The 144,179-nt window shown below is 43.9% G+C and overlaps 1 protein-coding gene across 2 annotated transcripts; it reads left to right on the top strand.

Annotated features, from left to right (window-relative positions):
* Nucleotides 1–34,267: 34,267 nt before the first annotated feature.
* Nucleotides 34,268–129,583, top strand: casz1 (castor zinc finger 1). 2 transcript variants are annotated; one of them, XM_072697000.1, is made up of 19 exons: nt 34,268–34,538; nt 86,873–87,442; nt 94,137–95,007; nt 97,328–97,393; nt 100,819–100,909; nt 105,136–105,300; nt 107,712–107,884; nt 108,142–109,004; nt 114,172–114,304; nt 114,779–114,842; nt 115,796–115,959; nt 117,331–117,453; nt 117,656–117,973; nt 118,308–118,506; nt 119,789–119,960; nt 121,920–122,068; nt 122,386–122,620; nt 123,913–124,263; nt 125,297–129,583. In XM_072697000.1, the coding sequence occupies exons 1-19, from the start codon at nt 34,490–34,492 to the stop codon at nt 126,562–126,564; spliced, it is 6,024 nt and encodes a 2,007-aa protein (XP_072553101.1). In that variant the 5' UTR covers nt 34,268–34,489; the 3' UTR covers nt 126,565–129,583. The 2 variants fall into 2 exon arrangements, with proteins under 2 accessions (XP_072553101.1, XP_072553100.1); XM_072696999.1 differs by lacking the exon at nt 123,913–124,263.
* The last annotated feature ends 14,596 nt before the right edge of the window (nt 129,584–144,179 follow it).

Raw genomic sequence — 144,179 nt, 5'->3', positions numbered from 1 at the left:
AGCTCTTGTAGATGTAATGGGTAGGTGTTCAAATACTTCTTATACTTCTTATACCGTCCCTATAGTGTGTGTAACACCAAAAGCTATCAGTATGGTTTTGAGGGTGAGTGAACCGTTTTTCAGCACTATGTGGAAGTCTTGTTGCTTAGATGTTTTTGTTCAATGTTTTTTTTATAATAAATTTGAAGAAACCATAATATATAAGTCTCGTCCAACATCTAGTTTAACCCTTTAAAAGGCCTGTGGCCTCGCCGGCCGGCCAAACGTTTTGTTGAAAAATACACCTTAGTATATAATAAGCCTTGGATTGTTAACTGGTCAGTTCTGGATTAACTGATCAGTTCTTCATTAAAGTAAATCAGGAGAGCTGCTGGTGGACTGTGGAACTGTGTTCCTCTATACAGCATATCAAAAACTACTGACCAACAGCATCTTCTGACTACTGACCACTGGATTAATGTTTATGTGTCTTTATTCTAATGTTATACAGTGATTTACTGGCAAAACACTCTGATAGAGGTGGCAAGAGACCACCTTTTGCTTTTAGATACCGATACTGAAATCTTAAATATCAGACAATACTGACACTGAACACTGAAAAGGGGAGATTTCATCTTTAAAAATGACGAGGTTCTTTAGTTAAAGCATCTCCACTTAGGATAAGCATCTATAAGTTATAAAGACTATCATGCTCGGCCTGTTAAAACTCTACCACTCCACAGGAAGAAACACCCAGCTAACGTCACATCACACAGTGAGTCAGTGTGTGCTGTTACAGGATAGATTTGTTATAGAATCCGATCAGATCTGATTTATTTTCTTTTTTCATCTGAGATCAGATATACAGCGTTTTCTGCTGACATTTGCCCGACACCAGTCTGCGTCCTTACCCAAATGCCAGCTCCGATTAATGTAGAGTTTTAAAGTGACTGTGAAAGTATTTTGCACAGTGCTGTACGTCTTACTGTTTTAATCACTACTGAGTCTGTTGTAGAAATGTAGCAGTGACGCCGACTCTGTAGCTGATGCAGAAACACAAGTGTCATTGGGAAGTTATACCAGTCCAGGCTCTCAAAGGCAGTACAGCGTAGCTAAAGCCAAGTGCCTTCTCTCTTTCTTGGGAGACATTTAGCAATATCATTTGGCAATTAACAAGAAAACGAGAGAGAAATAGAAAAGCCAATTACCTCTCCGAGTTAGCTAAAGGCCATTTTAAACTGTGTGCCCATGACATAATAATGTTTATGGTAAATATTATAGTGGGAGCCAGAAAGAGCCTGGCGTGAGAGGGAGGGAAAAAAAGGCATCAATCTGAGACAGAGAATAATTTATTAAGATCTGAGATGCGCCAATTATGTGGAAAGGACCAAAAAGAAAAAAAAAAAATCAAACTCTCCAGGAACCGCATACATGATTGCAATCTTGATTAAATCCCCCTGGATCTAATGAGTTGATTTTCTGCTGTTAATATTGCATTGGCTGATGATGGATTCGTTAAGATAATGGAACGAAGCTAAAATATAAATGACTCCCTGTCAAGGAGCAGATTTTCGTCATTTTGCGTCTGACACCTCCACCGTAGGGATTTGCTTAGGCCTTTTTGAGCTCAGATTGGCCAGCTCTGGAATACTGATTTTCTCCTGCCAAGGGCTTGTGTTGCTGGAGTGGGGCCTTTTATATGCACACAGTAAATATGTGCTTCTTTAGCTCAGAACTGGGAGAAAAGAGCGGTGCCAGGCAAGGGCAGATTTACATGGCCACATTTATCTGTGCCATACTTGGAAGTGGAATTATGAAAGAACTGAATTTCAAGAAGAAGGAAACATGGGTCTAAAGCCCCTCCTCCTCCCAATCAAACATCCTATGAGTTTCCTTCTCTATCTTCCGTGTCCTATGACGACATCTCGACACCCCACCAGCAGCTCGTCTCCTTCCTTCAACTTGTCAAATCAACGTAGTCATATTTCTCAGTGGCTGTATAGTGGAACCTATTTCAGTGCTATATGCTATAAGAACCATTCACAATAGATTTTTAACATATCTGAAGAGCCATTTAACCAAGCACATACTCATGTATGCATTTATGCAAGTGGTTCTTTGAGTTGACATGGTTCTTTATACACCAATCAACCAGCAGGATCACATCAATGAACCTTAGATGCCAGTGACCCTGTCGTTGGTTCACCGGTTGTCCTTTCTTGGAACACAAGACAAGCCCGATGTTTTGGAGATGTTCTGACCCATTTGTCTCGTCATCACAGTTTGGTTCTTGTCAAAGTGTCTGAGATTTGTATGTTTGCCATTTTTAAAACATCACCTTCAAGAACTGACTGTTCACTTGCTACCTAATATATCCAATATATAATCTGTGTTTTGCACTTCACCTGTCAGTGGTACTAATGTTATGGCTGATTGGTGTAGGTCCAATAAACTCTAATTGCTAATTGAACTAATGGAAGCTTGTACCCCGCCAATATTAGCACTGTGCCAACGGTATGCCAGAATTAGCACACATACTTGTCTCAGACCTCATCAAGTGGTTCAGTACTTGTTAGCTACACTACTGAACTCTAGATTTCTATCATGTTTTGGCTGCTATACTGATATTTTAAGGGGCACTATGTAACCATTATGTTCCCTGAACTGTGGCTTTAAATGTTTGACCTCTTTTTATTTTTATTTTCAAAATTGTCTTTCCAGTCTTGGCACCTTTCCCTGTTTTTTTCTTTTTTCTTAGCAACCAGTGATCTATCCCTGAGTCGAAAAAAATGCGGTGGACAACGACTGAAGGCCATGCCTGCCGATGAACTGTTTGTATTGACTTGTTTTTTTAGAGATGAATAAATGATGAAGCCTGTCTTGGGTGCAGAATCTGGCCCGCTCTGCCCGCCTCGCTCCTTTTTAAATGGCCTGTCACTTAGGTCAACAAGACGGCTGAAATTTGCACTATGTAGCATATTGATCACTTTTCATACATGAGTAACATGAGTGGTTTGCACAGCAGTGCGGAGGAAACATAATGCAAAAAGCATTAATAATCATCATACAGGATACTAGACTGGGGATTAGTGGAGATTACATAGGCGCGGGCACCAAGAGCCGTTAGCTGAAGATCATGCATCATAAGAAGGCTGGGTGGTTATGGTAACATAGCTAATCAAACATGGCTGTCAAGACCCATCTGGTTAACGGGAAGTTCAATAACACAGTGAAATACGGGGCTTTTTAAAAAAGGATTCTAAAAATACCCCACAACCATGCAATTAAGGGTTATTAGCCCATGCAGCGAATCCTTCAGATCTCGGAAAGTGGGGCTTTTCCACCCGGAATCAAACGCAAGGTTTTGATATTTTTGACATTTCCAGATTGTGCTGTTGGATGTCATAAGAAGTGCTTCCACAAATGTCCCTCTTTCTCTAATCATCTTAATCGCTATTGTAGTCCATTTTCATGCTCGGCCTGGCCCCTGACCCCCCACCTCCTCCGCGCTCCCTGTGATATTACCAGGGAAACCTCACTCTCAGCCCTTTTCTTCCATGTGTCACTTTTTTTGTCTGGTAACATGGTTTTGCTAAAAAGTTTTTTTTAATCAATCAAGTATAAGGCAGAAAAGAGGCTTTGTCACGCCCGGCCCTGGGGTTGGCTGACGCTGGCTTTGCATAGTGACAGGTCCTCAAAGGGACAGAAAGGAATATTTTGGGGGGAAAATGGTGGTTTCCATGGAGCCGGCACTTGTTGCGCATCGCTCCCCTTTCTTCGCTCCCACGTGAGCGCGCTATTTCAAAGAGACGGACAACAAAAATTAGGGCAGGAGGGCAGGACGGGGCACTGAGGTAGCTTGCCCTCGGCCCAGGCCTGTCCTCTCCAGCAGGCTGCGGAGAATAGCACCCAGAAGTGACAGCAAAAAAGGAGGCCTACCCGCCTCTGTCAACTCTGCATAAGAAGCGCTATTAAGTAAATGTTCGATTTTTCATTGTGCCACGGCTGTTGAATAGAGGCCCAGAGGGGAGCACATGAGATTTGAAAAGACCAAAGCTCGAGAGGAAAGGCCGTGTGCGTTCATGGCTCCAGTCGTGAGTCGTCAGTATCATGTAATTGTAAATGCCTTTTTTCTTTTTTTTTTAAAGAAAATCCAGGCTGTGCAAACCGGGGGGAGTTTCTAATTGTATTACACTAATAAACACAGTCAGGACATGAAAACAATGGATTGGTCATATATTCAAACAAAAATTATTGTTAGCCCAAGATTTATTGTACCCTGTTTTGAGTGTGTATTTTCCTGTTTTTAGGTGCATGACAGGCTCTAATGTGGTACTTGACATCTGTTCCTGCTATTCAGCACCTATATATAGTACTGTGCAAAAAAGAGTCTGACCACACTTTTTTTTTATGTCCATTTAAAATATCCATTAAAGTAGCCAATATAAAAGAATGCAGTATCACTCATTTTTGGCAGATATTTTTAAGGAGATCAGACAATCCAGGATAATCCTTCTATATATATAGAGGAAAAGAAATGACAGTTTCCAAATGTCAAGTTGAGAAGTTTGGAACAATGAGTAGAACAATGTTCAGAAGAAAATGAGACTCTTAAGAACCGTGCAAAACCTGGTAGACCACCACAATTGTCTTAAAGTTTTGATCATTAAAAGAGGAGAAAACCAAGCTTCACTCTCACTTCCTTTCTGAAAAGGTCCACTAGTGTTTGTGTTCATCTTTCCACTGCAAGAAGACGACTCAACACTATGGGTCTGAAAGGATGTGGAGCTGATTGAGAAGCTGAGAAAAACAAACAGCCAAAAATCAGATAAAGCTGCTGGTGTTCTCAGAACAATGGACTGATCACCCCAGAGTCCAGTCCTTAACATCTCTTAATGTAATGTTTGGAAGACTGGAAAAATGTCCCTGCACATTTCTGCAGAAAGCTGAAAGCAGGTCACCTGTGGAGTATGTGAGCTTATGTAGAGTGCAGTTCAGATCGATCAACTCTTATTACTGATTGGTTTAATCAGTGTAAGGCAAACACATGATTAATGTGTGACTTACGTTGCTATTTGTGTTTTCTTGTTTAAAAGAATTTGTGTAAAAATCTGTAGGTTTTCAGCTTATTAAATATTTGTTAGCACTTAAAATGTCTAATAAATGCAACAGCAACACTGAGAAGTCTCATTATTAAATTAAATTCCACTAATGTTTTAAAAATGTCTGCAGTAGGAGTCATTAGGTTGTAAACAGAGTCATTCTGAGTGAAATATTTGTTCACTGAATGTGACTGCATTGCGTCCTTTTCTGTTCAAATGTACTTCTAATCCACCCTCACCTCCTTCTCACAGCCTCTCAGCTTCATTCACCAAATGTAGAGGATCATTGTAAGGAACACAAACTCAACAAACTCTTTGTGACGATAAATTATCATTTAATAGTTCAGATCTAACTGAACATTACAAGAGAAGTTTGTACAGAAGTCCCTGTAGAGACTGAGTAATATGCCCTAGTGTGTAAAACGCCTTGCACTGGCCACCTGTGCCAACCTTTGAGAGAATCATGTGATTTACAGCTTGATATAATATTGTTTATTTGAAAAACTGCTTTCCATCACTTTTTTTTATTGATATTCTAACTTTTGCACCTCGTCTGAGTGTAAAAATCTTTTATGTTTTTAATATTTGGGTGGTGGTGGTGGCATATTTTCAAAATTCGCAAAAACTTGGTATATGGAAAAGCTACTAATGTTAAAAATATATGCACTATAGCATTTCTATTGTTCCATTTATCATGCCATTTTGACCCAACAAAATGAACAACTGTCAGATTCACATTGGGGAGGATTTGTTGCATCACATGACGTTATGTTCTTTGCTGAAATACAGTTGCTTTGACAGGAGAATTTATACACTGCTATGAAACTCATATAAGAGTTAGGTAGTTTGGAGAGTAAGCAGGAAAAGTCTGGACCTGCCGGCAGGTTTCTAGAGTTGAGGTGGTTGAACATTCCTTTGGAGGTTAAGGGTCTCAGAACCTGCATTCCTGCTCTCTGTGCATATGAGCATATTTAAGAGCTGATTTCATTCTTTTTTTTCCACAGTTCCACAGTTGTGATCTCAGCACGAGAACGTGACAGACTGTGATTAGCTCTTTTACCGCTCTTTGCACTCTTTTCACACTGGTGTATTCTTCTCTGCTTTGGGACCGGCTTAATAGGGTCAAGGTTTCTCGCGTGTCAGGACTCTGTTAAACAATTTGCAATCATTTCCATAGCATCAACAGCGACCACAATATCAGACAAGGTTACCACCGCCATTCAACATTCAACACTCCACGTCATGGAAATGACAATTATATTGCGTGTTTGTGTGTGTGTGTGTGTGTGTGTGTGTGTGTGTGTGTTTTAAGTGATGAAAAGCCTTAGTGTGTTGGCTTCCCTTTCTCTCTCTCGTGATGTATCGGTACAGCGCCTCCCTTCTGGCTTCATTAAAAGGTGCAGTGTGTTCTTGATTGAGTTACTTAACCAATAAACCTAACCAATAAGCCTTTCCTGGCAGGAAGCAAAAGGTAGGCTCTAAATGTCAGGTTTTCATGTCGGCCGTCCACTGCCTAATTTTCTTGCCAAAGGGAGCCCAGCCATATGTGTCAATAATTGGCGAGCTGGTTTGTCTTTGAGATCCTCCACAATCTGCTGCCAGTCTGCAGTAAAGGTTAAGGGAGTGCTGGGATATCTTCATGGCATTTTATCATGCAAGGCATGCCCTGTTTCCTGATGAATATATTAAAATTATTACTGTGCAAACAGACTTTCTAATTACTGACCTGCTTGCCATTGTACTCTGCGCTCTCTGTTCATGTGTTTTTTCCTGCCTCTCTCTCTTTCGCTCTGTCTTTCTGTCTCTCGCTCCCTCTTTCTCTCCATGCCTTGTTTATTTATCTGCACCAGTGAATACAGAATAGTCAGAGCAATGTCATTTCCATCCACATGAAAATGATTTTGAAAATGCCAATCTTTCCTATTATACAGTGTAATTACAGGCCTTTTTTCATCGTATCTTTAACCGATGGGGAGATCCTCGCGAGGGTAAATATCTCATCAAGCCTTCAGGCGTTGCTTAACTTGTGAAAAAGGCTTTTCTTAAACGTGAAGACATTTTCATTTTACACATGCGTATTACTAGTGAAACACTGCACGTTTTTAGTTTGTGAAATAAACTGACTGTTTTCAAGTCTTTAAGTCTGTGTAAATGATCTTCGTTCTGATTGGTCGCACAGTGCCTCATTGGAAAAGCAGTCTAGGCTGAAACACCCTTTATAACCTTAGTCTAAATGGGCGGAGCTAAAGTGTGCTGACTGAAAAGGTGAATATCATCACAAAAACAATACAGTCTGTGGACAGATGTATTGGGACACGGCTCATTCATTTTTTTGGAGTATCTGTCTCTATTGTCCAGAGAATACTTTCTACAAGGTTTGATTTGATTGCATTCAGCAACAAAAAAGGTCAGTGAGGTCAGGATGTTGGATGATCACCACCCAACAGATCCACTGTTCCACTGCTCCACAGCTCAATGCTCGGGGGGATTATACCCTTCTAGCCCACGTCTGGCGTTAGGCATGGGGCCCATAGGTTCATGTTTATCTGCTCCAGAGAGCTTTATTGGCAGTACTTCTCTACAGGGACTAGACAAGCTGTGTTTGTGTGTGCATTTGCACATCTCTGTCAGTAATGGGTGCAACTTAAAGTAGCTGAATGCATTCATTAGAAGGACATTTGTACATATAGTGTGTATGGAAATTTAGCTTTCCTTGAAGCTCCATCTAAAGAGAAACCCGAGTACTAGGGCTATAGGTGTGTCTGCTATGCAGCTGAAATATTTGTGAGAATGCAGAATGCCACACTTTCTCATGATGGAAAACTTGGCAAAAGCTCTTAACTGATGATCGTAAATCTCAGATATGCGCTTCATTACCTCCTCAATTATGTGCGTGTTCTTGTTACTTTGGTGAGGTATGAGAAATATGAGGTGGCTTACAAAACGCTCTCACATTCCTCTCTATTTTTGATAGGCTTTTGTTCGTCACCTCCGCTGCCACCCAGCAGGTTCCTCCAGTTAGAAAGACAAAAAAGTGCAACATCTCTATTTTCTCTATTTTTGCGTCTGCGTGGCAGTCATGAGTGTTCACGTGAGCCTGCGTGTGCCGCCGCCGAAATAAACAGGCTTAGTAATCCGCCTCTTTGCCGGCGCATACCGCCTGCGCCACACCGTGCGAAAGGGCAAGCCGGTTGTTTACTCCGCTGTGAAGATGTTGCGCAGGGGTTTGATCAGGGGAGTTGATAGGAGCTGCAATTTAAAGAGAGGACACCGCAGCCCCTAACAAAAACAATTAAAGGAAAATGGAAGACAGCCCCCAAGGGTTAAAAATAGAAAATTAGCAACATGCATGCTGGAATGCACGGCTCCCCCCAAACTTACTGGGTCCGCATTGTTATGTACGATCGGATCTGCCAGTTCCTCCTCTAAGCTCCTTGTCACATTTTGACTTAATGAAGTGCAACTTAGAAGGGAATTGGGTTCATCATGCTAGTCGCACGATGCTCCCTTGTTGTAGCAAACAGGAGCAGCATGGGACCAAAGCGCTACAGCGCGAGTCGTTATCATTCCGGTCAGTCTGTTTAACACAAAATTAAACAAAGAACTAATTAGTGCCTCATGAATTAATAACTGCACTGTTGCCGAGTAGAAGTTAGGTTGCTGAGGGGAGATATAAAATAAGTAGGGAGACCAGGTTCGAATTATTATTACTTTTTCACTCGCGTGTGCTCTCAAGGTTAGGAAACTTTGTGAGCTGTCACAGTCACTCAAGTGCATGTAATGGGGGGGATGTGAGTGAGACAGAGGGAGAGACAGAGAGAGAGAGAGAAAGGGGGGACAGAATAATGCCTCTCTGTGCTCAGGCATGGACAGATGGCAGGGCTGTGCAATAAGGAGAGCTTGTCTTTACACTGGGAAAGAATTGCATGCAAAATAAGGACATAGGTGCGTTAAGTCGATCGGTTCTCATACAGTCAACATATGTACTTTAGACATGCAAAGAGAGTGGAATGGAAGGTTCGGTGGTCTTTAGTGGTCTTTGTGCGAGGTTAGCAGATATTCAAACATATTCAAATCAAACGTCTTAAATGAATTAAATGAATGAAAATGAAAAGTTTCTCTTCAACTAATCCTAACTAATTGTACTTGATCAGCCAAAACCTGTTTAGTGTCTGATGCACTGAGGTGAATGTAGCTGGCAAGCAATGAAGATACTGACACACCGTGATACTGCTTTTCATTTATATATTATTATATTACATTTCTATTGGTTTATTCATCATGAAATTTACACAATGTAAAGAACAACTGCCAGATTATGTCAAAAAGTTACTCGAGTAATAACATGATGCCTCACTGATGTTACATTTACTTGATATGTAATGTATGTGATCTAACAAAGTGCAAAATTACTATTTTTGTTAGATATTGACATAATTATAAATATATGGTTCATATAACTTGTTTTATTGTTACTCCAAAAAATCAGAAAAGGATTAAGCCTATTCATGGACTTTATTTTTTTCTATGTGGTCTAGAAGTTCTCTTAATCCCTATCTGGAAATTCCAATAATTACTTTTCCATTAAAACTGGACTCAGAATGAACTTACTTGAGAAATAATACAACAGTAAAAACAGGCGTAAACTAGTTAAAATGTACCCAGTTGATTTCTGTTCTGCCAGCAAAAGGGCCCCTTTTTAACTTCAGTCTGTCATTTACTGGCTGCTTCTGATTACTTATAAGAACAGTTTAAAATACTTGGAAATCAAATAAAACAAATGTATATGTCCTTTCTGGAAATGGTACAATGCAGCGTGAGGTTCCTTTTTTGTCATTTTAAGAAAAGCAGAACAGATCACATCAGTCCCATCAAAACAAGCTGCCAGCTTGTTCTTTTGAAGCATGGGACTTTTCAATGCTAATGTCATTATTATTTGATGCTGTAATATATATTCACGCTGATATATATAATATCATCCAGCCTACTTATACCCCACTAATCCACTAATGACCTTGTTACAATGCCTAATTCATCACACCTACAAATAAAGCAGCATTTATATATGAATTGGTGTGTTATGCTCCTGGGCTCCCCCTACAGGTGAGGAGTGTAATTCACTTTTACTCCACTGCAGTAAATGTAAATAGCACTCTGAGCGCCCCATTCCCCCTGTGTGCTTTTTCTGGACAAGCTGAGAGATGCAGAACCGGCATCTGAAGTGAAAGAAAACATGTGGATATAACAGGATTTTACACAAAAATGAGTCCGGTTGTGCTGTCCAGTTCTTGCGGGAGGTGTTGTGCAGCTCCAACAAAGTTCCATTGTGCAGAATTAGCTAAGGACAAAGAAGCCATTCTTCCTATTACAGTCAGTGGAGCATCAGCATAACTTGTTGCATAGATAAAACAATAGCATCCAGTTTAAACATGAGTTTTATCCACTTTCTTATTGTTTGTTTAATATTAGCCTATAAACCAGTGCAACTCTAAAGAAACAGGGACTAGGGACAATAATAATACGTGTTCTCTGATTGACTACATTCGATGTGAGGGGAAAATTGGTTAAGTTTCATTTTTGCCAAACCCTCATATTAAAGGTCTTATTGTTTTTGCATTTTTATTTGTTGTTTTGAAACTGTATTCAGGGTGACAAACCCTAATAAAGTGGTTAAATTGATTCTAAAGTGATTTTGCCTTTCTGTACTTTTTCCTCGCAGTTCTGTGATGAAAAGGGCATGTTTACTCTGAGCACAAGAGGAACAACAAAGCAACAAATTATCCTGGGTTGATGTTAAATTAAAATGCTGAACTGAATATCTGAATATCAATCCGTTTAAACCACAGAGAAACAGCTATTCTGGGGTGTGTTTGTACGATGTCTTTATAGTGCACATCTCTCTCTGTGGGGCATGCTCAGTGTCTCGCTGCTCTTTCCCAAGCTCGTATATATCAGCAGACGTCGCGGTACGGATGTTTGCTTATGGAGGAATCAGAAGAAAGTGGTCACAGTTGACTTGGCTTTACTGCCTGGTGTAATATGAGTGTTGCGCTGGCCTCGGCTAATGTGCGCCGGCCAAGGTCATATCGGCTAATAAAATCCTCCCCTCAATCAGATTTTAGGATTACTGATTCTAAGTAAATTATCATTGGCAAGCTGCGCTGAAATATTTACAAAACTGGTTAAGCGGCCGCTGCACCTGCTCTCAGGGTGTCTGCGGGGGATATGAGGGGGTGCCGTGACCTGTCAGTCCTCTCTGATGGTGACATCACACAGCTCTGCTCAGAAAGCACGCAAGGGGTCACTGCAGGGGTCGTCGAAGAGCGCTAGCTTTAGTTTACTTCATTACTGCTTCTTTAACCGGGGCTGTCCAAATGACTGCACCTTCGGCAATGCTCTGCGGTGGAACACTGACTGTATACTGTGAATTTACCATATGTGGGGTTAATAGGGTGTTTATGTGGTTTTCCTTGTACACTGCACATCAAAACCTCTTGGAAATTCACATTTTTCTCAGTGTTCTTTCCAGCTAAGCTAAAGAAAATGCATGCAGTGGTTTGGTTAAAGGGCCCATGTCCTAGTATATGGAATTTGACATAATATGTAAGCATTGTTCGGACATGCTGTTCACTTCCCATTCCATTCAGAGGACTAAAGCGCTGCTGTTATGACCTGAAGATTGCTGGTTTGGGTAGTTAGCTATCTAAAACTGGGGGGGAAATATAAATAAATAAGCAAGCTATGTAGTAATACTTTGGATACGATGGTATGCAGACCAGGTATTACCTATATAATCATTAGTTAAAAACCCAAGGGTGGTTTGAACACCTGGAAACATGATGAGGGTTGGTGAGTGCATGACCTGGATCCCCCAACTAGCATTTACAAGGTTGTCACAGATATTGTGGTCGATATATATTATGTGATATTTTCCTCCAAACAAACCTGATTATTCTTTAAAATGTTAAGGTATTTAAGTACGAATAAAATCTAATATTCTATACAGACGGGTGGTGTAATTAATGCAAGTGTTTTGATTGTTGTTTTGTGTTTTGCAGATGAAGTAAGCCTGTGAATGGAGTGACGTGTTCTGTCAGAGAGAGAGACAGAGAGAGAGAGAGAAAGAGAGAGAGAACGAGGTAGGACAAACAGGACCTTTGAGTAATCTTCACCTCTCCTATCCTCCCCTACAGGAAAATCAAGTGTCCTCATTCATTGCACTGGGATCAATGTGGACCTGGCTGTAAAAATTGACAAATTACTTATTAGTTTCGCAACATTTTTTCTTCTGACTGATTAACTTGCAGGGAGGTGCTGGAATGCATCACATTCTTCTCCATATAGGCTCCGAGCGGGCTCTGTTTGTCTGCGCATGGCATATTAGCTTCTGTTGCTTCTGTATTTTACTGTGAATAGACACACACACTAGAGCACAAGCCATATTTGTGATATAAGGAGGCAGATGTGGGGGAGTACAATGTGGGGACTGATGAGATAAGTCAGGGCTTGCTGTACTAAGTAGCACTAAGGTGCTAGGTTTTTTTTATCACTTTGACATATACACAATATGGCCAAAAATATTGGGACACCTGTTCATCTGTTGTTTCTTCCAAAATCAAGGGTATTTACCTGTCTCTACTGTCCAGGGAAGGCTTTCTACTAGTTTCTGGAGCATTGCTGTGAGCATTTGATTGCATTCAGTGACAAGAGGATGTAGTATTTACACCCCACCTCATGTCCAACTTCCCAACTCATCTCAATAGTAGTGGATGTAGTACCAACCTGCATTCTAGAGAACACATTTCCATTGCTCCGCAGCTCAATGCTGGGGGGGCTTAATACCCCTATAGCCCATGTCTGGCATTAGGCATGGTCCCAACAGGTTTATTGGCTTCCTGTTTTATTGGCAGTACTTCTCTGCAGGGACTGGACAAGCTGTCTATGTGTGACAGCAATGTGTGAAACTTAAAGTAGCTAAATGCATTCATTATTAGGAATGTTCACAAACCTTTGGACATATAGGGTCAATCATTTTAGGTAAGTTTAGCCAATAAGCTCATTATTCGCATTAGCTAGTTATCATACCTAGCTAACGTAGATTAGCATTAGCAAGATGATTGCAAGACAGTAGCTCTTTCTTTTAGAAAATGCACATTTTGTATGGCCAAAGCAGGAGCTGCTGGTATAGCACTGCTTAGGACCCTTGGCCCCTCAGTCTCTCGTGCTTTCACTTTCACCATGGTTTCTTACTTTTCCTTGTGGGACTGGTACCAGGTCTGTGATAGACAATAAGCCCCATTGCTGTGGGATGTAAATGAACTGAAATTGTCATTTTAGTTTGAATCTGTTTGAGCAAGAAAACCCATGGGTAGGAATATACTGCACACTGTGTTGCACTACGTTAAACCATTCAAAAACTAAACTGCCTTTTGAATGTGACTGAACCCTTGCACGGAAAACTCATTGCATCCAACAATAAGGGTAGCCATGTGCTTCTTTAATTTAGTGTTAGAAAGCACACTAGCACACAGAAAGCTCCAGTTCCACACACTGACCAACGGATAACATATAACTATACCAGAGTCACTTAAGTTTTATGCAAGTTGCTCCATGTAGCTGTAAAGACTTGAAATGTGGACACACACACAGCTCTCAGTGTTTTTAAAGAATTAATAGAATGATCTACTCAGTAAAAACATTGGTTGTCCAGTGAGATCAAAGCCCCTGATGTTCTCAGTTTCGCTTCCAAGCTGAAAGGAAGCAGACGACAGTTGTGCTGAGGTAGATGCTGTTGTCATTGGGGGGACGAGGCTTTAGCTTGGCCCCCGGCTTCCAAGTCAAGAGAGATAGGAGTGTGGAGGAGTGATGCTGCGTGTTGTCTCATGTCAGTCCGGGGGTCATCCTCATGACCAGGGGGGCCGGCCTGACCATGATACGCGACTCGCAGAGCACAACTCTGCCACACAGCAGTCTTTTGTCCTGCCAGTGTCAGTCAGCAGTGCAGAGGAGAATACACACTCGCAGCATCAATCATGACCAAACTACATCTAAACAATATCCAACAGCCCCCCCATGCCCACTGGCGTTAAATGGCTGGACATGGGCTGGATAAGCAAACACCCAGAGTATAGTCTTGTGTCAATCAGGCCTTTGTGTGAAAGTGGATGCGCCTTATTCATACGCAGGTTTGCGCTGACGTTAGGTTACCCCGTTGAATGTCTGAGGAAAAGGTCTTAATCTTTTAAACTGGGTTTAGACTTTAATTTCCCATGCTTTTAACTGCTTACTCCTACTGCACCCGCAACAGTTGATGAGATGCATTAAAGCACAAAACATATGCCAAAGCTATTCATTCCAGTGTTTTTGTAAACATAATACATAAAATTCTATTATTCATTTTTTTCATAATTTGTCATTAGTACTTTAGGCCATTTTCACACGTTTGTATGAGCCTACATGACATTTGCATCTAAAATATCACCAAATAAATGCTATTTTTTAATCAAACTGTATTCTATTTTTATCATTATTATTATAATACTGTATATATTACTACAAAATATAAAAATAAAATAAAAAAATCTCAATTTTTATTTATATTTGTTTGAATCCCTCAGCTTGCCTTTCCACCCCATCACACTAACTTGTTTTATCTATAAATAATGTACTTTTGCTTTAAATGAAATCACAAGGATGTCACTTGAGCCTTTGAACCAGCCAGATCACAAATAGGCTTCTAAAAATGTTTACATTGCAAAAAATTACTCTTGATGACGTGGAAATTGCACCTGTTTTGTACAGTGACTCAATAGTTAGTCCCTTAGTTCTACTTAGAAAGATGTCCTTGACTGAGACGTCTACAGTCTTCTTCTCTCGTCACTCAGACAGAGACACAGCAGACAGGGAAGTATAGAAGTTTTACTGTAATTCTTGACCAGTAAGCCTTTCCCTCCCTTTTCCACTCAGTCTTTTGGGCAAAGCGCTGTTTTGCTGTGTCTTGGCCTAATAAGCTGGATGCTTTAGTAGTCCCAGTTTGCCTTTGGAGAGGAGAAGCAGAGAGAGAGAGAGAGAGAGTGTGTGCCAAGCCTAGGCAGCTCGTGCATCATGACCCAATTCTCCCCTCGCTGCAACCTGAATGGCTGGAGTATAGTTAGCTTAATTGGGTTTTGATATATTTAATTCAGCTAATCAGAAAGCCCAACTGGCTCCAACATGGGGCCCGCATGCCTTTCTCCACTCCGCAAAGCTCCCAGAGACCGGGCGGGTGCGGAGCAGGAGCCTCCCAGAATGGATTCCCTCTCAAACAGTGGGAAGAAAATTAAACTGCCAAATTTGTTTTCATTGGTTCAGGGCTTCTGCGGGGAGTTGGAAGCTTTTAATTGCGCTAGCTGTGAAGAATCGGTCGAGCTGTTTTTAAAACAACACAGGGAAAAAACAGGCAGCTCCCTCCTTCCTTTTCAGCTGCTTTTTAAAGATCACCAGGGTCAGCCGTAGTGCAAAGACGTGTGGTGTCAGATTTTAAACGCGATGCTCTTTTAGTAATTACACGGACACATCCTAAACCGGCTATTAAACAGCCCAAAAGAGCTGTGTTTGCATTCCTCTGTATGTCACCATCCTAAATCATGACCCGTGCTCCATTGTCCTGATTGAGGGGAATGTGTTCAGTTATTATTTCACTTTTTTCCACAGAGTTTTTGTCAGCTTAGAATGTCTCCCCTGAACTGGGATGACAAAACCCTCTTTTGTTTGTCGGGCCCCATTTATTTTCTTACTCTCTTTCTACCTCTCTACCTCTGCCTCTCTTTCTACCTCTCTTTCTCTTTCGCTCTCATTCTCTCTGTTTTTTGGCTTTTGAATTTTTTTTCCCCACTGTGTCAAAACAAGCCGAGGCTACATGGAAACGGCGGCTCTGTGTAAATATTTATGATGTAACATCTCCATGTGAATAGACTTTCCTCCGAGCCCATCCATCACTCCTGAAAGCCCTCCCCCAGGCCGGCGTTCGGGCTGCAGGAAGCGCACACAGGAGAGCCGCTCAAAGCGTTTGTTTTCCTTTTGAGCCAGGGACCTCGTGCCGGCAGGACGTTAGAGACAGTGTCCGTCCTGGCCACCCCCTCCACACCCACCACTCGCCTTTTCAGGAGCCCCCCGATAAAAAAAAAAGAGAAACAAAACAAAACCAAAAAAAATCTTCAAAGCCCACCGGGGCCTTTGTTCCGGTGACGCGGCCGCTGGCCCACAAAATGCCGCGACAGAAAAATGCGATGTAGGTCAAATTACGGCGGTTGCGCTTGTGAAAAGTGGAATTCTCAGCCCCCACAATGAAGGGCCCTGCCTATCACCTCGTGCTAACTAGGTATTTGTCCGGTCCTCGTGTCGGACTGAGTCTGGGCACGGGCTGCTGCAGAAATCCACTAAATGATGTGTTTAGCGTTAAACTGGAATGCAGCGTGGCCTTGTACTTCTTTATGGCGGCGTCGGGGACGCGTGTTGCGCTCGTGTTGAATCAACCATGAGGGCTTTCAGACACAATGTCTCATTATTTAGAGTGCCAAACAACAATGGCTAGCTTCATGTTCAATGGCTTCACTGCATGTTCAAATAAGTGAAACGACATGAGCTTCAGTTCAGTAGGCCTTGGAGTCGCTTTAGTCAGACGCAGAGCTCAGAATCGCATGTTTTGTTTCGTTTTTTTTTCATTGGATCGCTGTACCAGCTTCTCGGTTTGCACTTTACTCTCACTCCCCCACTAAACTATGAACTGCAGGCATTACCACATGTGTCACACCTGGCCGTGTTAGAGACAGGTGTGGTCTCCAGAGTGCTCCTGTCTAAATTGGGTGTATTCCTGCTCCCTCCCCTTGCACAATCCGGCTCTGGTTGGTGGGAAATTAGGTATTGCGGTGCGGTCTCTCAATAGAGCAACATTACAGTGCCTCGCCGCGCTTTTTATCACAACAGACGGTTGCTAAGATGTAATTATTGCTGTCTCTCTCTGATAGACTGAGCCGGCGACTGAAAAGGTAATATGGATTATCACAATAGTTCTACGGCTCAATACTGCTATCTAACTTTATCCATTTATCTGCAATGATGGGAATCCTTTGTGTTGTGCGCCACTGTAGCATCTATCTAAATAATAAAGGCTATTGTCTCGCTGCTGAAGAGAAGGGATTGTCTTTTTAATTTCACCAGTTTTATTATTGTTAATATTCGCGCCGCGACAGGCAAAATATTGAGCCAAAAACATCGGCTGGAGGAGAAACTTAGAGGAGTTGAAGAGAAACCTGGACGATTATGGAGAATAAATCTAGGGGCAGACCCTTATTCGGACGTGTCCATTTTCTGTGGCATTTCAGTATCTGTTTACCATCAAAGCAGAAATATGTCTCCCTGTGAGCCATATATTATAGCAGTTCACCATTAAGGATGCATATTTGCTCTATCTCCCCCACTCTCTCTCTCTCTCTCTCTCTCTCTCTCTCTCTCTATCTTTCTCTCTCCTTCTGTCCTCACCTCTGCTCCTGTGTTTGTATTTGTGTGTGTGTGTGTGTGTGTGTGTGTGTGTGTGTGTGTGTGTGTGTCTGTGAGCAACCGTCGAGCGGTAGGCTTTGAAGAGTATATATAGAATAGATGACATTTTTTTCTCTTTTCTCTCGAATTTTGAGTGCCTCTTTTCTCTTGGCAGATCCATTCAAGCTTTCAATACCCCCCCCCCTTCCCCAGCGCCTTTCTCAGCAAGCAGAAGGGTTTTACTTTACTCCTTTGTCATCCTAATTGATTGCATTAACCTTTTGAGTATTGAATTTCCTGTGCATCACGCCGAGCACAATGTGGAATATTATCATAATCCTTCCAAGTAATGGACACAGGGCAATCAACAATGCTTTAGGAAAAGTACATCTTTGAAAGATGGAGCATCTTATTATTTACAATCAAAAGGCTCCCTCGGACTGGCAGGCTTCGCCAAACTTCCGCGCCGGTGTAAGGTGTTGTGTCTTTCTGTGCTTCAGGCGGCTTAGCTTAGAACCTGGGGGGTCTTTAAGGTGTGAATATTGGTGGATTTGCAGGACAACTGGGTCTTATGAGTCAGTCTGTCACCAAATATACAGATACAATGAGGAAGCACTAGTATTGCCTGTCGTAATTAGAGCTGCGGAATGTAGGCAAAATGCTGCGTCAGCCTTGTGACTATCTAGCTGCAATTGCAGTATATTAAACAGCAAATTGTTGACAAAATGACGATTGGCCTGTATTATTTTATTTAAAATTTTGTTCTTGTGGAAGATATGAATACAATATATGTCTATAGTGCTCCTGATGTATACATATATTTAACAAAGACACCATTTACACCTGGTCACTTCCAGTATCAGGATTATATCTGGATGAGGCCACATTAAAAAGCAAGTGTTAACGCACCCAAGATACATTTACAACAGATACAAATCCGATTAATCACTCAGACCACTTCAGGAGGTGGTCTGATATACATTTCAGGCACGTTGGAGCAGTGTAAACGTATCCGCCTCTCAAAGATACATTTGGCGATCTAAACATCTGCCAGTACAACCAAAACTCCCGCCCATGCAGTACGTCACTGGGTACATTTTCTCGTCAGCATGGCCCCACGGAAGCTGCTGTCTTTCCCCAAATGTAAAGAAATGCACGTCAGCATGTAGAATTGCCAATTTCGAGGCAGCAACCATCTGTAGCATAGCACAGGAAGAAGCTGAAAGGAGAAACAACTGGTTGCTGCGTAAAGTGTGGATTGTCATATTCAGACTTCAGTCCGACCAACCAGAGACGCATTTGACTAAAATCTTATTAGGATACAGTCCAGATACTAGTTACACAAATTGACCGGCTGTAGAAGGGGTCATAGTCTGCATGTATCATTTGCATGTGCGTCCTTCTTTCTGTAGGCCTCTTAGTAGTAAATCTGGGGTGTTCCCCACATTTTTGCATCTCTATTAATTACTTGGTGATATTGCTTTCATCCCTAACTCCCCCAACTCATCCCAAATAGACTGAATAGAGCACCATCCATCATTCCAGATCCCCTGCTCTACAGCTCAATGCTGGGGGGCTTTATACCCCTCTAGCTCACGTCTAGCATTAGGCACGGTGCCAATAGGTTCATGTTATCTGCTCCAGAGAGTCCAATTCTATTGGCAGTTCTTTTCTACAGGGACTGTTTGTGTGCATTTGCACATCTGTGTCTGCGATGGGTACTTAAACTTAAAGTAGCTGAATGCATTTATTAGAAGGGTTGTCCACAAACATTTGGACATATATAATATAATATGTATAATATGAATGAAAAGAAGATGTGTCGTGAGGAATAAAGTGGACTATGTGACTCACTTCAGTGAATAGAGCAGTAGTGTTGCTTTTGGTTTAACTAGTATGTCTAGCATCTGGTGACTTAATAAAAACACAACACGCTACAATTATCAAAAGTACTCATCAGCGCAGCCATGGCCATGTCCACAGCCATGGCCATGTGCTCTCAGGCTGGAATCCCTAGAGCTCTATTGGTCAGTGCTTCCTCAGCTGAATAAGAGCCAGCACATGTGTGCATTGATATGATAATGGGTGTTTGTGTGCATACGTGAGTGTGATGCCGAGCCACCCGCTCACCTGTAACAGCCACCGGGGTGTGTGTCCTCTCTGTTGTATAGTTTTGAAGTCAACTGGGTCAGGAGACAGGGGTCTTTAAGGCAAGATTAGCCCACAACTTACTTGGCACTCACTGGGCCACGTAATTTAATCCTTTTACCCTCTTTGGACTGGCCTGGATGTGTTTAGGGGAGAGTGTATGTTTGTTTTCTCATCCCGCCGTGCTTAGGAAACACAAACATAGACAAGTTACGTAAGTTTCTGTGAAACAAGCTTTAATTAAAGCACTTTTCCTTTTATTTATTCTCATAATCCCCCAGATATTTAGATATTAGAAAAGAAATATAGAAAGGGTTCGTCAGGGGTTCTTTAGTTAAGACAGTTTACAGATCTGTTTAGAACCGTGACAGCGCTAAGAATTTTTGGATTTCTTTACATTGGTGTAAACTTTCTGTTAATGGTTCTTTAACAATACTTTTAAAATGGTTATATTGCATCAAGAATTTACTGTATGTCATTATGGTCCAAAAACTGTATTTTGTAAAATTGTCATTTGGAGATTTTTTTTTGTACAGTGATGATGTGGTGTGGTAAAAATATTGTATCACAATATTTAATAAAATTTTTACATTACACAATATTTATTGCAATATTTTGACATACAGACCAAATGCGTCAGATTCTTATAAACTGTTCATTCAGACTCTCCCAGACTGAGTACAGTGATTTGTATTGAGAATGTGCTAAACTCACTACAGTTAAACAGGACTGATTACACTCACTGTACTGAGTCGTGCAGCTGCTCAGTGCTCAGCAAAGAAGATTGTGTATCTCGATAATAAAGTTCGGTGTGAGCCAATAGAATACTGTAGTATTGCCCAGCTCTGGTGACGATATACACGTGAGCCCTATATGTAATGCACTAATATACAGAGAGTTCAGTGAAGACCAGTAAAACCACAACCAGTGTCAGTTGATGCACATTTGATCAGACTCCAGTCACTTTAATCTGAATGCTGTTTTAAACAAACCCAGCAGTCTCTGTGCCAGAGCCTGGACAAATTGTTTGGATCCAGAGAAAAAGTATCCATTCCAGAAGAATCCGTGTGCACACGGCTGTAATGGATAAAAGTGAGTGCGCCGCCGTGCTCTTTCATCTGCTTTATGATGACAAAAACCATTCTTTCATCAAAAACAGTGCTCCTATTGGTAACGGGACATGGCTTGTTGAATTTCTGCATCCTAACAAAAGGGCCTGTCTGCGTATGGAGCTCGACTGCACACAGCCACCTGGCTTCTCTCTCTCTCTCTTTTGTATTTCAGGATTTATTCAACAAAACCCTGAAAAGTAGAGCGCTGGGGGGAAAAGAGCGCTAAACTGACTTTTCAGGTTTTAATGGGATGGTAAACAACGGTGCAAAGCATAAAATTAATTGATTGTTGCAGCACAGAGGCTGTGTTATCGTGTTTCCCTGGTAACATGAAATTATTGTCTGGTTGCTTGGATGAATTGAAGCAAAACAGACTTTAATTCATATGAACTCTGCTGTATATTTATATATATATATATATATATATATATATATATATTCACTTTTTTTCCAGCTGGCAGTAGAAAATCAATTGAAAGGGACCCTTATGTGCAGGCTGGCCTGGCTGATGATCAATAATTATTGTAAGCTGGGATACAGTGTCATGGTTTGATGGGTCCAGGTTAGACATTCAAAGATATTGAACGCTCATATTTATAGAAAAAGTGTTCAAATGATGAACAGCGGTGCCGATATCTCAATTTTAGGTAGCGAAAGGTCACCAGGCCTATTTCATCTTGGTTTCATGCTGAACAGACTGCATGACAAAATGGAGGATTTGGTTGAACGATTGGTCAAGGTCATTTAACGAGACAAAGCCATCGCTGGGGCTCACCTGCTAAACCCCCCCACCCGGCCTAATATCGCGGTGTATGAAGGCAAAGAGGTAAGGGGTTGATGCGTATGTTAAAAGACACGCTTCATGCCGCGCTGATAATTTGGGTCAAAGCCGACGTGTGAAAAATCTAGTCTCTGTCATACTGCGCTTTTGGGCAGATTTTGCTTCCTTTTCTGTTAGCAAACTGAAACAGGCCGGCGAAGCGGCAGTTGCAGCGCTGCTGACTCTGTTTATATCGTGCGTTGTGGGCTGGGCCTTGCTGGGGGAGCACGAAGCAGGACGTTTGTGGTGGGGCGAGGAGGAACAAGCCGAGGCAAAATGAAACACTGAGAAGTTTTGAAGGTCTGGGAAGCGAGTACATTAGAGGAACCTAATTCATTACAGGAGTGTCTACTGCATGACAGCCTCTTTCCACATTAATATCTATTATCGCTTGATAAATTACAGAAAACGGCCCACGCTGTATTGGTTTCTGTATATTTTAGCACACTGTCAAACACAGTGCAGCGGAGACAGGAGATCCCATAAGGCCTCTGCTGTGGGGAGGCTGCCGCTGGACCCATCTCAGCCTGAGCTTGAGTTTCAGGTCTCGTTCCTTGGTCCGGCCAGGGCTCTCCGAGTTGGCATTTTTAACATTTATTTCAACAACTGACACTGGGTGTCATATTTCCTGCCTTTGCCCAAACCAGCTGTCAGCTATTGCAGACTCAGACCCTTCTCTTGTAGCTCTAAGGTCAGGTTTAAAACAAACAGCATCGCAGCGGAATACTCTTACACTCTTATACTCTACACACTCATTTCTTGCACTTTGTAAATTCCCTTTGCTTTGCGCCCGGACTCGGCTGTTTGATCAGCTCCACCCAAGCTTTTTATGACCTTTATAACTCTGTTCAAACAAAACAGAGCCTCTTCATCTCTGTTCCTCCATCTATCTCCCAATTCCTGCCTCCCTGATCCCTCCCTCCCTGTGGTTATCTTTCTTTTTCACTGCATATTGTCTCTCTATCTCTATCTCTCTCCATCATGTTTCACAGTAGTACTGAACGACAGCTCTAGAAACGATCTTTATTGATTTCATTTGGTTACTGCTTGCTGTTTTCAACAGCTCCATCAAATTCTCCCTCCCTCTCTTCACCTCCCCCACGGCACCCGGCTCTCCCCCATCCCGTCTGCCTGACCCACATGGTGGTCACATGGCCGGGTTGGTTGGCCTGGCGTTTTATGGAAAATCTGCGGAAGAGATAAAGCCACAGGGTTTTTCAGCGGCCTCTCTGCCTGCCCTGTCAAGAGGACGAGGCCTGAACAAGGTGGTGCTGTTTTGAACATCAGACAGGCCTGAAATTTCGAATCAGACTTCAGAGTCGTCCGAGCACGTTCCCAACCCCCAGCACAAGTTTTGAATCCAACTCCGATTGTGGCTTAAGAAAATTCTGATCAAACCCCAAACCACCACCAATCTAGGAAGAAGTCCATCAGCGAAAACATGACCTCTTTAGCTTGGAGCTAAACTGGAGCTACGAAGCTAATGCATGCTTATGAATACCGGTTAGTAAAATGCAAACTGCATGACTAATTCATAACCCACTTTCCTCAAACCACATCAGATTGTTAAGTAATCTCGAATAGACCTGAGTATGTGGTTTGTGACACTGTATGATGCACTGTCATGTATGAAAATGGGTAAGAGCACAGATACTATTCTAGTAAATACTTCAAGATGGCTGCTATTAATATTGCTATTAGCTATACAGTGTGCTTTCATCTATTTATAGCCAACAGAATGTCAGACAGTGACAGAAACCCTATAAGCAAGTTTATATGAGATTACTTAACTTGAGAGTGTGATGATTTTGACATGCAGTTGCTAATTGTGTGTTGGGTAACTGCCTAAAATTGTGAAGCTACATTTTTGGCTAACCCGTCGCTTTAAAGCTGCATTATAATTATAATATACACAAACTGTGCTTTAAGCTACCCTTTAGTTACAGATGTATACCATGTGCATTTGTAGACAAGCTGAGAGACACAGAATGCAGCATGTGGACTGAGGCAATGATACACAAATAGGGCTACACAGCATAATGTAGTTCGAGTCCAGAGAGAGGGTCCAGAGCAGCTCCATCAAAGTTCCATAGTACAGTAACAGCACTTCAGCACGGTGGCAAAGACAGAGATGCTATTCTGCCTGTTACAGTCAGTGGAGCGTCAAGGTACAATTCCCACATATCGTTGCTTTACGTCTCAGCAATGCCTGCTCAAATCTAGGAGACCTCTTTGAGGGTGATGTGTAAGAAAATTGGATGAAATGATGATATGATGTCCAATTCCCACTGAACCCTGATGGGAATGATCAGATCCCAACTCTGGGCTACTGTGGGTCACCCATGACAGCCTCTTCCCTCTATTCTTCCACTCCAGCCACCACCTTCCCACAGCCTGATAGGATTTCCTCATAGTCTTTTGGAGGGTTTTCTCCTTCTGTCGTTGTTCTCTGCTCGCCTGACATGTCCGGGTCCATGCTGAGCACTCTAGATCTGGGAGCCGTGTGTACGTGTTTGTGTGTGACAGCGTTAGGCCAGAGGCAGCAGTGTAGAGCGGACGAGGCCGTGCTGAGCGCTGGCTTCTGCACGGTGACCCAGTCCCCTTCACAGTGGCGTCTGCCTGTAAATTTTCTGCTGCCCTTGCTATTCAGCCAATTACACCAAAAGAGCTTTAGTGATTTTTTCCCCCTCCTCTCCAGCCGGCCTTTATTTATTTATTTCACAGACGAATGCAAAGCATCTCTGAAGGTTAAAAAAATTGCTGAATTTCATAGAGCTCATAACGTAAACTTTTCTCCACCCCCCCATCCACCCCCTGCTCCTTAGCTACACTAGAGGCTGATCAATAGATGTCAACTCTGCTTGCTTTGTAAAACAAATGCTTGCGCAATATAAATCAACTCTAGAGCGGTTTCCTGTTTTATGCCTCAAATTCGGACGTATCCCCGGTGTCATTTGGATGCTTAGGCACGGTTAGAAAAAATAAGTAATGCAATCACATGGCAGCTGATGCCAGACAGTCGAATAGAGAAGAATACAGCATCAGCACGAGCAGACAAGAGCAGAGACCACAGCCAGGAGGAACATTGTCTTCTCCTTTGCTCAATTGCAATGTAGCCCATGGTCATGCTAATCATGCTATTCTAGTATATGACTATGTGTGTGGAGTTTGTCAGAATGGCTCTCTTGTTGGAGTCCAGTTACAAGCACATGGACTGGAGAGCTTTGAGTGCTAGTAATTGGTTTATAAAAAGAATATTGACAGTAAGGAGAATGAGAAGTGCAGAAGGAGACTGTGCTACGTGGCTGTAATATGGAATCGTGTGGCTCTTTGCAGTGTAGCTGCTCTCAGTACCTGTCTGTTTACTCTGGGCCTGTCTGCCTGTTTAGGGTGGGCAATATTATAGGTTATCAGTATTATAGGTTATCAGGGTAAATTACATCACTCTTTCAGTATTTCACAGCTTTCAGCAGAACTTTTAGAACACAAAACAACATGCACTATATAGACAAAAGTTTTGGGACACCGGCTCATTTATTGTTTCTTCTGAATTTAAGGGCATTAAAAAAGGAGTTTATCCTGCTTTTGTTGGAGTAACTGTCTCTAATCGTTTTGGGGCATTGCTTCAAGGATTTAATTACATTCAGCAATGAGAGCGTTAGTGAGGTCAGGATGTTGGATGATCACCACCGCACCTCATCCTCAACTCCCCTACTCATCCCAAAAGTATTGTATGGAGCACCATCCATCATACCAGAGAACATAGTTTTACTGCTCAGTGCCAACTCACAGCATTGTACCCCTCTAATTCACACCTGACATTAGGCATGGTGCCAGTAGGGTCATATTTGTCTGCTCCAGAGACAGAACAGTCCTGTTCTATTGGCAGTACTTGACTAGACAAGCTGTGTGTGCATTTGCTCATCTGTGTCAGCACCGATGAGTCCACTTATACAGAGTCTGTAGCAGACTGGCAGTGGTTAATATATATTTTTAATGCTTAATGTAGTTATTTCTCATTTCCACCCACTAGCTAGAGCTACTGCTATTATACAGTTTTACGAGTACGAGGGGGTGGGGTGAAGCCTAACGTCACTGGACAGCTGAACACGCTTGAAGGAGAGCACTAACTGCCAGTTCTGTTAGCTAGCAGCCTGCTGGGTGAAGTGGGAGAAGTATCACTGGAACCTGGGCATTAAACCTGCAAACACCTTAGGCTTTTTTAACCTGCCACAACTGGAGTATATCCAGCCATGTTTTGCAAAGCTATCTTTTTGTAAAGCCTCACAATGCAAATCGTGTAGCGTGGAAGTGTTTTAATGTCTTCTGTTGCCCCATATTAAAATAATTTTACACAATGAAAAGTATTGCTACTTGACTCATAATTACCTACCCAAGAAATTAAATAAATACTAATATAAGGACTAATAAAGTACTGAGTATCTTATAGAACTGCAGTGGAATTTCTGAGTGTGTAACATAATGTCATTAAACAGAAAAATATTATGGAGTGAAATGTAGCTTTTTGTTTTCAAAATGAAAAAATAAGAAATCATTTAATAGTCCCAAAGTTCTTTTAACAATATAAACAATTATAAATAATAAAAAACTAAATTAATGAAGAATAAAATCTCTGAATAGAATATCTAAAAAGTAAATAAAAGTATTACCATTTAAACAATACTCAGGAATGTACAAATCCATCCAAGTCTCTCTCCAGTACCTGGAGAAAATGTAACATACCCACCTCTACATAATGGCCCACCCTTACTGTCTGCCTCAGTCCAGTTACACATCTCACAGTTGCTCTACAGAGGCCTCTTGGCCACGGGAGGGAAGTATAAAAGCCTTGTTTTTATATTTTGTGACCTGCCATGTTAACAAGGCTCTTTATATTGAGCTATATGTAGAGCCTCCTTTCTCCCTTCAACACTGTAATCTGTGGATTGCTCCCTCTTTTATCCCTCCATTTGAGTCCACGCTGCGCTGCATTTTTAGCGCATTAGCGTTTTCCCCTCTTCCCTCTCTAAGTGAAACCCGCATACCCGAGCGCATACAGTACATTTCCTGATGTTTGTGAAGCCTCTGAAGAGCTATCAATAGAATGTCGAATGTGGTTGAGAGCTACAAAGCAGTCGAAGAATGTGTCCGTAGTACTCCACCACCTTGCGTTCTGGTGCTAAAGCGGCCGTGCCAGATACAGTTTTTGAAACATTATATGGCATGGCTTTGCCCCCCCCCCCCCCCCCCCCTCGCTCGCTGTGTCTCTGAGACAGAGATGACCCTCGTTAGCAAGTTTAGATTTAACCTCATGGAGCCTGCAGGGGAGAATGGGCCAAGGACAGATGGAAGAGGAGATAACATCATTTTGATTGGCACGAGACGGAAGTAATGAGGCAGTTGCCAGTGATTACAGGAAAATACAAGCAGCAACAGCATGGAGCACTGGGAGCAGTAGGTCTACACTCTGGTGCAGGGATAAATTGCTCTCCATTGTCACAAACCTTAAGGAATTTACCATAAAAAAGTGACCATATGCAGTTTAAAGTCAAGGTTCATGAGATTTGTTCTACATTTGAGCCTGATAACTAGGTGATATCAGGGATATCAGACTGATAATTGGATTTCTGGTGTTTCACTGACATGTAAGCAGTCCTTTCAGTGGTTTAACTGGTTCCCTGAAGCAGTGTTTTTCCAACCGTTCCATGGAAACCCCAAGACAGTCAGACATGGTTTTGCTACAACTCCTCATGAGAGCAATCTTGGGCAATTGAAAAACAGATTTGCGAGTTTGAAGAACCTTTTAAAGATGTAAGCAGCCTTCATATATTGCACAGGTTCTGCACCAATGCATGGGTTTCTCCTAGGCTCAAATGCACAAATCTCTACTTAGAAGGGTCCACCCATGTTTGTTCCATAAAAAGCAGAGTTCATTGAATTTTGAGTCCTTGCTGAGGATGTAAGACAAAGAAAGAAGAGTTCTGGAGAACATACGGAATGCAACGAGAGCAGGCTGGGAAATGCGGAACGGCAAGGCCATGTGTTGTCTGGCGCGTGGAGTGTGTGTGTGGGCTTTAGGCTCTCACAGGTTGTGCTGAGCTGTGTTGGGGCTAGCACAGGCCCGGGCGTCTGCGCCGCGCTGTGGGCTGGGCTCTCTCCGAGCGCTCTGCACCATCTGCATTTCGCTGTTAACGCGCCTTCACATCCGGGCGAGGATTAGCGGGAAAATCCCCAGGTTTTTTCAAGCAGTTGACAAATATCAGATTTGTCTCTAAAAATTAGCTCCATCCATATCTCCCACCATATGACACACAAAAAAGATTAGCTGTAATACCCAGCCAGCTTGAGTATGGAAAAAGCAGATTAAAGTTTCAGTTTAGTAATATTTACAGAGCCACTTCCATTAGAGCGCCGACCGAGCTTCGCCCACAACCTTTCAGAATGGAGCTTTTTGTCCCCCCTTAGCCTCAGAAAGGGAGATGTGTGTCTAGAAACAATTAAGTGCAATATTTATCTTATTCATCACTGTCCAGTCCAGTGTCTGAAGGTTGTCTTTTTAGTATATGGCTTTTAAACAAACACAGGGAGTAGTTAAAGAGCGTTAAGTGAATAATGGCAGCAGGTGTCCTTTCAGACACAGCTTTGTAGTCCTCTCAGGCTGCTGGGCTGTTGTTTTAGGCCTCCATTGGCCTATAGCAGGGGGTGGCTGGGAAACAGGCATCGTGGGTGACCCGAGACCCCACTACTGTCCCATTGTGGGGACTTTTTGTGCAAAGGTAGAGGCAGCGTTTGATCTCAGTGGCAGTTTGAAAAGAGTAGGCCCTTTTCGGGGTGTGTTAGTGTTACATGAAATGATGCAGTCAGCCAAAGAAAATCCAGTTGGTTGTGAGTCAGTTGTTTATTTGCTTGTGTTGTGATGTGTCTTCGTTGGGTGTGACTTCAGTCACTCTGATTCAAAGTCCCAATCTGAGTATTCTTGAGAATTACAGAATGTGTGGACCATTTATTTTAAAAGTGCATATATAGAACATTTGTAGTAGAAAATCATCCCCTATGTAATCTGTTTATTCTAAGTCCTGCTACACTTGCAGCTTAGAGAGTAATTTTACAGCGTTTTTCTGCTTAACAGAGGAACAGTCTTGAAACTACAGATGGACTTTGGGTTTAATTGAATTTGAATAAAAATCAATGTACAGGTAAGATAATGTCTGGCCTGCTACTGGTACATTTTGTCTGCTTGTCAAAATATTGTGATAAATGTTGTGTATTGTCAAATCTTCGTTACATACCGTGGTTTAATATTATTACCATTTTCATCGTCCACCCCTACTTTTAAAATGTGTTGAAATTCGTGGTAATCGACTGTATGCTACAGATGACAAACTGAGATCAAGCTGAAAAATGTTGGAATGAGATAAAAGGGATAGTTCACAAATGAGAATTTTTTTTATATTTGGAGCTTTTTGATGAATAGCATAATTCACATGTTAAACAGGGTTATGCTATTATATAGAAATAATCTGGGATAATGCAAAAAAGCCAGAGGGTTTATTTACATATTGCTCCTCATAGAAAGATAGGGTTAATATTAATGTAGATAAAAAGTAACAGGACAGTCTGTGTCATGCAATTTCTTATGTGGTGGCAAAAGCTTCTGTTATATTAGCCTCGTGGTGTTTGCTGTTTTTCCTGCAATTGACTTCTATTGTAGCTGTAAACACATCTGATACACCACATTCACATGCATCCGTCCAACATGGAGTTCATAAGAAGAATGATTTGACGTCCAATGAGGCAAGTTACTGTGCTGCTGTTAACACCTGCATGACTAAACTGGCACAGCTGTCGGTATTAGCAGGTACTGGAGATTACAGTGCAGGAGGACAGTGTTGCTTAAGCTTACGCTAAACCGCTATGTTCCCCGTGCCCATTTAATTAACATGGTCGTAATGATGGCGTGGAGGGACCAGGCTGGGCCTCCCATGCACCTGCATGCAGGATGCTGGCTGGATGTTCTCTTTCAGGACCACCTCCGTACCCAGAGGTTGCCTCCTCAACACAGGAGCCCATAAATGAAATTAAGGTGTCAATTAGTCAATTACGGCGTAATAACTCGGAGGGCAGACGTTTAGAGGCCGAGCGCACCTCAGCTAAGTTCATTTCCTCCGGTCCAGGAGCCTGCATTTGGCACACGTCACTCCCCGCCCCAGAGCCGCTGAATAAGCCTCAGCCTCGCTAATTCCATTTAGCACTGGATATCTTTTTGGATCAACAATTTCCTTTCATGGTTTATGTTTTTATTTTATTTTTTTATTATTTTTTTTCCTGCCCAGATGCGAGGATGCTGTTTTTTCCTCCTCAATTTGGCTTCGGAGAATTTTATAATTTAGTAATTAAAATCTTTGATAGGCTCTAGAAATTGCATCTAATTGAATTTAATGGGGAGATGAATTTCAATATTATTTGATTACCGGGACCCCTGGCATAGGTATTTATGGGGGGAAAAAAACTGTACAAAAATATGCTGTGTGGGCTAAGATGGCATAATAAAATTAGAGGTAATCGGATTTCTCCGTCATGAATTTCGCTCTAATTTCACTATAATTTTCCATTAGATAGCTGGTTTACAAATATTTGCTCATCTACGATGGGAGAAGCTATCTGTCTAAAACGATTATGGTCAGGGCCCTTCAGAAATGTGCCCCTTTCCCTCTTTGCTTTAAAACCAGATTGCGTGGGACCAAAATTAGGAAGATTGCATTAGGACTGTCTGCATCCGGGGGAGAGATAGTGAACCGTAATGATTAGAGGCAGGGGATGAAAGCTGCGTCCAGAAAAAAATAGCTTTTGACAATAAGTGATGTTTTTTTAAGTGAGGCTGAGGTTTCAGCCCGGTGTTCAGATGAGTGACCACGTATTTGCGCGTAGGTTTCACAGAAATACAGCGCATTTGGAGTCGATCTAAAAAATGATAAAGTAATTCAATTGGGACCTCTCTGTTTTTATGACCACCACCCGGAATAATCAGAGCAATGTCCGGTTAGAGTGTGATAAGTTCCAGCTGCCGCCGTCGGACGTATACTTAAGTTTAGTATGCAGTGCGTTCGCCCCCTTGGAAAAAAGTATATAAATATATAATGCTATCTAAGCAGACGTGAGGGGGAATAATATCCAGCATCACAGGCTCACTAGAACAATACAAGGGCAAACACTTTCTTTGGCCTTCTTTTCAAAGCCCTGTGCCACACTCCCAGCCTCGTCACATTCAATTTCCTGTCAGTTTTATGATCGAGACTTGAGAAAAAAACAGTGGCTGAGAGAGTGGTGGTGGTGGGGAGGGTGGTCGGGGGGCTTTATTTTTAATAGTGAGAAAAAAAATCTCAACGGGAAACCCTTTTTTTTCTTTTTATCAGTCAAGACAGCTGATGATACTCTTCTCTGTCTCTCTCCTTTTTTCTCTCTCTTTTCCCTCCTCCTGCTCTCTTTGACTCCACCTCGCAGTTGCCCACTCGGCCCGCGCTGCCCCACTGGCTGAGGCGGTAGAGAGGGTTCAAACACTATGTAACTCGCAGCAAAGGTCAGATTTCTCACTCCGCATGGCCCCGGGCCTCGGCCACAAAAGCCTCCTCGATTCACATCTTTCAACTGGGCGCTGGCTTTTGTCCCGGCGGAGCGAGGCGCTCGGAGCGGGCGGCCATCAGACCAGCCCCTCCTGGAGTGCGCGGTAAGGGGCGGCTAAACGTCTGGCCTCCGCGGCCCTTTGACTGATGCGGTCCTGCCATGTCACAGCCGCCCCCCCCCACATACACATACACACCCCACTCGCCCCCCCAGATGCCCCGAGCATACCATCAGAATGGGCCACATCAAACGCCATTCAGCTCCTCTCTCCGAAAACCCAGGAAAAAAAGAGCCTACCGCTGCTCGCTGCTGCACACGATACAGATACATTCAGCGCAACCCGTTCAGCTCGATCTGCCCGCTTAGGAATTTAAGTAAACATCACATTTTATTCATTGCGAGACGTCTGCATGGGTGATTCAGAGTTCTGGTTCATGAGACACCTTTCATGTGGAAAAAAAGAACTTTTGCAAGGCACTGTCTTAAAGGGGAATTCCACCAAATGTTCAAATTATTTGAAGATTTAAGCTGCTTTGATGTAAACAAGGTCTTTCAGAGTGGTCGGATGTGGAGCTCTTCCCTCTAGAGAAACTCAGAAGTCAGAATTGTTAACAATGGAGGTGAATGGAACCAGACGTCCCAAGAGCCTCATCAGAATGCCCGATGACTGAGACATTGTTTTATGATAGTTTTAGGAAGGCGTTGGCTTCAAACATTATTTGCAAAATCATTCATGGCAGAGGATTACAGGTAAAGATTTGCAAGGCAAAATAGTCCCCAAAGAAAACTTATATTTTGGGAATGACCCAATTTTTTACCAACAGTAGAAATGATCGCCTTTCAGTGCTATTTTATATATTTCTGTGCAGTAGCTTTTCACACCAAACACCAAATTCAACAAGTAAATAAAACTAAACAGTATCATAAGATTTGGAGAAAATTGGTGGAATTCCCCTTTACAAATAGATGTACCAACAACAGTCTCATAGAAAACTCACTCTGGGTTTCCTAAAGAAGCTCTTTTCACTGAATATCACCATTGTTTACCTCTCTAAAGTTTCAAGAACGTCCACAGGTTTTTTTTTATCTCCTGGAACTGTAAACTGTTTGATTGTCAGTTTCTATTTCAGAGAGACACATGCACGCTTCTCTCCATCCGTCGGAAGCCGATGTCAGAAAAGGAGAAAGAAGAAAAACAAAAATGGCTCAGGTTTTATTAGTGGTTCTGCCGTTCTGTGAAAACAGCTTCACGGTTTTTCTTCCAAAAGCTGAAGTTGTGAAAGGCCGGCCGGTGCGATGAGCTCTCGCGCTGAGTGTAAGAGGCCCTGTATGACTGCCACGGGCTCGCCCCTTGGAGGCGCTGGCTTAAGGTGGGAACGCATTACCATTGTTTGATTATGACTCACAGTCCTAATTACTGAATCAACCAAAACCTGTTTGGTGCGCGCTGTGCTGTCAGCCAACAGTTAGCAAACAGGAACTAGGGATTGACTCATTTCACAGAATTATGAACCATTACCTAAAAAGTGCATTTCCCCTTTTCAGAAGCTGCTTTTTTCTCTCAGCACTTTGTTTTTTTATGGGGAGGGTTTTTAGGTAGTTGTGTTTCGGTCAACAGCAGAACAGCAGAATCTGCACGCACTTCCTGCACGACGCCGAGCATTTCACTTGCTGCATCCACATGTCGCATGTGGATTCTGTCTGAAAACGAATGTATTTGGCTGTGTGGAATTATGCTAATACGGGAAATATGTCGAAAATGTCTGCGAGCGCTTTGCATGCCACGGCGGAAGAAACTGCCAGGCAAATAAGGGCTTTGTCTTATAAAGTATTCATTGCCACCTGGTAACGGCTGCCGTTTATCATTTCACCTGAAATTACAATGAAAACTGATACCTTATCAGAGGGACAGGGACAGAGAGAGCGAGAGAGGAGGGGAAGAGCACTGAAAGAGAGAGGGAGGGAGAGAGGGAGGGAGGGAGATGGAGAGAAGTGTTCGGGGGATGGTTTGGGTGGCTTTTTTTTTTTACTCCTTATAATTTACAACCAACTGTTCCTGGATAAGGTTACTTAGTCCATGTGAGTACTCTTCAATATTGATGACTGAAATTTTAGTCTCACTTTCAGCAGGCTGAGGGCACTTGAATAAAAAAAAGTATTATTTAAGTAATATTTAAAAAATGAGTAAATAAAAATTCATCAAATTATCACTTTATTTTTTCTTTCACATAATACAGATTCTTTTACACATCACATCTTGCTGCAGAAGTCCTTTGTTTACTCTGTTCATTTCATTTTAAATATATTTATTTATTTATTTAATGTTGACACATTTTTGTCACTCATGGATATTAACTATGGTTATTAAACATCACACTAGATTTTACTAGTCACCGCAAACCATCAGCCTCGCTTAAATGAACCAAAAAAAACAAAAAACAAAACAACCAATGGCTTCTTTTAGCTTTTGTGGATAAAATAAAAAAAAACAAAGCAGAAAAATAAACATACAAAATATGTAATGAGCCGTGTATTCTGCTATGCTTCTGGAGCGGCCCGGTGGCTCCCTCTTTCCCTCCCTACCTCCCGCCCTCCTCATTTGCATGGAGCAAGGCCAGGCCTCGCCCACGGGCCAGTCGAAAGGCGCGCAGACCGAAAAGACCAGCCCACCGCGGGGAGGTGTTTAGTGGGGAGGGCGGGGGGAAAAAAAGTCTGCTCCAGTTCCTGCTCTTCCGTAATTTCCTAGCGCCAACTGCTTGGTGTGTCTGTGTGTGGTGTCTGTGTGTGTATATGTATGTATGTGCATGAGGGAGAACCAGAGAGAGAGAAAGAGAGAGAGTGCAGCAGAGAGCAGGAGAGAGCAGGAGCGAGCAAGCAAGCAGGCAAGCAGAAGGGGCCGCCTCTGTATTCTTTCACCTACCCCCCACCCCCAACCCGCCCCTTCATCAAAACCACAAGGAGGAGGGGCCCAGGCCGAGCTGCCAATCAACTTCACTCGTGGCAGCCGGCATTATCTCGGCTGCGAAAACTATTGACAGATTACATGTCAAGGAGTTTAGCACATGATTGAGAGAGGAAACCCCAAAAACAGGCTTTTTCTTTTTTTCTGCTTTTCGCCCCACTCCTTTTAGTGCTTACTTCCCACAGGCCAGCTCCCTTCTGATGATTTTCAGGCAGAGTTACGTAATATTATGAAAGTTACATGCTTGAGAGGATTTAACTTCGACTATCCTGAATATGGTAAGTGCTCTTTTTCATTTCTCCCTCTTAAATGTCTGGATTTCAGTGTGTTTCTTTAGGTGTGGAAAGGTGTGTCTTTTATCAGCGACTGACTGACTGACTGACTGACTGACTGACTGACTGAGAGAGTGAGTGAGCTGTGAGCTGTGAGCTGTGAGTGCGTGCGAATGGGGAAGTTAGTCATGTTTTAACTACTCTGCCGTGCGCCACTGCTGTAGATGAACCGCGGCTTTATTTACTACTGACAGAGCCCAGGGCTGATTAGAGCTAGAGCCTTCCATACGCACCTCAGCTCCTCTCTAGCACCTGTTAAAGTGTTCCCCTGCGCCGCATAGGGCAGGAGCCACTCCAGCAAAAGCACTTTCAGTTTAGAACCTGGAAGTACCTGTGTTTGTTTGTTGTATAGTGTGTTTGTGTGTGTGTGTGTTGTTGGCACCTTCATCTCCTTCACCTCTGTCTCTGTCTATCTCAGTGTTTCTGTGTATTCGTCTATTCGTCTCATCTGAGAGAAAACGCTTGTATTTGTATGTCTCTATCGAGGCGGTGGATGACAGAGATAACCCAGCAGGTATTTAGCAGAGAAGTGCTTAGCGTGGCCTAAGGGTTTGTTGCCAAGGGGACTGAGCAAACAAACTGTTGTGGGACCTTTGTTTTGACACATCTAAGGACACACAGAGACACACACACCCACACACACACACACACAACAAGTGATCTCCCTCTTTTTATCCCACGTCCCCCAGTTCGGGGTTATTTCGGAAGACGCGAAATCGATCCGAGCCGCTCTCTCCGTTTGCCGTCTCCTTCCATGATGTTTTGGGACGTGCCGGGTACCTCAGTAATCGCCGCTGTCGTCTCGTCGTGTAACAAGTTCTTTTTCAGGCACTGCTGTTACTGTTTCCCCCTCATACACACCTTCACACCTCCATATTAAGCTGTTTGTATTAATGCTGCACAATTGTTGTACATATTTGTGTCTTTACTTCCACTCAGTCTCGGACTGGGTTGGAAGACAGGCTTACTTTTCATTCTATGTTAGTGTGTGTCAGTGGTGTCAAGTGTGTAAGAGTGTGTGTGGTGTGCTGCCGAACATGATACATATATATATATATATATATATATATATATATATATATATATTTTTTTTTTTTTTTTGTTCTTATAAAGTCTGTTTGTTTAGTTATTTAACAGTAAAGGAGAGCTGCAGATCAGATTACTGCTCATATCAACTCTTTTTGAATAGATTTAATTATTAGCAGCACATAATAATATTATTATTATTAATAATGATAATAATAATGGTAATAATTTAAGAGTCTACAGTTTCCACTGTGTGTGTGTGTGTGCTGTTGAAATAAACTCGGGTGTAAATTGAAGTCTTTTACTGCGTAGAAACTGTGTGTTTCTTCATGTAGTGTGTTTAGTTCAGTGTTGAAATGTGCTGCTTAAAGCTTAAAGCTATTTCCGAATGCGAGACAGTGTGTGTGTGTGTGTGTGTGTGTGTGTGTGTTTTTCACAGAAGGCTTTTAAGAATTGCAGGTGAATTCTTCTGCTTTTATTTTCATTTTTTGCATTTCATGTAAGCGATTGCTGTTTTGATAAACCATAAAAAAGAAGTGAGTAAAGCAGAAAATGAAACTTTATGACAGCTGTCACGTAAATAGAGGCCGGCACAGAGCATTCCTGGAATAATATCCATTTCATATTCTTTTTTTTTTCCCTTCACCCTTTACTGTTTACAGCATTGCTCTTTATTTTTTTTTCCTCTCTGTTCAAAAGTGAATAGGTAGAGACACACCCAAGCTTTTAAAATCTACCCTTTACTTCTCTGCACTCTGTTCACTGACTTTCTTTTATGACTCTCCATTCAGAGCTGTGACCACCCCCACCCCCCACCCCCCCACTCCACTCACAGAGCACAGTTTTTAGTCTCCGTCCACCCTGAGCACCTTTGCCGCTCGGCCGCAAAATAGGATGAAATGAGGAGGAAGAAAACAAGCCGAGGTCTGCAGCCCTCCCGTAACCTTTATCACAATTTAGCAACAACCGAATCAATTTGATGTCTTAAGCAATAAAAAGGCTGTTGCTGTCCTAATTCTCCAGCTCCTAGCATGACAGTAAATTTACATTTTTTAATTAAACTAGCTGGAATTTTTATGAGGGGGCTGGGCTATGCTAATAGGAACGTTGTGTACTGCAGATTAACAGAGTTTTTGAAATAAATTTAGCAGGAGGACACACTGAAAGGGAGCGGGGGGCTGCGAGGCACCGGCTTTAACCCCTTTTGTGCCGGATCCTCAATGGGGACCCTCCACTGGTCTGTTGGCCGTGTCAGGGCACAGTGCGATTCAGCAGAGAGGTGACTGAGGTGGTTAAATGAAACACGGCATTTACATTCTTATATATAATTGAGAACAGGTCTAAAGGACTAGAAGGAAAGGGTTGTTTGGCTTATCAGCTAATTAATTATCTAAATAATAACCATGTTATTAGGTCCTTTAATTTAAAAATATCTGCAGATTTTCTGGACAGTATTTTATATATGTATATATATATATATATATATATATATATATATATATATATGAATGTGGTAAATCTGGCTGTTGTTCTTTAAATAGTGTCAGTATTTCATGGTGACTAATAGAAATGCTCCAAAATGACTTGGAATAAAATGTTTTAACACTGACTTTAATTGAAAGTTAAGATTTTTCCCTTCTCATGTAAACTTGCTATTTTGGAGATACAAGATTATTGATCAGTGATACAGAATATTTACAGGATCCTTTATAATCCATAATATTTGCTATCTTGATGCCCATAATATTTATATAATATATTATAATGTAAATTAAAGTATCATGTTGAAACTGATTCAGTTTAAATACACTGAGTTTTTTATTGTATAGACTTACTCGGTATTGAGTGTGTGTAGAGTGTGTGTTATAATGTGTTGAGAGAGAGAGAGAGAAGCAGATGAAGAGATAGTTGGACAGTTGAGTCGTGCCTGAGCCGGTACATGTGCCTCCTGATAACATGCAGTCTACCCAACATCATAATTAACTTAGTCCTCTAATACCCCAACTCTTATCCTTGGCCCTGTACCAGCAGAGTCCAGATAAACAAAAGAGGTGGAAAAAGAGGGAGGATATGAACGCCGGTGGCATGGAAACGATAGAAACATGTAAGTTGGGCTCTAGGCAGCGTGACATGGAGCAAGAGAGGAGCAAATGGCAGCAAGAAAAGCTGGCAATTCTCTTCTCTCCTTCTTCTCTTCTCTGCTCTTCTCCTTTCTCCTTTGCTCGCCTCTCCTTTGCACTCATGCAGGCACCCGACCCTAATTAAAAGCTCAAAGCCTTTCCGTCACCAATACACAGTAATAGCCTAATTAATACCGGGAGAGGAAGTCCTCACGAATAATAAACAGGTCGCACCTTTAGGCCCTCAAAGTGTTTACTAGAAGTACAGTTATTGTTGGTATTCTTAATAGCAATTTGTAATTCTCCTTATTCCTCGTCTTCTTCTCCTCCTCATTAATATTAACATGATTAATATTCAGTGGGATAATTCACTGGCAGGAGACCGTGTGTTGGTGAAAGGAGCAGAACTCCCCTGTACGTATAAGTTGCCATTTTGTGGGTGTAGGTTTCCTGGTAGTGGGGAAATGCAGCAGTGCACCTACAGATCAGGTGAGTTCCTGAGTTCTTGTCATTTTCTGTAAAGGCAAATGCCAGGAAATAAAGCACTGTAAGGTACCGCTTTGTCACGGCGTTAAACTGAAACTCTGACACTAATACATCTCTCGCCATCAGAGTCCTAAGTTAAGCCGTTTCTTCTAACTCTGCGGTTCCCCTGAACAGGGTAGTGTGGAGAGAACCGGCCCACTGGAAAAGTGACAAAGTCTTGCCTGAAGATGTTGCTCCCCGCAAAAGCCAGGGCTCAAAGAACGACTCCATGGCACGTTTACGATCTTCCACATGAAATTCTAATTTCATGCAAAGTGGGAGAGAGGAATAATCTGCCGCCGCTGATACGGCATATAAGAGGGAAAAGAGGAATATGAAGAAGCAATTAGCACAGTGTAAAATACTTTAGTCCATTTGTCTGAAAGCATGAGCTCCGCTGGCCTAGAATGAAATTTGCATGCTTGGCTTATCGACGCACACTTATTAGGCCGTCTGAAAGGAAGATTAAGCCGGCACAAAATGTGGCGTCTAATCCTTTTAAACGTGGCAGGGGTCTTTAAGGTGGGAACGACCCCGCGGGCAGGTTGCAGGCAGGATAGGGAAGGCCGTTACAGCGGGAACCGTCAACTTCTCTGGCCGACCCGAGCCGCTCTAGAACATATCTGAAGAGCGCTCTGGACACTCCTGTCTTCTTCTCCTTTTTTTTTTTTTTTTTTTTTTTTTTGATCCACAGGGGGTTTGTGGGTGTGGCTTGCTCAAAACGGGAGGAGCCAGTCCTGTCCAGTTTCAGCTTCAGAGATTATGAGACAGTACACACTCTCGCCGTGTTTGTGAGAGATGTTTGGAAGAGTGTGAAGAAGATTTTAAAGGTCTAAAGAGCCTCCACTTGATTTCAAGGTTCTTTATCAGTTTAAAGGTTCTTCACATTCACAGAGCTCTATTACAGAACCAAAGTAGGTTATTTTGTGGCATCACTCAGAGAACCATTTGAAGCACCTTTACTGTTAGAAGTGAGTAGTAAGCAGTACAGAACTTCATTTGATTGTTTTTTGTGGGTTTTGTTGGGGGGGGATGTATTAGGAAGAGTTCAGACAGTTCAAATAAATGTGAGCTATCTGCCATGTAAAAAGGTCCTTCTTCTTTTAGATTCAACAGAGCAACAGAAATATAGCATTCAGACCCCTTAGCATTCAATGTACTGGGATTTCAGGCTTCCTATACAGTCAGTTCTTTATAATAGAATAATCTGACTTTCCACCGCTGGATGTGGGTAGTGTTCATTTACTCTTTACTACGCATTCTAGCATGAAAAACCTTATTACTGCACGTTTTAGGAGACCTGAGTGCAGACCTGTAGCATTAGCCTGCTTGCTGATTGCTGATGGGCTCCTATCACTGCTACTGTCTCTGCAATACGTCCTACCAGCCTTGCTGCTCTACGTAGGAGGCTTTCAGTGCTGGTTAACTGCTTAATGTCCGCCAGTGAAAGGCAGTGATTGATAGACTGATTTGCTTTATCTGTGTGCCGGAAGTCCTCAGCAGCGCCTTATCTCTGACCAAACGCAGGGTCAGGGTGGTCAGCACGAGAACCAACCACATCTTTGGGTGGTCACATGCTCTGGAACATCTCTGGCGTGGTGCAGATGTGCTGTCTATCAGCATGAAATTTGTCAAGCTTGAATTTGTGCTAATAGATCATGTAAGGACACCCACTTTCCTGTGTTTTTTTTTTTTTTTTTTTTGGTTATTTTCTTTTGTTAGCCCCCTTGCTAAATGTCTTTTCTCACACACTGGCTAACTGCACCCCCCCCCCCCCCCCCCCCCCCCCCCCCAACACACACATGTGCTTTTTTCTCCATTGATAAGAAAAAGAAGCACATGGTCGTGTGTTCCCTGTCACCTTCATCCTGGGAGAGTGTGTTTGCTCTGGAGAGGCACCAGGCCGATATCCCGTCCTGTCTGGTAATTGACTGCAAACAGGGGCGCCTGCGTCTGAAACCCTCCCCTGCCGCGGGTCCCCGCGCTCTGTGTGTTTTTTCCTGTGACATTCTATTCACTTGGGTCAGTAGCAGGCAGCGGCAGCAATAATTACTGTCTGTACATGATAAATCTGAAGCCCAGCTGTTCAATTCTGTCACAGCCTACACAGCTCCAGAGCAGCGGGTTGGGGTGGGAGGTTTGGGGGGGGGTTGTATTGGAGGATTGGAGGAGGTGGGGTGTTTTAAGGTGGGGGTGGTTACAGCAGGGATACTCAGGAGTTTGCTGTTTGACTGAATTTTTTTTTTAACTCTGTAACTTGATAGGATTACATGGTTCTAGGGCCCACACCTGTTAAGAGGCTGTTAACAGAACAGTTGGCAGTCTCATGGTTGGGGCTTAGTGGTGTTTTTTTTTTCCCTCTTTCTCTTTTTTTCGCTCTGTCCTCTTTTGGGGATTTCTCTCCCCATGAGCTTTTGGGGGCTTTTCTCAATCCTCTTGGCCAGGGCAAGGTGTCACCTCGTTCTGGTTTGTGTGATTTGTATGAGTTTAAGTCACTAGCTGCCCTCAGTCCACACGGGAGTGATAAGACCAGCAATAACCAGTAAGGACAGTGTTTTTAAAAATCACTTTTTAAGGTTAAATACAGTAGGAACTATGACTTCCTCTACAGCTGTACTCTATACAGTTCTATTCTATAGAGAGAAGCAGTATAGATTTATATACAGCTTTCTATGGTGTTAATCAATATGACGGATTTCTGTACAGCCGTATTCTATACCATTAATCAATACAGCTTTCTATACAGCCGTATTCTATACCATTAATCAATACAGCTTTGCATTCTATACAATTACAGTACAAGTAACTCTATACAAGTAATTCAGCTCTCTATACATCTGTATTCTAAAGTTAAGCAATACAGCTTTCTACACAGCCATAGTCTATCTAACTAGGCAGTGTGACTTCCTATATTACATCTAGAAATGTTATATTTTATTAGTACTGAATGGGCAGATTTTTAATCCAGCGTACTTTTAAACTTTTTCCCCAAAAATCTCCAGCAAATTTTTTTATATTCTTATATTTTTGCACCAAAAGCTATATTTACCCCATTATCTTATTTTGTAGTGCCTTTGGACCTCTAAACAAGCCCTCCAGCGATCAGATCCAGTTCACTGTTGTGAGAACGACACGCGGCTGTTGCCTCCTTAAATTGCTGTTGCTTGAATTCTAAAAAAAGACGAGCTTTAACACTCAGCGAGGAAAAAAAAAGTTTTGGGGCTCTCGCAGGTTTTTCCATTCTCAGCGGGCAGCTGGGGGGGGTTCTTGCGAAATGAGTCAAACACAATGTCAACTCTCTGGCAAACAAGCAACCTGACACCAGGCCTGGGTGCTATTATTTGTGCGATTTTATGCCCATCTATTCATATGCGGTGAGTAATGAATTAAAGGGCATACAGGGGCCGCTGAAGCCAGCCTTGTGTCCCGGCATGATTTAGATATTTTCCACAACTGCCCTGAACACGACAAATGCCATGGTATGGCTTGCAGACCATACAAGTAGAATAAGAATTGCTGTTTAATTTCCAGCCCCGTGCTCAAACAGCTTGGTCGCAGAAAGGCTGGAAAGGACGTGTCTGGATGGATCGCCTGAAAACAGTTAGAAGAAAGATATAAAACCCTAATGGCTTGTTTATTTTGCCACCATTGCTCCACAACCATGTTTGGCGCGTGTGGGGCCAGTCACTTTTCTGCAGGGCTCTCGACACCTGTCTTGCCTCTTGTGCTGGGATTTTCTATATTTGGCTGTAAGTTGGGTTCGTCATTTGCTGCAAAAGGGCACTGTTTCTCATTGGAGGCAGACGTAGAGAAAGAGAGAGAGGGAGAGAGAGAGAATACAGACAGACAGAAAGAGAGAGATAGAGAGAGAGAGACATCTGCCACATGTTGCAGGTTTTTTTTTTTATCTTTTGAAAATTTCGATAAGTCATTTCCATTTCCCCACTGAATAGAGTCTTTGTGATGAAACACTCGGCAAGATATGATAAAAAAAAATCCAGATCAAGCCGGTAAAACTGACATTATATATTATCTGTAATTACACAACATGTCTCCGTAACCATGTATTTCTGCAAGCAACAGTAATCTTATCTGGGAGAAGGAGGAGGAGGTGGAGGTGGAGGAGGAGGAGGGAAGAAATGTTTAATAATCATAATTCAGGCACTTTTGATGGTCCTGATAAGTAATCTGGGCATGGCGATAAATAAAGGAACGGAATGACTTTAAAACAATTCCCCTCCCTGCCGAGTGGAGATTGTTCAGAAAGTGTCCTGTCCATAGGAAGCCCTGGCTAGGCTGCTCTACAGAGGGAAATAAGCAGGCCGGGTTTTAATTGTTTGGGAAGCATCGGAAGCCCCTGTTCGCCCCGGCCGCGTGCTCCCCTCTCCCCGGCTTCATTTCGCACGCGCTCCTCCTCGGCTGCTGGAAAACGGCGTTAATTTTTTTATTACCTGTTTGACTCTCTGGCCTTATTACTGTAGCCCCTTAATGTTCTCCGTAACCGTGGAAACCGGACGAATAAACGTCCACAAAAAGAAAATGAGATGATTAAACAGGTCACCCTTGCAAAACAAATTCGCTCGGCCGAGCGCAATTTGTGTGCGCCGCGCGCCCGTCTCCACGGTTTGCTAACAAGCGGATTGTTTGTGAGGTTAGCGGAAAGAGAGAAAGTGGAGGAGAGGGATCAAACCAGCCCTGAGCGCTTGCTTCCGTTAAGGGAAAATAGATGCAAATCTTTAAGCGTGTTGTGTGACATATAAACCCTACCTGACTATTTCTGTTTAGTAGATATTAATATCTTTTCTGCTGAATTGAAATCATGTGATCTCTATATTTTTGCTTCTTCTCCTTAGAACCTCCCTGTCCCGCATTATCTCTTCGCCCACGTGAGGAATTCCGCTTATGTGTTTAATTTCTGTAAATATGTACATTAGAGCTCAAGCACACACGTTACAAATCCTTCCCTATTTGAATGTATGCCTCACACTGGAGTCATAGACTATACATACTAAGAAGGGCAGTATGTGCTCAGGGAAAGGCCATACAGGATTAATGTGCTGTTGCTGCGAAGTGCCCTCAGAGCCATCTTCAAGAGGAACCAGAGAACGCATGTGGATCTCAAGGGGAAGTTTCGTTCATTTCCATTCTTCTTCTCCTCCCTCTTTCCCAGCAGCCCAGGCTGCTGCGTTTGACCCCTTTTGTGCATTTTTTACATACTCGGCCTCAGCCCGGCTAGATTGTTTGGTTGCGCTCATCCTTGTAAATAAGAGGTTTGGCTGTGCCGATTTAGACGTGGGTGAAGACACGGAATTAAAGCCATGTCTGTGTGTGCACAGAGACCACTAATCACCAATGGCGGCCATGCCGTGGGGATGTTGTTTATGAAAGTACGCCACTCAAGGGTGTTGGCTGTTTACTCTGAAGCACCACTTTCTCTCATTCTTAAAGGGAAAAGAGTAAGAGAAAAAAAGAGCCTCTCGATCTACTCAATTTTATGTCTCGTTCCAGTCAGAGAGCTTTTCTCAGCCCGTCCCAGAGCCGGAGAGAGCGGACGTTCTGAAAGAGAGCGCCGGTGCCCCACTGCTGGGGGTGTCTATGGCACCAACTGAAAAGCACTTGTGCATTATTGATGTTTTAATTTGTGCAAATGCCCGAGTCTTTGTTAAGTGATTATAAGCGGAGCACAGATAGGAGGCAGGTACTTTGGGGCAGAAACAGGAGCTGCTGGCCTTGGTCAGCGGTAGGCCCAACCCAGGGCACCCTGGCACCGTCCGGCTCAAAGCTGGAAAAAATTCAATGCGTCACAGATAAAAAAAGAAAAAAAACAAGCCAGTTGATCTTTTGTCCCTTTTTTTAACCCCCCCTTCTTGCAAGTACACCTCTCCCATTTATGGTGGAGTTTTATAGGCCTTTTACATCCCTTATCAAAAATTATTTGATGTAAATATAATAGAACTGACCTGAAAAGCCCCATAAGCAAATAATGTGTGTGTCACGCCAGCAGCTGACCTTGGGAAAGAATGCTAAGTTATAATGCCTCATGCTAGAACAACAAACCCATAAAACAATAGTTGGGAAAGTGAGCTGGTTTAGGTAAATAAGAGAGAAGCACTAGTTTTTTCAAACCTTGATTAGCAATCATAAACTTTTCCGTGATGTGTCGCTTTTGCTGTTGTTGTAGTTAGTAGAAATTAGTGCTTGACCTCCAGTGACTTTATACATTACACAAAATGTGAAAGATTCAGATTCTGGAGGAAGAAGATCTCTGTTCTCCATTTTACTGAATTTCTTTTGCATATATCTGGTTGCATGAACAAAAACTTATTTGCACACCCCCCCCCACCCACCCATTGTTTTTATCTTTTAGACTTCAATTTCTTCTGTAGTTACTGTTAATGTAAACCATCTTTGTTTTGATTGGCTGCTCTCTACTGTACCCCAGTTCAGCTGGAAACACTGCTTATAACTTCAGCTTGAATGGGCGGGTTTAAATAAACCATATGCCAGGGTTTTAGCCACATTCTTAACACACCTGTTTGCCCCACAGCCTCTCACACACAATCAGTGAGATATATCAGCACAATGAACTGACCGTCAAAGCACAAGCAGGGGCAGTAGAATTAGGCACATGTGTTTAGGTCTGGACGACCCTCTGCTTTGAGCAGCCGGTCTCTGACCCCTTCTTGCTCTGACAGTGGCAGTAGAGCGTGTGTGTGCCTGAGTCTGTCCATTCTATTGCTAGTTCGCTGAAACACACAGTGCCAACCAACCACACACACACACACACACATTTACGGCTTTATTAAGCTGTCTCATGAAGGCTTAGCAGGGAAATACAGTGAAAAAGAAAAGGCACGTATTACTTTGATGATCTGATGTCATTTGTGGGCTACACAAATGCTGGCTTCATTGTGTGCGGTGAGGGAGAGAGAGCAAGAGAGCGAGGGGGGGAGAAAAAAAGAGATGTTGGCTCTGAAATGTAGGATTTCAATTAGGTGCGTAATCTGAACCTGGCTGCTTTGATCGAGCCATTTTCTGAATAAGAATACAGCAGCACTTGTAAAACATTAATTACGTGGAGATTTTTTTAGGGGAAGCCGCTAAAGTGTGCTTTATTTGGCGCTCCTTGAAGACAGAAAGAAATCTAGCTCATGCTAAATGGCCATTTGAACCCACGGCAGAAGGGATGAAAAGAGGCTTTCAGAGCGAGTGCAGGAATAGAGTGTACGATATTTGAAAGAGAAGTAAAGAAACCTCCCCTCGTGTGTACGTGTGTGTGTGTGTGTGTGTGTGTGTGTGAGTGAGTGAGCCTTAGCAAGTCTGCGTTTAGCGCGTTTCTCTGTGACAGATGACATTTAGGCTGTGTATTGGATCACATTTCTGACATTATCTCTTATTTCACCAAAGCCAAGATGTATTAATAATTCATGCAGATGCTGGGTGAGCGGCGCTGACAGAGAAAAGCAACATTAAAAGAACCATTCCCACTAATTATTCACGACTAATCGCTTTATTTGGTTTAGTACACTCTCAGAAATAAAGGTTCTGCAAAAGGTTCTAGAAAAATCATTCCCAGTTCTTCTGTGAGATGGTTCAAAGAATTATTTAGATGGAGCTTTAATTTTTATACCTTTTATATATTGTATTTTGGCCAGATGTCATTTTGAGCAGACACATGTAGCCACATGTAGCCTCTAGTAGGACTGTCACGATTCCAGACTTCTAATTTCGATACTGATACCAACAAAACTATGGAAGTAAATGAGACCCTTAGTTTCCTGAACACTGATATGCAGTTCTTAAAAGGCACAGAAACAGAAACAGCCTGTTTATTTCTAGGAGATAAAGAGAGGCTGTGTCAAATGTTAACATAAACCCCTACAAGCTTCGTAAGTGCACAACAATGAGTGGAAAAAATAAAATACAGGCCCTTTAATGCAAAACTTGTTGCACATTTAAATGATTGTATAATATATATACGTAGTAGACTGTAGTTTCTAGAGAAGCATATTTGAGCGGGTTTTATCTAAAGGATGTGTATAAAGTATGTGCAGTGCTCTGGAACATGCAGCGTGCGTATGAAAGTGACTGTGTGCGCATGCATGTAGTGACTTGTAGTGGAAATCTGATGCACTTCTGGTAAGCAGGCCTGTGTATATTCTCAGACTGAAATGTATACTTGCGTGTGCTGCTGCTCACATTCAGCCTCTAAAGGTTTGATTTCGACTCTGTCGATTTGCTCCTGTGGCACCGGGAACGTTCTGCAGCAGGACGGCTGGTGTTTTTTTCCAGCCTGCTGTCCCGCACCCTCCGGCAGGCTGCTCCTCGCAGGCAGTTATGTGCTGTAATTATGGATTCAGCAAGATTTTTTATCACTTTTGCTCTATTTTGTAATCAGCACAAGGTTTTCCGAGGTGAAAATACTGACGCATTCTAGTAATTAGAGACTAAAGTACACATACAAGTTTTATGATGTGCATATTTCTCCAGAGACAAGAGTGAGAGAGCAAGCAAGAGGGCGAGAGAGAAAGAGAGAGAGAGAGAGAGAGAGAGAGAGAGAGAGAGAGAGAGAGAGAGAGAGAGAGCGAGCAAACTCTCCCTGCATGTTTTGGCAACATGTAATGTTTCCCTGCGTGTCTCTGAAATCCTCTCTGTGTCTGTGATGAGCAGTCATACAGAAGATGCATTAAAAGTGCCATAACTCGCACACCCAGCCAGGCTAAAATCAATTGGAATGGATAGTTAAGCTGGCGCTAAAAATCAATGAGCAATTCATGTCCTTGATCACACTGTGTCATCTCTCTCTCTCAGTGTAAGAGCTCGGGGGCCGGCAGAGCATGACCACCCCCTCCTCTCTACATATTACACTCATTTGTGTTCCAACGGCAAATATATAGATGTGTTTTGGAAGCTGTTGATTTTTTTTTTTACATTTTTCCCCCCTGCCATATTCCTAAGCCAATATTGGGATGCACAGCTGAAAAAAAAAAAATTAAAATGACGACGAGCTGTCTGGCAGAGTTGAGTCTCTGCCACATATGGAGCAGCAGAAATCTTATCTGGCCAATCTGGGCTGGACTGCATGAGTTAATATCTCAATCAAACCCTTAAAATAGCTGAGGGTCAAATTTCAATGATCAGAGTCTTTTTGGCCTCTCAAAATGTTGCAATCAATTTGGATGGCATTCCAGGCCAGCGGCCGTGGCTGCGTTGGGGGGGGCAGGCGGTTGTTGGAGAGGGTGGGTGGTTAGTGGGGGTGGAGGGACGTGGCCTTACGGACTAGGAGAATGAAAATTCAGTGTTTCAAAATAGTAATTTTGTCCTTATTAATGCCATTAGTGTAACAGTCAGCATGGATCAAATCAGCAGCTGACCGAAGTAACTCCCCTGTCTCGGCACGATGACGGGATGGTGTCGGGAATGATTTGGGCATTCTCTGTTGACGAGTGAGGTTCCAACTGCCATTCTCTCCACTCCTCACTAAATGATGCCTGTGGTCTTCTTTCTGCTGTCTACTCAGCCCAACCCAAACACTCCCCCACCTCTCTTCACATATGCACACTTTTCCATTCCTATTCCTCTGCATTTAGAATGCATTGGACCAGACTTGTGTTCCAGAATGACTGCAGTGCCTAAATAGGTCCAACTGTACTAAAGCCTTTTTGGCAGCGTCACTTTATGCATCATTATGCCATAACTGAGACCTGCTCCTTGTGTTCTGAGCGAGAAACCCCCTTTAAAATATCCATACATGTGCGTAGGTGGTGTATCGAAAATGACGCACACTCTCGTCTGTACTTTTCCAGTCATCTCCGTATCTAAGCAGTCTAAGCAGTTACCTTTTACCAAATTATTCAATCTTGATTATTGCCTTCGTCTCAGGATGCACAGAATAAAACAGAAGTTATCCGTGCTGCAAATCCGAGCCGGGGAATAATATCATCCGCCGATATCAATATTGTGATCGGGGCGCCGGCACAGGAGCGAAATGAAGGGACAAGAATGGACACAGTCATCCACGACACAGTTAATAATGCAGGGCTGCTATTGGACACCGCTGTGATAAAAGATGACAACAAATGACATTTGTGAGCCTAAGCCTCAGCGGAATCGATGCGTGTTAACCGAAGCTGCGCTCGGACAAAACAGCTCCGACCTAAAAACTCTAGACTTCCCAATTCTGAGTTTCCAAATGCCCTTCCCACCTCTGTTTCCCCCCCTTTGCTTTGAGGGGTCGTAATTTTTTCAACATTTGCATTGGCTTTCAAAGAGCAGTTGTTTGGCACAACAGGTGCGACTCTTGGGCCGTTTTTCACTGCAGAAGCGTTGTAAAGGGCACTCTGTCACAGGGTAAATGATTCAGATTTAGAGTAAGGGCCTTCGCACCAGTTGTCTGATGAGATAGAAAAAGCGTTTGTGTGTGTGTTTGTGAGAGAAGGCAGCACATGGTCTGTCGGATCTGAGAGGTGACATGTCCCCAAGCAGCTGGGCCCACAAAACAAGTGTTTTTTTTTGACAGGCAGGATATCATCACTGTCTTATCAAAACTGTGTAACTCTGTATTTCTGTTTAGACCTTACTGCTGCAGCTGCCCTTAATGTTGAGTGAACTCTTAGCCCAATAGAAACGGTCCAAAATGACTTGAAAGGGCCCATAACACAGAAAACGAAACTCTTCACCCCAGGCCACAAAGTACTTAGTTTGAAAACAGTCTGTAAAAACAGCTTGTTTGTGATGTGTCATTTTTGTAATGTCACATCTAGACTGTATCTATTGTATCTATACATCTAGACACATCTACTGTATGTGTATATGCAGCAGTTCATTGTAACAAGCCCCAACCAATCACATTAAAAGTTCACTCTTTTAAAAATAAAGGTGCTTCAAATGTTTCTTTAAGTGCACAGAAGAACCACGTGAACCATGTTAGTGATAGAGATTTATAGAGTGTGAAGAACCTTTCAGTTGGTAAAGAACCTTTTTTAGTTGGTTTATAGAGTAAATGCTGGGAATAAAGATGCATCCACCTTTTATAGGTCTAAAAACCAACTAAAAAAGGTTCTTTACCAACTGTGGAGTGTTTGAGTCCACACTTAAGCTTCGTACAGGACAACCAATTGAAACATCATTTTTTCCCTCTCATTTCCACTAAAGCCTACATGAAGGCTAGTGGCACATGCCCGAGCTGCACGCTACCAGTCGATTGTCCCGATGTGTCCTCCAGCAAGGCCAGCCAGTACAAAGAGCTGCTACTTTTAATTGTGTAAATATCTCCTGACATATGCCCAATAAACTACGGCAGACTTTACTTCAGGTACCTCCCTCAGTGGCTATTGGCTAATTGTAGTGTTGGTCTCTGAGCATTTGTTGTGTAGGAATACACCTCTGAGTAGCTTCCTGTTGGCTTTCCAAGTGCCTCTCTCTCTCTCTCTCTCTCTCTTTCTGTCATTCTCTGCTCTCGCGCTCTCTCTCTCTCTCTCTTCCTCCCTCTCTCTCCCTCTCTCAATCCATCTGCATCATGTCGATCTGTCAGGCTGCCAGTGTCTGTTCCAATTAGATTCCACTTAATACACGTAACCTCGATTAACACGCAATCAAGCTCAGATAAATCACGTCCTTTAAGTCTCCCCCCTCCGCCTCAGCCACTGTTCCTCTGCATCATCCTGTTTTCTCCACCAGCGCATTTTGTCATCGAGTTTAAGATCGTTGGCGGCCCGTCTGATTTAAACACGCCGCCAAGACCGCTTTGAATCCTGCGTGCTCTGCGGTCTTATGGTCTTATCTCTGCATTTCCAGCATGTTTTCAAGTTGTTGTTTTTTATCATCCTTTTCATCATTTCAGAGCATTTTCAGTAGCCCAGTTAGTCAAATAATCGTTTAAAAAAGCAGAAAGAGAGAAAACTTGTTTGTAGTTTTAAGGTGAATAATTTACACCATTTGCTAATTGGTGGCAATGTTGATTCAGGAAACCGTGGAACCGAAAATACCAAACTTAAAAAAAAAAAAAACACACAACAACAACCACAAGGCAAGAAAAGGGCCTACACAGCGCTCTGGGGTACTGTTTTATTAATCGTGGCAAAAAGTGCTAACACTGACACGTTTAACAGATTAGAGTTTTAATAACAGGCCGGGTTAAAGTGCTGGCGCATCTGTGAAGATATCCTGTCAGACGTGAGCGGCCTGGGTGGCTCATACACCCCACCACCTCTCACTCCACCCCCCACCCCAACCCCCCCAAGCCACCCCCCACCCCCTGTTTCAGAGCGTAGCAGCGCCTCCTCAGCGATGATAAACACAGGCCTCCTCCTGAGGGGGCACGGGCAAGGATTAGGGCTTCACCTCTTCATCAGATACTGCTGGAGTACTCCTCATTATTAACCCACACTGCGTAAAGCTCTCCAGCCCGAGAGCCAGCGCTTCACCCTTCAGCACTGTGACACCACATCACTGCGCACAGTAAATGCACTAAAAGTGCAGTAAATGCAGAAAACCACCACTTTTTATAAATGTAGCTGGAATACTTTATTTTTGCAAAATATCTGGCCAGAAAATGTTTAGCTAGAAGCTAGTATTTTAATAAAAAAAGCATATTAAACAATTAGAATTGAGTAATAGAGCAGTCATAAGTGTAAACACCTATAATGTTGCATGTTGATTATTATTGCATTGTGGGAAGGTTTATGAAATGATTTGTGGAGAAAGAATTATCTGAAAATGAAGTAGAACATGGGAGTAATACCGGATACATTACAGAATTATGATATGATGACACCAAAAATGTTATAAGAACCCTTTAATATAATAAAAAGGATTACAGCATTTTGCTGTTATAGTTGCACATAAATCCAAAAATCTCCAAAATGGAAACTTAGCAGGAAAAGGATAAACCCTTCTGAACTTTCAATGGAAGCCAAAAGTAAAGTAAAAAGATTTCTATTGGTCCATTCACTGTGACATTTACATATGTTGTTTCAGTCGGAAGTATAAATAAGCTAATAATGAGCAAATTCTCTACAGGAAACAAACCTAAATATGGATGTTTTGTGCACATTTAGACCCCATTCTTATTTATTTTCTGGAAACATAAAATAAAACATATTTAATGGGTCATTACCTTTGAACTAGTCACATTTAATGTTTTTGTTTGCAATGCGTTAAATTAAAATGATACTTTACCAAGGATTTTTCATTATTATTTTATATAAATGCATATTCTATTATATTGTGTATTTATATATGTGTGTATATATATTTATATATATATATATATATATATATATATATATATATATATATATATATATATTAGTCCTGTTGTTCTACCTGCTCAGTGTGTGGTGTGGATCTGCAGTACATGTGTGTGATGTGCTGATACACATTGGACAGGACTTTGCTGAGGTGTTGCAGTGGCCATTAGGTAGCTGTGTTTCTGTGGGTTTAAGTGGACACCGCCTGGCAGTCAGCAGTGTGTAAATAGAGCTTGGATTTAAAATAAATTAAGCTATGAGAAAGGCTCAGGTTGATCCTTTTCTTATCTCCAGTGCTGAGTTGTCAGCTCCAAGCCTTTTATGGGACTTTGGTAAAGCCCATGTGGACAAGTGCAGAGACGAGCTCCGAGATTGACCGATCCTGCCCTGTAAAAATAGCCCTGTGCACTTGTTCCTAATAAAAGTGCTCCTAAGCACTCTTTGGCCATTGTGAGCCGTGTTCAGTCTGTCCAGGAGAAAACAGGTTCTGACATTCATACATGAAAATGATCAGATTTTTATCCTGATCAAAGCAGTTTATTATATCTAATAAACCATATAATATATATAACACTATATAATTATATATATATATATATATATATATATATATATATATATATATATATATATAGTTTGTAAAGTTGCTCCCGGTGCTGTCCTGCTGCAGCCGATCCAGTGCAGCTCTGTAGCTTTAAATGAGCCGCTTTTTCCTAAAAGTCTGAATAATCTCTTTTTTTTCCTGTTCCCAGAGAAAAATCAGTGAATAACGCTGATGAGTTTTAGCAGCTTCAGCCAGGCGATGGGCGAATATAATAAGTGTTTTCGCAGACGTCACCCGTGATTATCTCATCTTGGCGTTTTGGGTGAATGTGGTGGATTTAGAGGCTCGGCCTCTATTGTGCTGACATCACTCTTTAACAAGCAGAATTAAATCACGGCTAAAATCATTTGAAACTCTCCCAGAGTCTGTCCTGAATGCTCAAACAAAGAGTGTCTGGGAAATTCTCTAACACTGGGCTGTGTGTGTGTATAGTGTTAGTATACAGTGCAGAATGAGAGAATTGGGGCAAATTCTCTCTCTCATTGAATAATTGAATGGGGGCAAAAACACTATTTATCTTTTTTTGTGCAGTCAGAGGAACAATAGCATGGCAGTTGCTAAACGCAATGTTTATTTGTCTCTGCTTTCAAGTGTTGCTCCTCTGAACAGCAAATACAATCAGTTTCTCCATCTAATGAATGTGACTTTAGTTTTTTTTAGTTCAATAATCAAACATTTAGATATAATAATGAAACTGTTATTGTATACAGATTTCACCATCTTATGCAAGTGCAATTTCACACTAATATTTCTTCACAATAACATTTTTGCTTGCCTTTGTCTATAAAACTGTTTCAATTTGATGAGAAATGACTGTCCAGAATAGCACGACAAAAGGCTTTTCACTCGTCTGACTGCTTCAACAAATGTTCATGACTGAACTATGACACATGCTAAAGCACAGAACAGTAGCAACCAATTAATGGACTATATAAGGCAATATATGTAGTGTAGTACTGGATAGCATAAGGCTGTAGTGTGTGTGTGTGTGTGTGTGTGTGTGTGTATATATATATATATATATATATATATGTATTGCACTACAGCCATAGATTGTCAAGTATATATACTTGACAATACATGTGTATATATATATATATATATATATATATATATATATATATATATATATATATATATATATATATATATATAGGCTATAGAGCAATACTGGACAATATATGGTGCAATATTATACTGCACTGTGCTGCACTGGACAGTATAAGGCAGTATATATGGTACAGTGCTGGACATACATAGTGCAGTACTGGACAGTGCAAGGTAGTACACAAAGTGCAAGAGTGGACAGTATAAGAATGCATTTATTCAGTGCAGTACTGATGTAGTGAGTAATCACACTGTCAGCATTAGAATGTTCCGAGATCATCTTCAGAACTTTACGTTCACGTAAATGTGAGCATTGAAGGTGAAGATGGCAGTGTGTTCACTGGTAGCGGCTGTTGCTCTGGCAGCTGCTTGACAGGCAGCTAATTTGGCCCAGCTGAAACTGAGTGGTGGCCCATTTCTCCCTGCCATTGCTACGGGTGTGCCGCTGGTCTGTGGGAGGAGCGCAGCAGTGAGGAGAGATGAGACAGGATTAGCCAAGCCCAAGTGAACAGGGCTGGTGCTGCTGCAGTTCATGCTGGCCTGCTGAGGAACTCGGTCAGCCCACAACCCACCTGCCCTGCCTGGGACAGAGCAGAATGGCGGCCAAGGATGGGAGGGGTGGGGGGCTGGAGTGGCAGAGATGAGAGAGAGAGAGAGAGAAGGAGAGTGTTAAAGTGAATGGGAGTTTGGAAAATTATCCTATTAAATTGAATTAAAGAGGCAGTCTTAATTTACCCCAAGAATGATGGATTTGGATAATTAAGGGTGTTAATGGGGAGTGGTTAGGAAGAGCAGGGAAAGCAGGGTAAAAGACATGAAGACACGTAGGGGGGAGGGGATGAGAGTAGAGGGTGGGGGGGGGTCCGACTTAAGTCCTACCCTTACAGGCCCATCAGAACAGGGCTTTTATGTGGCAGCCGCTCAGGGGGCTGCTTTACAGCTTGCACTGATTAGCACTATCTAGCCACTAGAGGTGGAGAATATATAAGTATAATAATATTGTGATACTTGACGACATTTTGACATCATGATACACAGTATGTGTGTTTTATGTTTTAGAGGAATTCTGTCTTTTCAAGTTTTTTAAAGCTACCCTGTGGATTTATCCATCCTCTCCAGCGAAAAAAAAGAAACGCTGCTGGAAGGGCAGGGCAGGCAGCTGTAAGGTAATATGTTTAGTGAGCAGACAACAGATCAAAGCTCATCTCGGTTAGTGAGCGTCTGTGGCTTTGCGTGTGCGTGTGGTCAAGGGAAGTGGCAGAAAACGAAAACAAACACGCAAAGTGAGGGTCAGCACTTTGTGTGAGAGGGTGTGTATGTGTGTGTGTGTGTGTGTGTTTATGTGTGCTGGTATCTGGGTTGAGTGGTGTTGCTCTGGGATGTGTGGGGCATCAGTGATGGGCAAGTTTGATTTGCTCATTATTACGGGGGCCTAGTTATTTGAGCCAGGCTGGGGGTGGGCTCTGCTCTCATACCGGGAACTGTATCTGCATGTCCTTAATTCCTGCTGATGTGCGGGCCTTGGGCACTGACTGTGATGGAGAGGATGCCTCGCCAGTGGAAATTATCCTGTGGCCTGAGAGAATCACATTGAAGCTGCAGCAGCTGACGGCTGCTTGTGTGGCACTGTGTGTGGCGACTCTGGCTGGCATCGCGCGGCACCGTGAGGGTCGGCCTGGCATTAGGTGGCACTCTGATTCTGGTGGTTCTGGTTGGCATCATGTGGTACTATGTGACACTGTGTGGTGCTATTTGGCCCTCTGCAGCTCTGGCTGGCAGTATGTGGCACTACATGGTAATGGCTGGCATTATGTGGTACTTTATGGCTCTGGTTGGTACCTTTTGGCTCTGGCTGGCACTGTATGGCACTGTACAACTCTGTCTGACACTGTGTGGCTTTGGCTGGCACTGTGACATTGTGTGCCACTGCTATGTGGCCCCCTGAGCATGCTCTGGCCCTTATCCACTAGTCTAACATGTGCATCGGTGTACAAGAAAGTAAGAAAGCACTGCAACGACTTAGTAAAAGCATCCTAGCTGGACGGCCTTCAAAACCCACCCCTTATTGCGGTGCAAATAGCATCTATTAGCTTACCTGAACGCATATTAGAGAGAGGATACCATCTTAAATCAGGGATCAAATAATTTTATGCTACTTTTCTCCTTGGGAAAAAAATGAAACATCGCAGCGAGGTGAGGGAGGAGGAGTGTGTGTGTGTGGGGGGGGTGGCGAGAAAGAGAGGATGAGAGAGGGAAAGGGTGAGTGAGAGAGAGAGGGTGAGAGTGAGGGGAGGAAAAAAACAATCTCATCAAGCGAGAGGCCGTTTGCTTAGCAAGAGCTGACAGTCTTTGTGTATGTAAATGAAGAATTTAGACTAATGGAGTTGAACCATTTCTAATTTTGTGATGGCAAGAGGATTTTGATTGAAAGTAATTAAGCAAGCTAGCTGTAAAATTAATTAAAGCAAAAGGAGGGGGGATTTTTATTGGATTGGATAGCGATATAGCTGCTGTCAGGCAGGGGGACAAATGGGGGTGACCTGGATTCTCTGCCCTCCCTCCTCCCACTCGGGACTTTTATGTCACTTTAATCTCCTTAGAGCGGCTGGTGTGCATTTGTTCGAAATAATCAAGGAAATATGGTCAGAAATTGTCAGCTTTCAGATCTAATTTACCTGACAGCCTCGCGAGAAAAAAAAGTGTGTGCGTGTGCGTGAATGTGCGTGGCAGCTTTTTTTTCTTCTTCTTCCCCTTCCTTCCTTCTCTCTCTCTCTCTCTCTCTCTCGCTCTCTCTGTTTCTCTCCCGTTCTTCTCCTCAGCCCTGCGGAAAATGCTTTTGACAGTTTGGAGACGTCTCAGCTCCTTGTAGGAATGAACGACAAGGAACCTGGTCAGGCCGAGATGAACCCTTCAATGAGTCGCTGCATCAGTTAAGAGACTCACTGTCATAGTCACACACACACACACACACACACGCACACACACACACACTCACACTCATATTTATACCCACATACACAAACGCTTATTGCTCTTAGAGTGACAGGACTAAGTCGTCTAGAGATGGTGAGCTGCAGGTTCTACTCTGGCCCGTGTCAACTTCCTCCATGATTAGTCAGGTTCCTTAGCTCCCTAGCTGAGATCTTTCAAGAACTTAGCTTAGTTTCTCAATAGCTGCGTGCCAGCACACCACCATCATGTCCTATCTGAAACTTACCTACACCGAAACAAACAGCTCATGATTGAGCCATTGTGCCGACTGGTCGCACACAGATAAAAGATATTACACAATCCTGTTTTTTTAGTGGACTTGTTTTGGAAAGTTGTTGGTTGATTCATGGGGAAATTATGTTGTTTAAATCGAGTAAATCACATAAATCCAATACATCACTTTTTCACCTGCCAATCTCTCCTGTAAATGTTGCTCAGCAGAAATCAAATGGTGTGATGGGGGGAGCTCTTCTTGTTTGTGAGTCTGAGAAACGTAAGTTCTATTTAAAAACTATGCATAGATGTCAAAGTAGGTGGAAGTGCTTTGCTAACACTGTGCCTGTGACTCTTGCCATAAGAGGCAGCAGAATAGGAAGGAAACATGTCTACTTAGAACATAGACAGACACCTGAGGGGCAGACCTGAAGAAAAATGAGCCTTATCACTACACCTCCCTCCCTGAGCACATGGGGCCTCAGGGCCTGGCTCAAGAGCAAAGCCAATGACTTGAGCTGGAGTGGGTCATTGACCCACCAGTGGCTCACAGCACTGGTCCTGCATGTTTTGGTGCTTTAAAATGTTACAATTGATTAGAGTTGATTAGAATAATATTCATTTTTGTTCTATAATAATAACTTATCAAATATAAAAAAAAACAAGTTCAATAGTTCATAATAATTCTAGTACGAATTTTACATATAGAGCAAAGAATGCCCTTAAATATCACTGAAAACACAGTTTCCACACATCTGGACGGTATTTTGTTACCGTATAGGTAGTTCCACTCATATTTCTATATTAAGTGTGTTTTGAAAAATGATCTGAATCATTTGAGATTTCCTAATGTGCTGAATCATTTCCTTTAAACTCATAATGAGAAATCTAAGGTCTAGGCTTTTTACCCCTAACTGTTGCCTTAGATGCCTCGTCCCCTTAGGCAGGTGTGTGTCACCAGTCCGCCCAACCTTGAGCTCTTCATCATAGGCCTTATCATACTGTGGTCTTGCCCTAGGGAGAGAAGGCTGAGAAGTGAGGCCGACAGTGTTGGGGGAGGAGGTAAGGACCTGAAGTAAAGCAGGTCCCAGTGAGGCATGGGGTGCAGCCAGAGCCTCTAACGGGATTAAGCCCCCGTGAAAACCCTCTTCGACGCCGCTTCCACCCCCCCCCCCCCCCACACACACACACACACACACATCCGGCCGCCTTTATCAATTAATATAATAAAAGATGGAACAAAGAGCTTCCCTCCTCTTCATAATTAAACTTGTCCATCTCTTGAGGACCGCCACTGGCGGAGCTTCTCTCCCCAGCCCCCAGCTTCGCTCCCGGCCCCCTCTCCCAGCATGAGTTGCAGATATGGGGTAGAGATACGCAGTGCGTGAACGAGTGGCCTATATACACCAGCGGCAATGGAAAGAGTGTTCTCTCCCTATGCCCTCGCAGATGAGCGGAAAGTGAGACAAGCCCCAGCGGTGCCCACTGAATCCCCCAGTTACGACAATTTTCCTTTGGTGCCACCTCTCGCCTTCGCAGCTCTTCTTACACTCCACGTGCGAGCCTGTTAACACACCTGGGTTCGTGGCATCATATCAGACACTTTCATACATTTACTGTATGTTCGCGAGTACGTACACATGTTAGGAAGAAAGAGAGGAAGAGAGAGAGAGGGAAAAAAAAAAACAAGAAAAGAGAGCGAGAGAGAGAAAGAGACAGAGTGTAGAGCCAGCAGAGCTTCAGCCCGAAATTAGTTTCACACGATATGCAAATGTCTGCAATTGAAAAAAGCAGGTCTTTAAGTGACAGGTTGATATGTGATTAAACGACAATTAGAGCAGTGGAAACACGCGGCGGCGGCGGGTCAAGTGCTGCGCGCTCGAGCTAAAAGGTAGCAGGCTATTGAGGAAACAGTCATGGGGGAGGCCAGGGATAGGGCCCAAAACAAATTAGCGGCTGAGCGAAAAAGGCTGCCACGGCCTGTCAATAACACAGAAAGTGAGCGAGAGGGAAAAAAGAGAGAGAGGGAGGGAGGGAGGGAGGGACAGAGAGCCACAGAGAAAGTGAAGAGAGCTGGGTAATATGACAAACAACGGCATATCCACAATTTGTATGGTGTTCCGTGTGAGCGACAGTGGCTCCACGCTAGCATCTGTCATTAGCGAGCACAGTCTCTCCACTCTGACTACTCCAGGCTTAATTGGCCGTGTCCCCAGGCTGCTCGGTGGTCGCGTTCCTCACCGGAGCTCCACCGGTCCACCCCTGCAGCGAGGCTCGGAGTTGCACCATCGGAGGGATTGGCTTTCTCTCCAAGCCGGACATGAAAGGCCCTGAGCCTGTCCTGACAGCAGATGGCCGTGGCCTCTAATCCCCTTTGATGCTGCGGTGGGCAGTTGCTCCTGAACATCTCCTGCAAAGCCTTGAAAACTTGAGCTACTTTTCCTCTAACTGACCCCAATTGTCAAGGAGCTGGCAGCTGTCACACTTCGTTAACTGTGTCTTAACTGTGAGACTGAAGGGCACAGGTTCTCTCTCTGGCTCTCTCCCTCTCTCTCTCTCTCTGGCTCTCTGGTTGGCTTCCTGTTTGCTGTCTGTCATTTTCTGTGCATTCCCTAGCCAAAGCATGGCTGCACACTGGCCACGGGGACTCGTGCTTGTAGAACACTGAGAAACACTTTAGTTGTTTTTTAAAGTTTTTTAAAGAATTAATCACGAATTACATCACGAATCGCAGCCGTTCGCTTACACCCCCCCAACACACACACAAGTTGGGCCGAGTCTTTCCCGCCTGCAATATTGCAACCACAGATGGCTTGTGTTCCACTAAGAGGCTTAGCTTTCATCACCTTAATTATTTTCAAGCTCACCTTAATTATTGTCAATTATGAGCAACACGCGGGCGTTCATGTTCAGCCCATAAGGTTTTGTAAGTTTTTCAAAACGAGAGGCCCGACCGGACGCACCACGCTGCTAATCGTGGGTTATTTCGGCATACGTGATTACAAAACCGTGCGGCGAGGGGAGCGGGTATTTCACATGACAACAAAAGACTAGACTTAAAGAAAAAGAAGGAGGAGGAAAGAAAAATGTCTTTTTCACTTTGAGACAAACATAGATCCCTATCTGCAATCCCTCAGCAGCAAGCACCGACTTGCTCTCTGCATTGTGTGTGTGTGTTTTTTTTTAAGTGCCTCAAAATGTACAGTTCAGTATTCAGGAACTCTCACGCACCTGAAACATCACAGGCAACTTTTAGGTAGGTACTTGTTCTGTGCAACCTCCAAAAACATGAGCAAAGAAAGAAAGAGGGAAACAAGCCCTTTCAGCTGCTTGCTGGATGATATTTGCTTTTATCGCCAGTTTTATTATCTGCACATCAGAATGAGGGCTTTCAGGTTTGGAGAGCTGTCCATTTGAGCGCAATGTGTGGCGGGCATAAATCCTGCTCTCCTGGAGAAAGTGCCTCCTTCCCAGAGACTCCCATGGTGGCAATGAGCTCACTAATGGAATTTTTAAAGAATTAAGACCGCTTTTCTCTTCATCTCTCGAGCAGCTCCTCACTGAAGGAGAAGCTCATAACTGAATATGTACATCTGCAGCAGCGGTGACAGTAAGTTCAGATGAGGATGTGAAGAAATGACTGGTGTTCTTTCTTTCTCACCCCCCCCCCCCGCGCTCCAACCCTACAACGAGTCTTCTAGAGCACTGTAGCAGGAGGCCCATGGGAACAAGCTCACAAAAGAATGTGCGTCTGCTCAGCGTTGCGGCTTCGCAATTGTAGCGTTTAAGAACAGACTTGTACTAAATGGCTGTGATTAAATTAAAAATCACTCACCCAAATGTTTGAGTGTGCTGGCACCATTATCACCTCCGGTTCTTATTAATTCTGCACTGTAAATAGATTCTGGGCTGAACTTTAGCGCAACCCGTGTCTTCCAATTTGCCTCTTTCCTCCCAACTAGCTGCCTGATCCTAATTAGAGGGAAACTGTGAAGAAGAAGAAGAAGAAGAAGAAGACGAGAAAAAAAGAAACATTCAGACACGCTGCATGGTTGTGGCAAGCAATTGTGCTCGAGTATCTTTATTTTCCTATTCCTTTCCCAAAAAAAAAAAAAAAAAGGTTCTACACTAAAGCGTCCCAGTAATCAGAGTGCGTAGCAGCCATCTGTTTGATTTTAGAATATGTTCCTTTCTATGATGGGATTGTAACAGGAGCGTTTACCATAATCATGGCATAATCTGTTCGCATTAGCTCTCCCTGATGCTCGTAGCTAATGGGGGGAGCAGATCCTGCCTGCGGTGTTATTACGCTCGCACCTGATCTTGAACGGATAGGCTCGATGCTGAGTCGTGTGCAGGACTATTTCAAGACTGAAATGCGATTGTTTTAATACCTTAATCCACCTGCCCTTGGCATTCAGGATTTTGAAGAACTCTGCAGGTAATTTCAGTGGGCTCCACTCCAGTCTGACCTCTCTGGCACATCCTCACGACCTGGACTCGGCCTCCCGGGGCGGGGTAGGGTGGTCAGAGTCCTATTTTTGGTGCACCCTAAAAATACCTTGGACAAAATAAAGTAAATGTTTAAAGTTCTTTCAGTTATTGCCCTCGATATGTCCTTAATCGAAATGTCCTTAATCTTGTAACTTCTTAACTTCAAAATATTCTTAAAAAAATAATAAACCTTAATAAACCCCCCCCCCCATAAACCATTACAAACTAGTGATTTGATTGGTCAGCAGAAAATGTATCACTTCTGACTGCATGTTAAGCTGTTAGGGCCTGCCTGTCAGGCAGCAGTCGGGGGCACCAGCAGTGACGGCCTGCCCAGTGCACTGATAGCCCCCCAAGGGACAGTTAACCCTCCAAATTCTCCCGCCTGTCCCAGCTCCCTGGACCCAGAGTTGTGTACAGTATGGGGTTAGGGGGTTTAGGGGCAAGGTTGGGCTGGGGGTCGCGAGTCAGCCGGGGCCGAGGGTTGATAGTAATGCTTGTTGATGGTTTCAGCGATCCTTCATTTGTGAGGAGAGCCTCATTAAGTGCTGTCCTCATCAGCGGCCAGGCGCATTAGGGTCCGCAGGAAGCTACAGCCGGTGAGAGTGCATTAGAGCCCCCACCCCGTCCTGTCCTCCTGCTTTTTTCCTGATCTAATGTACTTTCAGAGGAATTGGAAATAGGGGTCAATAATTATGCATTTTAATTATTAACCTGGGTCCTTCTTAATTGTGCTTTTTAAAGCCTCTGCGCACGGACATGATACTTTATTGCTCTGTTGGTCTGGGCAAGCTTTGGGCTGGATCGCTCTTCTATCGGCCATAACCCACCTTTATGTTAGTGCACCGTAATGGCGGGGCTTTTTTATGGCGGGGTAGTGCACTTCTCATACTGTACATATTTTGAGCTGTCCAGCACACATGTATGCGTGTGTGTGTGTGTGTGAGAGAGAGAGAGAGACAGAGAGAGAGACATGCAGTGAATCATTTTAATTAGAACATGATCGATTGACAGGATGACTCTGGGTGCAAAAAGAATGATATACCAAAAATCTACTGCAGTCATGGTTCACCTCGATGCACATGAGCTTAAAGCCCGCTGTCATTACACGTCTGAATCATTGTCCCTCAAAAGGAGCATCTTCATCACCAAAACGTTGCACTGGTAGCCCTTTTCTTTAGGAATGTAATCCAGTTATTACTACATAATGTGCTTCTACATTCAATTTGTGCTTCGGAAACTTCAGAAACAAATATTACTGATTTACAAAATTCATATTTCTATTAGAATCAAAACAGTACAACAAAAAGGAGGAGTGGCTACAAATGTGCCATATATTAAATAGCCCATATTATGCAAAACCTCTTTTTGTTGATAAAACTGATTGATGTAGGATATAAACATGGGAACACTTAGTCTAATTCATTGTTTTTGTGATGTCAGAAAAAACAATGTACATCAATCTGGCTATTCAGCCCAGCTTAGCCCCGTCTATTCACGTTCAAGTTAATATAATAAAGACAGTGCTCAGTACAGGACACCCAATCAGAGCAGATGCTATTTACATATGTTTGATTCTGTTAGAATTAAAAGTATCTGTAAAATGGTCATGATAAATACATAAAGGACATGGGAAATCTACTAAATGGACCCTTTAATGTTTCCATTGATGTGTATTAGAGAAAACAAAAGCAAAGCTGTGCTTTATGTTACACCAATCTACAGCTAATAATCACAATCTCCTCATCTGCTTCTGAACAGAAATCTGGTTTTCGTGGAAAGTTTAGAAGCTTGCTTCAGTGAGCTGCAAGTAAGACCACATTCACACCGATGTGCATGTGTGTGTGTGTGTGCTACAGCCAGCAGTGACTTCTAAGGGTTAAATAATACCAACAAGTTTTGAATGCCATCGCTACGGCCTGTTGTAGGTGGGTGAGGTCACATGGATGGGCCGTTGGGGTTGAAAAGGCCTGATTCTGAGAGAGTAAAGGGCGGGTTTGTGAACATCAGCTCAAGCAGAATGGCTTTGCAGCAGGAAGCGCTGGTTTATGATCAGTCCGGTGTGAGCTTATTGCTGCTGGTGGATGGAGTTGGAGACAGACTATTATTCACTGTGGGAATGTTTGCTTTGGGTCACAAGCATGTTATTGTTGCCACGTAGATAACGGGGAGGGGTGGGGTGGGTTTAGGAGGGTGGGTTAGTTGGGTAAGGTGAGGGGGGGGGCACAATGGCTGCTGGGATTGCAGAAATCAAAACTGCTACACTTACCTCAAGAGCATGCTCAGGGAAAATATAGCCCATCGATATCTAACCATTCCTTAACAGCAGGTGATTTTAAACCATATTTTACAACTTATTAATGTAGCGCTTAAAAACTGAATCAATAGAGAGAGTGTGAGTGTGTGTGTGTCTGTGTATCTGTGTGTGTGCGTGCGTGTGGTGGTGGTGTTAGGTTCACCGCTTAAGGAAACCAGTGCTGTCAAGCGTCTCATACACCTACAATTTTACAGTACATGGAACTGCACTTTTGTGCTGTCAGGGCCCCAGATCTAGTGCTGCTGTGTGGGAGCTAAAGAGGAACATTGTAATTACTGTCTCGGAATTCATATAGCGATACATAAAATAGTATTTATCCAGTCTCCTGTGCTTCTGTCGCGGGCTGAAGGCAGGGAGGGGCATGTTTCTGCACAATAGACAGTAGGAGCAATCAGGAGGAGTCGTGACTTCAGCATCCTCTCTGTCTCCCACTTGCCCTTCCACCCCCCCCCCACCTTACAGACACACCCACACACAAATAAACATAAAAAGCTAATTTGTTAGCTCCCTCATTTCAGAGGCCCAGGCACGGAATATTGGAGATGCAAAGTAATGCTTTGTCAAATGTTGACATGTGTCGCAAACACGCTGCCCACAGCAGCGCATTTATTAACAGAGCAGAGGAGTGGAGAGCAGGGGAGTGGAGAGCAGGGGAGAGCAGAGGAGAGGAGTGGAGAGGAGAAGAGAGGTAAAGAGGAAAGGAGAGGAGAGGAGAAGAGAGGTAAAGAGGAGAGAAAAGGTGATAGGAGAGATGGGAGGAGGTGAGCAGATAGGAGAGGTGAGAGGAACAAGGGGAGGAGGGGAGAGGAGATGGAGGAAGGGGGAGATATGAGAGGAGAGAAGAGAGGAATTGAAATGAGAAGAGAGGAGAAGAAGGAGGAGAGGGGAGGAAAGTGGAGAAGAGAAGAGTAGATTAAAGCACGAAAGAAGAGAAATAGGAGGAGAAAAATGAGAAAGGTGATGAATGGATAAAAATAGACAGGATAAGAGGAGAAGAGAAGGACGGAAGAAAAAGAAAAGAGGTTAGAAGAAAAGAAGAGAAGGAGAAGCAAGACACAGGAAGAGGAGAGAAAGGAGCAGAGGAGAGGAGGAGAGGGTAGAGAGCAGCAGAGCAGACGAGGAGGAAATAAGGTAAGGATGAACTGTAAGGTGGTGAGGAAGAGGAAAGAGGAGGGGAGATCAGCTTGCCTCTTGGCTCCTGCACTGGTGGGCATAGTGGGAGATGAGAGCGCTCCTGAGCACACACATTAACCCTGCTAAAGCTGGCATGGTCTCTCTCTCTCTCTCTCTGAGTGCTGGAAGTCGTGAGAGCAGAAACGAGACTTTCAGAAGACACTGCAGTAATTCCAGCCTCAGCCCTCTGCTCTCTTTATCACTAAGACACTTGTGTAAGTAGCAGAACCCCGGTTTGAGTCACTGTCAGTGTCAGGTTTAGCTCTGGACATGCTCATGGCACTGGTCCTGGCCTGCACACCTGTACCTGACACACACACACACACACTCACGCGTACATGCGCTCACACACCCTCACAAACGCACACGCGCGATGGCTCCCTGGCGAAGCCCGTCTGTCGCGCGCGTGCTTGTGTATTTCAACACAGCTGAGGTGTAGACTCCTGTCAAGACCTTTTATTACTTCTCACCAACCCTTCTCACCCTGTATACGCTCCGTCCATCCATCCACCCCTCCGCCTGTCCCACGGAAAGAGGGTGCACTGGCTTCTCCGGCCTGTCCTTAGGTGGAATAAAAGGCCAACATGAAATTGGAAATTGGGAAACAAAGTGCAAGCGGCTCTTAATACGCAAACACCTTCAATATGCTGATGTTTTCTTTTGCGCACTGTGTTTCCTAAATTGCCTTTGACTGCATGCATCCGTAATGGAACTTTATGTCCTTGCAGAAAGGACAGCTAGTCCGCTTCAGTTAGGGCCGGGACCATCTTCCGTAGCTGGCTTTCACGAGACGCTGTCTTTCCTTTTTTCTTTTCTTTCTTTTTTTTCAGCTCTCCCTTCTAATACTCTGCCTTATGAATAAATGAAGCCTATGAAGCGATTTTTTTTCCATATTTGTGTAAATTGCTTTAAAAGCATTTTATCATGTCATAAAAAAGCGCAATTGATCTGCAGAGCTCGGGCCATTGGACAGCTGTGTGTTTTGTTAATGGCCACTTTGCTCCGAGCAGCTTATTAAAAAATTTATATATAAATGCTAAAATTGCATAAATTATTTAAGCACAAAGTAAGCATTTTTTGTTTTGCTCTGGGAGGTGGATGGGGTGGGTTGGGGTGGGGATGGGGTGGGGTGGAGTTGGGCTGTATTGCATAGGATGGGGATTGGCTTTGGTATAGTATCCTTAGTCATATAGAGTCATATAGTCATGTATGCACTCTACAGTTGGGGCGCATGGATCCCATCTGAACATCGGCCACAAAAGCCACACAACCTCAACCTCTACACACACATACAGTGTATATATATATATATAAATATATATACACACACACACACACACACACTCTGAACCTTATACAGGCGGCAAAGGGGAGGGGAAAAAAAAGTATATATTTTTTGATGACTTCGTTTCAGCAACCACGGAATGTCACCCATATCCTGGTTGATTGTACTTTCGAGTTTTATGATGTTTTTTCATTGATTTGTTTCCCCGGCGCAGCTGCCGACCTCTATTGAGGGACGAACGTAATCAGCGCTGACGCAAATTAGATGGTTATTCGTTTCGAAAATTGACAGAAAAACAATAAAAAAGATGAAATGCTCCCAAATCAATAGATATAATGAAATTCAAATAATCCGAGAGATGAGGTCTCCATGGCAACTGATAATGTGGAAAAGAAAACAATTTAATAAAGGACAGACACGCTTTGAAAACAGATTGGAGGGGGGGCCGGGGGTAGCAGTAAAGCGGGAAGCAGATGAGAGGAGGGCAGGCGGTGGAGGGGGGGCAGGCGAGCGGGAGGGGGAGAGAGAGAGAGAGAGAGAGAGAGAGAGAGAGAGAGAGAGAGGGGATGATGTGTTTTGTGGTGGCTGCACTGGCAGGTCTAGCGCTTGTTTCTCCCGTGTGAAGGATCCGTGTCTGTCCCAAGGACGCGGGAATAATTAGAAAAGCTTTCAGGCCAGAAAGTGCAGATTCAGGTTTTTAATACGCAAAAATTATTTCAGGGGCAGTCAATCGGAAAACCATTTGTTGGTGACCTTCCTGAGAGGCCCCCTGGTACAGGGCAAGATGGAGGCTGCGTGGCAGGGCGCGCTGAGTTATGGCATATTTGTGTTTTTATAGTGGCAGAGGGAATGGAGAACGGGGCGGGGGAAGGGTGTGTGTGTGTGTGTGTGTGTGTGTGTGTGTTAGGCTGTAAGGTCCGGGTTGCCGGTACTGTTTGGGGGGGGCAGAGGGGAAGGAGAGAGAGAGGGACAGAAGGGGGAAGTTGCAGATGTGGCTGTATTTACAGATCAGTTGTCAGAAAAGCCATTTAGAGGGAATGCGCAAATCCCAGCACAATGACAGCAAGAGGTGTCTGTTTAAGAGAGAAAGACGCCACGTCAAAGAAAGAGGATGTCAAGCGCGCTGCATGTCGGCTCCCGAATCAAGGGCTGTTAAGTAACTGTGATTTTTCCCCCGTTCTTCTCTCACCAGAGACAGAGACAGAGAGAAAGAGAGAGAGAGAATCAGATGCTTAACTGCGTTTTCCAATGATCCGCATCTTTTGAATGAAAGCCTAGAAAGCTTGTCTTCTCTCTCAGATCCTGAAACCCATCCTGTTTAGCCTATATTGTACGAGCCTGTTTATTCTTCCTCCAAAAAAACCCAAAGTGACAGAAACTAGTCCGATCTGTCCCGGCCTCAGGTTTGATCATTATTCCGGTTTGTTTAATTTTGCCCCAACACAGCCAATTCCACACTGTCTGTGATCCAGGATAACGTGTCCTGTTAGCAGCTCCCTTTATCCTGTTCAGAGCGAGTAAGCAAATTAAGCTCAGGGCACAGGGCAGAGCCTCATCAGCCTAAGACTCTTATATCCTGATGACAGTTACGTTAGATCTAAACTTTGCTGCCATTAAGCCATAAACCTGGGCCATACTCAGTAAAGCTTAAGAGACTAGGGACTATAGGTCACTGCAGAGGGTTTTGGGAGACGTGTCACTTTATTGGTTAAGAACACGGGCATGGAGGAGGACTTTGTCTTAGTGGAGTTGGTGCAGTGGACAAGGCAGAATACGAGTAGTAGAAGTAAACCAGTAATACTAATAAATATCAACTGGGGGGATTCATGGAAGGTATTGCGTAGCACATGAATGACATGTGGCAAGTGGTACTGGAAGCATGAGAACCCTGCATACCATGTCTCATATATATATATATATATATATATATGTGTGTGTGTGTGTGTGTGTGTGAGTGGGTGGAATAAATTGTTGTTGCGCAAAAACTCCTGCATCTCCTTTTCATGTTTTGACATAGTTTGAATCTGGCTCTTTACATTGTATTACAATTTTTTATGATGATGAATGAATCAATAGAAATGCTCCAAAATAACCTGGAATAAAGGATTTTCCATTGACTTCCACTGAATATTGAGAAGCCTTTTTCTTTCTCTTGTAAAGTTGCCAGTTTGCGATTATGAGGTTTTTGCGTGACAGCAATGGTATATGTAATCACCTATATGTAACAACAGTGTGTCCAACATTTATTATACACACATCTCTACTGTATATCACTTTTATTTTTTACATATTTTTTTTGTTTTTGTTGCAACAGCAGTACAAGTCATATCATTATATGTACCTATATACACTAATACTAATACGCCCCCAATATGTACCTATAGGTAATATAGATAAAATCATTATGTAAGTAGCTGTAAGTGCCATTTATACAAGAGTATGTCTCATGTTTGTTATATAAGAGCCTATAAGCAATAATCATATGTCCCGTAAATGTTATATATATATATATATATATATATATATATATATATATATATATATATATATATATATATATATATATATATATCATTTAAGTATCTATATGTGACATTATGCCTCATAGGTATGATATTAGTACCTGTACACAATGATAAAGTGATTTAACTGTATTATATAAGTGTCTACAAGTAATAGGCACTAAGTCTAATCCTAATGCTTACTCAAATTCACCTAATTACCCTCAGTAGCTAAAATAAATAGTTTAAAAAAACTTTGTACAAAAACACTTTACAGAGCTAGGTGCCTGTTACTCTCTGCATAGTCTGTGAAAACACACACACACACACACACACACACAGCACATCCTTCCATTTGAGCAGGGCAGCCAGTCCCTGCTCTCATTCTACATTATTTCCCCCGGACAGGCACACCTAGTATTTGATGAATAATAGTTTTTCAGCTCACCCTTGAAACCTTCCACTTACAGTAATGTGCAGTTTGGGGCGGTCCAGCTCATGATATTAATTTGAGGCTTAGTCTCAAATTCTTCTGTCTGAGAGAGCAGTCTAGGAGAGAGATAGATATAGAGAGAGAGAGAGAGAGAGAGAGAGAGAGAGAAAGCTGTCATCAGCAGGCACGGAGGTGTGGTCAGGCTTCAGCCAGGGCCGTCCACTTGTCCCAGCATTAATATTGCAATGTGAAAAGTGGCCCAGAAGTAGGAGAGAAACTAGAAATTCCCCGCTGAAGAATAGCCCAGAGCCTCTGAATCTGGCAGCCTCGTGTTAATGACTCTGATGAGCTTTTCTCTCGTTCTAACTGTTTAACCCGTTTCTTTTCCCCCTAAAATCACCTGAGCACAAAAAGAGCAGCGAGAGGGTGAAACGTGAGAGCAGGGCGTCTGTCTGCTTTCAGGACTATGAGTGAGGAGTTGGTGGTGTGTGTTATCAGTGTCAACAGCAGCCATGCCCGTTCTCTCTCTCTCTCTCTTTCTCCCTCTCTCTCTCTCTCAACCCAGTTCAATTCGTGATAGCTTTATTGACATGACTGTATCGAATGCAGTGTTGCCAAAGCACAGTAAAGTTCACTGTCGAGGGCTGAGTATACCCAGTGGAAGTTACAGCAGTCACAGAATTGCTATTAATACTAACAGTGATAATAACAACAGCACAGACAATAATAAAGAACCACGAGGTTGTAGCAGGTGTGGGGGTACTAGCCTGGTTCAGTGAGGTTGGAGAGGGGAACTCATAGCTACATATTTTGCAGTGAGAGAAGCTGCGTGCCCTTCTCCAAGGATAATTCAGGATTTGTCAGAGTTTGTCTGTAAGTTCAACTTCAACTTCAAACAAACTCCAGCCTGTGAATAATGACTTTGGTTAGTGAGGGTACTGAGGACACTGAGGGTACTGAGGACACTGAGGGTACTGAGGGTACTGAGGGTACTGAGGGTACTGAGGTTCATTATGTAGTAATAGTCTCAATGTCAAATATAGAAAAGCTAAAGGCCTTGAAGTGTGAGTTTCTCTTTTATTCTGTCATTTAATGGTTCACATTTTGTGTGAGTTTTACATTTAGAGTTTTGCATTTAGATTTTGCTGGATTTTGCTGTTATATACTAACTCAAATTTTGGAGGGCTTCCTTGTTATATAGTGGGTGGGTTTTACTGCTATATACTAGCTTCAGATTTGGCTGGGCTTTCTATTAATGTACTTGCTTGAAAACATTTGTGGGCTTTACTTTATATAGCAGCTCACAATTTCATGGGTTTTACATTTATATAGTAGCTAAAGATTGTGTGTGTGGGGGTGGGGGGGTACTTCTACATGGTAGTTCAGATTTTGGAAGCTTTTACTTTTCTATATTAGATATTTTGGCAGTTCACTCTTTGTAGTAATTTGAAAATTGATGTACATTTCTTTAATTTATTGGTTTTATTTATTTATGTAATATCTCAGAATTTGGCAGGTGCTCTTTCTTTCTCCCTCTCTCTCTCTCTTTCTCACTGCGCTGCTCACCCCAGCCCTTGACTGCCGCTCGTTCATTGACTCTGTGTAACTCTATCTGAGAGGCTGGAAGCCCAGTGGAGCAGCCCAGCCTGCCCCGTTCTCGTCCGGCTCCGGCAGCCACGCGCTCTGACCGCGCAATAGTAGCTTAAGTGGCCTCTCTCTCTCTCTCTCTCTCTCTCTCTCTCTCTCTCCCTCTCTCTCACTTTGGCTCTTTTTCTCTCTCTCCCGGGCCTGCTTTTTTCCATAGCGGCTTGTGGAGAGCGGAGGGTGGTGAAGGACCCCTACTGGTAAAGTGGGTAAACACGCGCAGCCCTGACATCTGTGCTGCATACACGAGAGAGACAGAGAGGGAGAGAGAGAGGGAGTGAGAGGGTGAGAGAGAGGGAGAGGGGAGAGAGAGAGAGAGAGTGTGTATGTGAGGGCGAGTGCAGCCTGCCTAGCTGTGGTGGAGGCGTGTGGGGAGACAGGGGAGAAAAATGCCTTGCTTTGTGGAGAGAATTCCTTCAGAGCGCCAGGGAGAGGTGAGAGAGAGAAAGGAGGGCCAGCTCCTGCCAGGTAAGACTCGCGCCAGGCGACGCGCACACACACGCACGCTCACACACACTTACTCACACACACAGGCTGGGGTACTGCTGGAGCTGGGTGGGTGTTAGAGAGTGTGATGTCAGAGGCAGTGGGACCAGTTCCACTGCAGGCCGTCCCACTAATGCAGCCGACGTCAGCGAGGTCCAGCTTTCCGGAATGTAACAGTAATTTAGGATAAATTTAAAAAAAAACTTTTTTTGCACTTTTTTATGTTCTTTTTTTAACTGTCAGCTGTCAAGAGACATGCAGTGTGTTTGGAATGGGCTCGGAGACAGTTTCCCCGATACCCTAACCCGCTTATATTCCACAGGTGTAACATCACACAAGCCTCGATTCCTTGTGAAACAAACAGTTCGTGAGACGGAATCATTTTGTGAAGTCTAATCTCCCGCAGTTTCTCCCCGTGTTGGTTTTGGATTAGCCGTTGTGTACTTTTTCTCTCAAATTGTTGTTCTTAATTACTACCCAGGCCTGTGAGGAAGGATGGCATGGAATTCCTCAGCTAGCTGACATGTGCTGTTATTTGCCCAGCTAAGCGACTCTCCCGCTAGCGCTGGGTGAGCTTTCACCCGGCTTGTTTAGATACAGATGTTCTGAAGATGCTTTCTGAAGAGGCTTCTTCTTTTTCTGTTTTTTTTTTCTCCCTGCTGAGTGCCGAGGAACATGCCGGAGTGTGCCGCTGCTCTTTTGGCTCGGATGTCTTCTGTTTCTGGCTTAATCCGGAGCAGCTCTCAATTAGGCTTTCCCTTTTGTTAAATAAATACAGTGTCGCCGAAACTAAACACACATTTGCACACACATCGGGGCCTCTCTAGTTTCAGCGCTCCAGAGGCTCGAGCGGGCCGTAATGGGCCCAGAGTGGGCCTGAACAGAGAGAGAGAGAGATACAGAGTAGAGTAGGGTGCGGTGGGGGGGGTGTGTGATGAAGGGGGGGTTATGCTTCCTTTTTTCCAGACGTGTTGATTTGTTTCTGTTGCCAACGGATTTGAGCCCTTAGTGAAAGGTGAGGTCAGAATTGAATTTGGTTTACGTTTCCGTAGTGATCTGGCAACGGCTCCATAGATGGTCCCAGTGGATCGGTTTGTTTGTGTACGTGTGCATATATGTGTGTGTGCGGGCGCAAGTGCATGCACGCGTAGGTGTGTTTGTGTTTCCGTCCGTGCACACACTTGTGAGAGATTTTACTAAGCAGATATTTCCCCTGTTTTCACTCTGAGCTCTGGGAGATTGATGACTGAATTGTGGAGTACATGTTAACAGTAACTGCTGATTTATTGAGATACTTAGGGTAAGTGAGGCTTGCCCTGACTCAGAGGGGAAGGAAAAAAGATATAGGCCTTTTAACTTAATGCAGAAATAGAGCCTTTTTAAGGAATAATTGTGATTACTGGTCGAGGGGTGGTGTAGTTGTATGTGGGGTGGCAGGGTTGGGGGATGGAGGGCGGGGGGGTCAGGAATCTATGCATCTTACTGGAATCTGTTCTGAATTTAATTGCGAGCTTCTAGTGCCATTTTTCTAGGCACTGAGTTGCTACAAATCTCTCTGAGTTGAAATAACACTTCAACAAGTGTAGCTCTTTGCAGGCATTTGAGGAAGATCTCTGTGAAATGGTGTGTAATTTTAGAGGAATCAACCTCTTTCCTCCTTTAGCTCCCACATCCCCTGAGAATGTTTGCCTTGAGAGTTATTCAGCAACATTCAAATACACTTTAAAGATTCATGTGCCTTGAATCCGATATCCCTCCATCTCTCCCCTCTCCCACTCACTCTTTCTATCTCTCTATTTATATAAATATATAGATATATATTCTTTCCCTGCTCACAGAATAAGGAATAGCGCTTCCCTTTCCGAAGAGGAATGGCCTCTCTCTTTTTTTAACCACCTTTTAGACTGAGTGAAATGTTTCCCCGGTTCGCCCAGGGACGACTTTATTTCTTAGCAGGGATTTAACACTCACTCAGTCCCCCCATAAATACAAGCTTCCCCAGCAGCCCAGGAGCCATAACTCATCCCCTAACTCTCTGGCTAACTAAACTCATATTGCAGGAGGAGCTTTGTTTGTCTTTCTTTCTGTTCGGGCCGACCCTTAAGTTGACTCTCCCTGCTACTCCGAGACCACTAGCTCCATGAGTCGCCTGGCCCGAAGAACATGAATTCGGTGTCTTCTTTCTCAGCCACTTGTCCCGGGTTGGAAACGGGACCTTTTCTGACAGCTGGGCCGCTGTCGCTGAATGAACAAGCGGCTGGTGGCACCTGTTGAAGCCCCAGGCCCTTCCTTCCACAGCAGAGCGCTAGTAACACTCTTCTTGCGGCAGAAGCATGAGCGTGATCTTCGCCTACTCACTTTCTGCACTTTCTACACTTCCTAAGCATGGCAGCGCACATCCATTCAGCACATAACACTTATTGATCAGAGTCGCAGGAAAGCACGGGAGTAGGCTAGTAAAGTACCTGCAGCAAATCAGGTTCTTTATTAGTGTACCAGCCACTTTTAGTAGAGGTAGTATGTTCACATTAGAAATGAGACAGTGTTTAGAGTACTGTTACAACAGTCTCTTATCCAGAGCAACTTAACCAAGAATTTAACCATGTTTTGCCCGTAACGCTTTATTAACGTCAACTGACATTATTTTAACAGGGATAAGTTTTCATTAAGGCTGCTTTTGTGAACATTTTTGAAAGACTCTTCTTGCAAGAGGCCTTTATAAATATTTAAGTAGCTTTATGTCACTGAACCAACCACTACCCCACTACACTATACCAACCACTACACTATACCAACCACTACCCCACTACACTGTACCAACCACTACCCCACTACACTATACCAACCACTACACTATACCAACCACTACCCCACTACACTATACCAACCACTACACTATACCAACCACTACCCCACTACACTGTACCAACCACTACCCCACTACACTGTACCAACCACTACCCCACTACACTATACCAACCACTACCCCACTACACTATACCAACCACCACACTATACCAACCACTACCCCACTACACTATACCAACCACTACACTATACCAACCACTACCCCACTACACTATACCAACCACTACCCCACTACACTATACCAACCACTACACTATACCAACCACTACCCCACTACACTATACCAACCACTACACTGTACCAACCACTACCCCACTACACTATACCAACCACTACTCCACTACACTATACCAACCACGACCCCACTACATTATACCAATCACTACACTATACCAACCACTACCCCACTACACTGTACCAACCACTACCCCACTCCACTATACCAACCACTACACTATACCAACCACTACCCCACTACACTATATCAACCACTACTCCACTACACTGTACCAACCACTACCACAATGGTGCACATTGAAAGGCTTGCATTTTTGATTGTATTCTGTCATTCTGTTGTCATCTGTCATTTCTGTTTTGAAACCAACCATGTTCATTTCAAGTCTATACTACTCTACAAAAGTCTTCTGATCGGTCGGGATCCCCCTGCCTCTACCTTCTGTTCTTCTTACTAGGCTTGAAGCCCTCTGAAGTCTAATTCCCCTCTTATCCTGTTTCTGGAGTCTTGCATGTTGCCACATTTACGTGAAAAGGCAAGATGCTGGTAGAAATTTCAGTCAGGTAGTCCGTCCTCCCTTCTTCTCCTCTGTTTGATCTCACCGTCCTCCCCACTACTAAGCGTTTGCCACATGAGAACGTTGGGAGAGTAGGCGCCTTTGAAAAAGACGACATGCCAGAAGATGTGCGGCAGCAGGCCTTCACCTTGCATAAATACACCACGCAAACACGGCCTTAAACAGTTGCTACTTTTCATCCTGCTACAGTAGCTACTGCTGAAGTGGGCTGAAGTGGGCTGCAGGCCAGAGCCATGACTACCAGAGGCCCCTGCGAGCATGAGGGCAAATAGTAAAATCTTAAATCTGGAGAGTGGAAAGCAAATATAATGAAAGTAGGTAAAAATTACACCTAAAACACTTTCAGTGACAATATTATTAATTAGCTTGTTTTAATCCAAAATAAATGTAGAGTTAAAGCTTATCCCTGGAAATCCCCAGCATTTCTTTATATTATGAATGTATGGTGCCCCAATAGGGGGTCTGGTAGGGAGCTCAAGATAGACCAGGATTTAGACCAGGACCCCAGAATATATTAACTACAGTAGCTAATACAACCCTGGCTTCTGCCTGGCCTGTCCATTCTGTACAGCTCCCCAGGTGCAATCTGAAGGTGTGTATCTACACAGGCTGGCTGAAAGCACTGCTGTTGGGCTTGAAGAGGCCATAAGCTGATCAGCAGGAGCGGAGTGGCGCGAGGCTTGGCCAGTGCCAGGCTCAAGGTTTGGCTGCAGCTCGGAGGATTGATGTCTGGAAAGCAGCGGGGGCTCCATTGTACCTTTATTACACGTCAGCTGGGTCCCAAACTCATTTGACAAAGCGCCACTTAATACGGCACACTCACACACACACATGCGCGCCACCACCACGGCCTGGCACGGCAACAAGTGTGTCACGACGTCCTGGCAAGAACCTGGCAGCGCCATGGAAAACCAAGGAAGCGGTGAGAGAGAGTTAGGGCAGGAAGAAGCAGGAAAGCGAGGGAAGACGAGTGCGGATGACAGACGTGGAGAAGAAGCCCAGCGAGGTAGAAAGAGAGAGAGAAACACACTGAGAGGTTGCTTTGGTAATTACTAGCTCCGTGCCCAGGCATTGGAGGGCAGTATGTGTGTGTGTGTGTGTGTGTGTGTGTGTGTGTTTGCAGGCCCTGGTGCTCTGATAATGAAGGGTTAGTGTTGCAGTTCTGACAGTGTTAATCTCCCCATCGCTCTCTCGCCTGAAATTTACCCTGCTGGGCGAGAGAGAGAGAGGGGCAAGCCCACCTGACAGCACAGTTTACCCACAGCCTGAGACCAGCGATATACACACACATACACACATACACACTGGGATCAGCCTTCAGCTTCCATCCTCATCTCTGAGACAAAAGAAACCGGAAAGAGGAAGAATAAAGGAGAAGGAGGGATCACAGAGGAGAGGGGAAACTTTTTTCCTTTGCTTGTCTTCTCTCCATGTTTTTTTTTTACACACCCACCTCTTCTTCTTCTTCTTCTTCTTCTTCTTCTTATTTGAAGTTTATGAAGTACTGCTTAAGCAGACTGAGCCGTTATGAATATGCATTGCGCCATATGGCTGCACTAGCGCTGGGACTAGGTGTGTCCAGAAGGTAGATCAGCATTGATGCATTATTCTCCCCTCAAATCATCGTTCAGATGATGCAGGAAGGGCCTTCAGTAGGCTCTCTTCACTCTGGCTTAGTGGGCAGGAGACAGAGAGATAAAGAGTGGGAGAGAGAGAGAGAGAGAGAGAGAGAGTGAGAGAGAGCGCGAAGCAGCATGGCTGATTGTATTTTTAGAGTTCAGATGCTAACCCTGACACAGCCGTGATTAAAAGTGATATTTCTGACACATTAGGATGCGCACGGGAAGTAACCTTCTCCAAAGCCTTCATTATTAGATGCATGACAGATCTGAATATTTATAAAATAGGCTTTAATAATTAATAACAGCAATCTGCTACAGTAATTCATCAAATTTGCACTTCAACGGAGTATCCGTTTTCACTTTAAAATAATAATAAGGAGAATTCGAACGCCGACCAAATGCAAAATTGCAACCTGCCCGTGTCTGGAGCTCATCATAAGCTTCAGTGCATTCATGTCATTTAGGTCAGCGCAAAAGGCGACGTTAATGATATTGTTCTTCTCGCAGTTTTTGACACCAACGCCAGCGTCTGAAAAAAAGAAGCTGAAGTATACGCCTGTAAAGTCTGCAGCAAAAAGAAAAAAACAGAGAGAAGCTGTTGTGCTGTTTACTTGTTGTGTTGTTTCCGTTTAGGGTCTCTTGCATCGATAAAATCAGGAAACCAGAGTGTTTTAGTGTAGAATATACAAGAAGCTGTTGTGGTTTTATCAAAAGCAGATTCTTTGTTTGAGTCAGCCAGCAACACTTCCTTTTGTGTTCTCTGACCAAAATAGCACACACTTTCAGTAAAGCAGCTCTCTACCTCCTCAAGCTCGTGTTCTTTTTTAAAAAGAGCACTTCTATCTCTCTGTCAGATACACACCGCGCACTTTGTGTCGTTTTACAAAAACAGGCACCAGAACCTTTTCCAGACAGTTCGGGAATGTGTGTGAGCCACAAGAAAATGTTGAATTTGATGCCAGTTTGATTTTTTCTTCCTCTGATTAATGATAAAAGCAGTGATCCTGATACTTCGTGATGCTTTATGGTCGTGAGGTTGATGTGATATGGTGATAGAGTAAATATGATCTCATCGTGGACAGAGAAGCGCCAGGCCGGCGTACATTAGGCCCACAGCCTAGAGCGATACACTCTCCATAGCTTTGTGCTTTCTGGGCGGCCTGCGGTTTCCACCTAACATCCACTGATACACTGCATGTCCAAATGTTTGTGGACACCTCTTCTAATGAATGCATTCAGCTACTTTAAGTGTCACTCATTGCTGACATGGAAATGAGATAAACATGAACCTATTAGCACTGTGCCTAATGCCAGGCGTGAACACTGAACTCGTGGAGCAGAGGAACTGTGTTCTCTGGAATGATGGTGCTCCCTCCAGTGCTTTTGGGATGAGTTGGGGAGTTCCAGGAGCATTTATAAGGTGGGGGAGTGGGATTAGGGTGATTTCAGCACAATTCAACCTCTGCACTTAACCCATCTCTCGGATTAGTGAACAGGGCAGGCGAAACACACACCTAGAACAGTGGGAAAGCACCTCTGCATCTGGGGAGCCTCGCTTAAGAGCACCTTAACCATGAACGTTGTGATAGGAGAAACTACTGTTCCTTCACCCCCCTCATTATCACTTCCTGCCAGTCCAGGGCATCAAACCAGCATCTGTCTGGTCCCAAGCCTGCTCGGGGAAAGTCACAAAGTTTTTTCTTTGTTCTGTAAATTTTTTTGCATGACATTGTCTGTATTGTGTAAATATAGTAGTATGTATAGTAGTTTTTAATTCTTCAAATGAAGTCTTAAGATTAAGGGGTTAAATGTACTGCACGCTGCTCTGCCCTTAGTTCTGTTAGAGGGAGGATGCAGGCAGGGTTTATAGGATCTTTAGCTGCGTACCTGATGCAGCAGACATTTAGGGGACACCTGCGACTCATTCCTCTGTGCATAAAATGAGAGGTTGGGGTGGTGGTGGTGGGGGGGGGGGGGGGGGGGGGGTGAGGAAAAAATGGCAAAGTCTGTGAAGCAGAGCAAATGTTTTAATGGTGGCCTGGGATCGATGTTGTCAACGAAGGCTTCCTGTCTGGAAATGCAGTTTTTTGACTTAATGTCGCCCCCCACCCCACCACCCCTCCTTTTCTGGAGGAGAGGGCATGGGGATCCGAGGCGGGTGATAAAACCGCAGGCAGAATTTGGAGGGGAATAGCTTTAAAAAGCGTGGCGCGCAGGGGATCTGAAAAACAAATTTGAGGAGTAACCTTGGAAATCAATTAAGCATTCCGCGCGGGCCGGAAACGTTTGCGAGGAAAAAGGGGGTCACCCTTTTCTAATTCCCTCCCCCCTACCCCTCCTTCCCCCCACTTTCTCCGGAGACACGCCGCCCGTCAACTCGCAACTAGCGTGGAGCGCTTTGTTGCTCTGCCTTATTTAATTTTTTTAACAGCAAAGTGCCTTATAGGCTGTCAAAATGTCTTAAGAGTCTTGTTAAAGAAATGCCACAACTCATTTCGCTGTAATGAAATTCATATGCTGGAAGAGAGGAGGGGGGATATGTCTAAACATCTAAACACACTGCTTTTTAGGTTGGGCACTGGGGTTATCTGAGAGGGCTTGGCATGATTGATGTTATCTGTGGTGACAGTGCTTCATATCAAGGTTAACCTGACGCTAGGAAAGCAAAAAGGGGCATAGAGAGAAAGCGAGAGAAAGAGAGAGAGAGGTTCAGCCTCTGAGAAGAGTGGGAGTGAGAGTCTCTTTTTGAGGTTGCATCTGCAACCTTGGGTTCCTCTCTCTCTCTCTCACTATCTCTCTCTCTATTTCTCTCTCCTTCACACGGCAGGTGGAGGTTTCTGCACTCTTAATTGATAACTAATCGAGCGGCTTGTGCTGTGTTTCCCCCTGGAGGACAGGCCCTAATGGTGGCTTGGCTTACTCAGCAGTGTGGCTCCGGAACTGCTAAATTAAATATATCCCCACAGATAATGACTCTGACTGACAGACTCTGGGCCGGGCGGCACCAGCGGCTTAGCGACCCCTTCCGCCGCCGTGCCTCAATGTAGAGGAGTTTCGGCCGGTTCTACATCCACTCTTGCCCACTCCTCCTCCCTTCCTCCGCAGTCTTCCCCAGACTACCCTTCTCACCCTCTCCCTCCTACCCCCCCACCACCACCCGCCTCCGCAACGAGTGCAGCTCCTCGTGACAAAAATACAACTCAAGCAGTTAATCTGTGCAGATATCAGCTCAAGGGCCCTCGAGAGGCGTTGGGGAGGCGCTCCCCGAGCGACGCGGCCATGCCCCGGTGCCAAACCCCGCTGCCAGCCACCCGGCCCCACGCCCCCGGAGCTGCCAACTGGGCTAATTAACCTCCACTGCCGGGGTCGCACACAATCCAGCTCCAGCTAAAGCACCGTTAAGGTTGCTGTCTTTTAAAGGTCCATATCATCATACGTTTATTTTTTTTAAACAAAAGGAGTTTTGATATGTAAGCGTTGCATCATACCTTTACAATCCTAGACTGTAAGGAAAAAAATCTGCCAAAACACTACACTCAGTTAGTGCAGTTTATCATGGTGGTAAGCCAGTTTTGAATTTGTCATGGTTGTTGTGTCACAGCATGCTGTTGTCTCGCCTGTTTTAGGCCTATTTCAGGCCTGTTGTGGTTCTGCCCTTTACACATTTACATGTGGCCGCCCACTAAGTTTAGCCCCTTCCATTTACACTGAAGTCATAAGGTGTGTTGTCTGAATGGAGGATATAAGAGATATAACAGATGATTCAGATGTTTTTTGCCCAGGGTACGTTTCAAACAAGGCTCTGTACAAGGCAGCTAGCAAGACTGGTTCATTCTACACTGTTAAAAGTTCTTGAGGAACTTTTGGAGACCTCTTAAGGCCCTTTAAGGAACCTTGAAGGTTCCTCAAAGCACCTTAAGAGTTTCCTCCACAGTTTTAAATTGAAGAACTTCTAAAAGTTCCTCAAAGATCTTATACTTTTAACAGTGTAAGAGATAAACGTGGTCACATGAACCTAAACTGCAACTGTTTGTGACACCAAAAGTCTGTAGAGTTCAAGAATTCTTTAACAAAGTTGTCACTGCGTTTGTCTACCCAGAAGCCCTGTTGCTCTGCCACGTTCTTGAAGGCCCGCTGATGCCCGGAGGAGTTGAGGTGAAGCCTTGGTTTTAAAGCATCGTGCCAGCTGCCTGCCAGACCTCCTGTTCAATTTTAACAACTTTGTCCCCCAATTGTGTCACTCGCTTCCCCGTCTTCATCAAAGCTGAAAGTTTGCGATGTAAAGTTTGAGCTTGTTAAATTAGCTCGGGGTCACTGACAGCCGTCACCTCGCCTGCTGTTGCAGCCTCCCAGCTTCTGTTGCCTTTCTTTTTTCCACAAGATCGTAAGTGCTTGGTCTTGTGATTAGCTTATGGCCGTGTATTTGTTCTTGGAGTTGTGCTTTTGCTGCCTAATTGCACCCATAACAGCGTATTTCCTTTTCCGTTTTTTGGGCTTAAAAATATACACTGGCATTTTGTGACCATTGTCCTGCATGCTGTGTGTCTGTGCGTGCCTTTGTTTCTTGGGGGCTTGTTTGTTTGTGCTGGTCGTGGCGGTCCCTGGCTGGAGTATTGCACTTGGCTGTAGGCTCCTGTCTGAGAGAGAGGGAGACACAGAGAGAGAGAGCTGGTGAAAAGTCAGAGTGGGTCCCTCAAGGTCGGCCCAAAGACAGCACGCAACGCGCAAGGTCACATTCTAGACTAAAAGCAATAAGTGCTTTATTGATAGAAAAAAAAACACACACACTGCAGATGTGCAACCAACTGATTAATAATAAAACAGATTTGTGTGTGTGTATGTATGTGTGTGTGTGTGTGTGTGAGGTGAAAGATAGAGAGAGAAAAGAGGGAGGTGTGTGTGCCTTTGTGTCCGTCTGTGTGTATATCTGTGTTTGTCTGTGTCCACAGTTTGTGACTTTAAACATTGGTTGTCCGGGCTGGGGGGGCTTTGTTTTGTCTCGTTCTATTTCGAGCCTAATTGTTGTGTCTGTATGTGTATCCTCATACTAAAGATTGATTCCTGCAGCAGAATCTAAAAAATCCATTAGAATCCATCCCATAAAACGAGGGCAGTGCGATGGAGTGAGTGTGCATGCGTGCAGGTTTTGAAGCGGCACAACAGCTTCAACATTCTTCTACAGTGTCAGTTCACATTTGATTTGGGACGCAACCCCTCCATGCTAATGGCCTGCCTGCATTCAGCACAGCTTCGTACACTCGCTTTGGTCCAGGGGCATCCTTTAATCCTCTTGTCTTTGTGACTCCTTTTTTTTTTGAGTTTTGGAATCATAATCATAACTGATTTTCACCCAAAAAAAAGAAGAGCAACCGAACCAGCTCACCCAGCTGTGTGTAAATGTGTGTGTGTGTGTGTGTGTGTGTATGCCATCTGCGTGGCTCTTGGGCGGCTTTCATGTGAAAGCAAAGTAAATCCCAACCAACCTGTTTTTCCTCCAAAACCAGTGCAGAAATGAAAGAGGGAAAATTCCATCTGTGCCCTTCTCAAGGGAAATCCACACCCCCATACCCCACCTAACCCTTGAAGAACATCCTTTCCTCCCCCCACCCCACCTCCACCACCCCTCCATACCCCCAAAAAACTCCAGCTTCTCCCTCAGACTCATCTTCCTTCCTCGCTTTAAAAAGACAGTAGGCAGTGGCATTGTTTTTAATCATCAGAACCCAGAAATTATTATTATCGCCTCTGACGCGGCAATTAAAACTTCAGGTCAGGAGCACAACGAGCGGTGATCAGCAGCGAAGCTGAGAAGTTTTAATTAGACGATCAGAACCATTAATGCACAAAAAAAAGGTGTGCACTGGGAAATTAACGCGAACGTCTTAATCAGGGTTACCGACTCCGAAGAGGAGTCAAGTGAACAGAGAGCAAAAAACAAATCATTTCCGCACCACTGGGACAAAACTCAATTAAATATGCATGCAGAAAATGGAAATTTGGAGCATCAGCAACGGAGTGTTGGAAAAAATACGGCGAATCTGGAGACGGGGTCGCGGACCTGCTTATTGTTATTCTTGTGTAATAAAAATGAAAGAGGGGCCAGATGCAGGGGTCTGAGGATTGGGTCCATCAGTGGCTTTCCACTCGGCTTCCCTGGGCCCCGCGTACACACCCTGGGAAGAGTGTGAGTGTGTGTGTGTGGGGGGGGGGGGGGGCATGCTCCTTCCTGCAGAGCTGTAAATTTACTAAATAAAACAGAAAGCACTATTTTAGTGTGTATGAGGTCGGGGGGGGGGTGGGGGTGAGATTATGGGTAGGGGCCCACACATGGGGCTTTGGTGCCACACCTCTATGTACAGAAGAGAGAGAGACAAAGAGTTCATTCAGGCATACTCCCAGAGCCTGGTTCTGTCAATTCCCAATTTATCTGCCAAACAGGTCACAATCTTATGGCCGTGTTTTTTTCTTAAAGAAGCTGGTGAGAAAAAACTTGAGTGGGTTAAATAATGACAAATAATCTGCGGCTAACCTCGCCATTTCCCCGGCCTGGTTCATATTAATTAACTCACCATATAACAGGGGGTTTTGTCCTTGTCAGTCAGGATCGCTTGAAATCTAGAACGAATTCCCCATGTTGCACCAGTACACCCCGCGTGCATGCCTCTCAGGCGGCTGGCAGGATCAGGTTCTCGCATTTACGCACAGATCCCACAAGCAGAACATAATTCACATGTGCGCTGGCCTTGTGAAACAGGCCTCGGTTAGCTTGTTTCCAGAACATTCAGACTGCTCTGGATGCCAGGTGATGAACGTGTGTGTCATCTCTTAGGGTTCATACTGCGTGTACCCTGTCTGTCAGAGAGAGAGAGAGAGAGCGCGCGAGAGAGCGCGCGAGAGAAAGGAAGAGAGGGGGAAAGGATAGGACACGCCAATCTAAGCAGTCATTAACAGCCGCTTCCCCACTCTGGCAGGCTGATTACAGTCAGCACACGTTCGCACAAATAATGCACTTCCAACAGCATTATTAGGATTTGAAACACCACTTGATTGGGCATGATATCATTCTGGCACATAAACAGAAGCTCCGCATTAAACAACAAGACGTGGGGAGCCTGAAGAGGCGCGACAGGCGCGAGAGAGGCCCGACTTTTCTTATTTGTTTTGTTTTGCTCTTTTCTTTTTTGGGGTCAGTTTTTGTGCGCCGGCCGCCTCAAACTTCTGACAAGAAGCAGAGCTCGCAAGAAGCAGGCCTTTGATGTGCATCTTGGACCTTGCAGATAAAAAAAGAGAAAGAGAAAAAAAGGAGGACCTCTCGCGCTCTCTTATTGTCGAAATTGTTTAAAATAGTTTGAGCATTTTCACAAAAGCTTTTCTCCTTATACAGTCACGGAATTACCGGGAGAAGGGGGCGGGTGGGTTCCAGCCCTGCACTCTTTCCACGAAAATCTTGTCAGCCTTACAATAAACATCTCCGCTTAAGAAAAACAAGTTTGGTTTTAGTTATGATGATCCCTGCCGCTTGGTTTACGATTGGAGGTGGACGAGCACCTTCAAGTACCTCGGAGACCGGCTGAGTTGCAGCGCTTTTGCTGGCGCTCGCAAAGAGCAGGTCGAGGCGTGGAATTAATAGGGCTTTGCTGCTTGTTACACCTATTTTTGCTAACGTGAATGCCGCTCCCCTGAGAGGTGGAAGGCCTCCCACAGGAGAGACTGTGCTTTCATCTACGTCCCCACTGATTTTATCGCATCGTACGCTATCATGCGCGCACACACAAAAAAAAAAACTACTGGAGGTAAACAGCAGTGTTACCATAGCGATCCCCATTGTGGCACAAAGCAGAGGCAATTCTGTTGGCAGGCGCGTATTTAAATCAGCAGCTATGAGCGCGGCCTAGTCTGCTCTTTTCTGAGCTCTCATTAATGTCTTAACCACTTTTATTTAATACCTCAGATCCTGACTTCAGACAAAAGCACGCCTTTTGAATGCGCAAGTCTTTGTGTTGGGCTCGAAATCCAGGCTTTGCAAAGCCAGGCTATACTGTATCCATGGTGAGTGTGTAGATTTGAATATTATCTCAGGAATCAATAGACAATGACCATGAGCGGGAGGTTGTTAGCGAGCAAAAAAAAAAATGCACATAAATTGTGGATAATGGAAAGAAATCACTTCTCGGGGGGTCATTTCCTACAAGGAAAAGCTAGATTGCAGTGTTCAGGAAATCAGTAGTTAAAGCATGAAATAGTGGCACAGTAAACAGAAAAGTGACCTTTACTGTTACGCCCAAATGACCTCAATCTTCCTTCGGAGGTGTTTTGAAAAAATACTTCAGAATTTATGTCTTCCACTTCCTAATAGTTTTTCCAGCTGATTTTTGTTCTAAATTGCTGTCCTCTACAGCGCGACCCCTTCACCCCGCTCCTGCAATTGTCCGAAGGGCGAAAGTGTGCCGTTCGGCCCTGTTTGGATTTGAGCGCTGTGTGGTAGCCCTGCGCTCGGCGCACATAATTCCTCGGCTCATTGTTTCAGAGAGGAAGGGCCGAGTGCAACACCCGGTAACTGAGAAAGCATGTGCCGAGGCCACGGGGCCCCCCTAGCATTCTGCCCCCGACAGAACAGCTTAACCTTGAGCCGTGTACGTCACTTCAACAAACAACAAAAAAAGAGCAAAAAATGAAGACAATGCCACATAATTGTGAGGTAACGTAATGAGATGATGGGAAATCCTGATTAGCTTAGCTTACTTGTCACACACACACACACACACACACACACACACACACACATTCAGACACACATGCACACACAGGTCTCGGGTTCATAAATCTGATTTCCGCTCCGTAACAATATTAGTGCATCTGGTGCACATATTTACTCAAGAACAGTGCGTCCTTTCCTTATTTCTCCCCGCAACCTTCATTACTGCGCCGCACAGTTGAATAGTGTCGTATTGACAAGTTTAAGAGACCAGTCCAGAAATAACACTTCTGACCATACACCATCTAAATACCATCAAAAGCATTCCGCAGATTACTGCGATAAATAAATGTCCACTAGGGCCCCCTCACCCCACCTCACTTCCACCCCGCCTCCTCACCATTCTTCATTTACAGCACAGTAAAGACAGTGAAGTCTGACCGTAAAAGCACATCTGATTTTAAGCCTGGAAAAGCTATTAAAAATGAACTTTTGTAAATCGTGAATCAGTTGCGCCGCTGACTGTGTTGTGTTGAGCTATGAGAGGGAAAAGGGAAAGGTAGCAGGGAGAGGATTCTGCCCTAAAAAGGCAGCCTCAGTCCCGCACTGGCCCGTGGACAGCCGTGCAGGGTGGGGGGGTTAGACAGGCATAGATTGTAAAGATAGCACAATGGGATGTAATAATGCACGTGCTGAAGGCTGGGCCGTTCGATTGGTGTGCCGATCACGCAATTTGCAACCGCCTTGGCTTTGAGTCTAAGCTGCGGATCCACCGTGCCAAAAGCCCTGTTCCATCTCTGAATGAACGATGGCTCTTAGCACCAGAACACACTTGGACTGCAGTAGTCAATGGGGCGCACACAGGAAGCGCGTGTCTGCGCGTGTCTCTTTCTCTCTCAACCCATGATAAAATCTTTGATCTCTAAAGAGACCACCAGCGTGACATTTTTAGACCCCGGCCTGTGTGTTGCCAGTAATGTCCGCGGAGGGAGTTTTCTACAGTGCAGCAGAGCTGGTGCTCTACTGTGTACGCTCCACAGTGCCGTCAGGATGCTGGACGCGAAATCAAGAGAGCGCAGTAGAGAGGAGAGGAGCGAAGAGGTGTTGAGGGAGTGTAAGTGGAGAAGAAGGGAGAGGGAGAGGAGAACAGACGCAGAAGAAGCAAGAGGAGAACAGAAAGAGGAAGAGGTCAGAGGAAGTGGGGAGAGAGGGAAACAGCGATTGGTGAGAAAAGCAGCGATTGGTGAGAAAAGTAGACGAGAGGTGAGAAGTAAAGGAGAAGAAAGAAAGGGATAGAGAAAGAGAAGAGACTAGAGTAGAGTGGTGAGGAAAGTAGAAGAGAAGTGAGCTTAACCGAGCAGAGCAGAGCATGAAGGCGATGGCGCGATGAAGGCACAGTGTGAGGGCGCAACTGGAGCTGCTGCTGCTGCTGCTGCCTGAAAACTCTCTTTCCATGCCTTCTAGAGCCTTCCGCAGACGCCACTCATTTCCCCCCGCTGTCAGAGTTAAGGCTGAGCAGAGCTCCCATTGGCAGGAGCCTGGGCCTCTTTAGGTAAAAAGAGTCTGCAATGTCAGGCTGTTTTTATTCCGCTGTCATGTTGAGGATTAAATCTCCATGTAGTGGCTTCTTGGCGCACCGTTGGGGGTCTGATTGGGATCTGGATGTGTTGTTACTTCTAGGTTCCCGGTGATAGAATAGACGAGACTTGTCCTCTCTCTCTCTCTCTCTCTCTCTCTCAGGTGTAACTCACAGTGTATACATGTGACTTCTTGTTTTGTCTACTTATTGTTCCATAGGTGTGTCTTTGAATATTACTAACGAAAAAACACTGGCAGAATCCACACTGAGCCTTTAGTCAGGCCACTTTATCGTTTTCCACTGAAAGGCGCTGTTCTGTGGTGTGTAGGCAGCGTGTAAGAACAACATCGCTCATCCAGGATGCTTTGTTGAACCTTATCTGTAGCTGGAAGAGAGCTTTAATTGTATCTTGTGTCATAACTGAGCAAAAGCCTCATATTCGTGCTGTGACAATATTGCTTCAATTATTAACAATTCTTGTCTAAATTGCTCTCTTCTCTTTTTTTCTCCCTCTCTCTCTTTTTCTCATTACCAGCTGAAAGTGGTTTATGCACTGAAAAGACCTCAGGAAAATCCACGATGGCCGCCAAAAGGAAAGGTGGCCTAAAACTCAACGCTATCTGTGCCAAGCTGAGCCGGCAGGTGGTGTACGACGGCAGCTCCCAGAATGCCGAGGGGGACCTGAGCGTGGCGGACAACAGCGAGCGGGGCAGCTCGCACTACGAAGAGGGCGACCGCCCCGACAGCGACTTCTCCGAAAGCCTGAGCCTGGGCCAAAGCCTCGAGGACGACCAGAAGCGGCGTGAGGCCATCGAGAAATGGGTGAATGGCGATTATGCCGACGACCCGGCCTCCATTGACGAGGACGAGCCCAGGGGAGCCAGAGCCGGTAGTGGAGACGAGGGCCCCCCAGAGGGCGTGTACATGGTCCAGCCCAAAGGCTGCAGCGACGAAGAGGACAACGGAGATGACGCCGAGGCCATACCTGCGTCCCACGAGGACAGTTACCATGACGACAGGGACTCTGCAGACAGTCCGCACAAGGAGATGACTTACCCGTCCTCCAGTGAGACCCCCAACTGCCAAGCCTCCTTTTCTTCTCCAGGTATCATCCTACCACTTTCACAGTGCTCTCCCACCATGTTCCAGGAGTACCTCTCTCATGTAAAACACAGTGGTCCTGACTTATGCATCATGAATTAAGCTTTTGCCCTGTGAAGCCCTTTGCTCAGTTTTTGACCCCCCTACCCCCCAAAAAAATACAAATGCAATTCTACAGCATATTCATATTGATATATATTTATAAAAGGTTCATTTTAGGAAGGTAGTTTACTGACCTGATGACACATGACAAATATGACAAACAAAAATAAAATTCAGATCACAAAAATAAGAAACAGTCATGTGATACAATCATTTAAATATGTATTTTTTCTATTTTCCATCTCACCCATCACCCGCACACCCCCCCTCAATTCCTTCCTGCCTCCACAGTTTTAATGCTGTAGTTTTTAGCTGTATCTGTGATAATGCTGCTGATAAAAGGCTGTATATAAATATATATACATGCACTGGCGTATATCCCTTATCATGAACACACTGCTCAAATATGAGGACATTCAGTTATTTGTGAATGACTGACAGTAGCCAACTACTTAAAAACATTAGAAGCATTAAAGTGTTTATAATAACAATAGTAATTAATAGCAACAACAACAATAATAATCATAATAAAGACCCCCCCACACACACACACCCACCCCCAATACAGGATGAAATTGAACATTTCTTGGAAAGTTTATTTTATATTCTTTTATTAAGCATTAAAATGAAATTACCTAAAACACAGCACAGTCAAACTAAAGCATCCATAGCAGCTGGCCGGAGCTAAATGGTAAGAATATAATGTATAATACTAATAGTTAAATGCAGGGCTGCACAGTATAACCAACAGTGGTCTGAATGTCTGAGGTACTCTTGAAACTCATTAGGGCTCTTTGGTGCGTTGAAACCAATCAGTATATCTGAGATATCCGTTATCATGATAATGCTTGACAAAATGATATTTTGTGCAGCCCCAGTTTGGTGTTTTCTCTGATCTATCACACCTGATCCAACTCATCAGCTAATTAACAAGCCCTTCCCGAGCTGAAGTGGATGTGTTTAGAGCAGAGAAAACAGTGAAACGTGCAGCACTGGGGTACTGATCGAGCACAAAGAGCACATTAGCACTCCACCGTCTCTCTCTTCAGATGCCAGCCAGCCAAGCCGGTGCTGTTGGTTTAGTTTTACCTTACCTTTACCCTTTCGAGAAGTATAATCTCAAGGACAATTTGACAGTGTCAGGGGCCAGGGGAAAGGGAGCTGTGGCCGTATTCATACAGGCTTAAGTGATCCTGTCTGCTGGAAAGAGAAATCTAGAGTTACTACACGAGCAGTCAGTGACACCATTGGCCCTACAGTCAGGTGGAACTGGGAAAACAGGAACTTGGGCGATTTACTGAAACGAGGAAGGAATATTTGGAATAGGCTTACAGAGAATATTGTGTTATGTGCATAGCAGCAAAGCGGCCAAGAGGGTTGGCACGGCAAGCTTAGTTTCACATTACACCCTGGATTACAAGTTGGGGCTTTGATTTTTTTTCTAAACTGTCTAAATCCCAATCCCAAACCCAATAGGTTCCAGGACACTAGCAGTTTGGAGATTAACTTTGACACAGAATTTTAGTAGCTGCTTGTTGAATATGCCCAGAATAAATAAGAGAAGAGCGCTCGGTGAATGGAGTAGCTTCAGTGAGTGCCATTTGTGCCATACATACAAAACTGTTAAGATAATTGTGTTAGAAACCAAAACCTAAACCAGGTGATTTTCTTTTTAGTAAAATTGTTCTAAAAAAATATGCCCTTTGACATTTCCTCCTGCTTCCTTAGGTTCTGGTTGGAATTCTTTTCCAGGCCCCAGAATATCCAGCATCAGTTTAATGTTGTGCTAAAAGTGTTTTAACTCAAAAACTCACCAATGGTTAAAGTGTCCAAATACTTTTGGCAGTCACTTTATATTTCCTTAAACACTTTAGTCACAAAAAAAAAAGAGTCTCGTCCCTTCTTGACCTCTGGGAAAATGAGCTGTATTATATTTCTCATCTACTTTCTCCGCTCTGTATCTGAGACACTATCAGCCAGATTAGATGGCACACACGTTGGCAGCTTCCTTGAAGTGGCAATAACAGTAGAAAACAGCAAAACCAAACATTTACTGCCTTAACGACTCCAACAGTTGAACTTTGAGACCGGTGCAGCGGTGCTCAAAGCGCAATACCACTCAAACTAAAGTAGATAACGACCCGAGATAAGGCCATTTTGCACACAGTAAAAATAACCGCCCTTTTTTTTCTATTTTTTTAGACGAGTTAAATCTGGTTAGTCTGGTACATTTTTGCTTACTCACGTCACATAAAAAACATCTTTTCCTTTCATCTTTTTCCATCAGGCCTGTTTGTCTGTTGCGTCTTTTTTTTCTTTCTTTTTTTCCCCTTACTGTAGCCTTAGCGGCTGTGGCCTCTCTTTACTGAAGGGCTTCTCGACCAAAATGCCGTCGTCTTGTAACTCTAATTAGTCACATTGTGTTTAGTTAATTCTGAAAACACAAGCCGTGTGTAAATATGAGTGTGTTTTGTGAAACGTGCTGCCACACCGTTGCCTTTAGAGGCCTAGGTGGAAGCTTCTGAAGGCTACAGCGAGCAGCTCCACTCTTTTCTCTTTTCTTCTGCGTTGTTTTCTTTTCTTCCCCTCCTCCCTCTTCGTTGATTGTAACTAGGGCATCTATATTGCCATGTTACTGCGCAGATCACAATTAAAATATTTTTTTCCCCCCTTCCTTGCTGCTGTCTTTCAAAGGCTGATGCGGAGCGCACATAATTATGCATATAAACATAGTGGCTTAATTATCTCTCACAACATCAGTGACAATGTAATTAACAAACATTGCAAGATCAATGAGAGAAACTGCGACCTTCAAAACATTTAACTCCTCACACGGAGGCGCCGTGCGGATTCCCTATCAGCGCAAAAGCCCAGAATACTTCTCCCACAGCACTTCAATGCCTCGCATTATTCGCACGCAGGCCACACAGCGGAGTCTGCTTGGCAAAAGAGAAACTATGAAAGCAATGAGAGAGACGGGCTTCGGATCAGATGAGCTCGACCATGACTGCGGTTTGCAATTAGACTCTTTAAAGGTTATGCACGCATTTCAATCTTCTGAGGGGCGTTTTTTTTAATCCCGTATTTTATTGTATTTTTTAAGCCTTGTTTTAATGTGCTGAGACGCTCAAACTGTGGAATGATTTTATTTGTTTTTATTATTGACTCTTCAAAGGTGCTAAATTAGCTTCCTTGCTCATTTTTATGTATCTATTTTTTAAGAAATTTGATTGAATTATAAGAACCAGAATCTTCAATCTTTCATAATCCGTAAATAGTCCCCTGCAATCACCCCTGCACACCCCCCACCCCCTCCCCGACTTTCAATGGCCATGTTTGGCTAGCTAAAGAGAGATATAGTGCCTATTCGTTATCAAGCCGCCCAGGAAAAATGTAGCCTAATTGCCTCAAACATAGACAAGGACTGTGTCACAGGCAGGAATGTGGCAGCGCAAAGTGGTGAGACCGAGGGTACTTCTTTTTATACCCTCCAGTGATGAGAGAGAGCAAGAGCAAGAGAGAGGGAGAGAAGGAGTGGAGCACAGCCAGGCAAATCACACCTTTCCCCAAAGCCGCGGCTTCCAGGCCACATGCACATGGCATCATTAGGAGGATGTGTGATAAGGCTGGAGAAGAAAAGCTCATTTACATGCTGTTTTAAAAGGTTATCGGCTCTCGGGTCCTGGCATAATGTACGTAGTTTAAGTCCAATCATGCTGCTGACATTGATAGCGCTGCCTTCAAACCCCCCACCCCCAACCCTTCAGAAAACCATGCACCAGCACTCTACTACTTTACTGTCTTCTACTGTTACTACAGCTACTATTATTACTACTACACATACAGACACTAGTAACACCATTCCCCTCTAGTAATGCCACTACTACTGCTACTACACGTCTCTGTCTGTGCAGTTGCACAATGTCTGCTGCAGTATATGCAAAAAAGCCCATTTTTTAGGCTTGAAACAAACAGATGCTAATAATGGCACCAGTAGATATCATTTGAGTGGCAGAATGCAAATGAGCATAGCTGTTGGGCTTGTTAATGTAGATTTAACTAAAGTTTCTGCTAAAAATGCTAGATATAATAATAGAAATAATAGATACACAGATGCTTTAAATAAATGCAATAAATAAGCAGGTATCCCAATACTTTGTACATATTGTAAAGGTAAAAGGCACCTTTACCTTTTACCTTTACAATATGGACAAAAGTATTGGGATACCTGCTCATTTATTGCATTTATTTAAAGCATTAAAAAGAGCTTAACTATGCTTTTGTTGAAGGAACTTTCTCTACTGTCCAGAGGAGGACGGCTTTCTACTAGGATTTGATTGCATTCAGCGACAAGAGTAATAGTAAGATCAGAATGTTGGATGATCACCACCTTACTTGATCCCTAGCTCCTCAGCTCGGGGTGGGATGGAGCAACATCCATCATTCCAGAGAACACAGTTCCTCCACTGCTCCACAGCTCAATGCTGGGAGGCTTTATACTCCTCTAGCCCACAGCTGGCATTAGGCAGCATGGTGCCAATAAGTTCATGTTTATCTGCTCTAGGCAGTCCTATTCTATTGGCAGTGCTTCTCTATAGGGACTAGATAAGCTGTGTGTGTGTGTTCATTTGTACATCTGTATTAGCAATGGGTTCAACTAAAAGTAGCTGAATGCATCTATTAGAATGTAGTGTAACATTTTTAGAGCAGAATGCAATTAATACAGGTGGTACAAAATATGCATGTAATGCTAAAATAATAATATAGCATTTAAAAAATGCATTCAGTCTAGAATTCAAAAAGAGCATTATTAGTAAAGCTTGCAAATATAGACTTTACTAAAGATTCTGCTAAAAATGCATATAATAGATAGTGTTTGAGTAACAGAATGCAAAAAAACAAGCGAGATTTAACTGAAGATGCAGCTAATATGGCTAATAACAGATAGCGTTTGAGTAGCAGAGGGGGATTTCTAAAGAAAAGCAAAGGGACTTTCCCCACTGTTTGAAAGTGTATGGGTGGAAGAAGCTCAGAGGCATGAGTGGCTTTGATTGGTGTCCTTGGAAAGTGTTCAGGGATAGAGATTAAAGGCCCTGTCCTTACTTTAAAGCTGTGTAAAATCACATGAACCAACATGACACCCTCTAAGCAGTCATGACCTATACGAAACGCTGCAGTCTCCGCTCTGGATTCCAGATTTATGAGTGAAACCCTGCTCTTACAGAATCAAGTTCTCAGAGCTGCGCAGCAAACACCCTCGGCAGTATTGAGAGATAACTATCGTGTTGTTATCATTACATTACTTAGCTTTTTTACAGTTGTTTATGCCCTGTCAGTCCAGCATAACAATCACGAAACAGTTTAAATGATCTGTTTTCCACAATTTTCTGAAGAATCTGATTACTATTCTTATTCACTCAAATAAATGCTGTGTTCAAACAGCCCTGATCACATGTGCAGAGGTGTAAGAACCAAGGAAAATGTGTCCTTTAAGTCATGTACCCAAAACAATGAAGCAGGTATTTCCTCTAAAATACCCCTCAAGTACATTTCTCTTACATTTTTCATGACCCTTCAATCTGCCCGATCACCTTTCATTGTAATGTGCCACGGTGAGGAGCAACCCTGATGCTGTGATGGAAATTTGGGGATTATTTTACATGCTGAGAAGGAGATGTGAAATGCGGGGGGAGCGACCGATTTAGCAATAACACAGACATACGAGACCAAAGCTGAAATATTTTGGTATTAATTACCAAGGCCATGGCTTACGTTACCTCCGACTGTCTTACGTGTGCCCAGCGATGAAAAAAGCAATCAAATAAATGAAGAAAAGGTCTGGAGCAGAGCTGGCTGCAGGCCAAGGGAGAGTGGGAGAGGCCAGGAGTCCCAGGAGTGTATCTGACACCAGGGTGAAGTTGTCATCTGGAGCGGAGTGCATGCATCAGGCCAGCTCTCCTGACAGACAAACTGGCACAAGTAGAGATTTTTCACAGTCATTTGCATGCACAAACGCTGTAAAGTGAGTGTTCGTATCTCCTTACAGTGTTTGTGGGTCCATCTGTCTAATGCACTCGCTAAAACGCAGCCGACACGGTTTTAGTAAGGGCTGGTTAAGCAGCGCGGCATTTTCCTTGCTTTCAGACCAAAGAATTTCTTCCACCCCGTCTCCCTGACCCCTCTGCCCAACCTGGATGAAAGTTAATGGGCCAGAATTAATCTCTACATAACGCAATTAAACTATACATTTACTGCGTTTTTGCTCCGTCCTTGGGGAGGACAGTGTGTTTTAATGGACTTTTAAAAGAAAAAGTGAACTTTTAGTGCTCAAACGAGTGGAAAACTTTTAAGTGTCGGCCAATGAAGCATTTCCACCCTATTTAATAAACATATGGTCAATAGACCAGTATTGTCACAGCAGAACACCATATCATTTAATGTAATAGAACGGCTTAATCACATATATGAGGCTCATATACGGACCTATACTGTATATAGGTAAAGAATATATGGTCCTTCGGTGCTTGACCTTGGTTTAAGTATGAATGAACATGAATTATGATCACTCATATGATTGTGTTCATTTCACTCTGTAGGTGAGGCCTCTGCTCTGCGGGACTATGCAGCCAACACCATGAACGAGTTCCTCCACATGTTCGGTTACGATGACCAGCAGGTGCGTGACGAGCTGGCCAAGAAGATCAGCTTTGAGAAGCTAAAAGCCACTACCTCAGACCCCTCGTCCTTGAGCAGCGAGGAGGCCACGCGCCGGGCCCGTTTCTCCAAGTACGAGGAGTACATACGCAAGCTGAAGGCTGGAGAGACCCTGCCCTGGCCCATCCACTCCAAGCCTGAGGAGCTCAACTCAAAGATAACCCAAGAGAAGAGCTCCACACTCATGCAGCCCTCCACCTGCCTCCCGGGGGCCGAAGGTCAGATGTTTTCTGCCGGAATGGAGCACAAGCCGGCCCAGCTCAGTGCCACCCCTGGGAACCCCTCCCATAACTTGGCCTCCCGGGCTTCCAAATACGACTTTTTCATCCAGAAGCTGAAGATGGGCGAAAGCCTGAGGCAGCAGAATGGCAATGCCTACAAGAGGCCTTCCAAGTACGATCTGGAGAATGTCAAGTACCTGCACCTCTTCAAGCCAGGAGAGGGCAACCCTGACATGGGCGGGGCCATAGCCTTCAAGACGGGAAAAGTGGGCCGGCCGTCAAAATACGACATCCGCAACATCCAGAAGCTCATCCCGAGCAAGGGTGACCCTCCTATGATGTCAGGTGTTCTCTCGTCAACACCGGCCACCCCCGGCACTCCCATGATTCCTACTGCTGCATCTGCAGGAGGTGTAGGGCCCCCTTGCTTACCTGTGGACCAGGTAAGCCACCTGAGTTTCAACCCTGAGTTCATGAAGTCCAGCTTCTCCAAGACTGACTCCATCACTACTGGAACCGTCTCCTCAGTCAAGTAAGTGTCCCTGCACTTGACACATATTTCTACACTCTAAACCTTCTCTGAAATGACGCTCCCTTTCCAAAGGTTAATCAGCCCACCATGGGTGCGTACTGTACGGAGCTCGCGGGCTCCGTATGTTATTGTGATTGTGCGAATTAATCAAGGATTTAATTTTCAGAGTCCACTGAACGTTTTGCTCTTAAACTGGCTCTACTCGATCACCAGTGGCACAGCGGCTCTCACACCAGGCCTGGCACTGATATATGAACGGCTCTTTCCCTCACTGAATGAATTACCCATTAAGACGTAGAAGCCTATGTTTAGATCATGAGTTGGATACCTCTTCGTTAGATATATTATTACTAAAAATTGTGTCGCCGTGGGACGTAAATTAATACATTTTAGCTGCATAGTCTCATCTTTCACTGGTCAGTTTCCCCCAGATTGCTTCGTTTTTTGTTCTCTTTCCCCATGCTCTGAAAGGGACTAACCACTACATATCACATTTATGAAAGTGCATCAAGTGTGTGCTCGCGGCCTGTGAATCGCTTAGTTCCTCTTTCAGCTCTTTTACTGTGAAAAATTGTGGTTTAATTACTGTGAGAATGTGACTAAACTCCTGAGGAACTGTTTAGCGCAGTACTTTAACATCAACCAGATTATGGTAGCTGTTCTGTATTACCTTGCCTGTTCTTATGGCTTTGTAACAATGATCATCTAAACAAGGTATTTCATCTGTTCTCCCAGACACGCACATATGCTCATGCACTTGCATATATGCAAACATAAGCATACACAAATATTTGTTTTTATGGAACCCAGCTTTCGTAAAGCCACATGACACCTAAATAAGCCTTTCATGACAAATTACTTAAACTTGCATTTACATTTACGCTTATGCATGCAAACATTTCTGTTACTGTAAATAGGCAAGAAAATAAAAGATGACCTGCTTTCCAAAAGGCATAAAGTTAAAGATGACACATATGAATATTTTAAGGAAGATCACTTTTTTTATTTTCATCTTTTACAGTTTCAAAATCGCTGCTTGTAAGCGCTCTTTGTTGCAAGATAAGAGTCTTTCAGTTCTTGTTTGGGGGATTTTCTCACTCATTCTCCTTTGCCAAAGTTTTTTAGTTTGAGCAGATTTTTGGGTTGTCTTGCTACACTGCTCTTATAAGTTTAGTTTGGTGGTCTGTGAAGACCATGGCAAAGCCTTCCACTGTGTCTTTGCTGGGCATTTTGTGACTAAAAAGCTCTATTTTATCTTCATCCAGAGGTTTTCAAAATGCACCAGGCCCGTTTAGACGTTCCTTTGAAAACGGCTGACTTCTGGAAAGGTTTTCTTCTGACGACTCTTCCATGAAGGTCATATTTGAGCAGGTGTCGCTGCACAGTAGAACAGTGCACCTCCACTCTAGAGCCTGCTAAATCTTTTGCAGTTAAACAGGGATTGCTAATGTTGGGAGGTGGTTTGAGGAGTCGGAGTATTGATAAAGCTTTAAAGTTGCATTGTCCAACCTTTCCTAACAATGATTGTGAACAAGCCAGAGCCCTAACAAGCTAATCAAGCTTTGAGAGTCGTCAAGTTACACACCACACCACAAAACACAAAACATTATGCAGTAATGTTAGTATTGGTTCATATTTAACGTATTTGACTTTTGAAGATCAGTTTATCTTCTTCTCTTATCTTATTAATAGGAATTTTGACCAGGGCTTCTCACACTTTTGCAATCCACAGCAGAGCAGATCACGGTCACAGCTACCTCCACAGCTCTAGACCCACATGGAACAGCTCATGTTGGCACTAGTGGCAGTTTTGCGAGAAACCTGCTGTGTGCAGAACAGGAAAATCAGCAGCCACTGTTCAGCCACTGAAACAAGATGCCATAAGAGCTTTAGTCATCCTTCAAATTGCAGCCAATCGAGAGAAAAAAAAACACACACACACACACACACACACACACACACACACACACACACACACGCACATGTGCACGCACACAAACACATATGGCCGTTGTCTGACTCTTCTCATCACTTCATCTTTCCATTTGCGGGCTCTCCAAAAACGCACATGAATCATTTATGCCTTCAGATACATTTTTCCCCCTCTGCTTTCATTTTTGGTCGACTATGCATCAAGGTGGGCTCGTGCTCTTCTGCTCCTGATGCATTCACGAATCACACTGCTGTTCCTCCCAGGAAAATGTTTATTGATAGCTCAAACTTTGAAATGGCTTGTAAGTGAATATTGTGTCAGTTTGTTATTATTAACGGTGGCCCGCGTCGCCATTAATCGTGCCGCTTTTTCTGTGTGCTGCGACAGGAATGGCCTTCCTCCGGAGAAACCTGTGACAGAGGACGTCAACGTCTACCAGAAATATATCGCCAGGTATGCAAATATCCATCCTCCCCAAAAATTTAGAGCCACGTTTTTTTTCCCGCGTCTTTTTTTCTTTCTCTAATTGAACCTATCTTTTATGCCTTAATAAAGTTGGGCGTATATTGACAAAAATAAGTTTGGTGCCCAGACTATAAATTACTTCACGAGCAAGCAGAGGTTTTATGAACTAAGGAAGATTAATTGAATTAAAGGAAAGCGAGTGAGTAATTTCTTCGGCAGTGCCGTATTCCCTGCCAGCGCCGCGCTCTATGTATACTGATGGCTAAGTCTGTGAAATCTTAAGCAAACATCGAGAAATGTTTGTAAATACATTTCGCACATTAGCTGCTCTTCATAAGCCCAACTCTGCCGTGTTCACACACACACACACACACACACACAGCTGTGCCCTCTTCAGCAGTGCTTGTATGAAAACTAGCAGCTCAGATAACATTTTTTATTTTTTTTTTCATTTTCAATATCTTCCCTGCAAATGAAGACACTGAATCAACTAAATGACAGCCACTCACAAATCCAGGCAAGGCATGGAGATAGATTCAGTACGCTGCTGCCTGCGCGTTCGTATCGGCCCCTGTGTTCATTTTGTCGCGACACTGGGAAGGTGATTATTATTTGTTTATTTATTCTGTTTTTTTTAAAGGGAGGGTAAAAAAAAAATAAAAACGGCATTCGGAAAAGGCAAAGAGGCTGTGGCGTAAATGATTAGTCTCCCAAGCCGTAACATGAAGGCCACAAATCAAAGCCCCGGCGCTAACAGACATACACACACACACACACACACACACACACACTCGCGCACGCACAAAAAACCCTCCTTGGACTGATTACATTTTGCAAGAAGATTTAATTAAGGAATTTTTAATGAGGCTTCTGCTGGCACTGCCAAGAACTGTTTTGATATTTGCACTGCATAATGCATAAAATTTGTCTAAACATCTCGGCAGTTGATGCGCGGGGAGGCAGCAGATAAGCCCAGATACAGTTTCAATTTCCGTGTTGGGGAAAATAAGAAAGGGAAGAGAGGCGGAGAAAAAAGGAAAATGAGGACTCATAAAAAGGGCAAATGCGACCTGGTACATCTTGGTGGTGGGGAGGGGGGTTGTTTGTGGTGCTGGGGGGAGGTGGTGTTTGTGGTGCTAAGGGGGGTGGGGGGGGGGATTAGTTGGTTGGAAGGGGGTAGGAGGAGGATCATCACTGCCTTCCCCGCTAATGAGAGCACACTCATGCTAAAAAGCAGCTTTGTAAACTTGTCTACACCCACCTTCCCCCCTCGCAAAAGGGGAAAAGTTCTTTATCTCCACACTCCGCCACAGTTTGATGTTTAAAGAGCTTCCCTGGTAGTGTTTAGTCGCAGTTTTGCCTCTTAAATGCTTTCATGCACCCACCATTGCTCTGCACTTTGATCAGCGTGTCTCTATTGTAACGGGAGATGTGCGGCAATCTCTGTATCGTGGCGATATTAATATTTAATCTGCTGCTGAATAGCAGCGGCCCATTAGCCCCCTGACGCGGCAAGTGGGAATTGTCCAGAGGCAAAGTGATACAGCTGGGTGATGAGCAGGGGGGTGGGCTGCTCTCCCAAGGGGGGGGCGGTGGAGGGGGTGCAATGTACACAGGGCCAAGTAAGTGTGAGTGTGGCGTGCTCGGGGGCGATTAGGAATTGTTTGGTTTTGTGAGCGAGTCTGTAAAATGTAAAACAGCAAATCCAGCCTTTTAATACTCTTGTAGTCTGAAGGAAGTCAAGCGGTGGGATGGTGATCGCTTCAGGTGCTGCTGACTGCTGGTTAAAGGGCTCATATACTCTAACTTTTTTCAGCTGATAATCCTTGCACAGGATTGCTTTTTTATTTTTGTACAGCCATTGTGTTCAACCTTTCTATGGAGCACTGTGCCTTTAAGACTGATATATGTAAAAGAGCCCGGTTCTGATTGGTTAGCCAACATTGGGCATCTCATTCAAAAATCAGTCACTGGAAACACTCACTTTAGCGTGAATGAGTGCAGTGAGCTAAGCTGAATTGGTGGTGGGTTTTTGTGACATCACAAAATCAGTGAATTAAACATGCTGTCAGCTTTGATAGTGTTTGATAGTGATAGCAAAATATTGACATCATTGGCACAAAATACTTACATATTTACATTGCCATGCATGTATCTCCATTTTTGCCATTTTTCCGGCAGATGTTCTTTACACTGTGTCAGAATGTCACAGTGAATGGACCAATGAAAATGCTCCAAAATGTTTTTTTCTTCTTCTGTAAACATTTAGGAGATATTGTTTTTGGCGTGACAGTGATATGTAGACTGCATGGGCTAGAGAGTGAACGGCACGTTTGTAATTTTGACAACGTCTGCATTCATTTCCATAAAGGGAGTAGAAACAGCCTTTTATCCTACGAAACTGTCCCTTTAAGAAGCAGTCAAAAGCACCTGAAGCCCGCCTCACCCCACAAGCCCTCCACACTACCGCCAACCGCTAAAAGGTAGTGGATTTGCCATTCAGTTAGCTTAATGAACTCAGCAGTGTGATCTGTAAAAGCAGCCTTGGGATAATCCAGGGCTCGGAGGGGCGCGCGAGGAAAAAATTCTATTACTTAGCCTTTTTCTCTCTACTTCAGCAGATGGTGCTCTTGGCAGCGGCAGTGCAAATGTTTATTTGTGTGTTTTGAGCTGTAATTGGAGGTTTTTAACAGTCATCATCGTCAGGGTTATAATCAGCCTGTAAACACTCAGGAAATGGGCCTCTTTAAAGCAGTGCCAATCTGCGGCAGGCTGGGCCAGTCAGACACACACGAGAGTGAAGAGGGGGGGAAATAACACACAGGCACACTCAAACCTTTCTATTAGGCCTAACCTTTCCCTGATTAAAGCACAGCCTGTTAACCTGGAGTGCCGAGCGCTGATTTGGCAGGGTTTAAAGCACGGGCAAATGAGTGAATTACGTCTGGGGTTACAGTTTAATAAGAGTCTACCTACTGCTTCTGAAGCCAATGGAACTAATTTGGTGGAGATTGCTGTGACTGAAGTGTGAATTGTAATCACATGGTTGTGGAAGCGTGGGCAGGTATGAGATCGCGTTTTCTCTACATGTTTGTAGTCGCCTATAATGGCTCTGTGCTCCGTGAAGATGATTCTGTCACTGTGAGGGTGTTTATCAGTGGAGGATAAAAGGCTAAATTGCCCTTTAAAGCTCGGCCCCGTGCTCGTAGAGGTCACATTTTGCTTCCTCCCAAGAAGTGGCTGAAAGTCACTCATTCAGAAGATTTGGTAAAAGGTTATGTATTTAATTGCACATAAAAGCTTTTCTTTTCTTTTCTTTTTTTTCGAAAGCAGCAGTAATCATTTCCCCGCCGTGCAGGTGTTGATGTCTTCTTCTGGTTTAACCATTCTGCGGCGATTGTGTTTGCTGACAGGTTCTCCGGGAGCCAGCACTGTGGACATGTGCATTGTGCCTACCAGTACAGGGAGCATTACCACTGCATGGACCCCGAATGTAACTACCAGGTGAGTAGTTAACTCAGTGAACTCTCACACAGAGACAAGTGTAGATACCGATGCTGTAGATACACTTTGCTTTTCAGATGTTTTGACTAATTGAACATTTTTTCTTTGTCAGTTTGAAACCTAACATTTTAACTGCGAAGCTGTGTAGATCCAGAAAGTGCACAACTGAGACAACACAATAGTCCTGTTTTGTTCTGTGATGTTTAAACTCCACACTTTCAGATGTTTAACCACTTAAAGCTCAGAAAAGTTTCATCTGCTTCTCTACTTTAATAACTCCTAACTTATCTTTTATATGCTGATATGCTGAAAACATGGTAGCACCCAACAAGCTCCATTTCTGCTAGCTGAAACATTCAGTATGACCAATAAGAAGAGCAGCCCCTGTACAGCCCTCGAGATCTTGGGTGTAAAGAGTTTTGGCATGTGATTTTAACTCTGGAAAACCATGAAATCATTATTTCAGCAAAACCTGCTCTTCATAATATGTTTATTATAAGGCTTTTCAATAATCCTGGCGAGTACACAGTGATACTCAGACAGGCTGGTTTTGGGAGAAGAAAAGCTATGAGTGCTAAACATGCCCCTAGCCCACAACACTTTTCATACCAGTTAGCTTGTATAAATGTGTTGTTGTGAAGCACACTTTGATTCAACAGCTCCTCAGCTCCCTCTCCTCGGCCCGACAGCTTGATAAATGAGATAATGCGGCCCCGAATAATGTCGTAGTCTAACAGCCATGGTTGAGCGCCTCCAAACAGCCGTCCCTCATGGCTTAAAAAGGCGTCGGAGAAAACAAGCAAAGTGCTTTCTGGAGACTCGGCTGATGGGAGGACGAGTCCATAACTCAGGAACTCCTCGCTAGGATAGGAAGTGTCACGGCTCTTTTTTCGCCGCTCACCTACTGCCTGCTGAAGAGTGGACAATAAAACTGTGGGCGGGGGTGATCTGACTGCGCTGGTGCTTTACGCCAGGGAAGGCCGAAGCGTGATCTCTCAGCGGGTTAAGTCCAGCCGTACTCAGCGCGGTTTGCGCGGCACTGAATGAGGCTGGAGTTCATTTAAGCACACGTCTTGTTTTCGCATGGTAAATACCTCAGAAAGATGGTTCCTGTAGGGCTCTCTCTTTTTTTCTTGAGGGCATCTGCTATTACTCTGGGACCACTGCTAATCCCCTTTCATATTATTAATCTGATCCATGTCCCGAGAGTTGTCATGTGCCGTGCAGCAAAATCAGCATTAAGCAGATCAGAACGCCGCTGCGCCGAGCTTCCTGCGCATATGGTGGAAAAGAGCAGGCAAATACGGGCAGATTTGTTGAAGACGTCAAAAATCCTTATGCAACCAAAAGCTGCTCAGTGCTCCTCCACTCTGCGAAGATCTGGCTGCTTGTAATCTCCCACTTCACTTTTAATCAACTGATTACATTTTTCAGTACAAACACGACAAAATCTTGTAAGTAGGCAAGGCAGCTGTTGCATGAAACGCATGCTTATTCAGCTTAGTGGCTCGCTTCGGGCTCTGCGGCGGGAACAATTCCTCAGACTACCTTTTTGGCACAGAATCGCATTTGGAAAGCACTCGTTATTAGGACGATTTGATCAGGCTATCCCCCAAACCTCTTATTGACTCAGCGACACACAAGCTCAACTCCCAGATGCTGGCGTAGATGTTCCCAGCCTTGTAGAAAGGTGAGGCTCAGATGAGCAGGCTTTTGGAAGTGATAACTCATGCAATGTTACATGACACAGTGGTGGAATATTATCCCGCTGCTGCCAGCCTCCGCCGTGACACCGGCCCTGCCTCTCCTTTCATGGCCTTGTGCTCATCCCGCACGGTAGTGGGAATCCTAAAATAAATGTAGCAGGTCCTCACAACCCCCTGTGACCACTCCGACTTGATCCGCAATCTCTGCCTCACTCTGTTTACCACTCTGTTCTCCTCGGGGTCACGTAGCCTAGCCACGCCTAAACGCCAACTTATCGCATTACTTGACGTCTCAAGTACCTGCCACCCTCGAACGTTCACCGCTGTCTTTGTCATGCACTAAGCCATGGAAGCTGTTTTCATACTGTTCTCCTCACCGAAAGGGGAAAGAGGATATGACACAATGTCTCAACTGAGACGTGTATATTTCTTTCCCTGCATGTAAGATAAGCTTGACATATACTCAATTAGCTCGTGCCTTTTAGATGTTTCTGTCATATTTTTCTGGTCTCCTGTTGCACATTTGTGTAGAAATTATGGATTTAAGTCAGAACGGGCTCATTGATTTCAGCGTCTCTTGTTACAGTTCCTGTAACATCAGCTTAAGCCCAATTACTGCAGATTTGGTTGCGCTGCTTCTCTCTGGAGTCAGCTTTTTCCTCCACATCCTTTTGTTTCATTTTTTTGTTTTTTTTTTCTTCTCCCCTCACCGCTGTGCCGTGTAGGAGGTTTTTCATTTGGAGGAGGGAATTTTAGCATGTTTCCTTTTTATTACAGCCTAAACCCCGCACGAAAATCAGGCTTTAATACTTTAATTAAAAACGGAATGATATCTCAGCTGGGGAATTGAAATGGGAAACATTTTTGGTTGGCTTGTTTGTTTGTCTGTTTGTTTGTTGTCTCTTTCTCCCTGCGCACGTTTAAGAAACCATCTGCATGGAACATCATTTTTCAGAAGCCGAGAACATCAGAACTGCGATCTTGCATGTCAAGTGATCCGTCTTAATTAAAAACCAGAAAAAGTAATAAAGGTACGAGTCTGGAAACTCGGATTGAAGTATGGAGGCAGACTGAGGCTCAGAGTGTACTAAGGAGAGTCAGTGTGTTTGGTGGCACTGGGGAGGATCTGTGTGATAGGAGGCACTGGGGAGAGTGAGTGTGTTAGGAAGCACCAGGGAAAGTCAGTGTATATGGAGGCATTGGGGAGAGTCAGTGTGTTTGAAGGTATTAAGGAGAGTCAGTGTGTTAGCGGGCACTGGGGAGAGTCAGTGTGTTTGGAGGCATTGGTGAGAGTCAATGTGTTTTGGAGACACTGGGGAGAATCAATGTATTTGTAGGCACTGGGGAGAGTCAGTGTGTTAGAAGGCACTGGGGAGAGTCTGTCTGTTAGTAGGCACTGGGGAGAGTCAGTATTTTAGGAAGCACTGGGAAGAGTCAGTATGTTATTCACTCTGGGAAGAGTCAGAAGAAACTGGGGAGATGGAGTTTGTTTGGAGGCACTGGGGAGAGTCATTGTTTTAAGATACACTGGGGAAAGTCAGTATGTTTGGAAGCACTGAGAAGAGTCAGTGTGTTAGGAGGCACTGGGGAGATTCTGTGTGTTAGGAGGCACTGAGGAGAGTCAGTGTTTTAGGACACACCGGGGAAAGTCAGTGGATTTGGAAGCACTGAGAAGAGTCAGTGTGTTAGGAGGCACTGAGGAGAGTCTGTTTGTTAGGAGGCACTGAGGAGAGTCTGTGTGTTAGGAGGCACTGGGGAGAGTCTGTGTGTTAGGAGGCACTGAGAAGAGTCAGTGTGTTAGGAGGCACTGAAAAGAGTCAGTGGGTTTAGAAGCACTGAGGTGAGTCAGTGTGTTAGGAGGCACTGAAAAGAGTCAGTGGGTTTGGAAGCACTGAGGAGAGTCAGTGTGTTAGGAGGCACTGAGGAGAGTCTGTGTGTTAGGAGGCACTGAGGAGAGTCTGTGTGTTAGGAGGCACTGGGGAGAGTCAGTGTGTTAGGAGGCACTGGGGAGAGTCAGTGTGTTAGGAGGCACTGGGGAGAGTCTGTGTGTTAGGAGGCACTGAGGAGAGTCTGTGTGTTAGGAGGCACTGAGGAGAGTCTGTGTGTTAGGAGGCACTGGGGAGAGTCAGTGTGTTAGGAGGCACTGAGGATAGTCACTATGCTTGTCAGGTTCTTAGTTCTGCTAAAAGTGTGGGGCATAAATGAATGTAGAATTCTTTAATCATTCAGTTCACACTACTATCATTAATATTATCCTTATTATTATTAACGTGAGGTCACATGCTAGCTATCCCAATCTGGGACCTCCTGCGCTGGGCACATACATCACCCCCCGCCCCCTGCGTTGGCTGCCAGTTGGCTCTCGTGCCGTGCAGCTGTTGCCTGATTGATAAAATAACATGTTGCTAATTTCTTACAGTCTGCAGTACACTCCCTCCCACACGCACTCACACACACTCACACCACCACTGCCACTGCTCCTCAGTAACCTGTCGCTGTGTGTTGCTGTTCTGTTGACAGAGATTCACGAGTAAACAGGATGTTATAAGGCACTACAACATGCACAAGAAGAGGGACAACTCCCTGCAGCATGGCTTCATGCGCTTCAGTCCACTGGACGACTGCAGCGTCTACTATCACGGCTGCCACCTCAACGGCAAGAGTACCCACTACCACTGCATGCAGGTAAACACCAGCTGTACTGTACACAAGCACTGACATTAACCAGCATCTACCTGTAGCAGGAAATCAAACTTTTCAGGTGCTGTGGAGAAACACAGTGTCTGTGGTAATCAACCACATGCTACACATGCAGCAATGTAGAGGGCAGGGTGGAAAGTGATTATTCTTAGATGCATCAAATTCAGGGCTGCTATAAAAGGATTAACCCTTACATGAAAGAGGTAGTTCACTGTTTTCCAGTGAACTGCCAAAGTATTACCATTAACTACTGCGAATACTCTATACCCTTATCGTAAGGGACATAAGGGTCAAAAATGACCTGAAGACAGTCTATTTGCTTTCTGTGAATAGAGTGAGTATCAGGTTCACTCTAGGGCGAATCATTACATTTCAAGCTAAATAAGGATTGTTTAGGGGATCGTCTCTGCTGCTACACTTAGTTAATGGGTCATTTTTGACCCTTGAGACAACACAAGGGTTAAATACATTCAGTTTTTTCTAGGTCAACTTGTGCGGGGCTCGCTAAAAATAAGAAATGCATAGTGTCCGTTTTCAAACAGGGTAAAAGATCCCCACCACTGTATGGCAGGATGTCACGTCTAACCAACGACACGCTATAGCCGCTATATCAGATGGCATAGAGATTTGGTCATGGAATATAGTCACACACGAAAAGCCTCAAGAATCAAACCTGCTTGTCCATGCCAGCCATAAGCAGAGAAGCAGAGAGGCAAACTGAGATGCTCTTCAGGATCCTGTGGCTTACCTAGGTCTATAAAAGGAAGTTGCAGTTCTTCGACTTTTTCCATTAGGCCCGAATTACCATTTAAGAGCAGTTTTCGTTCGTTTGACAAAAGGTGTCATAAAGTAAATAAAAGACAAATTAAAAGGACGAAGGAGACGCAGCCCCGCGCTCCCCTCACGCTCTCTCGCTCCTTAATTGGCATGGATAAAATTCAGTTAGTTGTTTATATAAACTCAACATTTTTCATCTTTTAGTACCAAGCGGAGAGTCAAAGATTATATCCCTCCAGATTTGTTTAATTTTTTACATCTGCTTATTTTCAAGGTGTCACCGGGCCGAGTGCTTTCTCACCGTGGGGAGCGGCGTCCAGGGGCAGATGGCTTAAGATATATTCTTTTTAAACCCCCCTAACGGCGTAATTGTTATTAGACATTTCAGCTCTTGTTTTAACAGCTCTGAGAACCAGCAGATGTTGGCACCCGTTCTCCTGATTTACAGGGGAAAAAAACAGAGTGGCATTTTTTTCATTGTTTGACTCAATATGGTGAAGTTACCCTGTTTGCACGGCTGAAAAGTGCCAGGGATGATATACAATTGCTGGTTTTAATTCAAACATTAGTCTGTGTTTCCCTGCTGCCCGGAGGGCTCCTGAGTGCTGCTGCCGAGTAACAGAACGATTCAGACTAAAGAAAGTGACAGACTCTGTGCCTAGTTCTGCCCCCCCACCCCCCACCCCCCCTCACCCCAAGTCTTACATTTGTTCTGCAAGTTAAAGCAAGGCAGAGACAGTGGTCTTCTACTACACAGTTGTATGTGTGGAAAGCCTTAAATGGAAGAAGGTTCTAACCACACGTCAGCCCACTATGTTGCAGTTGCATTGCCTTAGTTATTAAGGTCGGTCTTACACAATGCAAGTTTAGTGCTGTTTTGGTTGTTTGCACCAGAGTTGGCCCTGAAACGCTCGGTTGCATCTGCTTGCAACCGAGCAGAAATAGGTTTTTCTTCTAGGTATGCACAAACTCCAGTCAGTGGGTTCAGTCATGTGACCGTGACCCGATGAAATGACCTTATTGAGCGCTGCACCACTGCCCTGTTGCTGTCATACGTACTTCTGACATCATTTTGCTGCATCACTGTCAGTTACAACTTTTCATCTTTTTGTGCTACATCTCATTCTATATGTGCGCAAATCCTCTGGATTTTGTTTGCACATGAACTGCACTGCCGAACTTCAGATGCAGCAGACTGATGTCAGTGCAGCCTTGGAACAGCAATACCTGTTTGCTGAACAAAATTGCACTGTCACCTCATTTGCCTTCTCACTTAGGTGTGAAAACTTGGTTTTCATATTTCAGGAGTCGTTCTTCTCTTCACAAACCTCAGATCTTGAGAAATCTTTCAAGTAGATGTATTTTTTTTAGGTCAGAAGTTTCTTGGCTCCCCACATCGAGTTCATCACTAAGCATCTTTTTTTTCCTGTTGTATCAGAGGTGTTGTTTCCAGTGCCCCTGCAGAGTAGAGAAATCCAACCACCAACATACAGTTGTCAGAGTACTCATTTTCCTCTTCTGCAACCTTCTGAAACCCACAATGTTTACTGCGCTGTGTCGTCCGCCTCTGCTCCACTTCTAGTGAAAGTACCTTTTTTTCTCTCTCCCATTTCCATCAGGTGGGCTGCAACAAGGTGTACACCAGCACATCCGATGTCATGACTCATGAAAACTTCCACAAGAAGAACGCACAGCTGATCAACGATGGCTTCCAGAGGTTCCGCGCCACTGAAGACTGCGGCACTGTGAGCTGTCAGTTCTACGGGCAGAAGACCACCCACTTCCACTGCAGGTGAGGAACATACCACTGCCGTCAGTGTGATGCAATGGATTTCTGGAAAGTATCTTTAGGTTTCTCAGCCTAAATGTAATAAGGATTGCGAAGATTGGCCTACATTATTTTGACCAGTAGGATAGTGTGAATAACATCATTTGATAAAACACCCATATAAACACTGATCTGGTACTGTGATTGGTCAGGATGCTCCATAGCACATAGCACAAAACACTGTATTGGTTAGGAGGCTGATTTGCATCCCTCATTTTCAGGCGCCCTGGGTGCACCTTCACCTTCAAGAACAAGTGCGACATTGAGAAGCACAAGAGCTATCACATCAAGGATGACGCGTACGCCAAGGACGGCTTCAAGAAGTTCTACAAGTACGAGGAATGCAAGTACGAGGGCTGCGTCTACAGCAAGGCAACCAACCACTTCCATTGCATCCGCCAGGGCTGCGGCTTCACCTTCACCTCCACCAGCCAGATGACCTCGCACAAGCGCAAGCACGAGCGCCGCCACATTCGCTCGTCCGGCGTACTGGGCCTCTCCTCCTCCTTCTTACTGCCCAAGGAAGAACAGGAGGAGTCCAGCAACGACGACCTGGTGGACTTCTCCGCCATCAGCAGCAAGAACTCCAGCCTGAGCGCCTCCCCCACCACCCAGCAGCAGCCCTCCTCTTCCATGCCTCACCTGATGGCCACGCCCACCACCGCCGTGGCCTCCAGCAGCCTCAACGTCAAGCCCACCACGGCCCTGCCCCCAGCCAGCCGCATGTCCACCCTGCTGTCCCAGGCCCTGCCAAGCAACATGCCGATGGCCTTGGCCATGGCCAGCAGCGCACTAGGTGGCGCTTCCAACCCTTTCTTCCCGCTCATGCCCAGGCTGCCTCTGCAGCTTCCGCCTGCCGCCGCCAGCATGATCTCTGCAGCCAGCTCTGGAGCCCACTCCACACCCCGGGACTCCCTGGCCCCAAGCTCTAGTTCATCAGGAGAAGTGCCCTCTGCCTCCACGCCCACCTCGTATGCCGCTTCTTCCATCATGGAGAAGATTTCTGCCAGCAAGGGCCTGATATCCCCCATGATGGCCAGACTGGCTGCTGCCGCCCTTAACCCTGCCAGCAATCCAGATGCAGGTTAGTGCACTGCAACATACACTCGCACATCCCAGACCTCAGACCTCACCACTGCACAAAACAAGTAGCATTGAAAGGTATATCAGGTACACCAGCACACCCAGTGCAATTTTCAGTGTAGGGCAGTAGGCCAGTGCAGTAACACACAATGCAGAGAACAGTACAACACAATAGTTTAAGGAATAGTTTCTGTGTTTGAAACGATATGAGAGCCTCTCAGTCATACTTCTAGGAACAAGAGTCATTTGAAAACCCACTGTGTTCAGGAAGACTGGGTTTTTGAATGACTCTTGTTTCAGTGCCTCAGTATTCCATATAGGGTTTAGGTGTGGTACAGTCTTTCTAAGAAATTCAATTGACATGACACCTTTAATGCATTACTGTATGAATATCAATGAAAACACTTCTACAAGAGTGACAAGTGTAGAAATCCCTTGCAATGGTGTATATGATCTCAGTGAAAAGATATAATACACTATCATGTCCCATCTTTTCCTTTTGCTCTGTTACAGCCATCACTTCCTTTCTGCCCCCCCCTCCTCCCCCGGCCCTCTCCTTCTCTCTCTGTCTGACAGTAAAAGGGCACTCGTGGGCCATCGGCTCATTTGGTCCACAGACAGTACACAAATCTCTGATTTCAGGATTAGGGCAAATATTGAGGGGCTGGTTTGCTGCCCTAGACCCTTTATTGCAGTGATCATTGCCTCGATACCCACAATCCATTAGCAGATAAGTGCTGTAGTGGTAGCGAGCGGCCCCTGTAAAGCCGCCTCTAATAGCATTCTCAGGAGGTTCCCAGAGTCTGTGTTCTACATGCTTCCTCATCATCAGCCTCTTATCTGAGCATGCACTCGTTCCGACCAAATGGAGCCTGAATAAAATTAAGTTGAGAAATTGAAGGTATAAAGCAGTTTTTTATGCAGACTGATATAGAGGGGGGAAAAAATAACAGAAATTGTTGAAGCAGAAATGACTCAGCGCTCCAGAGAAGTGTGTGTGTGTGGAATTGTTGTCTTTTTTTGCTTAGACTCTCTGTCTCCATTAAACATAGACAACTATTTTAAAAACTGGAGCCAGTGTTATTAATATATATTACTCCATAATTACATGATAAGTTAAGATCTGTTCATATGAAACCAGTTTAGTTGTGGATACATGTACAGTCAGTGTCAGTCAGTACAGTCACATGTACAGTCAGTACAGTCACATGTACAGTCAGTCAGTATTTGAACCTTGACACAGGTGTAATTTTGCCTCTGTACACCATCTAAATGGATTTGAAATGATAAATAAATAAATAAATAAATAAAGTCTACAATCAGTGTTGGATTGGACTGATATAAACATATGAAAAGGTCTGTCCAGTTCTAAAACAAGATTCTTGAGAACGGAGACCGAAGGAAGGGCTCATGATCCAAAGCAATTCCACATCATCTGTCAAACATGATGGAGGCACTGTTATTGCATGGGCATGCATGGCTGCCAGTGGAACTGGTTCAGTGGTCTTTATTAATGATATGACCCACGTTAAATAGCAGATACGGTCAGTATGAAGGGTACCCTCAGCTTTAGACTACAGAGTGGTAGGCCTCTGAGCAGGTGGGCTGTGGATGAAGAAGACAGCATAATGTAGGCTGTGTGTTTTGGAGAATGGGATAGAAGTGGGGAGCAGGATGGGGCCCTGAGAGAGCCCGGGCAGCTGCTGCAGGGCGTGTACCCTGTCACAGACTCCGCCTCTGGGGCCCATACAGGTACGGAGCTAGGGGCGAAGCCGTGGCCCTCAGAGAGAGAGAGAGAACTACCCCCTCCCACCACCACCAAAACAGGAAGAGAGAGAAGGGGGCACACGACTTCTGAGGGGTGGGATGGGGTCCGTGTGATGGGACAGGGGGGCGGGGAGCCGCAGATGGTGTGACTTCCCTTCACTGGAGTGAGAGTGCGAGAGTGTATATGTGTATGTGTGTGTATATGTGTATGTGTGTGTGTGTCTCATAACTTCACACTTCAACATGAAGCAGCTCACCAGCTCATAGCGAGAACGGCTTGTGTTTAATTTAGGTACCTTTGAGAGAAGAAAAAAAAATCCCGCACCAGGCAGAGTTGTGAGTGCAGATCGTAACGTGTCATTGCTAATTTTACGCATTTGCTCAGAAACGGCGTGTGAACAGGACATTTGTGTAAAATATGAAGAGGATGTGGTCAGGGCTCAGCGTTAGAAAGAAGTGAACAATGTTTACTGCGGCTATTTTCTGGCAGTTTCTTTTTTCTCTCTCTCTCTGTCTCTCTGTCTCTCTGTCTCTCTCTCTCTCTCTCTCTCTCTTTGAGTTGACAGTTGTTGCACAAGCAAACACGGCTTGGTTGGAGCCTGTCTCCGCAGGACTCTGTGGCGACAAGCAACTTACTCATACATTCAGGTGTCATCGTCTCCTTGTTGAACGGACGCTGTTGTATCAGTGTTTCGCACCAGCTTACCCTCGAGTGTTTCTCCAGATCCTGGAATCTAAGGGGTTCGCTAATTAGACATACAGTACAAATGATCTTTCACAAGCTTGGTAACTTAGCAGGAGTAATTACACGCTAGAACATTATTCTTGGATAATTTCCAGAAAAATGCTGCTTTGAGATCAGACGTCTCCCCACACAGCTCCCCCACCCCATCCCGCTCTCTCTCTCTCCCTCTCTCTCTGTAAGATTATCAGTGAGTTTGTCATGGAGACTGCGAGGCTGATAAAGGATTTAATGACTTCCCTCTCGCATGGTCATTATTTAACTGTCCTTTTTTAACTTCAGGCAATTCATTCCCAGAGGCAGCCCAAAGGAGAGGGAGTGCACTGGCTCTGGTTTGATGTGCGCTGCGTTCGGCGTAGTAGAGGCTGATCAGAGAGCATGCTGGGAGATCGGTCGGTTGAAAGGACGACTGGCTAGATTTTTTTTCATGGTGGCTGGATGGGGAGGTCTGAGCGCTGTAAATCATTAGTTAAATGGGGATTGAGCGACAGTAGCCACACAGTGGACTCTGCGAATGAAGCTCCGTCGGTGTTAGGCGTAGCTCCAGCAGTTGCACCGAATGACTCATGTTTTGCCTTTTCCCCTATTTGCAACAGTGACGCGAGCACACCATCGGCCTCATAAGAAAGCCTCGTAATTACATTTCCATCCCCCCCGTTTTTATCTTCACAAAAACGTCAGTTGCCCTTTATACTGTGTGAACAGTTCATGGTGAATGGACGTGTGAAGTTTTCCCTCCTACAAAGTTACTTACGAGGTTTTCTTACAATGGCAACGATTTATTGATAGGGCACGAATGAGCCCTGACTATCACCCAAGTCAGCGCTTAAAGTAGACAAACTCTCCATTTTACTTCAAAAAGACACTAATTCAGATTTACACAGGCGTCCGGCTCAAACCTGAGATCTCCAGTGCTGCTCCTGGAGAGCCACCCCATCCAACACACCTTACTCAAAGTGTCAAGAACGTTTTGAAAGATGATGCTTTAGAAAACTGGAATATTAGAGGCATACCACATTATCTGTTAAACATGGTGGAAGCACTGTTATGGCCTGAGCAAGTTTAGCTGCCTATGATTATTAATGATGTGAATGCAGAATCAATTCTAATGTGTATAAAGCTTTAAATTCTGTTAAATTCTGCACAGATTCTGTCAAATGCTGCAAAACTGATAGAAAGGCCCTGTACAGGATAGACTGATAATGACCCAAAAGCAACCTAAGAGCTTCTTAAGGCAAAGAAATGGAAGATTCTTAAAAGGCAGAGTCATTCACTTGACCTCAACCCAATTGAGCATGAATAAGCACTGTTTAATGTTTAAAAGGTTAGAAGTTGTCTTGCTCTCCATTTTTTATAATGTTGAGGTCTGTCTGTTGTAAGTAAGAAGGTTTGCAGATACTCTAGCTATAATTCCTAAATGAAGTATGAAACTAGACTGAAGTAGTGGAAGGAAATTGTTCAACGCCTGCCACACTCTATCTAGAGAGGCCTCACCATGCTCTTTACAATGCTTAGATTATTATTTTTAGCTAATAATCCTGAAAACTAGGCCACTTCCTGTGGCCCTGAGCCACCCTTTACATTGGGTGAGCATTTCATGATGAATGGACTGACATACATTAAACACGCTTTTTCCTTCTCTGGTAAACAAAGTTTATCAGGTTTTGTTACAACAGCAACAGTATGCACTCGTGTGTGTGTGTGTGTGTGTGTGTGTGTGTGTGTGTGGATGCATGTCCATCACCCACAGCATTTTGTTCTAGGGGTTTCTTCTCCGTACACACTCGTCTCAACCTTCACAGTGCTGAGGGCCAAGGGCAGACACTGGTGACGTGTCCTTGCCTGTCACTATTCCTCAGCAGGCCAGGCTTGGTGAACAGGGAGCCTCTCATGAAACCAATCACTGCTGATGCACTCAGCACTGCTGCAGAGGTTACGGCAGGGCCTTCGCTTTTATTCTTCCACCTTTTTTTTAATAAAACACCACTTACTGGCTACCAAAGGCCCAGCTTTCTCTGTATAGCCTGAGGACAAATTAATATTTCAACCACTTGGGGATTGGGGGAAAAGCCAGGGCGCACATTCTTGTCAGCATTTTTTACCCTCTTCTTTATCATTTCTCTCCTTTTTTTTTAAACTCTTCCTTCCGCTCCTCCTGTCTTGTCTTGGCTCAGCACATCCGCCGCATACCTACGTTAAAGAACCGATCGAGAGGTCGCGCTATTTGAACTGATCTGATTGGCTGTCACCTCCAATCTGACAGCCGGAGCAGATGTTCCTTTCGGGCATGCTCAGTGGCGCCGAGTGCCGTCGAGTGCCGTCCGTTGTCAGGCCAACAAGGACAAGTGGCGATGAGAGGGAGGAGGGGGGAGGGTCCGTCTGAACCTGCCACTTTCCCTCAGCATTAGCGTGCGCCGTAATGACCAGTTAAGAGGCAGGCCCTCAAATGGATTGTGACAAGGGCCGCAGAAAAAGGAGTCTTTTTCCCTCATTCCTCCCGCCTCTCAATCACCGTTTAAACGCCTTGACGGCTTGACATAATTCTGCAATAATTATCACTCCCAGTCCTCTCCTCGGTCCGGACACAAGTCAGATTGGATCTCATCACAGGGTAATAATGCTGACCAACAATAACTCTGTTGTCTCTCTCTCTCCTCAGGAAATGGGCAGCAGGCTCAGGCAGGCCGGTTTAATCCGGTTCAAGTGAAGCAAGAGCCAATGGACGGCACCTCCGGGGCCTCCCAGGAGTCCATGCAAGAGCATAGCCTTGACCTGAGCAAGAAAGACCACAGGTACAAGCCCCAAGCATTAGAGCACCCCTCCCACCACCCAGGCAGCTGTGCTGTGATTTATCTCAGGAATAATACCGTATTGTGTTAATTAGCGTGAGTGCTCTTGTTAAAACCCCCACCCTCACAAGGTGGGTCTGCAAAGTGGTCAAGGAGGAGATTTACACACTGTCCCTTTGAGGAGATCTGTCACAACTGTAAAGATTTCCTCAAAATATTTTCTTTCTAAAACACACGTCAAAGAAGAAACACTGTCGACTCTCCGTTCTTTATATGTGGTTATTTGATTAAAGGCTGCAGAGCGCTGAGCTTCACCTAAACCCTGATATTTAGCGCATGGAGTTGTTTCTGTCTTATTTATGTGGTGCATTTCTGCCCAGTCACTTCATTGCATATTCACACAGTCTGAAATAAATAATAATATTTACTCTTCTCATGCAAATCTTGGCTAAACATTGTTCATTTTGCTCGTTCCAGTAATGAATCAAACGGACACCCTGCACCGGCGAATACATCTCTTTTATCCTCACTTATGAATAAGGTAAGATCCATCCATCAAGAGCTTTTCATCCCAAGACAAATTAGCAGCACGCAGAGGGGGCTGTTTGTTTTTTAATGTTTCACCGCTAATAAGATGAGTTTGTATCATTTAAATTTTCCAGCCATTTTTCATACAGTGTAATTTCAGCCCACCGCTCACAAATTAATATAATGAAGCAAGAGCTGGGTGCCATGCCAGATATATAGAGATGTTTGTTTTTTGATGAGCTGTTTTGAACTCTGCACACATTTTTTTCCCTCCCTCCTCCTCCTCCTCCTCCTTTCTGCTTTTTCTCTTCCATCCGCTCTATCTTTATTTATGGAGTTTGTAAATTATTTGATTAAAAAGTCAGCAGGGAGAAAAAAGAGCGACTGTCACCCTCATTTTTTAAAAAGACTAAACGTTAAGAGGCGAATATTTAAATGTTGTGTGTTTTTGTGGAGATTAAAATGGACATTGTTTTAATCATACATCTTTTCCTGACTAATACAAATGCTGCGGAGTGTGAGTTCCATTACCTTGATGATTTAAAGAGGGATCAGACTGTGTTTTTCCTCGGGGCTCAGCACTGCTCAGCTCTTTCTTTCTCGCTCGCTCTCACTCTCGCGCTCTCTCTCGTACGCGTTCTTTGGCTGAATGTAACGATGCCCTGGGCACATTCATGGGCTTTGGCAGCGAGCAGCCTGTGAGCTCTGGTGGGGGACTGATTCTGTGTAAACGTCCTAAAGCCCCCCTCCCCAAACTCCCGGGTGTCTGTCTATAGGGCTCCTGTTCCGACCCAGCGCTTCGCATAAAGCACGCCCAGACGCACACAAAGGACACTTGGCGTGTGCTCAAGTGGGGGCTGATTGTGTTTGTAAACTGTGAGGCAGCACTCGCCTGAGTGCGAGTGGCGCGCACATGTGCATGTGTGTGTGCGCCTGTGTGTGACGGCTTGTTCGCTGTGTGCGCAGATGACGCACGTGAACCCGAGCTTCTTCAGCGCTCTGAACCTGAAGTCGGAGCTGGAAGGGGGCCAAGCAGCGGAGAATTCCGAGGCAGCCCAGTATCTCAGCAGGCTGATAAAGAGGCCCGCTCCAGAGAAGCCCACCGAGCTGTGGAAGACCTACCTGCGCAGGTATGTCACACCACACATGCACTCTCACTCCATGCACTGTGTGTGTAACTTCCACATGATTAAAAATGTGTCAATACAGACAGGTTCGTGGTTCAGGTTACGTAGCTTTGCGGTTGCTGTGTTCATGTAATGGAAAGAAACAATAGGGAAAGAAAAGAAAGAAAAGGCCATTGCCCAGTAGTACAAGCAAATTCACCCTCCACACTTAACCCATCCATGATAGAAAAACACACACGACTGACCAGGGGAACCCGGAACGTGGGACAGCTACCTCAGTGGCTGGGGTGCAATTGGGTGTTAGTCATCGAGGCCAATTACTCTAAGAACATCCGACTCTAGGGAAGGAAAAACACCTTTTCTTAATATAATATAAAATAAAACGTCTGAACAGAATATGTTACAATTATATTCCTTAACTTCAGTTTTTAAAAAGGAGAGTATCACGTATCAGTATCACAATAGCAATTAACAAACCATATATCATACAGCTCTACTCACACTGCACACCAGCAATCTCATCTACTCAATGTTTACCATGCAGCGGTGTCCAGCACCAGTTCTGGAAGGCCTTTCAGGACTAGAACTGTGTAGAGCCCTGATGGGGTCTGACATTTCCATGCATCTCCTTGCTTTTTTCCCACAGTGTCGTGTTGAGGACCTGTTGTGTTCCAGTCCATTATTCTTCCCTGCCTTTATGATTCCCGCTGTTAGTTAAGGCAGCTCCTGTGCTTTGTCATTGTCACTTTTTTAATGTCTCCTTTAGTTCGTCATTGCCCTGTGCAGTGTTTGTACCTGGTTAAGTATGTAGAAATACAGAACTTGGCCAGGACAAGAGATATTTTGTGTTTAGTTTCAAAGCACAGACGAAATGTCAGAGCAGCCTCTGGTCCAAGCACAGTGTTATTGCATTACTTACTGATTGCTCAATTAAATTCAATTTCTCAATTAAAAATAGCATTGATTAAAATGTACCTTCTTGATGAATCTGCAATGATTAGTTGCATCAATTTGCATGATGATAATTCATATTTGACTGTCGCTCTTACAGTAAGAAATACAGCCACAGATTCATTTATATTCATGTAAAAAAAAAAAAAAAACGTCTTACTGGTTTCATCTTTTGTGCTGGTGTAATGTATCTTGGAGCTTTCGAAGGTGCACTGTTTTTGTGAAAATGCAGTTTTCTGTTATCTGTAGATTAATAGTGCTATTAATAATGACATCCCAGCTTTGCTCACATTCAAATGAACCAGACCTGAACTAAAGGAAAAGGGTTTGACAATAACCACTGAACCATAGCTGTGTATTGTGTCTATATTTTTCTCTCTTTCTCACTTATATGTCATATCTGCCTTTTCACACCTGGTGTAGATATGATACTGATGAAGTTTGTGACGGCCAGTGTGACTTCCTGCACAAGGTGCACTTTCATTGCCTTGTGGAGGACTGCGGCGCTCTCTTCAGCACTGTGGATGGAGCAATCAAACATGCCAAGTGAGCTCACTTTTATTCTCATCCATGCTGGAAAAGAAATGGCCTTCTGTTAGTTGAACAATTTTGTGTATTTGTGTTCACCCTCTCATATCTGTGCCATTATCCTAAGGTAATGTTAATGATGTGCTATGTTTAGCAGCTATAGCTTGGCCTTGTGTGTGGATGTAATTGGGTGTAATGATGTCTCTCTGTCTCCTATTAGCTTCCACTTCAGAGCCAACCTAAAGGTTAAACCGGAGCCCTCTTTCAATGAGGGCAAGGACTCCAACGAGGGCGCCCCCAATCAGCTGCATGCCCCCATGTCTATGGCCAGCTCTCCCCCCATTGAGGTGCCCAGTGTGGCTGCGTCAGGGGGCTACGGCTCATCCCCCTCCCTGCTGGCCTGGAAGCAGCTCACTGGCTCCATCCCGCAGCTCCCTGCCACCATGCCCAACATGCCTGCCACCTCCCCGCTGGCCACCACCTCACTGGAGAACGCCAAGCCACAGGTCAAACCTGGATTCCTGCAGTTCCAGGACAAGTGAGTGCAGCTGAGGAGGAGACATCTCTGTTTTAGGAGAATGTGATGAGCGCTGCTTGCATTTACTAGCATTTATTAGACATTTAGTTTGTTAGGGTTGTACAAGGCTAATGGAGGCATACCTCAGTTAGCACTCACATCTATAAAAATGGACAAAAGCATAGACAAATTCATGGCTTTCCTCCATGAGCTGGTTGTGTTTAAGCTTCAAGTTTCATTACCTGTCTCTGATATCATTACACAGTACTATTAGAAAATTGAAGAGCCAAGTTCTGATGAACTGTCATGTTAAATTGCTGCTTCAATGCTTTTATCTTTATCTTTCCTCACCCAGTGACCCTTGTCTGGCCACTGACTGCAAATACTCCAACAAATTCCACTTCCACTGTCTGTTTGGCAACTGCAAATACGTGTGCAAGACCTCCGGGAAGGCTGAGTCGCATTGCCTGGACCACATCAACCCCAACAACAGCCTGGTGAACGTGCGAGACCAGTTTTCCTACTACTCCCTGCAGTGTCTCTGTCCCAACCAGGTGAGCTCTTGAGCTCGGGCCTAGCAGTGCCACAGCAGCAGCCTGCAATGCTTTAAAACTGCACAAGTGTTTGCACTCAGATATCAAAGAAAATACATACATGAGGGCAACGAAAAGGAAAGCAGATGCAATTGTATAATTCAAAGGAGATGTTTATGTGATCTGGTTAACTCATGGTTAAAGAATTAGGATGAAAAATACTTAAATGCTCTAAAGCGGGGAGGGGAAAAAAAGGTCTAGGCTTTTCATCAAAAATGTCATCATTAATAGAACAAAGCACTTCTCTTCTTTCTCATGCCCTTATTTGGAGCCAAACCTGTTTAAATGCATTCATTTATGCGCCCCGTCCCCCCACTCTCCTAAACCGCCCCCCCACCTCCTTCTCTCCTGAGCAGAGTAGATCCTGTTTGTCGGCTCCTGAGGGAGATGCCTCTCGGCAAACAGATGGTGGTTTGGAAGCAGGTTACAATGCAGGAGGGGAATGCTCTTACCTAAATAAGTCGGCGACAGGCCGTGTGAAGCATGGGAGTCTCCGAGTGAGCTTAACAAGAAGCTTTTGGCGGGGTCATTGGCCGGCCCTGGAGCCTAAAATTTCAAGCTGAGCTGGTCAGTTAGACGGCCCTTGTAATGTGGCCTGAAAAAGAGGAAAGAGAAGGATTTAATGAGGGGGTATAACCTACTTCCTGTTCTCTCAGAGGGGTGCGCTGACAGCTTCACAGAACAGTTGTCATTGCTAATTTTTGCCTTAAAAGATGGTCAGTTCAGTAATCTCTACAAATGAATGCAAGGATTAATAATTGGCTAGGATAAAGAAGACCTTTAACCTTGTCTCACTTAACATCTTGTCAACGATACATTCACAGACTTTTGGCAGTGTTCCCTTTAAAATATCATCATTAGAGTAGCTGGGGTGGTATAAAAGGATCAGCACTTTCAGGAAATAGAGCTTTGGAGTGTTTTTGTCAGTTTGTAAAACACAAGCACCATGCTGGCTTTGTTGTTGGATGCACCAGATAGTTCAGAAGGCAGTGTGGGTTGCTAAGGACATAATATTAATGTTGATTTCAGGATTTTTATTAATCAAAGCAGAATCAAAGGTGACATATATACCTTTTCACTGGTTTACTTACCCTACATTTAGTGTAGTTTGTGACATGCATATGAAAACATACACATTTTTGTTCTAGATCATTTTCGAATGTACACTTTTTGCTTTAGATGTGCCTAGTCTGCTCTCTAGAAATGACTCGAGGACATCTCTTGTTTGTATCTTGCTTTTCAGCACTGTGAGTTCAGGATGAGGGGCCATTACCACTGCCTGAGACCTGGCTGCTTCTTCGTCACCAACATCACTACCAAACTGCCCTGGCACATCAAGAAGCACGAGAAAGCTGAGAGACGCGCGGCCAACGGCTTTAAATACTTCACCAAGAGAGAGGAGTGTGGCCGGCTCGGTAGGTGTAAAATTTATAAAATATGAACCTGGAGAAACTTTGGAAATGTGAATGAAATCAGAAAAATCTGACAAAAGATATTTGCTGCTTTAAGCTGTGGTCATTGTATTCCATCACGTATTTGGGACTAAAAAAAAAAAAAAGGAAAAAAGAACGTAGCGTAAGATCACAGCTTTGGTCTCCTACACACCTCATTATTTCAGTCATTGTCTTCTCATTAAAGATCAATATTTCCAGACACCCTCTCTTTATCTGAGCCCCCACTTCATTCCAGAAGTGCAGTCACAGACAGCGGCGGAGCAGGATGGAGGACAGAAGGTGTGAAATCAGATCAGTGATGATGTAACAGTAATTCCGCATCAATAGGGTTGCCCGCTGTGAACACACTGTTTCCACACACTCCAGCAGGCAGAGGAAAAGTGCTGTTCCCTCCACTGACACGCTAATTGTCACACCATCGCAGCGCAATGCACATGGCACGAAAGCAGCGTGCCTCGCACCTTTTCACTGAATTCTGCAGAGCTATCCCAGAAGCTGTTATCCCATTAGTATCAGCGCACTGATGTAGTCTTCTTTGGACGTCTTGTAGTAACTAACACGGTAAAGTCAAAGTACCACAATCAAATCCCCGGCTAAGCCCGGAATGTATTTCATAACAAATATTTCAGGCTGTGTTAAGAATCGGGTGCGGCAAATCGTAAAGCCGGGGATGTTTCATCTAGATTAAAATCAGCCCAAGAAAAATGGTGCCTGCCTTTTTGTCATACATTAATACTCCAGTATTTATAGTAAGCAATCAAACGGAGGCTGTTTTCTTGGGTATATTTAACCTGTCAGGAATGAGCAATTACACATGTTTGTTAATTACTGTGCCTGTCTAGCTTGGTCTGTTTGTGTTGCTCTTTTTCAAGCCTCGATCATCATCACACAGGCAAATTGAAAGGTTTTTTTTCTCTCTCTCTCTCACTCTTTCTCCCCCCTCCTCCTCTCCTCTGCGGAGAAGGAAAAGAGAAACTTTGCGGTAGAGAGGAAACTAAGCCAAAAGTGACACCAAACTCCCCTGGTTTGTGTAGCATCTCAATTCCCCACAGCATCATTGTTTAGCAGGTCAAAAAAAGCAGCGTGTCACAAAAGCAAGCGGCAGAGTCATAAAAAATTGATGGTTCAGCTGGTCTGGGAGAGTTGTATCCATGGCAGCACCATTAAACACAGCGCCGGTGATGATGTTACCAGGATGCAGTGGCACAAAGAGCCTTGATATTTTAGCATGTCATTCTTATTTGCTCAACTCCCTCTGTTTAAAGTATATCTCCCGTGTGTACAAAAGCAATCTGACGACAAGCGGCTTGTTGTGCCGTGCCATTGATGCCATGGTAACGGACAAGTCGGCACCTGCCCTCGCATGTTACTCATTCAATTATTATTTTTTTGCCTGCATTATTCACAATAAAATTAATACTAGCTTCCTACATTATTTGATTAGCTCACAAAAGCAGTCGTTTAATTTGAAAACATATAGCAATTAAAATCTGTAGGGCTTCCGTATTAAAAAAGGAGAGGAAAAAAATAGGGAGGACTGAATAGATACAATAACAACAGATAGGTTGTGAAAAATGAATTTAATATGGAAATAATTGTGTGTTTACTTTGGTTTGCAGGGTTGTGCATTATTGCCTCTCCAAATGCAGAATGTATTTATGTAAATTCCAAATTGAATAAAAGATGTCATTGTAATAAAGAGCACCACAGGTCCAATCTTCAAAAGCTCCACTTTCTCAGTGTGACACTCTGGAGAAAGTAATAAGGACTGGACTCATCTGCTGCGGCTTTCTGAACGCTCATCATCACCTTATTGAGAATCGGTGCTGGATGTGGGGTCTGAAGCGGGGAGGGGGGAGGGATTTTGGCTGTTGTTGGGCTTTGCTAATAGGAAGTAATGCTTTTCTCCCTGTCGCGCAGGCTGCAAGTACAACCAGGTGAACAGCCACTTCCACTGCATCCGTGAGGGCTGCATGTTCTCCTTCCTGCTGAAGCACCAGATGACCTCCCACGCCCGCAAACATATGAGGAGGATGCTGGGGAAGAACTTTGACCGAGTTCCATCTCAGGTGTGAAAATATACTGACAAAAAAGCAAAGTCTGTACTGTCCTGCTTGGAGACATTCATGACCTTTTCTGCATGGCATTTGAGTGGAGAGGCTTTGTACAGTGCAAAACTGCTTTGCTGAAGAGGAAGCAAGCAAGAGACTGATTGAGGCATTTGATAAGTTGCAGTTCCTTATCATGCACTGACAATTGCTTTGCAAAAAGTCTTCAATGAAGCTGACTATAAAATCCAACAACAGCTGCTGGTCAGTGTGTTTGTTTGCACTGTTTTTCTCTGTACTGTTCCTTGAGACTCAGTGCTGGGTTTGCTGTGTCGTAGGTCGTAGCTCATGGCCATTCATCAGAGGAGATGCAGCACATGGCCGGCCTGGCCTCGCCTGGCGCCATGGCTGGCCACCCAGGCCTGAACTCTAGCTTCTCAAGCATGATGGAGGATAATGATGACTACATGGACTACATGGGTGGAGGAAGCCCTCTAGGTCTTTCCTCAGAGTCCTCTACCCAGGACCGCAGCTGCACCAGCACCCCAGTGGGCAACGACAGCTCCCCTGCAGGTGAGGAGCTTTCTCCATCATTGTCATCATCACCAATCTTTAGCTTTAGCTTCACATTACAAAAGAGAGGTTTATCCAGAGGTTTAGCATTGCAGTACGAGAATTGCAGTAATGGAAATGAACAGAAAGCTAAGGGTTGGCCTCTACTGAGAAGTGATATACCATTACAAACTAGGAGTGTGTGATACAACCATAATATTGGCTAAAATATTGGTCCAGCATTGAAATCATAGATAATAATTACAGCTGAAAACTTGCACTAACACTGACACAGATACATTCAATATTGGTGGGCATGTCTGTCTACTTTAAACACACTGAAATGAACAGGATAGTGGATAACATTACAGCCCTACACCACAACACTGAAGTTTGATTCCATTTTCAGCCAGAAACTTGTCCTACAAGACTCCTAATGGAAGTCATATATGGATTGTAGGGAATTTTTAAGATGCATAAACGTAAAATTAGCAATTACTGTTTACTAGTACCAGCCAATCACTATCACTGCTTCCCTGTTAGAAGCTTTATGTCACTAAGCTTTGAAATAAACATTCAAGTGTGTGTATGCCAGTTAATCAGCCTCACAGTGCAGATCCAACCGCACCACTGTGTGTTGAAATCCTTTGGGCCTTTTGCCCCTAAAGAGAAGTGGTGATTTAAAAAAAAAAGAAAAAAAGAAAAGAGCTGCCTCCACTGTACTTTTCCACTGATGCTCAGCCTGCTTGTAGTTGTGTCTCATAAACGCAACAACTTGTCCATGAAGCATCAGAGCCGGCAAATGTTTTCCACAGTAATGACACTTATCAAATTATGGAGCAGTAAATTTATTATATAGTCCTCCACGCACCCTCCTCACATTAATGCCATCCCTGTGGCAACTCCATAACAGAGGCACGGCACTCATAATCTCCACCTACACCATGCACTGGATGTCATTCTGGGACAAGCACACATTCTCTCTGGGCTTAAATCTGGGCTTCTTGCTGTTTAAATCTAGGCTTTCCTGCACTGGAATGATTTCAGTGTTTCTCACTGTTTGGTTTCAAAATAGTATCTTCCATTCTCATCACTGTTGCTTTTGGCTGTTTGATTTTTTTACTTTGTTTTGGTCATTTGGCTTTTGGTATTTCATTATTTGATCTCTTCCCTTTCTGCTTCCCATTCCCTGTGTGTGTGTGTGTGTGTGTGTGTGTGAATGTGTGTGTGTTTGTATGTGTATGTACCTGTCTGTCTCTCTGTCTCTTCTCCACCCCCACCCTCCACTCCTCCTTGGCACCTTGTCTCTATAGGACCAGGCTGTCAGGTCCCTCATCCTCTTACTTCCACTCCCTCTGCTGAAACTCCTCCCACTTCTCAATCTGCACCTCCTGCTCCTGCTCCTCCTCCACCTCCTCCTCAACCCCTGCCTCAGGCTCCGCTCCAGTCCCAGCCTCCATCTTTCCCTCCAACTCTCCTGCGGCCTCCTCTTCCCTCGCTCCCATACCTCCTCTCTCCATCCTGTGTCTCATACTCTCTGCTCAGCGCCTCTCTTGGAGCCACTCGGAGTGTTGTCATGCCAACCAACACACCAGCTTTCAGCCCCATCATTGCCACTCCGTCTCCGGTTAAAAATGACGTCCCTATAGTGCAGGACGCTGCAGGTACCTATTCCACCTCCGACAGAACTCTGCAGCTTTAGAATAGACTGGCTTGGGCCAAACCTGTCTGTTAACTACCAAACCATGTAACATAGCTCAGTAGCATTAGTCCAACATGTAGTTATGTACTGAAAAGCATTTTTATTTATTATAAATTATGTAATGCCGTCCACTATTTCATCGTCTCTGTCATAAGAAAACCTCACTTTCCTGAAATGGGAACCCATAAACTTTATGGAAGTCCTAATGGTAGATTTGGGCCGTTTCTGCTTCTCACTAAATGTTCACAGAAATTAAAGGGTAGCTTGTATTTTCAAAGCATCCTAATTGTGCCAGGGTTTTATGGAGGCCCCACTCCTCTGGACAGGGATCATGGCATTAGCTGTGACCTCAAGCTGCTCACTAAAGCATGCCATCTGCACAAACACACAGAGAGAGGAACTTGTAGACTTGTCTTTACACCTTTACAAACACACAGCATAGTCTCATAGTAAAATAAGAATGTCACTGTTGCAAGAAAACCTCGTCACTCCAAAATAGCAACTCTGACTTTCTTTCAAGCATTACTGACATCTATTAATGTGAGAAAGGTGCAAGAAACAAAATTCACTCAGTGTAACAATGCAGCATTTTCAAACGCTGTTGATCAGGTTTTCTTATGACACCGATGATATCTTCACTGGCAAGCAAGAAAATCATATCTCCAAAATTGCAGCTTTACAGGAGGAAAAAAACTTGGAAGTCAATGGAAGTTAAAGTAAAAATATTATTTATGTCATTTTGAAGTATTTCAATTGGTCCATTCCTCCACTTCAGAAAATGTTCTTGCTTAACAGTGACGATATTCTCTTAGATCTTAGTACTGAGTAGTGCTTTAGGTACAAGTAGAAAGAGCATGTGCTTTTAGTCTCGACTACAGTCGGCCCGTCTGTGTTCGTTCCACCTCAACAGTGGTTTTATTTATAGTAGTTTCATAGCCTCCTCTGTACAGCATGCCTCATATCTCACTTCTCTCTCTTCTCTTTCCCATCTTTAGGGAACACCATCTCCATCCCCACGGCAGCAGGCGCCAAGAAGCGTTTCTGGATCATCGAGGACATGTCGCCCTTTGGCAAGCGTCGTAAGACGGCCTCGTCTCGCAAGATGCTGGATGAGGGCATGATGCTGGAGGGCTTCCGCCGCTACGACCTGTATGAGGACTGCAAGGACACAGCATGCCAGTTCTCACTGAAGGTCACTCATTACCACTGCACGCGCGAGAACTGCGGCTACAAGTTCTGCGGCCGCACACATATGTACAAGCACGCACAGCACCACGACCGCGTGGACAACCTGGTCCTGGACGACTTCAAGCGCTTCAAGTCGTCGCTCAGCTGTGGCTTCGCCGACTGCCAATTCTCGGGCAACAGCACACACTTCCACTGCCTGCGCTGCGGCTTCCGCTGCACGGACAGCACCAAGGTGACGGCGCACCGAAAGCACCACGGCAAGCAGGACGTGATCAGCGCCGCCGGCTTCTGCCAGTTCAGCTCCAGCGCTGACTGCGAGGTGGCCGACTGCAAATACAAGCTCAAGTGCTCACACTTCCACTGCACCTACCCTGAGTGCAAGCATACGGTGGTTGGGATGTCCCAGATGGACTCCCATAAACGCAAGCACGAGAAGCAAGAAAGAGGCGAGCCGCCCTCCGTCTCGCCCCACCAAGAAAGCCACCACCCAATGGGGCTTGTCCTGCCTCCTTCCTCCATTAATCTGCCCCCGACCTCACCTGCAATGGCCCAGGGGCTGCCCCACAACAGTGGGCCGACTATGTACCTTCCTCCAGCCCCTGGCGAGTACCCTGAGCACCATCGCCCCATGGTCAATCTAGACAGCTCCCTGAACCTGGGCACAGACACCAGCAGCTCGCTCTTATTCCTCAAGAACGCGTCCGGCTTGGGCCTGGCCGACTCCCTGGACCTCAGCAAGAAGTTCCAGCGGGACACCCTGGTTGCCGCCGCCACCACCAGGGCCACACCCATGGCTCCCATCATGAGCCTGGGAAATCCCCGGGACGGCAACACCGGAATGTCCGTCGAGCCCGAGGACGAGCTGTCACCCGAGGAAGAGCCCACCGCGCACGAGGAAGAAGATGACGAAGACGAGGAGGAGGAGGAGCCAGAGGAAGAGCTGAACACAGACTCGTACGACGACTCCATGCCTGAGCCTGACGGAGAGAAAGACAACGGAGAGAGTTTCAGTGCTTCCATGAACCACGCCGACACGTCTCAACTGGACAAAGAGGAACCAGAGGCCGACCTGTGATCTGCTGTATAAGAACTCCAGCGCGAAGAAACGGTCCCAGTACGCTACGAACAAATCTCTGAGTTTCGAGTGGCCTCGTTTATCATGCTTAGGGACGCGGTGGATGACAAGAAAACAACAGTTACGCGAGAAAAGTGAAGGCCCAAAATGATTTATTATGATGTTTACACGATGACCAACATTATTAATTTAATTATGCATTAAAAAAATGAACAGAGAACTAGACAGACGAGGCCGTCTTTTACACATGGGTGGCAATGTAAACATTTTCCTACACATCAGTCTTTTTGTGTGTGCGTGCATGTTTGACTTTAATTTATTCTATTTCGTTTGTTACTTTTTTGTGTGTGGAAAAAAATAACAAGGAAAAAAACAAATCTATATATATGAATATCTATATACAGTAGATGTGTGTGGATGTTAATATACATTTTAAGGGCAGTCGTGGGACTGCAGAACCCTTGTATCAATTGAAAGAAATGGCACGCTTTAAATACAAGGGGGGAGTTTTTAGTTTTTTGGGTTTTTTTAACGAATGTGCTAAAACGACAGATTCAACAACATCCTGTATTTGTATTATTATTATTATTATTATTAATATTATAACTAGTGCAGGGGCCTGCCTCCATGCTTTGGCTTAAATGCTTTTCCGTTTAACACTTGATTCTTTTTTTTTTTTCTTTTTTTTTAATCCTTATTTTTCCATGATCACAGTTCTCATGTTAATGTTCTCTCATGGTCAGTTGTGTCATAGGCTCCATTCCATGTGGACAGTTCAGCTCCGTCTCTCCGGGACAAAACAGTGACCAGTGACTGCAAGCTATAGGCCATAAAACATCTATCTCAGTGAACGCGCCACACCAAAAGCTCTCACTCCATTTTTATTCTTTTCCTCCTTCTCTCTTTTCACATGTGGACCCTTTCAGCATTGCATATTGATAGTGCACTTTTGTATAGATGAATTTAGAATCTCCAGCCTCTATTTAAGACGTTTTGTTACCGTTGGCATCTCTGCATTATTATTATTATTATTGCTTCTTTCTTTTTGTTGTTGTTGTTGTTCTCGCTCTCGCTGTCGTCATTGCATTACAGTCCAATTGCACAGGCGTGACCAGTGGACGCTGGTGTTTGTCACTGCAGAAGAAACGGACCTGGGAGGGTGGCGAATACTTGCCGGTGCTGCTGTCCGGGGCGGGTGGCGGGGTGGGTTTGGGGTGTGAAAGGGAATCAACGACAGCTCCTTTGCTCTCTCTATGGACTAACACACGCACTCAAGTATCCATCAGACACCGAACAGAACATGTGTTCTCTGAACGTAGGGAAGATCTAGTAGCTTGTAGGTAATTTTGTTCTCTTCTTTCTTTCGATTGCAAATCGCATAGCATGAAAAACAGTTGTCGTGAGAAAATTTCACAGTGGGAGTCCACGGTTGAAGCTTCATTTTTTAGAAGCCTCGTATATCTGCTATTAAAGGAGAGACTTTCTCGGCTGAGGAACAGATTGAAGAAAAAAAAAAACAGAAGAAAGAAATGGAGGAGAACATCTCAGAGGGATCGCTGTAAGAGATGCTGAAGCTGTGCTCCGGAAGTGTGCGTGTTGGTTTGAACGATACAGACAGAAAACAAGGTTTCAGGCTTTGTTTTCTCTTTCTAAATGCTGTGGTTAAGCTCCAGTTCTGACAGTTTATTTAATATTTATGTGACCTTGCAAAGAGACGAAAAAAAAACAAAACATTTAGGGTGTTTTTGCACTTTTTAGATTCGTTTTTACCTTATGGAAATACAATGGCATATATCTTTTCACAGGGAAAATTGCTTTACAATGTTGTTTTGTTCACTTTGCTTTGATGCACAAATAATTGTCGGTGTGACGAAGACCTGTTGTTCTGTGTTTTATTTAAAAAGGTAAAAAAAGGACTGATTTTCTTTGCTTCCGAGATTGGATGATTTCAATATGAAACAGGCATGCCAGAACCTGGCCTGCCTAACGAGTAACACTAATGATGACTGTAATTTAAATGAATTCTATACAGAGGAAATTACTGCAGTGCTCCGCTCCAAATTACAAAGAAAAAAAAAAGAAGAAAAACAATGAATTTTGTTTGCCTGGCTTCAGCTGAAAATGAGCGAGTGTGTAGTGGGAAAAAAACTGAGGCAAGGAAATTACAATTAATTCTTTCTTAAACGCGGCTTTGAAAGAACTATCATAATATAGGTAATTAAATGTGTAGATGATTATCTTCCAAACTATTGTTCCAGGAGGGAAAAGGTTGTATAGTATTTTCTTCTGTAAAAAAAACTATATATGAACAAAATGCTCTTTGATTAAAAGCTTCCTTTAAAAAGAAAAGGTTAAAAAAGGAGAAATAAAGAATAAAAAGGTTAATTATTGAAATAACAAGAATAGTTTGCTCATGTGTGTGAATTTTTTTTATTATTATTATGATTATTATTATTATTATAAATCTCCTGGTTTCCCCTTAGAGGTAGCCAGTTTAGTGGTAAAGCAGATATTTAAATCTTCTCATTGTAGTTCTGAGAAACAGTGAAGCTCCATTTCTACCATCAACTTTTGCATTAGCGGATTCCTATTTTTTCAAGTTGTGCAACATACAAAAAAAAAGACAGTGACAATGTTGATCATCTGATATCTGGGTCATTTAATACGATCTTTCATTCTGTTCTGTTTGTCGTTTCTTTTCGTGTGACTTTATTTGTTTTGTTTTATTTTATTTTTTTTGGTTAATTTAATGGAGTTCATTTAACTTTGACTTGTATTCTGCTTCCAGCCTCTCTGACAGGCTCTCTGCTCTCAAGTGCAAGCCGGACTCACTCATGTCCACTCTGGTTGTTTCCTGACGACAAACAAAAAAACAAAAACAAACAAAAAAAAAAAAAAAAAAAAAGAGAGAAGAAAATGTTGAAATGGCTCTTTGGCTGGGAAGATAATACTGTGCACTTGAATACATTTTATGTGTGTAAAATAGACGGATTTGTAAAAAGTAAAGAAAAAAAATAAAGAAAATCTAATTATTATAACGCAGATGTGCTAAGCAGTGTTTCAGCTGATGGACTTGTGCTTGCTGTGTGTTGTGTAGAGCTGCTGGGTCATACAAGCCTTTCCCAGAATGCCTAGCGCTGCGCCAGAGTCGTTGAAGAGGGAATCGTTAGCATTAGTTCTGTTCATGTGAGTGGGATTTGTTTTGTAGTATTGTGTGGACCCCCGACAGGCCGTAAGGATGTTGCTGTATGGGGAATTTTCCTGTAGCACCTACGTTTGTCTTTAACTTCACAGGACGGACTCGGGTTAGAATTGACCAATTATTTCAAGAACCAGTCAGCCTGTGTATTAGTTTGAGGTGGGATGCTCTGTCCTGCTGCCTCTTTCCTTAACAGGGGGTCTTCATTTGACTGGACTTGAGTGTTTATACTGACAGAAAGTTCAGAAATATACTAGTTTGGTTTATGGGCTGATTTAGGCCACACTGTGTGAGCTTCATGATAAAGGACTAATATAAAAAATCAAACAATGGCTATTATATATTATATATATATATATATATATATATATATATATATATATATATATATATATATATATATATATATTATTGGTGCAACTAGCTAAACATGCTTCCTGTTCAACTCTGTGATCAGAACAACAGCCAAGAGTAACAGGAATTGCAGATTCCGGTGCAAATATGTAAAAGTTCATAGAAAAAAAAAGACATTTTACAGCAGTAGCCCAGCATCCCAAACATTCTGCTCTTCCAGAACAAAATGATAGCTTCCTCTAAAATCAGCAAAACGCATTTAAAGCAATTATCAACCAGGACTGATAAGATTCAGAAATCATCATGCGTTTGATAGTTTAAGTGTTCCTCAAAACATTCCTTCATTCCTGCTCATCCATAACTGGACCCAGAGCCTACCTGGAATCAATGGGCACAAGGCAGGGAAACCTGGCCAGGCCATCACAGGGTCACCTCAAAACATGGTAGTATAATGAATCAGTGAAGAACAGACGGAACTTTTCAGTGGAACTCTTGCTTTTTGGCAGCAGGATTTATTTATACCATTTGGTCACTACAGCAGGTCAGACACACTTGTCCAGCCAAACCCAACTCTTGTCTTCACCAGATTTCTGTATGGTCAGTATGAAACTCCCAAAATGCCAAATGGTGTACAGCTGTGTTGCTCTCACAGTGTACAAACAGCACACACACTTTTACACATACACTCAACAGAGGCCAAACAGCTACAAAGCAGCTGGAGAATCTGCAGAGACTCATGGCTGAGATTCAAAAGCTCCATGCGAGCTTGATTCAGTAAAATAAATCAGAGGTGAAGACCTCCAGGACAAATGAACTGCAGCTTCAGTTCCAAACAACAAACACAGGTGAAGAGCAGAAGATCCCCAAGCTGTGGCCTAAAACTCCACATGGACAGCTGTGGCAGTGGTGTCCATTACTGGGGTCAGATCATCATAACATGGTGTGCAGATCGTCTCAGGTGGGCCGTGCAGGTCCATCAGCTCATCAAGTGTCTGATCTGAGGCCTCACAGTGGCCAGGCTGCTGGCCATCCAGCTCCTCCTCCAGCTGTTCTCGCCTCTCCCCTCGTCTTCCTTCTGATTTTCTTTAAATAAAAATCAGTTGAAGACACCACCATCTGTCTGCCAGCTGGCATCCTGTATATAATCTTGAAAAAAAATATAATAATAATAAACATGAAAATTATATTACACAAAAACCAGACGGAAGCAACCTCCAAATCCTGCATAGGCTGCTGCCGAAATGACGGATCATTTCACCATTTTAATTAAGAAATAAAGAGAAGAGCAGGGAGTAAGTAGATTACACGTCTGCTTTCCGTAATATACGGGGAAAAATTACTGTGAAAAAAACGAGAGAGAATAGAGAGCAGGCTTTCACTTTTGAGAGTGAAGTCTGAACCAGTGTGTAAGGCAGAGTCTAGTGAGTATACGCAGAAAATGAAGACAAGCTTCTTAAGGCCTGAGAACTAGTCAGAAATACAAGCCTATGCTGAGACGGCCTATCGGTGTGGATTAGTATCCTTATCAGGCCAAAATCAGTAGTTCATGCATCTTGAGCATCAGGACTGTATCTGGTTAAGGTAAAGCCACATAGAAATACAAGAGTAAAAATCTAAAATCGTATCAGGGCACAATCCAGATACTAATCACATGACGTGACCAGGTGTAAACAGGATTAGATTCATATCTTAATTGCTTCAGTTAAAAACCTTTTTTCCATTTTAGCTCATTTTTGGGAGACTACTGTATCAATGTTGGCAGCATAATAGAAACGAGTATCAGGCTGAAGCAGTGGGTTGATGTGAACAGGTTGTGTGTGTGTGTGTGTGTGTGTGTGTGTAGAGCTGGTGACAGGTGTGCAGTACATATGTCTGAAGCTACAGCAGCCACAGCAGCTCCACACGACTCCGGCGCACAAACAGATGAAGCTCCATTCAATGGTCTCTATTATTCACCTCACTGAGCCAAAATACCTCAAATACAGCCCGGCCTCAGCAGAGTCTGCTCTCCCAGTCAACTTAGACTGTAGCCTCGGACCAGAGAACACCGATTTTAAAAGGGTCAAATATACACTGTTTGTACCTGTAGATAACTATTGCCTTTAGAATAAGACTCTCTGGAGCAGATAAACATAAACCTGTTGGCACCGTGCCTAATGCCAGGCATTGCTAGAGGGCTGTAAAGCTCCCAGCACTGAGCTGTGGAGCAGTGGATCTGTGTTCTCTGGAATGATGAATGGAGCTCCATCCAATACTTTTGAGCTGGGGTGGGGTGGTGATCATCTAACATCCTGCCAACACGAACATGCTTGTTGCTAGCATTCCATCAAATCCTCACTGCAATGCTCCAAAATCACAAGTCACTCCAACAAAAGCAGGATAAACTCTTTAATATCCTTGATTTTAGAGGAAGTAATAAAATAGTTGTCCCAATAAAGCAGGTGACCAATACTTTTGTCCATACAGTGCACATTACATCCACTGCCAAATCCTGCAGATTTCCACTTCACAACATTAGATGACCCTTATTTACAACACAGGCTTTTCTTACTTTAGCCTCTCTCTAACAGTTAACTACTGTTAACATAACATAACATTATCACCACTAACCGGTGACATTAAACACTAACGGTGACTTCTTCTACATGCAGCACGACTAACAGAGCAGAACATGGCTGTGTTGCATAACTGATAAATCTGTGTATTCGCACGCAAATAAACATCAGAGCCAAGAAAATCTACAGAATTCAAATTCTGTGCATGCGCAGTCCACATGTGGCAGGTGACGCAGATCGGACAGCAACGTTTTTCTCAACCCAAAAGGCCGCATTGTAAGAATGGAAGCGTGCTCAGGCTCTTAGCGTTAAGTGTGAGGTTTTCTTCATACTAGAGAACTTTCAAACAGCAGATAAACGAATGTTTCTGCTGCTTATCAGCATTTCATAGGAGCTGTAGCCTTAAAGGCAAGCTCACACTGCTTTGTCATACTTTTCTAAAGTAATTTAAAGAAAATGCTGAAAGAACTGTTGTGGTTTTCCTCCTTTAAGTGATCAGGCAGGATGAGCACATCAAAAACGGTTGCTAAACTTCAGTGGATGGCATACGTGCACACGAGCTGCAAACACACCACACAAACCATGCTTCTAATAGGAAAACATGGCCTGACGGTCTAAAAACCTTCAAGCTTTGTAAGGGATTAACCCATTTAAAGGTTCTTCACACTTACACAAGTTGTTCTAGATTTGAGGTAGATTTTGCATCTCCCAGATAAACATTTTGCTATTTTTCTTTATTAATCTTCACTAAAAATGAATTACGCTTATTTTTCACTATTAATAATGTTGGGTGTATATTTGTCCTGATTTATACAGTTCTACAGGTTTTTGGGTTTACTCTATTAGCAGTTCTAAAATCAGCTACATTGAAGATCTATTTTTTGTAGAAAATCATTTCAGTTATCAAAAATCTATATTTCATATCTGTCCCCATGTTCCAATAAGAAACATGTGACCCCCCTAATCTCACAATGGCTCTAAGTGGTGGAAGACGCTGCCTCTATGATTCCAGAGCGCTGGTTCAAATCCTGGGTCGTGCTGCTTGCCATCAGCAGCTGGAGTCTGAGAGAGCATAATTGGTACTTCCTCCTCCCATAACTCCATCACTTCTCTTCAGAAAAGAAACAGTGAGTTCACATGTGTCAAAGGAGCCGTGCTTGTCTTTACCCTCCTGACGTTGGGGGCATTAGTAGTGATGGGGTAGTTCACACACAGGGATTTGGCCTTCCAAACTGGGTAAAATACATAAATGGAAAAAAAATGTCTAAACTCATTATTTTGTATAAAATATTGAGGTGAAATCAGCAGTATATTAATTATTGGTCACATCCTTTATTAGTTTATTGAGGGAATCTCCCTTTCAATGTTCAGTAAACGATAATGTGTTGGAAATCAATAAGATTCTGTTTCTAGACGGGCCGTGTGGAGTCTAGTCAGGTCTGAGGTCAGGCAGGGTAGACAGGGTTACTCTGGTTCTTTATGGAAAACAAAATTGTTCTTCAATGGCTTCACTCAAAAAATAAAACATCTGAAGCACCTTTATTTTTAAGGCTGTAGCTGTTTTTGGACCAACTCTGCTCATCTTCCCTTAGTCTTCACCGTGCTCTGCCCCATTCCCACTGTCGGGGGCTTTATTTCAGAGAGCCTTTGGTCATAGATTAAAAAAAGGATCCATCAGGAGGCCGCTGTGCTTTTGGTAGCAGCTGTTGCGCGTGTGTGAAAAATTAAGTCTGGAGACCCTAAAGGGGAAAGGGAATTGGACGCACATTCAGACAATTTAGCATTTATAAGAGCTTATTGGAATCAGTGTCAGATGCCAGCTCTGCAGAACCGCTGCCCCTCTCGGTATGAATCAGAGGAGATTGTTTAATATGTCTATCGGCTCAGTGAGAGGCTGCTTTGGCTTTGTGTTTGTAATTCCACATAATTGTAGGTTAAACATGACTTCATTGAACAGATGACAAACTTTCGCTGTCTCCGGTTCTGCAGAACCAAAAGTCCTCGTCCAGAGCCGGGTTACTTAATCACTGCTAAACTCAACGTGCAGCAAACGCACACCTGTCAGAATCAGGCAGGTTTTTGCTTGAAGCTGCGCAGCTGTGCATTAACAAGTGAAGAATTTCATTTTGGGAAGCAGTCGCTGACACATGGACACACTTACAGAAACTCTTTGTGACATGTTCTCATAAGAGAGGAGGAGGGGCTGGATTTCAGAGCAAATGTGCTGCATATATTCCTACAGACGCAGCGGGGGGAGCACGGGGACGCTCTGTATTTATTGTACAGTGCAGTGAAACAACCAGAGACCCTCCATTCATTCCCTTCCAGACAAAAGATTTGCTGATATCTCTTAAATCTCTGAGGTTAGATCAAAGATAAACTACTTGCGAAAGGTTAGAGGAAAACAACAGAAAATACACTCTATGGACAAAAGTATTGGGACACCTGTGTACTCATTGTTTTACTCAAAGGTATTAGTAAAGAGTTGATCCTGCTTTTGTTGGAGTAACTGTCTCTACTGTCCAGCAAAGGATGCTTTTTGTGGAGCAGCATTTGATTGCATTGAGTGACAAGAGCGTTAGTGAGGTCAGGATGTTGGATGGTCAGCACCTCACCTCATCCACTGCTCCACAGCTCAATGCTGGGGGTTTTGTACCCCTCTAATCTATTGACAGTGCTCCTCTACAGGGCCTAGACAAGCTGTGTGTGTGTGTGTGTGTGTTTGTCAGCAATGGGGCAACTTAAAGCAGCTAAATTTATGTATTAATTAGAAATGTGTCCACAAACATTTGGACATATAGTGTGTTTTCAACGAAGGAGTTCAAAGCATGAGTTAAATGGCACTGTGAAAATGGGACTGCTAACAACTGTGCAACTGGTTGACCACAAAAACTCCCCCCATCAGATAAAGAGCACTTAAATAGATTCCATCTTCGAGAGAAAGGAAACTATTCTCTCCGCGTTGACTCGAAACATTCACAGGTGTGTTTGTGTCCATCCGTCCACTGTGAGAAGACGACTCGACACTGTGGGTCTGAAAGGATGTGGAGCTGGTCGAGAAGAGCAGACTAAATAAACTGCTGAACAAAGGCCTGACCTCCTCTGACCTCAGCATCATTAACCGTGTTTGGGATGGGGAAAACTGCTCCAGCCTCTGAGACGTGTTACTACTACACAAATGCAACTGGCCAGCCTTTGATTTCTTTATAGAAGTTGATTATTATTACTGATAAAAGACAGTCAAAAACAACACAAAAAAACAGTCAAAAGTTTGGACACATCTACTCATTGAGGGTTGTCTTTATTTTCAGTGTAGCCATCAAACTATAAAAGAGCCCAGATGTAATCATGCAGAGAGCAGAACTGTGCTGTCAATCTTGTCCAAATGTTTGTGGACAGCTCTTCCAATGAATGCATTCAGCTAATTTAATTGGCACCATGCCTAATTCCAGGTGTGGGCTAGAGGCATATAAAGCCCCCCAGCATTGAGCTGTCAAGCAGCAGAACTCTGTTCTTTGGAATGATGGATGGTGCTCCATCCAATACTCCATTTTATACTTAACCCTAACCTCACTAATGCACTTGTTGCTGAATGCAATCAAATACGCACTTGAATGCTCCAAAATCTAGTAGAAAGCCTCCTCTGGACAGTAGAGACAGTTACTCCAACGAAAGCAGGATAAACTCATTTTTTTAATACCTTTGATTTCAGATGTGTCCCAATACTTTTGTCCACATTGTGTGTATATATTCTCTTAGAAACGGATGTCATTGTTATTTAGAAACAAGCCTTTACATTAAGACGTGTACAGGCTCATTAAGAGGAATACTGAGGAGGCTGGCAGTGAATCACAGGTGATAAACAGGCTGGGCGCTGACTCGCTGCCTCTCAGAGGCACTTGTAACTTTGGTTTAGTAATGTTCATACGGACGCTTTTCCTCTGTATCCAGATTCCTCATCCAGAGTGCGACTGTGGCCTGCCAGAAGTCAACAAACAACAAGTTGCAAGTGGCAACAAGAAAGAAGCACATAAAACTGTTAATCTGCTCTGGCTCGCAGCCAGGAAGCCATTACATTTGAAGTAGTTTGCTTAAAACCAAGCAGCCGTCTCTGGAGCGAAGAAAAAAAACGCTTCAGCACTTTATATCTCCATCCAGAAAGAGAGGGCTGGGAGCAGCAAGGCAATACACTGGGCTCAAGAGGAGCCAGAGCAATTCTGCTTCTGTGGACACACACACACATACACCAAGAGGCCGGGCCCATTTTCTTGGCAACTGAAGAGATTCTTAAGTGCTAAGTCATAAATTGGGTTAATTTGACACGATTCCACAGAGAATTGGATGGTTTTGCAGCAGGGGAAAGCCCGGTAGACTGGCGGAGAATGAGCCGAAATGGTGTGATGTGATCTTTAATGCTACGATCATGGCAGGAACACAGAGATGACAGCATGTGACTGAGCTATAAAGCAGAGGCGTTTGGCAGTGGCGAAAGCAGAGCCGCAACACAAACACTGCTCAAATTTAATCCAATCTGCACAAATGAGGAAAACAGCGTAAAGAAATGAAAACGCTCTGCGCTGCTGGAAGGGCTGAAAACCGCTGCATGAAAAGTGACGTGAAGAATGCAGCGGTGCTCCGCAGTCCGATCTGTCAGCTAGTTCACTGATTTTACTCCAAACAGGGGAAAACAAACAGTTAGCTTTGACTTTTAGACTTAGGACTTCAGTTTGGGCCATAAATGTCAAAAAGCATCTTTGTAATAATGCTAACATCTACTGGCATCACTATGGGGAATAGTAGTATGCTAGCATTAAGCTAACACTGGTGCACACTGGTGAAGATGTTTTCCAATAGTTCTAGATTCAACATGGACATTTAATATGTTTAACTTCAGACTTGATATCTATATATATAACTGATATCCATCCACCGATCAGCCATAACATTAGCACCCCCCAAACATTGCTTATCTTCATCTACAGTGGAATCTGTTAAAGGGGTGGAGATATTAGGCAGCAAGTGAACAGTCAGTTCTTGAAGGTCATGTGTTAAAAGCAGGAGAAATGAGCAAACGTTAGGATCTGAGACACTTTGAGTTGTGAGGATAGTCAAGAGTTGTGAGGGTTTGTCAGTGACACAGTGGTCGGTATCCATCAAAAGTGCTGCAAGAAAGAAAGCACCTGTGAACCAGCGACAGGGTCATGAGCAACTAAGGCTCTGCCTGTTGTTTGCAACCAATTGTAATTAAGTGTAATACAATATTATTATTACTGGTATTAAAACCTTTAGAGTTTAATCACAATAAATAAATGCAATGTATAAAAATATAATTAGGTAAAAAAATATATATATGTAGCTTTTCTTTTGCTATTTTCCAGAAATCATTAGCCCTTCTTTAAAGGCCCAGAGGACTCTGAAGGCCTCAGAATAGAAACCATAAGCAGCCTCAGCAACCCAAAATTTCCACATTGGCATAATTACAACACACATTATCTTGTTGGCCAGGAAATGCACCTGCAACCTGATAGAAACCAGAGCGGATCCAAACAGACACTGATAGAATCAGAACAGAAGTCATTGTGGAAATGATGAAAATAAGCATAATATGATACTAAGACAATTACAAGCCAGCTTCAACATTTCTGCCCATTTATCTACGTCTAAACACCGGCTGGAACACAAGGACGCAGGGCATGGACTAGGCCTTCTGCCACTCACTGAGATGTTTATGACTTCTGCCCATGAAGCGCTCCACAACCCACCGCTCCCCCCTCCCCACCCTCTCTCCTTTTCTGACACCACTAATACCAACTATATGAGCCAAAGCGAATGACAATCTCCAAATGCATCCTTGTGAGCAGGGCCGAGCTAAATAAGGAGAGAGAGAGACGTTTAAAATGCCCTGTTTGGTGCCACAGCTGCGCCCTTCGTGAAAAGGAGAGTGAAAACAGGTGGGACGGGGGGCTGCTGGTAATCTTTCACATTATAGTTGTTGATAACACACAGCCTTCCTCTCTCCGCTCACTTAAAACGCTGTAATTTAATATGGAATACATCAGCAATGTGACATTTGCAGCATGGAAGAAGTGGAGGTTGGGAAGATTCTACTGATGCTAATAATAGCAATTGTACACCAATGACTGGGGTTTTTGTTACCAGAGGCATTCTGTTAGTGCCATGATCCTTCCAAAAGAAGCGGCTGAAAGTCCGGCGTGGGATTTTGGGATCGCTTCTTTTTTTTCCGTCCTCTCTGAAGGCTCAAAAAATTTGGATTGTATTTCGAGTGACAATCCAGGCTGAGTTTAGAGGAAAGGTCAGAAACAGGCATGCGTTGAGACGGGGGTTTCAGGACTGATACAGATATCTGATATTTCATGCAGAAATGAAATAGTGCTGATGCTAATACATACAAAATGTAGTATGTGTGTTAAACCCACCTGGACTGGCAGTAAGAGAAACACTGTGGAAGGGGACATGTGGTTATATATGGTGGTCTTATGCAAAAGGCATCCTCTGTCTTTTTTATTGAGAAGTAGAGAACACAGCCTCTGTGGATGTTCAGTAGCTTTCATTAGACACTGGGTTTTGTAATGAGGTCACGGTTAAGGTTTCTTCCTTAGGACTTTCATGAAGATCAGTTTTGTGTAAGCAATGCTGCACAGTAGAACAGTGCACCCCCTTCCTGACTCAGATCAACTTTCCAGCAGGTCCTTGGCTGTCATTTGGGGGTTTTGATTTGCCTATGTGCATAAAAGTGCAGTGCTTATCAGCATGCATCTAGACCTCCACAGTTCCCCTGAACTACCATTTCCTAACAATCTGCACTGGAGGAACCACAAGCTGAAAATACTTGGCTTTCTTTTTAAAGCCTTCCTTTGCCCTGTGGGCATCGATTACTTTCGTTTTGTTTTCAGATCAGACTGGTTTAGACAGTTGCTTAGAGGCCGGGCTTAGAGGTTGGAAGACCCAGAAATGTGATTCAGCTGACTGTTGAAGGTCAATTTTAATAGGTGAAATGACTCAGGCCTGATTTGCTAAATCGTCAAGAAAAAGTACACTTAGAGTGTCCCAACTTTTGCAATGGCCACAGTGATTTAGAAATGTCATTCTGACAAAGTAACATTGCTTTAGGAGTGTCTGTGTGCCTGCAAGACTGCATGCCAATGAAGATTGTTTACTGAGTACTCTGTACTAAATTGAATAAGACTGACTATGCAGTTCTATTAAACACGCACACTGTCCGATCTTAAAACACTGACCCAAATCACAGTGTACTGAGAAAAGCATAGTGAGTATATTTATCACTATGATGATAAATATAGTCATATTATCCAGTCCTACGTACAGACACAGCAAATACAATAAATCATCTGTGGGGAAAAAAACAAAACGAAACTTCAAGTCCTGGAACAGAGCCACTCACTACCACTGAAGATATGGACATTATGAACATTTGGGATTTTATTAATTATAAAATAAACGTTATTAATTGATTGGAAAGCAGTTTGTTGCAACCCAAATGTCTTGTCCTCGTTGACAAGAGGAGAGCAAAACCTGCAAGAAAAGAAAACTGTCATTAGAATTTAAGCTGTAATGGTTGATGTTTGGATTTTGGTTAATCACATGACAGCGGAAAAATGTACCTGCATGGGATTGTTTTCTGCAGTGAAGACCACCCATGTCATGATTCAGTGGGGGGAAACCATTGTGTCGGTTTAGGGAGCTTTTATGGACAGGATTCCCACCAAAATAATCAGAAGTGACATCACATCACTTCCTGTTTGGTGCTATATAAGCCCAGCACAAGCCAAATTAGCCAACATACCCATACTAGGTATGGGCTCTGAGGTGGTTTATACATACTTTGTTAATGGGACTTGAATGGGGTCATTGTTATAGCCCACCCTAATGTCACATGGCACATCCAGGCCACATGTGCATTGTACAACTTAGAGGTTTGCACACAACCCATGCTTAAGCTCTTGTGGTCCCACCACTGACCTGGTGGACATCCATATGTGGGGCCAACCTGGAAACTGAGGACAAAACTTTCTGGTTTCTAGCTGCTGCCCATGCACGGGTTTGTTATCTGTGTAGTGGGCAGGATGTTTTAGCTAGGCTATGATTGCAAGCTAGTGGAGCCTTAAACATGTAAAACCTGTGAATTTCTGTTAAACTTATTATTTGAATACAGATTTGTAAATATTTTTGTAGAGAAGCAATAACAAGCAGCCATAACCATGTGTCTGTTCCAAGTCTACACAGTGAAGAGTAACTGTCTGCAGACACTGATATTATTACTGATATTATTATAAGATCAAACAGCCTCCATTTTCACACAGCAGCTTTCTCAGCTAAAGCATATAGGCTTTCATTAACATTAGTGAGGTGTCATAGGCAGGGCGGTATCAGCAGAAACCTCTGAACCGGATATCCGAAGGGGGACAAATCCTGTCAATCAATCCAATCCTGCAGTACACCTAGCCCTGCACTCACACTGTGATGTGGTGATGTTAGCTGTGTGAGCTGTGTGTTTCTTCATGTGGGGTATTAGAGGATTTTTATCCTTTTATTTGAGTGATAGTCTTCTTGAAAGGGCTTCACCTAAACAGCTGTAAATATTGGATCAGTATCGGTGGATACTGAAGCTTTCAAAATCCAAAGGATATAGAAAAAGGAAAGGTGGCATCATGCCATCTCTAACATCAGCATTAATACAGATGTTCAGGCAGCAGTAAACTAGAAAAGTAGAACATGAACACTGCACTGGAAACTTCAGGCTCACTTCGTCTCTAAAAGGTCTCTGCTTTCTAAAGCCATTTTAGGTTCAGAGCACTCAGCGCTTTTCACGAGCGAGCACATTACAACACACCCAAACCCTTGCTTCAATAAACGCTTTAATGACCGAGCACCGCTCTGGCAGGGCGAGAAGACGTGGTTAGTTCTCCAGGCATCAAACATTTTACTTATTCCACAGTCATTAAGAGCAGGGCTGGAGGATACAGCGAGCTCGGTGTAATTACACAGGTAGCGTAAAACGGAGGCAGTTGCTAGTGGTATTCATCGTCTTAATTAAGGCATAAACTGTAAACGCTCAGAGCTAAAAGCAGCTCTGTTGACTTAGGAGTATGGTGTCTTATCAGTGTGGGCTGTTCTGCGCTTGTCGTTTCCATCCAGCGCAGACACACAGGAGAGCACTGCATTTGCATGTGTGTGTGTGTGTGTGTTTGTGTGTGTGAGAGAGAAAGGCAGCCACAGAGCTGTGTGGAAAGAGGGAGTGGGGCCTACTGGTGCCTGCTGCTCGGTCCGTGTCAGTCTCAGGCCAGCGTTTTCCTATCCACCTCCCTCCTTCCTTCCCTCCCTTCTTCTCTCTCTCTCGCTCTCTGTTTCTCTCTATGGGCCTCTGGCATGCTTCAGGTGCTGCACGCACGGTTCTATGATTTGTCTAATTTGCAAGCCTCGGCGAGGGCCGCACCTGTTGCCCCGCCACTGCCTGCAGTCTTGGGTCCTCAACAGGCTTGTCAAGCAGCCCTGGATAATCCATTCTGCTCACAATAGCATGGCCGCTCTCCCCACCAGTGTAGGGACAAGGGCATTTTTCTCTCGCCCAGGCGCTCATATCCGCCATGCCGCTGATGGCTCATTACAGGCCAATTCATAAATATTGTCTCCAATATTACCACTTCCAGGCCCTCTCGGCTCCCCTGAGATTTATTCCCCTCTTTTACAGCCTGCTATTGTTTTTCCCCCTCTTTTCTGTTTTTCCACCCCTCCTCCACCCTTTTGCCACCTCTTCGTTTACCTCTTCTCAGCCTTCCTGATAGCTTTTTCACCAAGCTGCCAATAACGAAGGCCTCTCAAAGCTCTGGCCACCAGAGGCCCAGAAGGCCCATTTAGAGCTGAATCAGGGCCAGGGGAACATCAAATGACCCTGAGCTCAAAAGGGAGGGGAAATGCGATCCTGTGCGTTTGTTGAGAATTTATATAACAAGTGATGACAAAGTGCTTCACGACACCACAAGCCTCGGGGGTGGCTGCCTCAGGCCTTATACCACCAGCCTCTCATGACCTTGGTTGGACAAGCTCAGCCATTCGCACCTTTCGTAGTTTCTGTGCCTCTTCGACTCAAAACTGCGCAGCCCTTTCAGACAGTCCAAGCGTCTGACGAAAAGATCAGCTTCTAATGTGAATTTAAGCCCAGCTCTCCCTGACGGGCAACAACAGCTTTTACCAGATATAAACCTGCTCTGTTACAGCTTCTGCCAATTGCTGCCAAAAAATGCAGGGATGATATAAATAAATATATTTACCAGCTTCAAACTGATGGACTGCCATCATGTCTAAAAGTACACTAAATGGCCAAATATTTGTGGACACCCCTTCTAATGTATGCATTCAGCTACTTTAAGTTGCAACCATTGCTTCCACAGATGTGCACATACTGCCTGTCTGTTTCCTGTAGAGAAAAGTAATGCCAATAGAACAGGATTGAACGCTCTGGAGCAGATAAACATGAACTTGTCGGCATCATGCTGCCTAATGCTACGCATGGGCTAGAGGAGTATAAAGCCTCCTAGCACTGAGCTGTGGATCTGTGTTCTCTGAAATAAGCATAAACACGCTTTTTGGCAGTGAATGCAATCAAATCTTTACAGCAATGCTCCAGAATCTAGTAGAAAGCTTCGGCTGGACCGGGGAGACAGTTATTCCAACAAAAGCAGGATAAGCAGTCTCTTTAATACCCGGGAAGAAAGCGTGAAAAAGGTGGCGTATTTTGGTCAATATAGAATAAAAATGCTGTTTATTTCCAACAAAGCAAAGCCAAACACAGAACGAGGACATCTTGCTTAGAGCCAAAGCATGAGGGCGTCCTGCGGTGCCCGATACCATCTGTCCACCGGCGGATTCCCTTTGAGTGAAGGATACCCAGTGGTGTTCCAGAGGCCTGGACCCATATGAGCACAACATCAAACAGGCTGCCTCCCACATAGCCAGGCGTGCATGTGCTGTGTTGCAGCTCGTGCTATCGGAGGGGGAAGGAGGAAGCGTGTTGGTCTATTCTATCTCCGCAGCATTAGCCTTGACCTTTCTTATGCAAAGTTGGGGTGAACATGGAGAGGATTTCCTTGCTCTATTACTGGGGCTGTTTTTACAAGTGTGAAAAAGGCACATTATGTCTCTTACAGGTGTGAATATTACTGCCAAACTTATGAATCTGATTGGAAATATTATTTAGACTTTAGTGTTGCCAGGGATGAAAACACAGCACTTTTTCTGGGAATGTGAGGATGAAGTTTCAATGCATGATAAGGCCAGGCTGCCCTTAATGCCAAATCTATTATCAATGTACATAAGTTCAACCTTTGGTAAACTGTAAGGAGATTTTTTAGGTTGAGTCATAAAAAGTTGAACACATTTGTGTGTAAAGAACCTTTTATAAGTTCCTTACCAACGTAAAAGTCCTTTGTGTCTTTATTACAAATATAGTTTCTCTATGGCTTCGATCA

This window comes from Salminus brasiliensis, chromosome 14 (assembly GCF_030463535.1).
Source record: "Salminus brasiliensis chromosome 14, fSalBra1.hap2, whole genome shotgun sequence".
NCBI classification, from domain to species: Eukaryota; Metazoa; Chordata; class Actinopteri; order Characiformes; family Bryconidae; genus Salminus; species Salminus brasiliensis.
The sequence above is the reverse complement of the archived record's forward strand: the minus strand, read 5'-3'. Positions and strand labels throughout refer to the sequence as shown.

What these genes read in the sequence shown, in the direction of transcription:
- casz1 (XM_072697000.1), top strand. Translation starts at nt 34,490, where the DNA reads ATGAAAGTTACATGCTTGAGAGGATTTAACTTCGACTATCCTGAATAT. An exon ending in CTGAGCAAGAAAGACCACAG is followed by an intron (nt 114,305 to 114,778) that starts GTACAAGCCCCA and finishes TGCTCGTTCCAG; the next exon opens with TAATGAATCAAACGGACACC. An exon ending in TATAGTGCAGGACGCTGCAG is followed by an intron (nt 124,264 to 125,296) that starts GTACCTATTCCA and finishes TCCCATCTTTAG; the next exon opens with GGAACACCATCTCCATCCCC.